The 130,583-nt window shown below is 44.5% G+C and overlaps 1 protein-coding gene across 3 annotated transcripts; it reads right to left on the bottom strand.

Moving 5' to 3' along the window:
• Nucleotides 1-53,621: 53,621 nt before the first annotated feature.
• On the bottom strand, nt 53,622-113,848 carry CLDN14 (claudin 14). 3 transcript variants are annotated; one of them, XM_047720049.1, is made up of 3 exons: nt 113,665-113,848; nt 88,688-88,825; nt 53,622-54,721 (listed from the first exon to the last, which is right to left on the bottom strand). In XM_047720049.1, exon 3 carries the CDS (start codon nt 54,669-54,671, stop codon nt 53,958-53,960), a length of 714 nt encoding a protein of 237 aa, XP_047576005.1. In that variant the 5' UTR covers nt 54,672-54,721; nt 88,688-88,825; nt 113,665-113,848; the 3' UTR covers nt 53,622-53,957. The 3 variants fall into 3 exon arrangements, with proteins under 3 accessions (XP_047576005.1, XP_047576015.1, XP_047575998.1); XM_047720059.1 differs by lacking the exon at nt 113,665-113,848 and adding an exon at nt 91,213-91,291; XM_047720042.1 differs by lacking the exons at nt 88,688-88,825; nt 113,665-113,848 and adding an exon at nt 66,451-66,732.
• Nucleotides 113,849-130,583: the final 16,735 nt, after the last annotated feature.

The following is a 130,583-nucleotide window of genomic DNA, read 5'->3' as shown; positions in this document are numbered from 1 at the left end:
ATTAACAAAATGACAATAAGTACAGACAGCAATAATTACTTTAAATGTAAATGATCTAAATGCTCCAATTAAAAGACACTGCATTACAGAATGGATAAAAAAAACAAGACCCATCTGGGGAGTTCTGGTCCAAGATGGACTTGTAGGAAGATACTGACCTCACCTCTTCCTCGGACACACCAAATCTATACTGATTTATACAGCAACTCCACTGAGAAATAACTGAGGGCTGACTGAACACTTTCTGCACAACAGAAGATAGACCACAGAGAGAACAGAGATATGGTAAGAAGGGAAACCCCACCCCTGCCTGTGAACCACAGTGGGGGAGGGATAGTACAGAATGACCTTGAGGAGATTCATCTGCCCTCAGGCACAGAAACCAACCAACCAACCAACCAACCGTGGCTTAAAAGGGCAACTAGCATAAAGAGGAACCAGCCCTAGAACTCTGCCAAATGGCAGGGGAGCTGCTGGAACTTTCTCTGGATCAGAGGGACTAGTGGCCACTATGGCTTGTTTCTCCTCTAACTTAATAGCATGGGTGGGAGCAGAGTCTGGGTGCCCTAGCCAGGCCTCAGTGAGCCCTGGGCCCCCACGCCATATCAGTCCTAACCATAGCACCAAAGTCCCAGTGGGGACAGCCAAGGTCAGCACTCACTATTGCTCCAGCCATTGTGCCAAGGTGACATAGGTGCAAAGTGCCCCAGAACACTCTAGGCCCACACTGCTTTGGCTCCAGAGAGCATGTTAGGGCACCGTTGGCACAGAGTGCTACAGTACCTCCCAGCTCATGTCTGCTTTGGCTTCTGTCACCACAGCAGGATGCACCCTGCATTGAGTGCCTGGGATCCCCTGGCATGTGCATAGCTTTAGCCACCCCACCAGAGTACCTTCTATGAAGAGAGCCTTGTAACCCTTTGGCTTCAACTTCAGCTGCTCTGCCAGGGTGCCTGCTGCACAGAGAGCCCCAGGTCCACTCTGGGCCAAGCCCACTTCAGCTGGGCCATCCCACCAGGGAAGCCCCAGCATGGAGTGTGCCAGACCCCCATGCAAGCCACAGCTCTAACCAGCCAGACAGTCACCAGGCACATGCAGTCTACACAGGGAAAGACCACACACAAGACCATTCCTTAAGGTTAGGAAAACTAGTTGTTCTACCAAATTCACAGGAATGAACACAGGAAGTCAAACAAAATGAGGACAGGAATATGCTAAAAATGAAAGAATAAGACAAAACCTCAGAAAAAGAATGAAATTAAATGGAGAAAAACAATATTCTTGCTAGAGAATTTAAACTAATGATAATTAAGATGCTCACCAGACTGGAGGGAAGAGTGGAAGAACTCAGTGAGAATTTCAATGAAGAGACAGAAAACATGAAAAATAACCACCAGAGTTGAAGAATACAATAATTAAAATGAAAAATTCCTTGTAACGTATTAACAGTAGATTAGAGGATGCAGAAGAATGAATCCGCAATCTGGAAGACAGGGTAATGGGAAGCACCTAAGCTGAACAACAAAAACAAAAACCTCCAAAACATTAAAACTTGAGAGTTTTGGGGCGCCTGGGTGGCTCAGTGGGTTAAGCCGCTGCCTTCAGCTCAGGTCATGATCTCAGGGTCCTGGGATCGAGTCCCACATCGGGCTCTCTGCTCAGCAAGAAGCCTGCTTCCCTCTCTCTCTCTGCCTGCCTCTCCGTCTACTTGTGATCTCTCTCTGTCAAGTAAATAAATAAAATCTTTAAAAAAAAAAAAAAAACTTGAGAGTTTTGCATCACAGCACATAATAATTAAGATGTCAATGTTTAAAAATAAAGAGAGAATTGTAAAAACAGCAAGAGAGAAGCAAAATGTTATGTACAAAGGAAAACCTATAAGGCTATCTGCTGATTTTTTCAGTGGAAAATTTGAATATTTCATGGCACTTCCTTCTGGCCTGCAAAGTACTAAAAGGAAAAAAAGCCCAACAGCCAAGAATACACTACTTAGCAAGGTTATAATTCAGAAAGGAGAGAGAAAATTTCTCAATCAACCAAGAAATCAAAGAAATAAAAAGTTACATGGAAAAAAATGAAAATGAAAACACAATGATCTAAAATCTTTGGGATACAGCAAAAGTGGTTCTAAGAAATTTATAACAATACAGGCAAGAAAAATCTTAATCTTAATCTTAAACAACCTAACCTCACACCTAAAGGAGGTAGAGAAAGAACAAAACCCAAACTCCACAAAAGGAAAGAAATAATACATAGTAGAGCACAAATAAGTGATATAGAAACTGAAAAACAATAAAACAGATGGATGAGACCAGGAGATAGTTCTTTGAAAAGATTAACAATAGTGATAAACCTCTAGCCAGACTTGTCAAAAGAGAGACAGAGGATCCAAATAAACAAAATCACTAATGAAAGAGAAGTAATCACCAACACCACAGAAATACAAACAGTTATAAAAGAATATTATGAAAACCTATATGCCAATAAATTCAACAACTTAGAATAAATGGATAAATTCCAAGAAGCATATAATCTAATAAAATGAAAGCAGGAGGAAATAGAAAATTTCAACATGCCAATTACCAGCTGTAAAATTGAATCAGTCATCAAAAAACTACCAACAAAGAGCGGCACCTGGCTGGCTCAGTTGGTAGAGCATGTGACCCTTAATCTCAGGGCCATGAGTTTGAGTCCCACATTGGGTGTAGAGAGGACTTAAAAAAAACTCCCAACAAACAAAAGTTCAGGACCAGACAGCTTCTCAGGTGAAGTCTACCAAATATTTAAAGAAGAGTTAATATTCATTCTTCTTAAACTATTCCAAAAAATGGAAGAGGAAGGAAAACTTCCAAATTCATTCTATGAGGCCGGTATCACCCTAATACCAAAACCAAATAAAGACATCACACACACAAAAAAAACCATTCTGATTAACATAGATGCAAAAATCCTCAACAAAGTATTAGCAAACTGAATCCAATGATACATTAAAAAGAAATCTCTCATGAACATAGATGCAAAAAATCCCTGATGAACATGGATAGAAACTGAATCCAATGATACATTTAAAAAAATCTCTGATGAACATAGATGCAAAAATCCTCAACAAAATATTAGCAAACTGAATTCAATGATATTAAAAAAAATGCACCATGAACAAGTGGGATTTATTCCCAGGATGTAAGAGTGGTTCAATATTCACAACATGACACACCACATCAATAAGAGAAAAAGAAAGGATAAAAGCTGTATGATTGGGATGCCTGGGTGGTTCAGCCGGTTAAGCGGCTGCCTTCGCTTCAGGTCATGGTCCCAAGGTCCTGGGATCAAGTTCTGTATCAGGCTCCTTGCTCCACAGGGAGCCTTCTTCTCCATCTGCTCGTACACGCTTCCTCCTCTGCCTGCCACTCCTGCTGCTTGTGCTCACTCTAACAGACACATGAAAAATGCTCCACATCACTAGGCATCAGGGAAATACAAATCAAAACCACAATGAGATACCACCTCACACCAGTCAGAATGGATAAAATTAACAAGTCAGGAAATGACAGATGCTGGTGAGGATATGGAGAAAGGGGAACCCTCCTACACTGTTGGTGGGAATGCAAACTGGTGCAACCACTCTGGAAAACAGCATGGAGGTTCCTCAAAAAGTTGAAAACAGAGCTACCCTAGGACCCAGCAATTGCACTACTGGGTATTTACCCTAAAGATATAAACGTAGTGATCTGAAGGGGCACGTGCACCTGAATGTTTATAGCAGCAATGTCCACAATAGCCAAACTATGGAAAAAACCTAGATGTCCATCAACAGATGAATGGATAAAGAAGATGTGGTATATATATATATATACAATGGAATACTATGTCGCCATCAAAAGAAATGAAATCTTGCCTTTTGCAACGACGTGGATAGAACTAGAGGGTATTATGCTTAGCGAAATAAGTCAGTCAGAGAAAGACAACTGTTATATGATCTCCCTGATATGAGGAAGTGGAGATGCAACGTGGGGGGCTTAGGGGGTAGGAAAAGGATAAATGAAACAAGATGGGATTGGGAGGGAGACAAACCATAAGTGACTCTTAATCTCACAAAACGAACTGAGAGTTGCTGGGGGGAGGGGGGTCAGGAGAGAGTGGTGGGGTTATAGACATTGGGGAGGGTATGTGCTATGGTGAGTGCTGTGAAGTCTGTAAACCTGGCAATTCACAGACCTGTACCCCTGGGGATAAAAATACATTGTATGTTTATAAAAAATTTTTAAAATTTAATAAACAAATAAAAACCTGTATGATTACTTCAAAAGATGCAGAAAAAAAATTTTATAAAACGCAATCTCCATTTTTGATAAAACCCTCAACAAAGTAGTTTTATTTTTTATTTTTTTTAAAGATTTTATTTATTTGACAGATCACAAGTAGGCAGAGAGGCAGGCAGAGAGAGGGGGAAGCGGGGTCTCTACTGAACAGAGAGCCCGACGCGGGGCTCGATCCCAGGACCCTGAGATCATGACCTGGGCTGAAGGCAGAGGCTTAACCCACTGAGCCACCCAGGCACCCCAACAAAGTAGTTTTAAAGGGAACGCACCCTCTAGGAAAAACCCACAGCCAACATCGTACTCAATGGTGAAAAATTGAGAGCTTTTCCCCTAAGTCCTGGAACAACAGAGAGATCTCCATTTTCACCACTCTTATTCAACATGGTACTGGACGCTTTAGCTATAGCAATTAGACAACAAAAAGAAGTAAAAAGCACCTGTATTGGAAAGGAAGACGTAAAACTCTCACTGTTTGTGGATGACATACTATATATAGAAAACCCCTAAAGACTAACAAAAAACTACTAAAACTGATAAATGAATTCAGTAAGGTCACAGGATACAAAATCAATGTACAGAAATCTATTGCATTCCTATACAGTAATAATGAAGCAATAGAAAGTGAAGTTGAGAAAAAAAGCTATATTCAACTAATAAATTTTGAACATTATATCAAAAACTAATGATATACTACACTTTGGCTAACTGAATTTAAATAGAAAAAAATCCCATTTACAATTGCACCAAAACAATAGAATAGCTAGGAATAAACTTAACCAAAGAGGTGAAAGACCCATACTCCAAAAATTATAAAACTCTGATGAAAGAAATTCAAGATGACCTGAAGAAATGGAAAGGCATTCCATGCTTATGGGCTGGTAGAACAAATATTGTTAAAATATCTATACCACCCTAAGCAATCTACACATTTAATGCAATCCCTGTCAAATACCAACAGCATTTTTTCATAAAACTAGAAAAAATAGTACTTAAATTTGTATGGAACCACAAAAGACCCTGATCTGCCAAAGTAATCCTGAGAAAAAAGAATAAACATGAGGTATCATAATCTCAGCTTTCAAGATATACTACAAAGCTGTAGTAATTAAAACAGTATAGACACATAGATCAATGGAACAAAATAGAGATCCAAGACATAAAACCACACCTATATGGTCAATTAATCTATGACAAAGGAGACATGAATATACAATGGGGGAAAAATAATCTTTTCAATATATTGTTCTGGGAAAATTGGACAGCTCAAAGAATGAAGTTGGACATGATACACAAAAATAAACTCAGAATGGATTAAAGACCTAAATGTAAGATGTAAAACTATAAAAATCCTTGAAGAGAGAAACAGGTAGTAATTTCTCTGACATCAGTCATAATAACATCTTTCTAGATATGTCTCCTGAGGTAAGGGAAACAAAGCCAAAACAAACTATTGGGACTACATCAAAATAAAAACTCTTCATAGCAAAGGAAACAATCAACAAAACTAAAAGATAACCTAGTGAATGGGGGAAGATATTTGCAAATGACAGACACAACAAAGGGTTAGTATCCAAAATCTGTAACTTATACAACTCAACACCCATATAAACAAATAAATTAAGAAATTTAATTAAAAAATGGGCAGAAGACATGAACAGATATCTCTCCAAAGAAGATATCCCAATGACTAACAGAGACATGGAAAGATGTTCAACATCATTAATCATCAGAGAAATGTAAATCAAAACCACAATGAGATCACCTCATACCTATCAGAATGGCTAAAATACGAAACACATGGCACAAAAACTATTGGTGAGGATGTGGAGAAAAAGGAACCTTCACACACCGTTAGTGGGAATGCAAACTGGTGCAACCACTGTGGAAGACAGTGTGGAGGTTCATCAAAAATTTAAAAATAGAACTACCATATAATCCAATAATTGCACTACTGGGTATTTACCCCCAAATACAAAAACACTAATTTTAAGGGATTTATACACCCCTATGTTTATTGCAGCATTGTTTACAACAGTCAAGCTATGAAAGCGGCCCAAGTGTCCATCAAGAGATGAATGGAGAAAGAGGTGGTATATATACACTACTACTCAGCCATAAAAAAGAATGGGATCTCGCCATTTGCAACAAATGGATGGACTTAGAGGGTATTATGTTAAGTGAAATAAGTCAGACAGAGAAAGACAAATACTATATGATTTCACTCATATGTGGAATTTAAGAAACAAAAACAAACAAACAAAGGAAAGAGAGAGACTCTTAACTATAGAGAACAAATTGATGTTTACCAGAAGGGAGGTGGGTGGGAGGATGGGTTCAATGGGTGAAAGAAATTATTGATTCAATAACTCCTGAAGCTCTTGTATCCTTGGAGCTTAATAAAAACAAACAAAACAAAAAGACCTGCTTTTGGGGTACAGCAACCTTAATGACCCTTAAAGAACTACCCAAGAGAATCACCTAAAAAACCAAAAACATGGGGCACCTGGGTGGCTCAGTAGGTTAAAGCCTCTGCCTTTAGCTTGGGTCATGGTCTCAGGGTCCTGGGATTGAGCCCTGCATCAGGCTCTCTGCTCATCGGGGAGCCTGCTTCCTCCTCTCTCCCTGCCTGCCTTTCTGACTACTCATAATCTCTGTCTATCAAATAAATAAATAAATAAATAATCTTTTAAAAAAAATTTAAAAAATACAAAAACAAACAAAAACCTTCCCAGACAAACAAAAATTAAAAGACTTGATCACAGCTAAACCAGCATTACAAGAAATGTTAAACAGGCTTCTTTAAGTGGATAAAAGTGCCATAATCAGAAGAAAATTATGAATAAAATATGTAAAATATGACAACATATATATAATGTGGAAGGGGGAGTAAAAAATTGTTTTAGAATGTGTTTGAACTTAAGTGATCTCAGTTTAATGTAACCTGCGATATATTTAGGATGTTATATAGGTACCTCATGGTCACCAGAAACCAAAACCTATTACAGATAGACAAAAGGAGAAAGTCAAGGGTGCCTGGGTGGCTCAGTCGGGTAAGCCACTGCCTTTGGCTCAGGTCATGACCCCAGCGTCCTGGGATTAAGTGCCGCATTAGGCTCCCAGGTTCTCGGGGAGACTGCTTTTCCCTCTGAACTTCTCCCCTTCATGCTGTCTCTCTCTCTCTCTCAAATAAATAAATAAGATCTTAAAAAAAAAAAAAAAGAAATCCAAGCATAACACTACAGACAGTCTTCAATCACAAGAAGAGAACAAGAGAAGAAAGGAACAAGAACTACAAAAACAGACAACAAACAAAATGGCAATAAGTACATAAATATCAGTAATTATATGTAACTGGCTTTTTTAAAAGATTTTATTTATTTATTTGACAGATAGAGATAGGCTGAGAGGCAGTCAGAGAGAGAGAGAGAGGAGGAAGCAGGCTCCCTCTGAGCAGAGAGCCCGATGCGGGGCTCGATCCTAGGACCCTGGGATCATGACCTGAGCCGAAGGCAGAGGCTTTAACCCACTGAGCCACCCAGGCACCCCTATATGTAACTGGTTTAAATGCTCTAAAAATATATAGAGATTGGCAGAGTTGATTTGGAAAAAAAACTTTCTTTTAAATTTTATTTTTTCAGCGTTCCAAGATTCGTTGTTTATGAAAAACAAACTTTCTATATGCTACCTACAAGATGCCCTTACGATCTATAGACACATATAGACTGAAAATGAAAGGATAGAAAAACATACTGCATGCAAGTGGTAATGGGGAGAAAGAAAAAAAAAAGCTGGAGTAGCCGTACCTGTATTAGACAAAGTAGACTTTAGAAGAAAAGTTGTAGCAAGAGACAACAAAGAGCATTATGTAATAATAAAGGAATTACTCCAACAATAATATATTTTAAATATCTATGCACCCAACATAGGCACACCTAAATATATAAAGCAAATATCAACAGATACAAAGGGAAAAATTGACAGTAATACATTAAGAGTAGAAGACTTTAACACCCCACTTACACCAATGGGTAGATAATACAGACATCCGAAGAAGCAGTATCCTTGAACAAAACATCAGACCAGAATGACTTAACAGATATGCATTGAACATTCCATCCCAAACTGACAAAACACACATTCTTTTCAAGTGGATGTGGAATAGTCTCCAGAATAGATCACATTAGGTCACAAAACAAATCTCAATAAATTGAAGAAGGTTGGTGGGTGCCTGAGTGGCTCAGTCACTTAAGCATCTGCTGTTGGTTCAGATCATGATCCCAGGGTCCTGGGGTTGGAGCCCCACATTGCACTCCCTGTTCAGGGGGAGTCTGTTTCTCCCTCTGCTCTGCTTGTGCTCTCTCTCTCTCTCTCTCTCACTTTCTCTCCCCGAAATAAATAAAACCTTAAATTATAAGAATAAAAATTTAAAAAAAAAATGGAAGAAGATTGAAATCATATCATGCATCTTTTCTGACCACAACCATATGAAACTAAATCAATTGTAAGAAAAAATACTGGGGGTGCCTGAGTGGCTCAGTAGGTTAAGCATTTGCCTTCGACTTGGGTTATGATCCCAGAGTCCTGAGATTAAGCCCTATGTGGAGCTCCCTGCTCAGTGGGGATCCAGCTTCTCCCTCTGCCTCTGCTGCTCCCCCTGCTTGTGCGCTCTCACTCTCTCTCTGACAAATAAATAAAATCCTAAAAAAAAAAGAAAAGAAAAAAAACTAAAAAACACAAATGTATGGAGGATAAACAATATATGGATAAACAGTCAATGGGTCAACAAAGACATCAAAGAGGAAATTAAAAAAAATACATAGAGACGAATGAAAACACAATGGTCCAAAATCTTTGGGAGGCAACAAAAGCAGTTCTAAGAGGGAAATTTATAGTAATACAAGCCTACCTCAAGAAACAAGAAAAAGCTTAAATAAGCAATCTCATCTTACACCTAAAGGAACTAGAAAAAGAACAAACAAAACCCAGGGTCAGTAGAAAGAAGGAAATAATAAATACAGACAGAAATGAAAGAGACTAAAAAACAAATAAAAAAGATCAATTACACCAAAAGCTAGTTCAAAAGATAAAATGATAAACCTTTAGACAGACTTTCAAGAAAAAGAGAGAGGATCCAAATAAATAAAATGAGAAATGGAAACAGAAAAGTAACAACCAACACCATATAAGGGGTTAATAAAAGACTACTATGAAAAGTTTTTGCCAACAAACTGGACATCCTAAAAGAAGTGGATAAATTCTTAGACATATACAATCTTCCAAGACTGAATCAGGAAGAAATAGAAAATCAAACAGACCAATTAGAAGTAAAGACATTGAATCAGTAATAATGATGATAATAAAAACCAACAAAAACCCAACAGACAAAAGTCCAGGACCAGATGGATTTACACATGTGTATTTTACCAAACATTCAAAGAAGAGTTAGTAGCTATCCTTCTCAAACTATGCCAAAATATAGAAAAGGAAAGAAAGCTTCCATGACAGTATTACAAGGACAGTATTACCCAATATCAAAATCAGACAAAGACCCTACCAACAAAACAAAAACAATATCCCCCCTCCCATACTGCAAAACTACAAACAATATCCGTGATGAACACAGATGCAAAATTCCTCAAGAAATTATTAGCAAACTGCATTTAACAATACATTAAAGGGATCATTCACCACGATCAAGTAGGATTTATTTCCAGCATGCGAGCTTGGTTCAATATTCATCAGTCATCAATGTCATACACCACACAAACAAAACAAAGGAAGAAATCATATGATAATCTCCATAGATTCAGAAAAAGCATTTGATAAGATTCAACATCTGTTCATGATAAAAACTTTCAACAAAGTGGGGTTAGAGGGAATATATCTCAACATAATAAGACCATATACAACAAATTCACAGCTAACATCAATGTAAATGTTAAAATGATAAATGGTAAAAAAGAAAAACTGAGAGCTTTTTCTTTAAGATCATGAATGAGACAAGGATGTTGACTGTCACCACATTTATTCAACATGGCACTGGAAGTCCTAGTCACAGCAATCAGACAAGAAAAATAAAGCCAACCAAAATGTTAGGAAGAAATTAGACTCACTTTTGTAGAGATGACATGATATTACATATTTAAAAAACTCTAACTCCATAAAAAAATATTAGAATAAAAGAACTCAGTAAAATTATAGGATACAAATTAATACCCAGAAATCAGTAGCATTTCTATTCACTAATAACAAAATAGAAGAAAGAGAAATTAGGAAAACAATTTCATTTACAAGTGCACCAAAATGAATAAAATATCTAGGAATAAACTTAACCAAGGAGGTGAAAGACTTATACTTTGAAGACCAGAAGCATTGCTGAAAGAAACTGAAGGTGACATAAACAATTTAAAAGATATTCCATGCTCATCGAGTGGAAGAATTCTTATTGTTAATAAGAAGGATAATATAGACAATTTTCCAAACCAACCTACAGATATAATGCAATCCCTATCAAAATACCACAGCATTTTTCACAGAACTAGAATGAATAATACTAAATTTGTATGGAATCACATAAGACCCTGAGTTGTCAAAGGAATCTTGAGGAAAAAAAGCAACGTTGGAGGTAACACAATCCCAGATTTCAAGATGCACTAAAAAGCTGTACTAATGGGCGCCTGGATGGCTCAGTTGGTTGAGCAGCTGCCTTTAGCTCAGGTCATGATCCCGGACTTCCAGGATCGAGTCCCGCATCGGGCTCCCAGCTCCTTGGGGAGTCTGCTTCTCCCTCTGACCTTCTCCTCTCTCATGCTCTCTCTCACTCATTCTCCCTCAAATAAATAAATAAATAAAATCTTAAAAAAAAAAAAAGCTGTACTAATCAAAGCAGTATGGCACTGGCACAAAAATAGACACATAGGGGTGCCTGGGTGGCTCAGTGGGTTAAAGCCTCTGCCTTAGGCTCAGGTCATGATCCCGGAGTCCTGGGATCGAGCCCCACATCGGGCTATCTGATCAACAGGGAGCCTGCTTCCCTTCCTCTCTCTCTGCCTGCCTCTCTGCCTACCTGTGATCTCTCCCTCTGTCAAATGAATAAAATTAAAAAAAAAAAATAGACACATAGATCAATAAAACAAAATAGAAAACCCAGAAACAAACCCATGTTTAAATGTTCGATTAATCTGTGACAAAGGAGGGAAGCAACCTAAGTGTCCATCAGTAGATGAATGCATAAGGAAGATGTGGTACATATATTACACAGCCACAAAAGGATGAGATTGTGTTGAGACAACTTGGGTGGACCTAGAGACCATTATATTAAGTGAAATAAGTCAGACTGAGAATGATAAAGGTCATATGATTTCACTCATATGTGGAATCAATAAAAAAATTCACAAATGAAGAAACAAACAAAAAGCAGAATTAGTCCTATAAATACAGAGAAAAAAAACTGATGGATGCCAGAGGGGAGGGGTTGGGCAAAATGAAAGTGGGAGATATAGGCTTCTAGTTATGGAATGAGTAAGTTACAGGGATATAAGGCACAGCATAAAGAATACAGTCAAAGGTACTATATGGAGACAGATGTTAGCTACACTTGTGGTAAACATAGCATAACGTATTTGAAATAAATGCAACATTGTATGTCAAATATATTTTAAAATATTCTATGACAAAGGAGGCAAAAATAGAGGGAAAAATTCTTTTTAATAAATGGTGTTGGATGCCAACAAATTGGATAACCTAAAAGAAATGGGTAAATTCCTAGAAACATAACCTACCAAAACTGAAGCAGGAAGAAATAGAAAACTAGAAAAGACAAATCACCAGCAATGAAATTTAATCAGTCATCAAAAAATTCCCAACACAAGGGGCACCTGGGTCACTCAGTGGGTTAAAAAATTCCCAACACAAAATTCCAGGACCAGACCGCTTCACAGGTGAATTTCCTCAAACATTTAAAAAAGAGTTAATACCCATTCTTTTTAAACTATTCCAAAAAATAAGAGGAAGAAAAATTTCCAAATTCATTTTATGAGGCTAGTATCTCCCTGATTAAAAAAAAAAAAAGATAAAGTCATCAGACAAAGACACGTAAAAAAGAAAAATACATACCAATATCTCTGATGAACATAGATGGAAAAGTCAAAATATTAAACTGAATCCAATAATACTTAAAAAAATATCACGCACCATAATCAAGTGGGATATTTTCCTGGGATGCAAGCGTGGTTCAATATTCACAAATCAATCAACATGATAAATCACATCAATAAGAGAAAGGATAAAAACTATAGAATTATTTCAATAGATGTAGAAAAAAATTAGATAAAGCACAATATCCATTCATGAGAAAAACCCTTTAACAAAGTAGTTTTAGAGGGAATATATCTCAACATAATAAAAGTTTTATAATAAAAATCCATAGCCAACAACATATTCAATGGTGAAAAATTGAGAGCTTTTCCCCTAAAGTCAGGCATAAGACATGGATGTCCATTCTCATCACTTTTATTCAACATAGCACTAGATGCTCTAGCCACAACAATTAGACAACAAGAAATAAGAGCATTCAAATTGGCAAGGAATAAGTAAAACTTTAACTATTTGCAGATGACATGATACTATATATAGAAAACCCTCAAGACTCCACAAAAGAAACTACTAGAACTGATAAATGAATTCAGTAAGGTCACAGGATAAAATACACACACACACACACACACACACACACACACACACACACAGAAATCTGTTGCATTTCTAAGCAGTAATAATGAAGCAGCAGAAAATGAAATTAGGAAAGAAATCCCATTTATAATTGTACCAAAAATAATAAAATATTTGGAATAAACTTAAATAAGGAGGGGAAAGACTTTCGTTCTTATAAATATAAAACACTGAGGAAAGAAATTGAAGGTGATACAAACAAATAGAAAGATATTCCATGCTCATGGATTGGAAGAAGAAATATTGTTAAAATGTCCATACTACCCAAAGCAATCTGAAGATTTAATGCAATCCCTATCAGAATACAAATAGCATTTTTTTTACAGAACTAGAATAAACAATCCTAAAAATATGTATGGAAGCACAAAGACACTGAGTAGCCAAAGCAATCCTGAAAAAGAAAAAAAGCTGGAGGTATCACACTTCCAAATTTCAGGTTATACTACAAAGCTGTAGGAATCAAAACATTGTGGTACTGACACAAAAACAGACACATATATCAATGGATCAGGACAGGGAGCCCAGAAATAAAACCACAGTTATATGGTCAATAGTTCTTTGACAGAAGAGGCAAGAATATGCAATGGGAAAAGGACAATCTCTTTAACAAATGGTGTTGGGAAAACTGGGTAGCTACATGCGAAAGAATGAAATTGGACTACCTTTTTATATACACAAAAATAAACTCAAAGTGCATTTAGGACTTAAATGTGAGACCTGAACCATAAAAATCCTACAAGAGAGCACAAGTAGTAAATTTCTTTGACACTGGCCTTAGCAATTTTCTTCTGAGAGGTCTTCTTAGGCAAGGGGGAAAAAGGCAAAAATAAACCATTGGGACTACACCAAAATAAAAAGCTTTTGCACAGTGAAGGAAATCATCAACAAAATGAAAAGACAACATACTGAATGGGAGAAGTATGTGCAAATGATACATCTGGTAAGAGGTTAACATTCAAAATATAACATTCAAAAAGAATTTATAGAACTCAACACCAAAAACATTAATAATTCAATTTTAAAAATGGGCAGAGGACCTGAATGGACATTTTTCCAAAGAAGACATACATATGGCCAACAGACACATGAAAAGGTGCTCAGTATCACTCATCAGAGAAAGGCAAATCAAAGCCACAATGAGATATCATCTTAGATCTTTCAGAATGGCTAAAATAAAAGACACAAGAAACAAGTGTTGGCAAGGATGTGGAGAAAAAGAAACCCTTATGCACTATTGGTGGGACTGTAAATTAGAGCAGCCGCTATGGAAAACAGTATGGAGATTCCTCAAAAAATTAGAAATAGAAATACTATATGATCTAGTAATTCCACTACTGGATAATTACACACACACACATACACACACTACTCAGCCATAAAAAAAAGAATGGAATCTTGCCATTTGTAACAACATGGATAGACCCAGAGGTCATTATGTTGAATGAATTAAGTCAGACAAAGAAAGACACATACCATATGATTTCACTTATTTGTGAAATCTAAAAAATCAAATAAACAAGCAAACAAAGTAGAAACAGACTCATAGATATGGAGAATAAATTGGTGGTTTCCTAAGGGGGGTAGGGTGGAGGATGGGCAAAATAGTTGAAGGGGATGAAGAGGTACACATTTCCAGTTTTAAAATAAGTCATGGTTCCAGTCCAAGATGGTGACATAGGAAGAGCCTGAACTCACCTCCTCCATGGAACACAGTAAATTGCTCTATTAACAGAATAATTCCTCCTGAAGAACTACTGAACAACCAAAGATAGAGAGAACTGCAAGAGAAGAGCAAGAGAGATGGAGATACGTTGTGGTTTAAAAGATTAACCAGCATATACAATCATAGCTCCAGCCAGCCAGCAAAAGTCACCAAGCACAGTCTACACAGGGGACACCATACACAAGACCACTCCTTCAAGTTTAGGTGTTTCACCTATTCCATAGAAACAAGCATGGGAAGCCAAGCAAAATGGGGAGACAGAGGAATATGTTCCAAAAGAAAGAACAAGGAAAAAATTCAGAAAATGAACTATGTGAAACAGAGATAAGCAATATTCTTGGTAAAGAATTTAAAGTAATGATTGTAAAGATGCTCACTGAAGGGGGAGAAAAGAGCAGAAGATCTCAGTAAGACCTTCAACAAAGAGAAAATATTAAAAAGAACAAATCAAAATTGAAGAATACAATAATTGAAATAATAACACACTAGAGGGGATAAATCATAGATTAGAGGATGCAGAAGAATGGATCAGCAATTTGGAAGAGAGGATAATGGAAAGCACACAAGCTGAAGAGCAAAAAGAAATTTTTAAAAATGAAGCTAGATTAAGAGATCTCATGGACAACTACAAGTGAACAAACATTTACATTATAGGGTTCCCAGAAGAAGAAGACAGTTATTTGAAGAAATAACAACTGAAAACTTCCCTGACCAGGGTAGGAAAAATACATTCAGGTCCAAGACACAGAGTTCCAATCAAGATGAACCTAAGGAGGGGGGCGCCTGGGTGGTTCAGTTTTTGGGCATCTGCCTTCAGCTCAGATCATGATCCCAGGATTCTGGGATTGAGCCCCACATCCAACAATCCACTTGGCGGGGAGCCTGCTTCTCCCTCTCCCTGCTGCTCCCCTTGCTTGTGCTCACTTACTCTCTGTCAAATAAATAAAAAAATATATTAAAAAAAAGATTTAAAAAAAAGATGAACCTAAGAGGTCCACACCATAGCACATAATAATTAAGATGTCAAATTTAAAAATAAAGAGAGACTATTAGGAACTACAAGAGAGAAAAAAAAAAGTTATTTGCAAGGGAGAACTATAAGACCATGAGCTGATTTTTCAGCAGAAACTTTGCAGGTCAGAAGAGAGTGGCATGATATATTCAAAATGTTGAAAGAAAAAAACTTACAGTGAAGAATACTCTCCCCAGAAAGATTATCATTCAGATACAAAAGTAAGATAAAAAGTTTCCAGACAAACAAAAGATGTTGGAGAGGGGAAACCAGCTGCAGGGATGGTGTCAAGGAGTGGGCTCTCATCTCAGGGTTACCTTAAACTGATCTGTGGCACAGTCAGGGCACTGTTCTTCAAGCAGGGACCCCATAAGTGGCAGATCTGGGGATACCCCCTCCTTCCTCCTCTGGGAGGAGGGGCATGGGAGCACGCTGCAGGAATCTGGGGTTTGGAGACTTCAAATGGGCTATGCACCAGAGATAGAAATGCTGGTCACAGGCTGGGTGAGCACAGAGTGAGGCTGGAGACCAAGGAGATGGGAGGAACTGACTGCTTTTCTCTGAGGGCACATTGAGGAGTGGGGTCCTGAGCTCTCAGCAACTCTGGCCAGAGATTGGGAGACTGCCATTTTCATTGTCATCCTCCAACAAAAGCTACTAAAAACAAACTGGAGCAGATTGCTAACCCTAGCCACTGGCAAGGGCAGTGCAATTCCACCTTGGGCAAAGACACTTGAGAGTCACTGCAACAGGCCCCTCTCCCAGAAGATCAGCAAGAATATCCAGCCGAGACCAAGTTTACTGATCAAAGAGAACTGCAAAACACCAGTGCTGGGGGAATAAAGCACATAGAATTTATGGCTTTTCCGCTATGATTTTTCAGTCTTTCAAAGTCAAATTTTTAAATTTTTTGTTATTGTTTTTCTTTTTCTATTTTTCTTTTTAAATTTTTCCTCTTTCCTACTTTAACCTATTTTAACTATTTTATCTTATCAATACCTCTTTAAAAGTCTTTTAAAATTTTCATTTTTATACTCACATTCTATCCTTTCACTGTATTTAACCTTATTTTTGGTATACATATAAGTTTTTCTTTCTTTAAAATTTTTGGGTATAGTTTCTTATAACAGACCAAAATATACCCTAAATCTAGTATATGGCTTTGTTCTAGTTCTAGCATGATCACATTCTCTCCTTTTTTTCCTTTTTTAAACCAACTTCTTATCTTATAAATTCCTCTTTAAAAATATTTTTAATTTTTATCTTTACAGTTGTATTACATCCCTTCATTGTGTTTACCCATGCATGTGTGCGCGCACACACACACACACACATACACACACGTTTTTCTTTCTTTAAAATTTTGGGAGGCAGCTTCTTCTAACAGACCAAAATATACCCCAAATCAAGTGAATGGCTCTGTTCTATTCACCAGATTAATCAAAACTTTTTTTCTCTTTTTTCTTCCCCCAGTTTTGGGTCTCTTCTGATTTGATTAGTGTATATTTTTCTGGGATCATTGTTACCATTTTAGCATTTTGTTCTCTCATTCATCTATTCTTCTCTGGACAAAATGACAAGGTGGAAAAACTCACCACAAAAAAAGGAACAAGAGGCAGTACTGACTGCTGGGGACCTAATCAATACAGACATTAGTAAAATGTCAGAACTAGAGTTCAGAAGGACAATTATAAAGATGCTAGCTGGGCTGGAAAAAAATACAGAAGAGAATCCCTTTCTGGAGAAATGTCTTTCTGGAGAAATGAAAGAACTAAAATCCAACCAAGATGAAATAAAAAAAAGCTATTAATGAGGTGCAATAAAAAATGGAGGCTGTTACTGCTAGGATAAATGAGGCAGAAGAGAGAATTAGTGATATAGAAGACCAAGTGATGGAGAATAAAGAATCCAAGAAAAGGAGAGATAAACAACTTCTGGATCATGAGGGGAGAATTCAAGAGATAAGTGATACCATAAAATGAAACACTATTAGAATAATTGGGATCCCAGAAGAAGTTGGAAGAGAGAGAAGGGCAGAAGGTATATTGGAGCAAATTAAAGCAGAGAACTTCCCTAATTGCAGTAAGGAAACAGGCATCAAAATCCAGGAGGCACAGAGAACCCCCCTCAAAATCAAAAATAGGTCCATACCCCATCATCTAATAGTAAAACTTACAAGTCTCACTGACAAAGAGAAATCCTGAAAGCAGCTTGGGACAAGAGATCTGTAGCCTACAATGGTAGAAATATTAGATTGGCAGCATACCTATCCACAGAGACCTGGCAGGCCAGAAAGGACTGGCATGATATATTCAGAGCACTAGATGAGAAAATATGCAGCAAAGAATACTATATCTAGCTAGGCTGTCATTAAAAATAGAAGGAGAAATAAAAACTTCCTGGACAAACAAAAACTAAAAGAATTTGCACATACCAAACCAGCCCTAAAGGAAATATTGAGAGGGGTCCTCTCTAAAAATAACAGACCAGAGAGGAACAGAGACAATATACAGTAACAGTCACCTTACAGGCAATACACTGGCACTAAATTTATATCTTTCAATAGTTACCCTGAATGTAAATGGGCTAAATGCCCCAATCAAAAGGCTCAGGGTATCAGAATGGATAAAAAAAGAAGACCCATTGATATGCTGTCATCAAGAAACTCATTTTAGACCCAAAGACACCTCCAGATTTAAAGTGAGGGGGTGGAAAACAATTTACCACGCTAATGGACATCAAAAGAAAGCTGGGGTGGTGATCCTTATATCAGATAAATTAGATTTTAAGTCAAAGACTATACTAAGAGATAAGGAAGGATATATATGACACTTAAAGGGTTTGTCCAACAAGAAGATCTAAAAATTTTAAATATCTGTGTCCCTAACATGGGAGCAGTCAACTGTATAAACCAATTAATAACAAAATCAAAGAAACACACTGACAATAATACAATAATAGTAGGGGACTTTAACACCCCCTCACTGAAATGGACAGATCATCTGAGCAAAAGATCAACAAGGAAATAATGGTTTTAAATGACACACCAGACCATATGGACATCACAAATATATTCAGAACATTTCATCCCAAAGCAACATAGAATGCACATTCTTCTCTAGTGCACATGGAACATTCTCCAGAATAGATCACATTCTGGGTCACAAATCATGTCTCAATTGGTACCAAAAATACTAGCCAATAGGATCCTATAGTACATTAAAAGGATTATTCACCACGACCAAGTGGGATTTATTCCTGGGCTGCAAGGTTGGTTCAACATCTGCAAATCAATCAGTGTGATAGAATACATTAATAAAAGAAAGAACAAGAACCATATGATACTCTCAATAGAGGATAGAGGCTGAAAAAACATTTGACAAACTACAGCATCCTTTCTTTTTTTTTTAAGATTTTATTTGTTTATTTGACAGAGATCACAAGTAGGCAGAGAGACAGGCAGAGAGAGAGGGGGAAGCAGGCCCCCTGCTGAGCAGAGAGCCCGACGTGGGGCTCAATCCCAGGACACTGGGATTATGACCTGAGATGAAGGCAGAGGCTTTAACCTACTGAGCCACCCAGGTGCCCCTACAGCATCCCTTCTTGATCAAAACTCTTCACAGTATAGGGATAGAAGGTACATACCTCAATATCATCAAAGCCATCTATGAAAAACACACAGAGAATATAATTCTCAATGGGGAAAAATAGACAGCTTTTCCCCAAAAGTCAGGAACATGGCAGGGATGTCCACTATCACCACTGCTATTCAACATAGTACTAAAAGTCCTAGCCTCAGCAATCAGACAACAAAAAGAAATTAAAGGCATCTGAATCAGCAAAGAAGTCAAACTCACTCTTTGCAGATGATTGATACTTTATGTGGAAAATCTAAGAGACTCCACTCCAAAACTGCTAGAACTCTACAGGAATTCAGTAAAGTGTAAGGATATAAAATCAATGCACAGAAATCAGTTGAATTTCTATACACCAACAACAAGACAGAAGGAAGAGAAATTAAGGAGTTTATCACATTTACAATTGCACTAAAAACCATAAGATACCTAGGAATAAATCTAACCAAAGAGGCAAAAAATCTGTACTCAGAAAACTATAGGGTACTCATGAAAGAAATTGAGGAAGACACAAAGTAGTGGAAAAATGTTCATGCTCATGGATTGGAAGAACAAATATTGTGTAAATGTCTATGATACCTAGAGCAATCTACACATTTAATTCTATCCCTATCAAAATGCCACCTAATTTTTTCAAAGAAATGGAACAAATAATCTTAAAATTTATATGGAACCAGGAAAGATCCTGAATAGCCAGAGGAATGTTGAAAAAGAAAACCAAGTTGGCAGCATCACAATTTCAGACTTCAAGTTCTATTACAAAGCTACCATCATCAAGACAGTATGGTACTGGCACAAAAACAGACATATAGATCAATGGAACAGAATAGAGAGCCCAGAAATAGACCTTCAACTCTATGGTTATGGTTAATCTATTTTCAACAAAGCAGGAAAGAATGTCCAATGGAAAAAAGACAGTCTCTTCAACAAATTGTGTTTGGAAAATTGGACAACCACATGCAGAGGAATGAAACTGGACCATTTCCTTACACCACACACAAACACAGACTCAAAATGGATGAAAGACCTCAATGTGAGACAGGAAACCATCAAAATCCTTTAGGAGAACAGAGGCAGCAACCTCTTCGGCCTCAGCCACAGCAAATTCTTCCTAGAAACATTGCCAATGGCAAGGGAGGCAAGGGCAAAGATGAACTATTGGGACTTCATCAAGATAAAAAGATTTTGCACAGCAAAGGAAACAGTCAACAAAACCAAGACAATTGACAGAATGGGGAAGATATTTGTAAATGACATATCAGATAAAGGGCTAGTAATCAAAATCAATAAAGAACTTACCAAACTCAACACCCAAAGAACAAATAATTCAATCAAGAAATGGGCAGAAGACATGAACAGACATTTCTGCAAAGAAGACATCCAGATGGTCAACAGACACATTAAAAAGTGCTCAACATCACTTGGTATCAGGGAAATACAAATCAAAACCACAGTGACATACCACTTCACACCAGTCAGAATGGCTAACATTAACAATTCAGGAAACAACGGTGTTGGTGAGGATGCAGAGAAAGGGGAACCCTCCTATAGTGTTGGGAACACAAGCTCGTGCAGGCATTCTGGAAAACAGTATGGAGGTTCCTCAAAATGTTGAAAATAGAGCTACCTATGATCAAGCAATTTCACTACTGAGTATTTACCCTAAAGATACAAATGTAGTGATCTGAAGGGGCATGTGCACCCTAATGTTTATAGCAACAATGTCCACAATAGCCAAACTATGGAAAGAGCCTAGATGTCCATCAACAGATGAATGGATAAAGAAGATATGGTATATATACAATGGACTACTATGCAGCCATCAAAAAATCCCCGAAATCTTGCCATTTGTAATGACATGGATGGAACTAGAGAGTATTATGCTAAGTGGAATAAATCAATCAGAGATCATATGATCATATGATCTCAATGATATGAGGAATTTGAGAAACAAGACAGAGGATCATAGGGTAAGGGAGGGAAAAACGAAACAGAGTGAAACCAGAGCAGGAGATAAACCATAAGAGACTCAATCTCAGGAAACAAACTGAGGGTTGCTAGAGGGGAAGGGGCTCAGAGGGTGGAGTAGCTGAGTGACTGACATTGGGTAGGGTATGTGCTATGGTGAGTGCTGTGAATTGTGTAAGACTGGTGAATCACAGACCTGTACCCCTGAAACAAATAATACATTATATGTTAATTTTTAAAAAAAGAAAAGAAACAATGTCTCTGAATGATACACTGCACCAGATAGACATAATAGATATATACAAAATATTCCATCCAAAAACCAAAAGACTATGTATTCTTTTCAAGTGCAGATGGAACATTCTCCAGAATAGATCACATATTAGGCCATAAAACAGGCTTCAATAAATTTAAGAAGATTGAAATCAGGGTTGACTGGGTGGTTGACTAATTATCTGCCTTTCTCAATAGAGAAAATCAATGAAACCAAGAGCTGGCTCTTTGAAAAGATAAACAAAATTGACAAGCCCTTAGCCATAGTCATTGAGAGAGAGACAGAGAGAGAAGCCAAATAAATAAAATCAGAATGAGAGTGAAAAACTGATACCACAGAAATACAAAGGAGTAGAAGAAAATATTATAAAAATTACATACCAACAAACTGGATAACCTAGAAGAAATGGCTAACTCCTGGAAACATATACCCTTCTAAAACTGAACCAGGAAAAAATAGAAAATTTGAACAGACTGATTATGAGTTACAAAATTCAATCAGTGATCATAAAACTGTCAAAAACCAAACCAAACCAAACCAAACAAACAAACTCCAGGACCAGATCAATTCACAGGGAAAGTCTACCAGGCATTTAAAGAAGAGTCAATATCTATTCTTCCTAAATCATTCCAAAATATGGAAGAGGAAGGAAAGCTTCCAAATACATTTGATGAGGCCAGCATTACCCTGATACCAAAACCAGATAAAGACACCAAAGAAAAAGAGAACTACAGGCCAATATCCCTGATGAATATAGATGCAAAAATCCTCCACTAAATATTAGCAAACTGCATACAACAATAAAAAGATCACTCATCACAATCAAGTGGGATTTATTTCCAGCAAGCAAGGATGATTCAATATTCACCAATCAATATCATATACCACATCAACAAAATGAAGAATAAAAATCACATGGTCATCTCAATAAATGCAGAAAAGGCATTTGGTAAGATTCAATATCTATTCATGATAAAAGCTCTCAACAAAGTGGGGTTAGAGTGAACATATTCAACATGATAAAGGCCATATATGAAATATCCACAGGTAACATCATACTCAATGGTGAAAAACTGAGAGCTTTCCATCTAAGGTCAGGAACAAGACAAGGAAGTCCACTGTTAGCACTTTTATTCAACATGGCACTGGAAGTCCTAGCCACAGCAATCAGACAAGAAAAAGAAATGAGAAGTATCCAATATTGGTAAAGAAGTTAAACTGTCATTATTTGCAGATGACATGAAACTATTCATAGGCAATCCTAAGAACTCCAACAAAAAAATAACTTAATTGTGAAATCCAGTGACATTAATTATATTTGTTGTATTGTACAATCATCACCACTATCCATCTCCAGATTTTTAACACCCCAGACAGAAACCCTGTACCCATTAAGCATTAAATTCTTATTTCTCCTCCCTTTGTTCCTGGTGGCTTCTATTTTCTGTCACTCTGAATTTGCCTATTCCAGATATTTCATAAAACTGGAATCATACAATATCTGTCCTTTTGTGGCTGGCTTAGTTCACTGAGTGTAATGGTTTTGAAGTTCTACATCACAGCATGTATTAGAGCTTTATTCCATGAATAGCGATGTTTGGACACACCACGTTTTGTTTATCCATTCATTTATTGATAACATTAGGGTTGTTTCCATTTTTTGCATATTGTGACTAATGCTACTATGAAGGTTGGTGTACAGTATCTGTTTGAGTCCTTGTTTTCAATTCTTTGAGGGTATATCCCTGGAAGCACAACTCCTGGGTCTTAATGGTAAAATGGGTTGGATTGTATTCTCTGGAAAAGATAATGTTCAAGTCCTAACTCCCAGTATCTCAAAATGGAATTTTACTTGGAAATAGGTTTTTTTATAGAAATAAGTGAAAATGAGGTCATTAATATGGGTTCTAATCTAACATGGCTATGTCCTTATTTTTAAAAAGTGGGGAGGGTAATTTGGTCACAGGATGTACATAGAAGGAAGATTATGTGAGGACACATGGACAATGCCATCCATAAGCCAAGGAGCGCCCGAGGTCTCCAGAGTTGGGGAGAAGCATGGAACAAATTCTTCCTCACAGCTCTCAGGAGGAACTAACCCTGCCGACACCGCGATCTTACACTTTTGGCCTCCAGAACCACAAGACAGTAAATGTCTGTTGTCTAAGCCCTCAGTCTGTGGTACTTCGTTATGGCAGCCCTAAGAAATGACTACATATAGTGATTTTGTGTTTAGCTTTTGAGAAAATACCAAGCTGTTTTTCCTCAGAGCCTGTACTATCTTATATTCTCACCAACAACATATGACGGTTCCCATTTCTCCATATCACCAACACTTGTTTTCCTTTTTCGAAAAAAAAAAAAATGTTAGCCGTTCTAGTAGGTAGGAAGAGGTATCTCACTGGGGTCTCAACTTGCATTTCCCTAATGACTAATGGTGGTGAGCATCTTTTCATGTGCTTATTGGCCATCTGTATACCTTCTTCATTTTTAAATTCCCTGACTGGCTCTTTGCTGGCCTTCAGGCTATAGGTTCATTCTCTCCTCAGGTGGGCTCTGCTGACCTCTCTTTCTAGCGGGGAACTTTCTGTCCTTCTCCCTCACTACTCCATGCTTATTTTCTTCATAGCTTTTGTCAGTTTATGATTATAAATTCATTTGCTTGCATGCTTTTGTCTGCTTTCCCTAAGACTGTAAGCATTTCCCTTTTATTAAAAAAAATAGAACTGACATGTTGCATGGTGCCTGATGAAAGCTAGCTACCAAACATAGCTGTTAAATGAGTGAATTATCCATTAAGGTAAGACAGGCACTGTGTGTGACTGTACAAATGGCAGCCGGGAAAGGGTAAAACTTGGCTGAAGATCCACATTCTGCGAAGAGTGAGCTCCACAAGCTGGAAAACATTAAACCCACAAGGAACACTTGTCTCTGGCACTGACTGCTCTGGAGCCAGAGAGTTTGTTGGAATCGCTATAAATCATTGCTAAGCATTGGTCATTTCTCTCTAATAACAATTGTGAAAATGGCCTCTTATAGTAGCCTCTCACTCATCTACCTGCCACCATTCACCTACCTGCATCCCATCCAACATCCATCCATCTATGTACCATCTACCTGCCTATAACCACTGCTCACCGCCCTATTCATCTACCTCTCATCTTCCACTCAGTTACCACCAACCTACCTGCCTACCGTTCACCTACCATGCATCCCTCTATCCCACTTATGCACCCATCATGCTGCTTGGGCACGGTCTTACAACCTCTATTGGTTCCCACTACCACCTGTCCAGTTTGGTTAGCATAGTTCCCATTTGAGGCATCCTAAGGTAAAAGTTATATGCATTCCAACAGCGAGGTTTTTGAGGCTTCCTTCCAAACCTCACTGATTTGGGGATGCAGGAAGGCTCAGACCCAGCTGCAGGTTTGGTTCTTCCACTGATCAACCTGTGGATCTGTCTGGACCCAGTAATTCTGTACCTGAAAGTCTTTCACCCATGGACAGAGATGCATGGCATCTTAAAGGGCCCGTGGAACTGTTCCCTGAACTGCACCCTCTTCTGTGTTTTTTTTTCCCCTCCTTGCCCCCAGCAATGGAATGTGGACTTCAGACCTGCAGGTGGAGTCTCATTTACAAGGAGGAACAGAACCCCCAGCATCTTAATGCTCATCTGAGCCGGGGGCTACCATTCCCAGCAGCCAGCCCGAGACTTGAAACACTGTCAAGCAGACGAGACAAGACGCTACTGCTGGTGGGCCTTCCGCTTCCCTTCCACCACACTCCAGCTAGAAGAGTACCATGCATTCATGCCCTGTGGTTGGGAGCAAACAGGGCTATTGTCTTTGTGTCTTAAACACAAGGATGGTGACATCTGTTGAACAAATCACATTGATGCCATCTGTGGTTTTAACTTGTACTGGCTTATGGTATCCCTGGGTAGCCCCTTTTGGAAGTGTCCACATCAAATGGGAGCCAAAGTCCTGGTTCAGGAGAGAGATATTTCCAAGAATTAGCCAGGTGGTTTAAAGGCCTGACAAGTCCCAGTAATAGAGAGTGAAATACAGCCATGGGCTCTCCCCGCCTGCAGCTCTCAGCGTATCACTAACACCTTCTAGGCTGTCCTGCTGAGACTGTGTCTGCATCAAAGCATCCTGCAGAATGTTATTCCTCTTGCCAGACAAACTTGAGCTGTTTCCCAAACTCAAAATCACACCTCAGAAGAGATTGCTTTATCAATTCCCTGGCAAGTACATTTCCTGCTCTGCTGCCAACATGTCCCCCATATCCTGCTATGGCTTTGGCCTTTTGCAGACTTATTTAGCCCATTTAGAGAAAAAAAAATGTACCTTGGAGATAAAAAGTAGGTTAAAGAGAGGAAATGACCATGGAAATGCAAAAAACCAAAAGGCAGAATCGGCATGTTAAAAGTCAATAAAATGCCATTTGAAAGGTTCTTTTTCATACTCCCTTGTAACAAGTCCAAGGGATTAACTGAGACCCCCACCTCCCCCCGGCAGTGCTAATGCTCAGTGGAAAGAGTGTTTGTACAAGTGGGCTCCATTTGCGATGACATCTGAACATGAAACTCTGCAGCTGATTTCACCGTTCACCTGGGCGTGCATATTTATGAGTTTCCGAACCAGGTTTCTCCTGCATATGTCTGTTATTGGCTCCCCATTTTCTAGCCTGAAGATCAGAGGTGATGTCAACTCTTGGACAGTTGGGACAGCTCTTAGATTAATGAATTTTCTTTTTTCCTTTTAAAAATCACTCTGCGGCAGACCAGCATCCAGGAAGATGAAGGAAACAGGAGAAGATCCCATGGTTTACTGAGCTTTGGGGACATCTATAAGTCTGTTTGCAGCTAATTTCCAATTTAGGGGGAGCCAGAAGCCAGATCTGGAATGCAGTAATATGATGACAGCTAATATTGGTCTTCTGGACAAATGACAACTGATCAAGCAAACTTTTCAAAATGTGGGTTTAAAAAAGACACCTCATTATATATATCAAAGTGAATAGCAGATAGTTGGACGGAAGATTTAAACCTAAAACTCAGCCACTTCTTGTATGCTGCTTCATGGGAACAAGGTGGCTGCCCACCTTCAGCATCACATCTGTCATCTGTGTTTGAGGCATTGATAAAAGTCTGTTAAAATGACTTTCTGGAAGCCGTAGAAACTTCCACTTATATTTGATTGGTATAAATCTAGATGTGACAGATGCTGGGACCATTGCTAGTTCCAAACAACACTGGAGTTCTCTGTTAGTAAGAATGAATGGTAGAAAGGATAACAGGTCCACAACTAGTAGCACCTTCCCTGTGTCTTATTAATTGTTTAAGAATTAAACTTAGGGGGTGCCTGGGTGGCTCAGTGGGTTAAAGCCTCTGCCTTCGGCTCAGGTCATGATCCCAGGTCCTGGGATCAAGCCCCGCATCCTGGAGCCTGCTTCCCCTGCACAACCCCCCCCCCCCCGCCCCCTGCCTGCCTCTCCCTACTTGTGATGTGTCTCTGTCAAATAAATAAATAAAATCTTTAAAAAAAAAAAAAGAATGGCACTTAGGTTCTAGGACTGAGGGACTGAGAGGCTGAGGACATCATTTATAGGAAAGAGGGAAACATAGAGCTGGAAGAAATCAACACTTCTCTTTTCACCATGTTGCTTGAGACACCTAGGAGACTTCTGAGTAGAGAAATTGAGGCAGTGGAATGTGCATACCTAGAGCTCCATGGAGTTACAGATTTGAGAGAAAGCAGCATATGAATGAAATTTTCAAATCATGGACTGGATGAAATCACCTGGCTAGGAAGGGAAGAAAGTCAAGGACAGATCTGGGTCTGAGAGGGAAGAAGAGCAAAGAGACTGCGCTAGAGGAAGCAGCAAGTGGGAGGGGACAAGGTGATCTAGTGTCCACAGGCCCAAGAAAGAGGGCTCTGGGGGGAGGGAGTGATCCAGCATGGGACATGGCTGCTGAGACAGTAAGAGGAAGACAGAAAACTGACCAACGGTTTTGGCTAAGTAGAAGCCGTGTGGGACCCTAAGAAAAACCTAATAGGTGCCTGCTGGATTTAGCACGCTCTACTTAACCATTCCCCTCTTGAGCCATTCTCTTTTTCCTTTTCTGTTTTGCTAATGAAAACAATACTGCAGTGAATGTCTTGTGCTATGTTCTTACTCACAAGTGACAGCATTTCTTTTGGATAAGACCTAGAAACCATTGAGCCGAAAGGCATGCGTATGTTAAATCAGTCCATATTGTCAAATGTCTGCTAAACGGTCATACTGTGTACATGCCAATTTTTTTTTAAGATTTTATTTATTTATTTGACAGAAATCACAAGTAGGCAGAGAGGCAGGCAGAGAGAGAGGAGGAAGCAGGCTCCCTGCTGAGCAGAGAGCCCGATGCGGGGCCCGATCCCAGGGCCCTGAGATCATGACCCGAGCTGAAGTCAGAGGCTTTAACCCACTGAGCCACCCCTGTGCATGCCAATTTAACACAAGTTAAATATTTGGTAAGCTGGTAGTTGAAAAATACCTTGTTTTCATTTGAATTTCATTAATGTCTTTTTTATTAGTCATTTGTATTCATAGCTTTCCCATTTTTCTTTTCTCTTTTTTCTTGTTGATTTACCAGAGCTCCTTTACATATGTATTTTTTTTCCAGTTTGTGGTTTTCCTTGACTTTTTTAAGCTTTTTTTCCCTTAACTATATAATAAATGTGGAATTCAAAGTTAGCTAAGTTTGTTTGTTTTCCTTTCTGCTTAGAAAGGCTTTTGTCACCCTAAGATTATTAAAAAGGTTCACTCATTTCCCTCTAGGTTTTACAATGTTTTGTTTTGTTTTGTTTTTTCTTAAAGAGTAAATCTTTGATCTATATGAGATTTATTTTGGTATCAGAAATGAGGGTGATGAGCACTGGGTGTTATATTCAACTAATGAATCATTGAGCACTACATCAAAAACTAATGTACTGGGGCGCCTGGGTGGCTCAGCGGGTTAAGCCGCTGCCTTCGGCTCAGGTCATGATCTCAGGGTCCTGGGATCCAGTCCCGGTCGGGCTCTCTCCTCAGCGGGGAGCCTGCTTCCCTCTCTCTCTCTCTCTCTCTGCCTGCCTCTCCATCTACTTGTGATCTCTCTCTGTCAAATAAATTAAAAAAAAAAAAACAAAAAACTAATGTACTATACAGTGGCTTACTGAACATAATAAAAAAATAATATATAGAAGAAAAAAGAAGTGAGAGTGAAAGCCAAGCTTTATTTTCCAAATAAAATGTTTGCCCAGCTGCTCAAGTAAGTAATTTCTCTTTCCCCAATTAATATGAAATCATTTTTATTACATATTTCCATATATGGGTCTTTTTCTGTTCTCTCTTGTCCCATGAAGCCATCTGTGAATTTGTCTACTGCTGGGCCAGTAGCATACTGTTTTCTTTGTTAGAGCATTATATATTAGGATGTGTTTCTGTTGCTGGTGGACAGTGGACAGTGGACAGTGTCACCAGAAGAGATGGTAGAAGTGAGTGGATGCTGGATGACAAGAACAAGAGGTATTTCTTCTATGTTAAGATACTTTTAATATCTTGTACACCACAAACCTGTTGTTTCTCTTCAGAAGTCCCCTGTCTATTCCCAAGTGTTAATTCTTACAGGTGAATTTAAAAACATATTTTTTCAAGTTCTAAAAAAATTATAAAGCTTTTATTAGATTGAGTTAAATTTATAGATGATCTTAGGGAAAAGGACATCCTTACCATATTGAGTCATCCCTCCCCCAAAACAGGAGGTAATTCTCTGTTTACTCAATTTTTCATTAATTTCTCTCAGGAGAGCTGAAAAACTTTCATATGGGTCCTATATATTTCTTGTTTATGCCTTGAGATTTTAAAATAATTAATAGTTTTTCCCCCCAGCAATTTTAGATTAGCAGAAAAATTGTGCAGAAAGTTCTGGTATACCCCCTTCAGCCTTTCCCCTCTGCTCCCTGCCTAGATCCCCCTATTATCAATATCTTCCATTAGTGAGGTACATTTGTGACAACTGATGAACAATATTGATACATTATTATTAACTAAAGTCCATAGTTTACATTAGGGCACTCTCTGTGGCACATTCTCTGTCATACAGAGTGGTTTCACTGCCCTAAAATTCCCCTGTGTTCCATCAACTCAACCCTCTGCCCCTCCGCACCAGCTCCTGGCAACCAGTGATGGTTTTCCTACCTTTGTGGTTCTGTCTTTTCCAGAACGCCATATACTTGGAATCATACAGTATGTAGACTTTTCAGACTGGCTTCTTTGACTTAGCAATTTAAGCTTTCTCCATGTCTTTTGTGGCTCGAGAGCTCATTTCTTTTTTATCATCGAATAATAATTCCATTGTATGGATTACTACAGGTTATCCATTCCTTGGGATTTTTTCATCTATTTTTATGATGGTATTAGATGTGAAAATTTTCAATAATAACTTCAAAGTTTCTGTGCCGGTTATTCACAGCTGTGTCCTAACTCCAAAGTTGCTTCTAGAGCTTTGTGATGATGGGTACTGGGAGTCTGGAAACTCTTTTTTGGATACAGTTATATATTATTATAGGATTGCTTATTGTAGTGGTACTTAGAGCCTCTATCACATTACATAAATATTGGGGTTTTTTAAAGTAAGTACATTAAGTTCTAGTCCCTTCGCAACCTGGTTGATTGTGGTGCAATATTTTTGCCTATATTCGCTGTACTGTGCATTAGATCTCTAGAGCTTATTCTACCTATAGGGCTTACAAGTTACTACTTGTAACTTTGTACCTTTAAACAATATTTGTCCAATCCTTCCCTCTGGGTAACCACCATTTTATTCTGTTTTTATAAGTGTAGTTTTTAGAAATTCCTCATATAAGTTATATATCATAAGTACTCATCTTTTTCTATCTGGCTTAGCTTGCTTACATAATGTGTTCAAGATCAGTCCATGTTGTTGCAAATGGTAGGATGTCCTTCCTTCTCATGGCTGAATAATATTCCATGGTATATATGTACATTGTAAAAGTCCATTCATCCACTGATGACACTTAGGTTGTTTCCGTATCTTGGCTATTGTAAACAATGCTACAATGAACATGCTGGTGCATAGATCTTTGAGTGAGTGTTTTCATTTTCTTTGAATACCCAGAAGTGGAACTGCTGGATTTTAGGATAGCTCTATTTTTAATCTTTGAAGAATTTCCATACTGTTTTCCACGGGGGTTGCATCAATTTACATTTCTACTAATAGAACACAAGTGTTCTCTTTTCTTCACATTCTTACTTGCACTTGTTATTTCTTGTCTTTTTGATAGGAGGTATTATCTTGCTGTGGTTTTGATTTGCATTTCCTTGATTAATGATGCAGAATATCTTTCTATGTACCTTTTGGCCATTTAGGTGTCTTTTTTTTATGCCTATTTAGTTCTTTTCCCCATTTTAAAGTGAATTGTGATTGGGTTGTAGGAGTTCTTCGTAGATTTTGGATATCAATCCCTTATCGAATATATGGCTTGTAAAAATTCTCCCATTCTATAGGTTGCCTTTCCATTTTATTTTGTTGTTTCTTTTGCTGTGCAGAAGTTTTTTTTAAGTGTGATGTATCCCATTTGTTGATTTTTGCTCTTCTTTATGCTTAATGTCAATTCCAAAAAAAAATCATTGCCAAGACCAATGCCAAGAAACTCCTTCCTTCATTTTCTTTTAGGAGTTTTATTATATCAGGTCCTATGTTTCAGTCTTTGATCCATTTCAAATTAATTTTTGTGAGTGGTATAAGACATGGGTCCAATTTTATTGCTTTTCCTGTGTTCATCCAGTTTTCCCAACACCATTGTTTAAAAAAGATTTTATTTGTGTGAGAGAGGGAGCACACAAGCAGAAGAAGCAGCAGGCAGAGGGAGAAGCAGACTCTCCACTGAGCAAGGAGCCCAGTGTGGTACTTGATCCCAGGACCCTGGGATCATGACCTGAGCCAAAGGCAGCCACTTAACCAACTGAGCCACCCATGTGTCCCTTAACACCATTTGTTGAAGAGACTATACTCTCCCCATTGGGTGCTCTTGGCTCCTTTGTCAAATACTAATTGACTGTATAAGTAGGGGTTTAATGGGCTCTCTGGGCTCTATTCTATTGGTCTATGAGTCTATTTTTGTGCCAGTACCACACTTTCTTCACTGTAGCTTTGTAGTATAGTTTTAAATCAGGAAGTGTGAAACCTCCCGCTTTGTTCTTTTTCCTGAAGATGGCTTTTTGGCCATCCAGGGTATTTTGTGGTTCCATACAAATTTAGGATTGTTTTCTTCTATTTGTGAAGATTGCCATTGGTATTTTGATGGGGATTGCATTGAATCTATACAGGCTTTGGGTAATATGGACATTTTAACAATATTAATTCTTCTGGTCTGTGATGAGAGGTCCTTCCCTTTGTTTATGTTTATTTTGGCAAAGTCTTGTAGTTTTCTTTTTTTTTTTTTTTAAGATTTTATTTATTTATTTGACAGAGAGAAATCACAAGTAGGCAGAGAGGCAGGCAGAGAGAGAGGAGGAAGCAGGCTCCCTGCTGAGCAGAAAGCCCGATGTGGGGCTCGAACCCAGGACCTGGGATCATGACCTGAGCCGAAGGCAGCGGCTTAACCCACTGAGCCACCCAGGCGCCCCAAGTCTTGTAGTTTTCTTATATAGATTTTTCACTTCCTTAAGTTTATTTTGTTTTTGATGCTATTGTGATTTGAATAGTTTTTATTTCTTATTCAGATTATTCACCCTAAGCATATAGAAATGCAACTGATTTCTGTATGTATTTTGTATCCTGCAACTTTACTGAAATCATTGCTCAGTTTCAACAGTTTTTTGGTTGAGTCCTTGAGATTTTCTACATACAGAGTCATATGATCTGCCATATAGTGAGTTTTACTTCTTCCTTCTCAGTCTGGATGACTTTTATTTGTTTGCCTTGCCGAATCATTCTAGCTAGGACTTCTAGGGCTATATTGAGTAGCTGTGGTAAGTGAACTGTGGTGAGCAAAGAGACTGAATCAGTAATCAAAAACCTCTCAACACAGAAAACCCCAGGAATCCCAGGACTAGAGGGCCTCACTGGCTAATTCTATCAAACATTCAAAGAAGAATTAATGTCAATCCTTCTCAAACTCTTCCAAAAAAATTAAGGAGCAAATACTTCTAAACTTGTTCTATGAGGCCAGCATTATCAAAGCCAGATAAGGACACCAGAAGAAACTTTTAGACTAATATTCCTGATGAATACATGTGTAAAAATGCTCAAGAAGACATTAGCAAACTGAATTCAAAAACACATGAAAAAGGTTATACACCAATGACCAATAGTCCATAAGGATGGTTCAACAGATGCAAATCAATAAATGTATATACATCACTTTAATAAAATGCAAGATAAAAATCACACAATCATCTGAATAGATGCAGGAAAAGCATTTGACAAAATACAACATCTGGTCATTATAAAAACCCTCAGCAGATTGGATAAAGGAGCATAACTAAAGACCATATATGGCAAACCAACAACTAATATACTGAGTGGAGAAAGATGGAAAGCTTTTCCTCAAGATCAGAAACAAGGCACGGATGCTCACTCTTCCATTTCTGCTTTGAAAGCTGACTGTATTACTTTCTGCTGGCAGTGGTACAGAGGGAGACTGTGAGCCTGGAGGAGGGCTTGTATCTTCCTTGGCTTGCTCTCCTGGTGGCATTGCCTTGCAGGGTCCTCGCCCTCTCAGAGTGCTTGGTGCTGGACTGCACTGTCTGAGCCAGTCCCCGTAGGCCCCTCAGAGGGTGAGAATACTGGCTCCAGCCCCCGAGGTCTGAGCCCAGCTCTGCAGACCTGTCCTCTGACCTTCTAGACCTACAGGGGACAGTGGCTTCCTGCAATTACTTTCTCTGTGTTAACCCAGTGTCCCTGTATTGATTTTCCACCGCTGCTGTAACAAATTATCAGAAACATCTGGCTTGGGGCGCCTGGGTGGCTCAGTGGGTTAGGCCGCTGCCTTCGGCTCAGGTCATGATCTCAGGGTCCTGGGATCGAGCCCCGCATCGGGCTCTCTGCTCAGCAGGGAGCCTGCTTCCTCCTCTCTCTCTGCCTGCTTGTGATCTCTCTCTGTCAAATAAATAAATAAAATCTTAAAAAAAAAAAAAAAAAAGAAACATCTGGCTTAAAACAACACAAAGATGTTACCTTACAGTTCTGGAGGTTAGAAGCCCAATGCCTGTCTCCCTGGGCTAAAATCAAGGTGTTGGTAGACCGGGTTTCTCCTGGAGGCTCTGGGGAGAATCCATTTACTTTCCTTTTTCAGCTCAAGGGGCTGCCCACATTCTTGAGTTCATGGTCCTTTGTTCCTTTTCAAAGCTGCAGCAACAGTGGACTGAGTCTTTCTCATGCTGTTGTCTCTCTAGTTCTCCCCTCCTGCCTCCTCCCCCACTTACAAAGACGCTTGTGATTACATTGGGCCCACCTGGGTGCTCCAAGCTAGTCTCTGTATCTTACAGTCAGCTGATGAACAACCCAAACTCCATCCACAGCCTCCATTCCCCCTTGCCAGGGAACCCCAACATGTGTACAAGTTCTGGGTAGTAGGGGGTGGACACAGTGGGGGCTTTCCTTTTCCTACCACATCCCCTGTTGTCGAATGCCTGTTTAGCCAATTCCTGATATTAACTACTCTCTCCTATAATAATGGTGCAGTTTCTGTGTTCCTAACTGGATCCTGCCTGATCTTGATACTTAATGGTTATTGCTTATTACATGAGAGCTTTTTATCTATCTATTATCTATCCATCCACTTGTTATTTATCTACCATCTCTCTCTCTACCCACCTAGCTATCTACCTATCTATTCTTTAAACAGCCATCTTTAAAAAAAAAAGATTTTATTTATTTATTTGAGAGAGAGAGGGAGAGAGAGCACGTGAGCACTAGCAGGGGGAGGGGTTTCAGGAGAGGGAGAAGCAGACTCCCCACAGATCAGGGATTCTAATGTGGGACTTGATCTGAGGACCCTGGGATCATGACCAGAGCTGAAAGCAGATGCTTAACCAACTGAGCTACCCAGGCATCCCAGCCATCTTTTTTTTTTTTTTTAGATTTTTATTTATTTATTTGACAGACAGATCACAAGTAGGCAGAGAGAGAGAGGAGGAAGCAGGCTCCCCACTGAGCAGAGAGCCCGATGCAGGGCTTGATCCCAGGACGCTGGGATCATGACCTGAGCCGAAGGCAGAGGCTTAACCCACTGAGCCACCCAGGTGCCCCCATCATTTTTTTTTTAATTGAAATACAGTTGATACACAATGTTACATTAGTTTCAGGTGTACACCATGTGTTTCTACAACTACTATGCTGTGCTCACCACCCATTGGTCCCTATACAACACTATTAAAATACCACTGACCATATTCTCTATGCTCTTTTATTTCCACGACTAATTCATTCCGTAACTGGAAGCCTGTATCTCCTGCTCCCCTTCCCCTATTTTGCCCATCCCCCACACCCCTTGCCTCTGGTAACCACCAGTTTATTTCTATATTTGTGGGTCTTTCTGTTTTTTTTTTCCAAATGAACCATCTTATCAAACTCTATTTTACAGCCATTCAACCATATTATTAGAAATAAATACAACTTTCTCTCCTTTTTTTTCTTATGGATTATTTTGCTCAATAATGTTCAACAACAGGGGTGGGTGCTCTTGTTTTATATCTAAAGTGTGTGTACCTGCTCAAACATGTACATACATTATCATTTTAAAGAAATATTGCCTTTTCCAGCTCCAAGGGGCCACCTGCATTCTTCAGTTCATGGCTTCTTGTTCCTCTTCAAAGCAGCAGCAATAAAAAAAAAATACTAAAAATGTTTTATTTTCTTTAAATATTATTTTTCATATTTTTAAAAGTCTTAAAACATTTAAAATACATTAAAAATACTATTTTTCAGATTTTTAAAACATTTTAAAACTTTTTTAAATTTTAAAACATTTTTATTTTTTAAACTTAAATTTATTAGGTTTTGAATATTTAATACATTCCAACTGTTCAAAATTCAGAGCACAAAGGCTATAATAAGAAGGTATAGCAAACCATCTTCCCACCCTTGTTTCCTTCCACAGAAGCAACCGAAGTTATCAATTTCTTGTGTGTTTTTCCAAAGATATTTCATGCAAATATAAACAAAGGAACTCTTTTCTGACTCTGTTTCCTTCCACTCCCCATTAGAAAAGGCAGGGGAAGCTTATCAAATGTTAAGAGCTCTTATGCGATGGTCCTATTTTTTTCCTTCCTCGACCCACTGAGACCTCTGAGATCTATTCTGAAGGAACTCAGTGTATTTTTTTCATCTTCAATCTATTTTGAATGAACTCATCTAATTCATGGTGTATGTTTATGTGATCTGTTTGCTAGTATTTTTTTATTTTGTTCTTTAGGATTTTGCTTATTTGACAGAGACAGCACAAGCAGGAGGAGCGAAAGGCAGAGGGAAAGGGAAAAGTAAGCTCCCCGTTGAGTAGGGAGCCTGATGGGGGACTCCATTCCAAGACCCTGGGATCATGACCTGAGCCTCAGGCAGACGGTTAACCCACTGACCACCCGGGTGCCCCATGTTTGCTAGTATTTTATTATGCCTTTATATCAGTACTTACAACTGAGATACTGAGATTGGTCTACTGTTTGTTGTGTGTATATGATACTTTTAACTGGCTTTGTTATAAGTGTTTGTGTCAATCAGGGTCCAGCCAGCAAAACAGAAGCCAAGCTAGGTTGTCAGAGGGATTCAGCGCAGGCCACGACTTGGTTGCCATTGGCCCGGTGGGAAGAGGTTCAGTGAGCTTATGACAGGTGTGCCAAGAGAACCCGGACGTCAGAACCAGCTGCAGCCACTGAGACTTGTCTGCCCCAGGACCTCCGGGGGGCGGATCTGAACGGCCAAGGGGCCCTAGTCCTGGTATCCGGAGGATCACAGAGGGTAGTTTCCACCACAGATACTGTGGGTGAGTAACGAGCACCTGGAAGAATCGGGAGGTTTTCCTTCTTCCTGCGGGCCCCTGAATGGTTTCAGTAGCCTCCAAAGCATGTGTTCTGTCAAAGTTAAAAAAAAAAAAAATTTGCCACCCAATCATTAGAATATGAGGCCTTTGTGGGGGGGAATATTTCACTGGCAGCTTTTTACAATTTTTACCCAAATTATTGAGGTAGCTTTTCCATCTTTTCCTCAGTCCAGTATTATTGAGATATTGTTCCCTAACTGGCATAGAGTTACCTAAAATATTGTTTATAATTACTTCCCTACTTAGTTTTGATTTTACCTATTTGTGCTCTCCCATCCCTGTCTTTTTTTTTTTTTTTTAAGTAATCAAGCTACTCTGTGGTTTTTCTACTTTGGGTTTGTTTTTTTTTTTTTTTTAAGATTTTATTTATTTATTTAACAGACAGAGATCACAAGTAGGCAGAGAGGCAGACAGAGGGAGAGAGGGAAGCAGGTTTCCGGCTGAGCGGAGAGCCCAATGCAGGGCTTGATCCCAGGACTCTGGGATCATGACCTGAGCCAAAGGCAGAGGCTTTAGCCCACTGAGCCACCCAGGTGCCCCTCTACTTTGGTTTTCGAAGTCTTGAAATCATGATCAGTTCTCTTGGCTTTTTTGACCCTTATGTTTTCTTTAAGTTTCATATTAATTTTTCTAGTTTTTTTCTCTCAGAATGCTTGATTAATTTTTGTGTGACGTGTTTAAGGATGTGATTATTACTTTGCCTTTAGCTTTGACCTTTTCCTATGGGACTTGATATATAATATCCTTATTATTGTAATTTCCTAGATATGCTGCAGTTCTAGTTCGATTTCCTCTTCGAAACAAGGAAAAACAGACTTAAAAAAAACATTTCTGATAGGCTGGGTATTAATATTTTTTATTCAACTTTATTATTTTTAGTTTTATTGGCTTGAGAATGTGGTTTCTGTTTCACTTCTTGGAATTTGTTGAGGTTTCTTTGTAATCTAATACATTGTAAAATTGTGTGAGTCTTTTTTTTTTAAATTTTATATATTTATTTATTTGACAGAGAGAGAGAGAGAGAGTGTGTGTGTGTGTGTGTGTTTAAGTCCGGGGAAGGACAGAGGGACAAGTAGACTTTGCACTGAGTGTGGAGCCTGACGCAGGACTGGATCTCACTACCCTGAGATCTTGACCTGAGCAGAATCAAGAGCCAGACGCTCATTCAACTGAGTCACCTGGGTGCCCCTGTCTTCTGATGATTCTTCTTCTTCTTCTTCTTGTTTTTCTTCTTCTTTTTAAAAGACAATGTACTGTATTTTCTTTTTCTTTTCAGGACACAGAGTAGATATGTATGTACAAGATCAACCTTGTTCATACGATTATTCTATAGCTGTTTGTTTGTTCGTTTTACTTAATAGGGACCGAAGGAAGTGAATTAAAATATCTAACGATTTATGTGTTTCTGCCATTTTTTTCCCAGTTCATGAGAGATATCTTTTCACTGTGGATTATAAAACCCATCATGATGAAGTGAGCTCTATGGGACAGACACTTAATGAGTTTTCCTTCAATTCAAATTTCTCTGATATTAATATTATACAACTTACCCTGCTTCCTTTTATTTCCCTTTGTTTTGCCTGTTATTTATTCATCAGTTTCCCTATCCTTTCACTTGTAATTTTACTTTCAGCTTTTCTGAGACACTTTGTTTTATTATATTAGCATATAGTTAGATTTTGTTTTTTTAATCAGGTATGAGATTTTTTTTGTACCTTTTATTAAATCCACCTGATTATATTATAATTGATTACATTTATCTGAAAGCATTTTTTTTAAGAGGGGGGAGAAATTGTGTGGGTGGAGAAGGGCAGAGGGGGAGAGAGAGAGAGAATCTTTTTTTTTTTTTTTTTTAACATTTTTTTTTTTTTTTTAAGATTTCATTTTATTTATTTGACAGAGAGAGATCACAAGTAGATGGAGAGGCAGGCAGAGAGAGAGAGGGAAGCAGGCCTCTTGCCGAGCAGAGAGCCCGATGTGGGACTCGATCCCAGGACCCTGAGATCATGACCTGAGCCGAAGGCAGTGGCTTAACCCACTGAGCCACCCAGGCGCCCAGAGAGAGAGAGAATCTTAAGCATATAGTGTATTATTAGTTTCAGGAGTAGAGTTTAGTGAATCATCAGTTGCATGTAACACCTAGTGCTCATTACATCACATGCCTTCCTTTATGTCCATCACCCACTTATCCCATCCCCCCACCCACCTCCCCTCCAGCAACCCTGTTTGTTCCGTATAGTGAAGAATGTCTTATGGCTCGCCTCCCTCTCTGTTTTCATCTTATGTTATTCACTTCACTTCCCCTATGTTCATCTGTTTTGTTTCTTAAATTGAGTGAAATCATATGGTATTTGTCTTTCTCTTACTGACTTATTTGACTTAACATAATACCTTCTAGTTCCAACCACATCATTGCAAATGTCAAGATTTCATTCTTTTTTTTTTTTTAAGATTTTATTTATTTATTTGACAGAGAGAAATCACAAGTAGGCAGAGAGGCAGGCAGAGAGAGAGGAGGAAGCAGGCTCCCTGCCGAGCAGAAAGCCCGATGTGGGGCTCGAACCCAGGACCTGGGATCATGACCTGAGCCGAAGGCAGCGGCTTAACCCACTGAGCCACCCAGGCGCCCCAAGATTTCATTCTTTTTGATGGCTGAGTAATATTCCTGGGTGTGTGTGTGTGTGCGCGTGTGTGTGTGTGCGTGTGTGTGTGTGTGTGTGTGTGTGTACACCACCTCTTCTTTATCCATTCATCTGTCAATGGACATTTGGGCTCTTTCCATATTTTGGCTAATTGTGAACATTACTATAAACACTGGGGTGCATGTGCCTGATCAAATCACTACATTTGTATCCTTTGGATAAATACCTAGTAGTGCAATTGTTGTGGACTCATCCTTACTCTTGTGATGATGCAAGATGATAAAATGCCTCCTGATGAAATGAAAAGAGGTAAGTGACATAGACAAGTGACCTCGCCTTAGGCTGCTGTTAATCTGACGATACATCAGAAGGAGGATCATCTGCTTCCAGACCCTGGTTGACTGGAGATAACTGGAATCATGGGCAGTGAAATCCTAAATAAAGAGGACCCAGTGTCTTCTTGGAGTCTCTTCCCCAATTTTATTTGCTTGTTTTGGAGGTTTTGTACTTTATATCATTATCAATTAAAAATAATTAAATAGACCCTTTTTTCCCAGGAATTGAAACAATTATGTTCTTATTATTAGAATTTCTGTGTTATTTGGGTATAATTTATATTTGATAGATTCAATAATCAATGCTTTTTTTAATCCTATGACTTCCCTACTTCTGTGTTATTTATTTTTCTCTCTAAAATAGATTATATCTTTATGTATTTTTTAAAATTTTAGTGAGGTATTATTAGAGTAAACTGATATATACAAAGTATAAACTAAAAAAGTAAAAAAAAACAAAAAAGTATACAATTTTATCAGTTTATGAACACACATATCTGTGAAACCATTGCTGCAATCAAAGTAACATTTGTAAAAAACACATATGGAAAAAAAGATAACACACATTTATATCTGAGGAAAAGCAATGGTCAATATGGAAGACAGACAACCCAAATATCCAATATTTGGTTAATTTTGTATACCTAAAAAATTAGACTAATTAAACAGAAAAACAATTAGAAGATATAATAAAAACCAGAATTTTCTGAAAGGAAGGAAGACCTGAATTTGTACATCAAAAGAGTCCTTTATTTTGGGGGACAAAAATAATAAAGAGCTATTCTTTATTATTCTGAATGAAATTCTGAATGAAATTATTGAAAGATAAGGTTGAAGGAAATATGACAAAAATAAAGTTGCCTACTAAAGAAAAATTAGTCTAACTTCAGATTTCCCCTTAGCAATTTCAAGTGAAAGGATAAAATGGAACAGTGTCTATTGAAGGTTTTATTTGAAGGACTATTTGACCCAATTTTCCATACCCAACCAAGTTATCATTTGTCTGATAAAGCAACAGATATATGCTCTCAAACGGTCAGGAATTTGTGAACTATATCATTCACATAGACTTCTCTGAAATATATTTGGCTAAAGCTAACAACACACCAAATGGTGAAAGACTGAGTTGTTTTCCCCAAGATTGGGAATAAGTCAAGGATATGCATTTTGAATACTTCTATTGAATATTGTTTTGAAGATTACAGACATTGCAAAAAAATAAGATGAAGAAATAAAAGGCATGAAGATAAGAAATGATACAGTATAATTATCACTGTTTGAATTTTCTCAAGTTTTATATAAATGGAACCACACAGTAGTTACCTGGGTATGGGGGTGCAGATGGAGATGCTAAGGGTCACAGCTAAACTTTAGGAGATGATGGAAAATTCTGTTGTCTTGATTGCTCAAAAATAATATGGGTGGGATTTTCCTTTCATGTGTTTCTGAGCACTATTTCAGTCCTCTCAGCATTTATTCTGAAAGTTCGGAGGTTAATAATTTATGTTCTCTGTTCAGATCTTCACTTGCTTGAGAGTTTAGGAGGAGGACCAAGGTTGTGAGCAGATGGATTCTGGAAGCTCTTTCCCTAAATTTCTTGAATCCATGGGGGGCACCTGGGTGGCTCAGTGGGTTAAAGCCTCTGCCTTCGGCTCAGGTCATGGTCCCAGTGTCCTGGGATCGAGCCCCACATCAGGCTCTGTGCTCTGCAGGGAGCCTGCTTCCCCCTCTCTCTCTATCTGTCTGCCTCTCTGCCTACTTGTGATCTCTGTCTGTCAAATAAATAAATAAAGTCTTTTAAAAAAAATTTTTCTTGAATCCATGGGAAACTGGGAATGAAGTTCTGACATATGCCACAACATGGATAGATCCTGAAGATGTTATGTAATTTCATATAAATGCAGTCCTACAATATGTAACCTTTTGTGTCTGTTTTCTTCACTTAGCTTACTTTCTTTGATGTTCATTCACCTTAAATCATGTATTCAGAACCTTATTCCTCTTTCCGGCTGAGTAATAGTGCATTTTATGGATAGACCACATTTTGTTTATCCATCCATCTGTTGATGGGCATTTGAACTGTTTCCACCTTTTGTCTATTGTGAAGGTGCTGCTATGAACATTCATGTACAAGCATTTGTCTGAGTATCTGTCTTCAATCATTCTGCATATATATTTAGGAGTGGAGTTTCTGGGCCACCATTACATTGTAATTAGGATTCTCTACTCTTCAAGATGTGCTGGTGAAGTCATTTTCTGGAACTTTCTTTAAGACGCCCATCCATCCTTCCACAAGCTTTCAATTCTTCAGTCTCACCTACTTGAAATGCTTCTACATCTGGACTCCGAGCTGCGTATTGTTAGGGTTTCTTAATCCTGTAAGACCTGGGCCCTCACATGCTGCTCTGGATTTGCAGTTTGGTATTTCAGGAGTGGAAAAAGGAGGTGCCAAAGTGGAATAAGTGCATAAACGAGGAGGGCTGCTCTGCCAGCGTGGCCTGGCCAACGTGGAGGGCCAGAGCTCCCGAAGGAAGCTGATTTCTTTGGCTCCCACTCGAGCCTCAGCTGCCACCGAGGGAGAGCTACTTCTGGAGACCGGTGATCCAGAACAACACCACACGGAAGGGAGGATCAGTGGTAACACCTGTGGTCCTGGGGCTCCAGCAGGGGGTCTGACCAGAGTGTCTGCTCCTCACAGAGCATCATCATGCCTCAGAAGCACGATGGAGTCTGGACATACAGGACGGGCTGAGGACCCAGCTGCTGCTCCTGGGGTTCCCAGAGTTTCCTCCTCATGCTGCTGCCCACCCCGCCCATGCTCCAACCTCCACTACTCCAGACTTTATGCTCCAGCAAACCAGGCTCACTTTGGAGTGAATTTAACCCAAACTCCAAAGACATCTTCTGGGCTGAGGCCTCTCCAAAGAATGTTCTTTACTTGTGTAGGCTGCCAGGTGGTACGGGAGGGACCCAAGTCAGTCTTGGTGTTCTGGTTTCCCCTTTTTGTGCCCTTTGCCCTCTATCCTCAGGCACTTGGACTTGCGGAGAGGTCAGTCGCACAGCTGTGTGAGTCAAAGCTGCTCTGCTAGTGTTGCAAGAAGGAATTCATGCTTCTTGGCTTCTCCACTTCAAAGGGAACTCCCATTAAATCACAGACCTATTTTTAACCCAGAGCTATGCGACGTCTTTCACAACCAACACTGATTGACATGGACAAAATCCCTGCTCCGAAGGACCGGGAGTCTAATGGAGGAGTCAGAAAAAAAAATGTAGCAAGGGATAATTACTCACTCTGAGAAGGGCTAAGGGAGTGGACATTGTGCTGAGACGGGGTCGAATAGGGATGTGGGAACTGCCGAGGATGAGAAGGAACCAGTTATTCTTTCAATATGATCTGGTTTTTTTTTTCTCTCTGGAAGTTTTTTAAACATCTTTTTTTATGTTCAGAAATTTCATGAGGCTGTATCTTTCTTATATGTGTAAATCTCTATTCAGTCTACTTAATACTTGTTAAGCCCCTTCAATTTGGAAATTCATGTCTTCCCTCAGGTCTGGGAAAAATTTTTTTTCAGTTTTTAAGATAATTTCTACGTGTCCATCTCTTTTATAGTTTTTTTTTTAAAGATTTTATTTATTTATTTGATAGAGATTACAAGTAGTCAGAGAGGCAGGCAGAGCGAGAGGAGGAAGCAGGCTCCCCGCTGCATCTCTTTTATAGTTTTTAAGAGCTCCTATTTGTCAGATGTGTGATCTCCTACAGGGATGCTCTATGTCTTTCATCATCTAATCTGTGGTCCCTTATTATTATAATTTTTTAAAGTAATCTCTACACCCAATATGGGGCTCGAACCCTCAACCCCAAGATCAAGAGTCACATGTTCTACCAACTGAGCCAGCCAGGCACCTTATTATTTGTATTTTAATCTTTATTATGCTCTGAAATATTTTCTCTACTTTATGTTTCAATTCATCTATTTAATTTTTAATGTACTTTTTAAATATAAAGCTTTTTAAAAAAAATTTAATTATTTATTTGAAACAAAGAGAGAGATCACAAGTAGGCAGAGAAGCAGGCAGAGAGAGGTGGGGAAGCAGGCTCCCTGCTGAGCAGAGAGCCCGATGCAGGACTCAATCCCAGAACCCTGAGATCAGGACCCTGAGATCAGGACCTGAGCCGAAGGTAGAGGCTTAACCCACTGACCCACCCAGGCACCCCTTATATAAAGCTTTTAAATATTCTATTAAAATTTTAACTTAAGAGCCTTTTCCATTTTCTATTTTTTTTTCATTGCATTCTCTTTGTATGGAAGAAATAAGATCTTGAATTTCTGTAATAAGAGTACAGAACAGAGATTTTAAAACATTCTCTTTTCTTCCCTGAACTACGGGTTTCTTCTGGTGTCTGTCTTTTTCATGCCGCAGGCTTTCCTCAAATGTCTGATGCTTCCTGGAAGCATGAGGCAATGCAGAAGCTAACAGGGAGTGTGGTTTATGCAAGCAGGACTTGTCAAAAGGAAGGCTTCCCCTGTGCCAGAGGGAGCAGGAAGCCGGACTTGGGGAGCAGTGGGGGAAGTGGAGGGCTTCATGGTGACGTGCAGACACCTGTGCTCCTTGCCCCATGACTCTGTGGCCAGAACGTGTGTTCAGCCACGTTAGCTCTTAGACAGATCCTTTGTGTGTGTGGTGGGGGTGAGGAGAAGCAGTAAATGGAGTAATCCCCTGGCATTTGCATTTTCAGCTTCCTTGTTGGATTCCGCCAGGAGCTCCCCTAGCTCAGCTCTGTTGCCTCAGCTTCAGACCCTCCAGGTGCCCTCCTGGTCGTGCCTCCCACCACTCTGTTTGAAGTTTGTATTTTCACATCAGCTTTTTGTTTTCAAGAATTAAAAAAAAAAAAAAATTAAAGAAAACCCAACCCTAACGGTCCTTCTAACATTCTCTTTGTTGTGCACTTCATTCTCTTATTATTTACCGTTTTTTATTAACATGTAATGCATCATTTGCCTCAGGGGTACAGGTCTGTGATTCATCAGTCTTACACAATTCATAGCACTACATAGCCCATACCCTCCCCAATGTCCATCACCCAGCCACCCCCACCCTATATCACCCCACTTGCCTCCAGAAACCTTCAGCTTGTTTCCTGAGATTAAGAGTCTCTTATGTTTTGTCTCCCTCTCCAGTCCCATCCTGTTTCATTTTTTCCCTTGCTACCCCTCATGACCCCCTGCCCTACCTCTCAAATTCCTCATATCAGAGAGATCATATGATATTTGTCTTTCTCTGATTGACTTATTTCACTTAATGTAATACCCTCTAGTTCCACCCAAGTCATTGCAAATGGCAAAATTTCATTTTTTGATGGCTGCATGGTATTCCATTGTGTGTATATATATATATATATATATATATTTATATATTCCATTATTATATATATACACCACATGTATATCACATAATATTCCATTATATATATATAATATATTCTATTTTACACACACACACATATACACACCCACACACACATATATCTCACATGTTCTTTATCCATTCATCTGTCAATGGACATCTAGGTTTTTTCCATAGTTTGGCTATTGTGGACATTGCTGCTATAAACATTCGGGTGCACGTGCCCCTTCGGATCACTACATTTGTATCTTTAGGGTAAATAACCAGTAGTGCAATTGCTGGGTCGTAGGGTAGCTCTATTTTCAACTTTTAATAGGATCCAAAGATGGTAGGCATTTAAATGCATAAACTTAGTCTGCAGTCTTGAATTGGAGGTTCCCAGTTTAAAAGGATGACTGACTATGCTGTGAGAAGAAAGCCCAAGAGTGAATAGGATCCCAGAACTGTCCAGGATTCTTAAGACCCCTTCATCTTTACAAAATGAACTTCTATATCCCTTTTAATACTCTTTGCCCTGGAATCTACTTTGTCTGATATTATTATAACCACTCCACCTTTTTTTCTTTAAATCAATGTTAACATTGTATATTTTTCCATCCTTTTACTTTTAGCTTATTCTGCCCTTATTTTTAAAGTGGATTTCTATGCAGGCATCATAGAGTTGGGTCTAGCTTTTTTATCCAATTCGACAATCTCTATTTTTAAAACTGAGGCAATCAGTCCATGTTTATTTAATGTGGTTATTGATATGGTTATGCTTATATCAAAAGGACATAATTCTAATTTATGTATCTGATAACAGAGCTTCAAAGCACATGAAGTAAAAAGAAACAGAATTGCAAGGAGAATAGGCAGACCTCAATTTATAATTAGAGATTGAAGCACTCCTCTCTCAACAATTGGTAGACCAAACAGAAAAATCAGGGCAGATATCAAAGAATGGAACAACAACAGGACAGAGAGATACAGTCAAGGAGGCAGTCTGGAGAAGTCTGGAGGGTCAGAGACCCTCAATTTGTGTGAGGAAGTCTCTTGAGAGGGAGAGAGGCAGAGAGGAAGCAGAACCAGGGATTAGACAAGTAAGCTGGAAGATTTGGATATAAGATGGGGGAAGCTTAAAGCCTTTTCTTTAAACACAAATGGAAAGATTTTACTTTCATTAAAAGAATTCCATGCATGGAAGACGAGATGTGAGGATGCTCAGAGCACCAGATTGGGACTTCTGAGCTGCTCGCCAAATACCCTGATTTAGCCCAACACCCTGACCACATTTGGGCCCAGTAGGGGACTGCCTCTCTCTACTGTGTCTTATTGACTCTCCCGGTGAAACGAGATTCAACCTCCACTTGGAAAAAGGGCTGGGCTCTAGGGCACTGTACAAAATACATCCCTACTTTTTCTCCTCCTTTTCAGCTTTGGGCAAGTGGAGTTTCCAACAACTGAGTGGCCCATGATGCTAGGGGGCCCTGTTTTCCACACAATGTGGCGCTGGGAAGTTCTGTGTAAAGAGATTTTTAAAATAAACTAAGTCACATGTAAAATATGTAAGAGGAACTGCATATCTAAAGGGATTCAGTAGCTTTTGGGGAAGCACAAAGCCATGAATTCAACCGCAAGTCACTTGTTGAAGAACTACCTTGAGCAATGCCATGGGAATAAAGCTCCCTAGATCAGGGAGGTTCACAGTCTCATGGCGGAAGGAGGCAAACACAGGGAGAGTTTTAAAGAAAACAAAACAGAATAAACATATCCCAATTAGGAAAGTCCACCCAGATAAATGATTGTAGAGTGACTATAACTGAGTAACTACCACCCAGATCTAGAGAGGGGACATTAACAGCACCCAGAAGCCCCCCGAGGACCCCCTGCCCGTGACCGAAGTAATGGTACTGATTTGCCTCCTCCCTCCTGGGATCAGAGGTCGCCATTGCTTCCCCTCCCTGTCGACACTTGATATGGTCAGTCGTTTACATTTTAGCCATTCTACTGTACATGTAGTGATATCTCATTGTGGCTTGAATCAGAACCGGATTTGATTTCAGAGAATCAAAGTCGTGTGATAGTCAGATGTCTGGGCATCACCGACCAACTGATAGTCATTACAAAGAGGAGCTGTGAATTTCATAACAGAAGTATCTACGGAGCTGTAAACAGAAAAACAGTCTGCCTCTCCGGCCAAGAGGGCTGTCTGGGGAGAGGCTGGGGATTGGGTTCGGTCTAGGCTCAGGGACTCCCGAGTGTAGCCCAGGATCTCCTTGTTCACACAAGCTCGTCACTGTCCTGGACCCTCATGGCCTCCAGCTCATGTTGAGCAAGGTCATGGTGAACCGCAACCCAAGGCGGGCACCGGCTCCCCCAGACACCTGTTGAAGCCACCAGACCAAAACTCTCCTGCATTTTCCCGGCTGTTAAATCCTGCCTTTTTGCTATTTATTAGGCTGGATGGGAAATCTATGTAAATGCTTTATTTTGGAAAAATGCCTGGGATGACTAAAAAAAAAAAAAAAAAAAAAAAAAAATCCCAGACCTCCCCAGAGCTGGAGGCAGCTGGTGCTCCCGGTCGGAGCTGGTAGGCTGCCCTGGTGGGACGGAAAGCTTGGGTCAGTCAATCATTTACCCAGCAGGGCGGCAGGGTGACAAGCTTCTACAGACAGCGCGCCTCAGGAGAAAGGAATTGAGGTATATGCTGTGCATCGCACTGAACTTTCCTGAGGTGAACCTGCTGGAGCAGGAGGTGTGAGGAGGACGCAGGTGAATCACCCCCGGGGGCTGGGCTCTCCCAGATTTATGGGGTGACCTCCGCTGGCCTCTCCCAGGCAGGAAATGGGCTGTTGGCTCTTCCCCTGCCACGCACACCTGCAAAAGCCGGTTGGTAGTATTTTAAAATAATTTACTAGAATGAAATTTCTGTGTTTTCATTTGGATAGTTGCCCAGGAATTGGCTTTGTGCTTTTTGATTCAAGAAATAGCTTCAAATATCCAGCACCTCCGATTTCGATCTCTCCTCCTCTGGCTCTGTCTCTGTCTCTCACTCACAGGCACCATGGCTCAGCCTGGGTGAGAGAGGTGTGAGGATGCGACAGGAGACGCGTGAAGGCTTTAGTCCTCCAAGTCTTAGTTACACCTGCTTTACTCGCTTCTCGTTCCCCGGCATCTCCCGCTTGACCCTCCCTCTCCGGCGCATAGTGACCGTTAAGCGACTCAGCATCATTAATTCTAGTTTCATTTGTCTAAAATTGACGTTTCTGGCAGAAGAAATGGGCACTGGGTTTGCCTTTGCTCTTGGCCTGACTCGGTTTAGCAAGGCCATTCCCAGGGACTCGTCTCCCCTCTCTCTCTCTCTGTCCTGTCTCTGGACCTTACGAAGAGCCGGCAGCGACACAGGGACCCCACGCCTGTGTGCTTATGCCTGGTGCTGCTCCGGCCACCGTGAGGAGCTCCTGCTCTGTCTACAACACAGGGATACCGCCTGCGGGTCACTGTGATTCACTCCCTTGGGCCACCGAGCCGGCTCTAACTGAGTGGTTAAACGTGGAGCCGGGTTTCTGCTCTCTTCAGGAATGGTGCTCAGGTCTCGGCTGCTGTTCTGGTGTCCCTTTACCCCCCAGACATAAGGCCTCTGAGGTCCCCGTGGGGATTTTAGGGTTTATTTTAATTTTTAACAATTTTTCTGAAACTTATTATTTTTTAGTAATCTCTACAGCCAATGTGGGGCTCGAACTCACAACCTGGGGATCAAGAGTGGCATTCTCTTCCGACTGAGCCACCGGACGCCCCTTCTAGGGTTGATTTTAGTAAAACTATTACTTATGTGCAGAAGGAAATTTGAATTTCTGGTTCCACGAAGTCTTTTCATGTGATGGGGTTTTAAGCGATGTGATAGGTCTTTAAGTCATCTGAACAATTTGCTTTGCAAATTTCTTAAAATACTATTTATGCTGATTATTGTTTTGGCCTTGCAGTATTTATTACTGAGTATTGTCATGTAGTGCATTCACAAAGGAGCACAACTGTCGCTAGTAATGTCATACTTTATAAATATTTTGGCAACACATTTCAATTTCATTGGTTTCCTTTTTGAATCTTATGTAGCTACCTTTTTTCTTTATATTCAAAAGTATTAAGGTGGCGCGGAGGCCCTGGGAACTAGGACAGAACCTGGCGAGAAGACTCCTGATGTGTTATCTCGGGGGGAAAATCCATGGTAGGTCTGCCTTAAAGCTTATGTGGGAGCTGCAGATTCTCCCTGAGGGCTATTGCAACCTTATGAACTGGCAACAAGAGTGTTCTAACCTCAGTGTGTCCACTTTCCACTTGGGTAGCTTGCTGTCTCTGCCTGGCAACCCTCAGCTTTCCCTTTACTTTTCTAAGTCCAGTGCCTCCCCTGCAAATGAAGCCCATCATAGAGTCCCCATCCCACCTGACTGTGAAGACCAAGTTCATTTAAAGCTTCTGATCACTCCCTTCTCCTTGGTTTCGAGAACATCCTCTTCTTAGTTCTTGCTCACTGGGCACTGCCCCTCTGGCTGCTGGCTAGATCTATCCAAACCTGAACATCTCTGGCCTCTCTGACTCCTCATCCCGGTTCACTTCCAATGTGATCCTTTCCAGCTTCTGACTTACGTGGCCTTCCTGGGCTGAGGGCCCCCAAAGTGACCTCTCCCTGGACTTCAGTCCACTCCACATCTGCACTGGAGGCAGCTCAGACCAAAGCCCTGGAAAATGGATTTAATCTACCTTAGCAGACCAGAACATTTTCTTTCCAGAATCTTCTTCACTTCAGAAAATAGTAACCCCATTCTTCCAGTTGATCCAGCCCCAAATCTTGCCATCAACCTTGAAGCTTTTTTTTTTTTTTTCACACCAGAAGCAGGACCTCAGTAAATCCTACGGGCTCTGCCCCCAGGCACACCCTGATCTCTTCTTTCCTTTCCATCCTGTCACCTGGTCCACACCGGAATCTCCTGCCCGGATTGTTGCCATTCATGCCATTCCCTCTGCCCGGCAGGGAGAAAGCAAGGAGGGACCAAGGCAGGGAGAAGCAGGGTAGCATTGTGGCCAAGTATGGGCCTTTGAGGCCAGGCACTGAGGGCGAAATCCTGGCCGTCTTCAGTTTATCGCTACAACGTAGTACGTGATTGTTGTATAGCTTGTGAGTGAGCCAGAGTTCTCAGATTGTTTCCATTTAGGGTGACAGTGGGTGACATGAAAGCAGCGTTCTCTACGAGATGTCAGAGGCCTTTGATTTCTTTTTTTTTTTTTTAAAGATTTTATTTATTTATTTGACAGAGAGATCACAAGCAGGCAGAGAGGCAGGCAGAGAGAGAGGAGGAAGCAGGCTCCCTGCTGAGCAGAGAGCCTGATGCGGGGCTCGATCCCAGGACTCTGAGATCATGACCTGAGCCGAAGGCAGCGGCTTAACCCACTGAGCCACCCAGGCGCCCCGGCCTTTGATTTCAAGAGGCAAAACCTATGAAAGCAATCAGAGTGTGTTATCCAAGAGGGGACACCCAGGTGCTTCAAGTATGGGAGGGGCGTGGCTCCAGCTTGTCAAGTGGCTTCCCAGGGACTGGGCCGGGTACAGAGGTTCACAGGGTACAGGTTTCCAGCATCTGCTCACACGGGGCTAGGGAGGCCCTGGGACATGACGTGCAAGACCATGGTGATGGACGGGCGGTGGCCGAGGAAGGGCATGGAGAGGCCCTGGGCTGTGAAGGCATCGGCGCCAGCAGTCAGTAGGTAACAAGGCATCCCCCAGGACTAAAGACTGGCCTTCACCCCTACACATCCAGGGCCTCCCTTAGTGCTGGGGAGACATCCTAAATGCAGGGGAGGGAACCGGAAAACATGGCAGGCTTTAGACCTCTCTGGAGCAGAGCCAAACTTGGTTTGATTTAGAGAAGCAAAGAAATGTAGCATTTCTTATCCCATGAGAGTCATCGTAATTTATATCCATAACAACGGTGACTTAGGTTTCCTTTTTATTCTGAAATTTGGGGCTGTGCATTGTACCTCCAAAAAGAGATCATACTGTCGTCAAAGCAAGCTTGGTTAAGACTGCCCAGTCCTGAAGTTTTGGGCAAAATGGAAAAAGGCATCTATTTGTTGGCCCTAGTGGTAATTTGGCAAAAGAGGGGCCTGCGTGGCCTGAGGTACTTGTCCTGGGAGTGAAGGAGGAAACTGGGAACTGCATTCTTATACCCTGTTACTTGAGAGAGAGAATCAAGGTCCTGTTCAGACCTACTTCCTGTTCGGGCTGGCCAGCCATAGGACAGAGCCGACCACGTGTCCCTTCTCGTGTGTTGTTTCCTGCTTTCTATGGGGACCCAGATTTGGACCCCTGGGTCTGACATCATCATGTCTCACCAGTCCAGCTAGAGCCCAGTTAACAGAAGCTCTACGGAGAGATGATGTGGACGGAACCATACGTGGTCGTGGACTAATGTCTTAATTATTTGGAAATAGTCTGGATATAAAAGTAATTAGACTGTGGGTCATGACACTACTTGAGGGAACATATTTGCTCCCTGCTTACCTGTCTGGCTCTGAATCCTGGGCCTTTTACTCACAGGCTCTGTGACCCTGGGCAAGTAACTAATCTCTTTGTGCTTTAATTCCCCCCCTTGTTAAACGGGGGAAGGGGAATAGTGTTTATCTCATTAGGTTCTCATTGGATCAAATTAGTAAACAGAAAGTATGCCTGGCACATAGTGAGTGACCAATAAACTGTAAGCACTACTGTCATTGGTCTTTCCCCTGAGTAGGAGATAGGGACACATTTTATTTCAGCAGTGACAGAATTAAAGAAAGAATTTGAAAAAAAAAAAGCCATTTTATTTTTTTCTTTCATTTGTAATAGGTCTATTACCTAGCGTAACTTCACCAGATACCTTCTAGACCATGACCTTCATAGCAGGGCTGACAGAATGTCGTTCTGTTTCTAGATTTTAGTTCCCTTCTTTATTGGTTCAGATTGATTTATTTTTATAATTTAAATAGTAGGTTAAAATTGCTTGTTTTATCCTACATGAATGATGAAATTTCTGGTCTAACTCCCTGGCCTGACGGGATGGCAGATCCCAGCCCTCCCAGCTTCTCTGTGGTCAGATAAAGGCTAACACGTACTGCACTCCCACCTTCCAAACAGAGGTTGTCTGGGGTCATAAGGTCAACAAAAAGTGGTATAGGGCTGCTCCTTTAACCCCACTTCTCCATATCAGGAAGCTTCTCCTCTTGTCAGAAGTCAGCAATGGGTAGTTTAAGGTAAGGCCTTAACTGGTAAGGCCTCAAGGAACCAGAGGGTCTCTCAGTGGACACACATTACTCCCAAGAGCCTCTGCCTGCAGGAGAAGTACATGGTGGCTGGGTTTCTTGTTACCATCTCATTGTCCTGGTCTGAGCGCCTGGAGGATGCTGTCAGGAGGAAGCAGGAAGTCAGCAGAGTATAAACCCACCTCTGGCCTTGTTGGGTTCCGGGGATCCAGGCTGCAGCTAGCCTGGCCCTTTGACTCTTGTCTGGGAGGCTCCCCTTGCACCCCCTCTGGTCCTGGCACCAGTTGCCAGCTGGCTCCATGTTTGTCCTGACCTGGTGTGGCTCTCTACTTTGCAGACGGTGGCTGCCGGAGCCCTGGTGGTCTTTCTCCAACACCCCTTGAGAATGGAGGGATTTCTGTAATTGCCGCCCCATGTCTAGGTGTCAGGTCGACCCTTCCACAGGACAGGGTATGTTCTTTACACGTTCAGAACTTGAGGTTCTGGACAGAGGCACGAGCAGGGCACCACAGGGCACATGATGGGCAAGGCTATGAAATGGATGGACGTAGTGGAGGACCATGGTCCCCAGGCTAATGGGAGAGCAGTGTGTGTGTGTGACCACGTACAGCTCTCTGATCGTGAGATTTGGATCACAGCCAGAAAGCATCATCAGTGTTCTTACAGCAATCAGAGCGCGTCTGGTCCTCTCAGCACCTCTTTCCAGCTAAAGGAGAGGCCGACATACTCATTACCCCTCTGACGGCAGCTGCCATCCTGCATCTGTCCCCAGAAAAAAAGCCAGGGCTGTCCTGTGCAGCCCTTGGGCACAAGCAGTGCTCCTAACTGGGCTTCTTGCCAATGCCCAGAGAGCCAAGCAACGAGGCTCCTTTTGCTGTTTTTAATGCTGACATTCGCTTCCTTACTAGTGGGGGCTACCGGTAGAAAACATTATATTTGCCGTGGGGTTTCTGACAACCATCTTTCCTCCTAGGAAGTCCTGTACTTCCTGCCCTGCCTCTGGGCTTCAGCTGGAGTGACTGTTTTCAGCGGGTGCTGCTCAAGCGGCTTCTAGACAAACGTTAGCCCAGCCCTTCTGATTTTCTCATCATGTGTGGGTTGGGGCCACTCCCGGAGTGTCCCCATTGCTTTGCAACATGGGGCCCTGACAGTGTGCTGTGGTCATAAGACCCCAGCAGACAGAACAGACTGGAAATGGAAGCAGATACTCTCCTTTTCATTAACAACCACATCCAAAGGTTTATTCCTATATTGCAAACAAACCCCACAGACCAAACTCCCAAGTTGCCTTTCATTCAGCAGTTATTAAATCACCCACATAAATACATATAATAAATAAAAAACCAGAAAGGATGAAGTCTTTGGTAGATAGAGCTTTTCTCCCCCTTTTTTTCCTTCCTTCTCTGTGTTCTAAGCCCACTCCCTCCTGTTCATATTATTCCTCTGGACACCAAAGAGTAGTCCAGAAGTCAGCTGGGTGCCTGACACGGCATGGGTGCGAGCCCGGGTCCTGCTGCGTCTGTGAGCTCGGGGAGGGACAGGCCCTGGGCACTCACACGTAGTCGTTCAGTCTGTACCCGCTGAGCGAGGCCGAGGTGGCCGAGGGGGCCCGGTTGTCCTTGAAGGCGGCGGGGGGTCGGTAGGCCGGTGCGGTGGTGGCCGGGGCGCCCCTGGGCTGGGGCTGGTAGGGCCTGGAGGGCGCCTCGTCCTGGCAGGAGAGGCAGAGCAGGGTGCCACCGATGAGCGACAGGGACGAGGAGATGAAGCCGAGGTACAGGGCCTGCCCGATCTCGAACTTCATGCCGCTGGGCAGCAGCGGGTTGTAGAAGTTCTGCACCACGTCGTGGGTGGTCCAGGACACGGCCACCATGCACAGCAGGCCGGCCAGGATGAAGAGCGCGCCGCCCAGCACGGCGAACGTGGTCTTGGCCGGGGAGCCCTTGGCGCAGCGGGTGCACTTCATGCCCAGCACGGCGCAGGCGCAGGCCACGCCCGACAGCAGGCAGCAGATGACCATGAGCGCGCGGGCCGCCTGCAGGTCTCGCGGCAGCGCCAGCAGCGAGCGGTAGAGCTGGCACTGGTAGATGCCCGTGCTGTGCCACACGCACTCCATCCACAGCCCCTTCAGGTAGGACACGGCCGTCAGGATGTTGGTGCCCACGTGCGCCGTGCGGCGCCAGTGCGGCAGGAGGGTGGTGATCAGCGCGCCCACCAGGCCCAGGAAGCTGAGCAGGAAGCCCAGCAGCTGCACGGCCGCGCTGGCCATGGCCCCGGAGGAGGCCGGCTGCCGGGCTCGCTCAGGCGCCCGCCGCGGTCCTGATGAAGCCGGGAGGCGGGGCGGGGAGAGAGAGGAAATGGGTTAAAGATTATCTTTCGATGCATTTATTTCTGCCACCAGCTGAGTTTTCCATAGGCAGTTGGTAGGGCAATTAAGAGTTTTAAAAATAGTCTCTGCGACTTCATTGGGTGATGGAGTACGCTGCCCGACAAAGACAGTTTTCCCCCGGAAGGCTGGAAGGGGAAGGGATGAAGGCAGACATCTGGCTGGCCTGTGCTTCCCCCCGCCAAGGAAGGCCAGTCCAGAGCCCCTCTCCTGATCTGTCAGCACTTAGCAAGCCTTGTGGAAAGTTCTACCTGATGTCCACCCTAAAACATTAATGCTGCGTTCGGATCTCATTCCCTACCCTCTGATTAGTGGTCACTTTAGTTGTTAAAGCAGCACAGGGACTGACAAGAGTTAAGGTGTGTGCTACCTATGACTTAGAAATTAGCCTCGGATTGCCGGTCAGGATGAGATGTCTTCCAAAAGTGGATGACTTCCCTGTACTCTCGGGACGTGAGAGGGTTTGTACCCACAGGCAGGTCTGACGCTTTCTTCCAGAATTCTGGAGCTGGATGTGAACTTAGAGATTGCCCACGGAAGCCAGGGGCCAGGAATGACCAAGGTCACCGTGCCTGAGGTGCTGGGGCAGGACCACAAATCGGCAACCACCCCTTCCAGCAGGCCACCTCCTCTCACACCTCTCTGCAGAGGGGTGGGTTTGCTGTGAACCGGGTACTGCTACCAACCTTCCAGAGAGACAGGAATGCAGAACCATTTCAAAGGTTTAAAAATTCTAACCATGGAAAAATCCAGCACATTGTGCGGGGCAAGGACCCAGGACCTATGTAGTGACAGACAACTAGGGGACACTCGGGAAATATTAGAAGGGAGGAAGGAGAGAAGCAGGGAAAAGGAAATGAGGAAAGAGTAAGGGAGGAAGAAAGGAAGGTGGGCGGGCCAGCGAGCAGAAATACCCCAGTGGACCCCGCAGTCTCCTCTCTGGCCTGGGACAGGGTGACCATCCGTGTTGCCACCTCCACCTGCTGGGTGACTCTCAGGGGGTCTTTCCGGGCTCAGCTTCTTTCTCTAATATGAGGGAGCTCGACTCCGTGGACCCAAAGTGTCTCCTGGTCCTGAGGACAGAAAAGGGATGGTTCTCTGCAGATGACAAGTCACCGAAGCATCCAGAGCCAAGGAAGAACCCAGTAGACAAAACCCACTTCTTCCTTCATCTCAGTTAAGCGAGGGAGGCTGCAGGGAGCGAGCTGTGGGTCGGTAGGGTCTCTCCCACCTGGGCCACACGGACACTCCCCGCGATGGTCTTGAAGTCTGGGTCCTTGGTGGACAAGTCCCTGTTCCATTACGGTGCAGGATTTGGGTAGTAACGAACACGTCACATTTCCACTGGGGGCCTGTACCATCCTCTTGCTGGATTTAAAACTACGTATTGGGCTGAGATGTCTTAGCCTCGTAGCAGGTGATTCTTGGTTCTGTGCAAGTTAACAAGCCAGACCAGGGGACAGCAAAACACTGTGGTGCTGAACAGACACGCAGTTCTCTGGCAGTGGGGACAATATTAAGGTTAAGACACCTGGGGGCACCTGAGTGACTCAGTGGGTTAAGCCTCTGCCTTCAGCTAAAGTCATGATCTCAGGGTCCTGGGATCGAGCCCCACATCGGGCTCTCTGCTCGGCAGGGAGCCTGCTTCCCTCTCTCTCTGCCTGCCTCTCTGCCTACTTGTGATCTCTCAAATAAATAAATAAAATCTTAAAAAAAAACAAAAAACACCCCACACCTGTACAAGGATGATTTGTTCAGGACACTGTGTTTTTCACACACACTTCACACTGACTGGCCACCTGCACCTTGTCTCCCCACGAAAGATTTTTCCCTCCACTCAGCAAGGGCCCTGTTTGTGGAGATGCTGGGCTCGGGGTGGGGGTGTGTGTGGGGGACCCTGGTAAGTCCCTGCCACCCACAGCAGGGCAGGCTGTCCTGCAGTCACTGTGAGGGAGGAGAGGGTCCCACCCAGGGGTCACTCTGCTGTGTGGGCCAGGGCTGCTTCAGGGACGCCCCCCCCCACCCTTCTGATGTGCTGAGCAGCCTGGCCGAGCTGACACCCAAAGTGCCAACTTCCAGATGTAAGTGGTGCCGGGCGCTGCACAGACACAGTGCTTCCCGGTTTATCCCCCATCGTAACCCAGGGATGCAGCAACTGTTCATCCTGTTTTATACGCCGAGCAACTGGGAGCAGGGGATGAAGTACAGTGCCTCGCCTGGCTGGTCTTCTCTGTAGTTTAATTCCTCCTTCAAACACTTGCTCAAGTAAATAGTGACACTGGTGTGAAGACCTCCTGGGGGTGGGGAGAGGAGGGGACGGGTATCATCAGTGCCTTCTGGAGAGTTGACTTTTCTCCCCAAAGACGGCCCAGAACATTGGTCTCAGTCCTTTTGCAGTGGTCCAGGTAGCCACGGTGACCGACCATTCTGGTTTGCTGGAGACGGGGAGGCTTTCAGTGTGAAATCGGGATAGTCCCAGGCCAAACTGGACACTTGGTTCCTCCAGGAAGCCCAGAGGCTTCGGACTTTTCCAGATGGCCTTTAGGATGCTTCCAGTCCTGCCTGGAGGCTGTCCCCAGGCTGATGGCCGTGCAGCCTGTCCCTGGTCCAGGACATTCTGAGGCTTCTCAAAGCTCTAGCTTGTCAAGGTCAATCATTAAGTACACTGATCCTCAAGAATGTGGCACAGAAGCTGAGCCTCCCTGACCCCATTAGTCTAGGGAAGTGGACCAGAAGTTTATTAGAGGTCTAAATATTTATGGAGAGCCATGAGTGCTAATTTTAGAAACCATTAGGTTTCTATTTTTAAACTTGTACTAAAAGGATTTGCTAATTTAAGAAGTGGGTGTTAATGAGCCCCCAACTCCCAGCCACCAGCTCCCTCACCCCTTCCCGGTAGTTACCAGCAGCTGCTACTGGCATTAGGTCATAACTCAACTTCCCTGCAACCACTTTTCACTTTGGGGCTGTTGAATGGAAAAACAACTTCAGATGAATGCATCTCCTTGGAAACCACATAAAACTCATCCCTGATACTCCAGAAGGATCTTGCCCAAGCATGCCTCCCAAGAGGGGCAGTGCGTGCAGAACTCAAGCCAGCCGTGTTGAAGAGCTGCGACTAGCTTCACCGATGAGCTACTCTTTTCCTGCAGATGTGTGTGTGCTTGTCGAAGCATTTGCTAGAGAGAAGTGAGTCCAAGACAAATATGGTCCTAAGACTCGAGTTCCAAAAAGACCTTGACAGGCTGGGTGGGTGGGGCTGAGCGTAACAAGATAAGGCACTCCAGGAATAAATGTTGGGTCTTGCACTGGGGTTCACACAGTCCCCAAAGCACCCACCTGGGTGGGTAATACGTGGCTTAGTTGTGTGAGCAAGCAGGATTTAGGATTTGCAGGATGTCTTGTGTGAGGAGTGTATGTGTTAGGTGGGTTTGAGAAGGGCTGGTGACTGCTGGTCTTCTCACCGCTTGTAGTATGCACGCAGGCACTGTGAACCTCCCAGAAAATTCCGTGTAGCATTTCCTAAACTTACTTGACTAGGGACATCGTCTCTTGACTCTTCCAGGAAAACTTGAAGTCAAATCACTCTGGCAAGCAGACCGAGAGGGTACAAGTCCCATAAAAGTTTAATGGAGCATTGATGAGCTAGAGTTGCTAAAAAAGGCAAAACCAAGTAATTTGATTTTCAGGAGGCTGAATGAGCACAGATAGGAAGGCCAGCAGGATGTAGGGTTTGCCCCCAGCAGAGTCTCAGAAAGCGCCAGGGCTATAAAGTAACATGAAAATCCATGAAGGGCAGCTGTGGAAAACACCAGGGCACTGTCGGCCCCTCAAACTGGATCTGGTTTTATGAGCACCAGATCTGAAAGGTGAGGGGTTTTTTCCATAACTTTTATGTTGCTCCTTCCTCTGTTGTCTGGGAGCTACAGTTTTGTTTTTTTTTTTTTTTTTTTTAAGGAAAGAAAGAATTAAAAAAAAATAAAATAAAAAAGGAGCAAAAAGCTTTAGCACATGGTGGAGTTCAACCTTCCAGCCTGCCTGGACTCCAGCTGTCTCCCAGTGGCCAATGGGGACAGCCTGGCTAGGACAAGGGACTGAAGCACTGTTCTCCCAGCCCCCTGCTCCTGCCTTTTTACTGTCCAGCAAAAGATGTCCTGAGCACATCTAGTTCATCCTTCATTTGCTGGAGTGTGAGCTCAGATCTCCCCCTACCATCCAGATGGCCTGGAGGGGTGCAGGTCTGAGGCCAGTAGGACGTTTGAGTCCATGATGTCCCCATGCCTTAGAAATCTCACCTTTGGCTACCTGTAGCTGTCACCTACCTCACCCCTCGAAAACTCAATCCCATTACGAGTAGCTCACCTGTGGGCAGGTGTGGCTTGCTGGCTCTTCCCCACCCACAGTGTGGAAGGGTGTGTCAGACCTGGTGTGGGGGTGATGGGGAAGGAGGGCACAGGCTGGATGTATGGGAATTTCTTTATCCTGTATCCCCTGGACACTCCTGTCTAGAGGAAGAGTTGGAAGGTTTGGCCACTCAGCCAATTTTCAACTTTGAACTGGCCTGCAGTGGGAACAGACTTATAGCCATCTGGGAATGAGCCATCATACACAAGTCTGCCCCAAGGGCTCCTGACGTGGTGTTGGGTCCATAGTGGAGACAGCAAACAACCTGGCTTCCTAGAGCTTATCAAGGAAAAGGAAGAGCTGCCTTAAAGAAAAATGGTCCTTGGACTTCGTAAGTATGCAGAGTTGTTTCAACTTTGATATTCAGCAATTTAAGAAAATGTTTGGTTCAAAAAACCCAACTGGACTGGCTCTTTTTTTTTTTAAACTTAATTTAATTTTATTTATTTATCTGACAGAGAGAGATCACAAGTAGGCAGAGTGGCAGGAAGAGGGAGAGGGGGTAGCAGGCTTCTCACTGAGCAGAGAGACCGAGGGTTTTGATCCCAGGACCCTGAGACCATGACCTGAGCGCAAGGCAGAGGCTTAACCCACTGAGCCACCCAGGAGCCCCTGGACTGACTCTTCATTATTGCTTAGCTATTTCACAAATGCTACACCTTAGGAACTAAGAATAAACTCAAAGTAGATTTGGATTCACCTTAATGAGGTGAACTAACAAAACGAACATGAGAAAAGAAAATGACTTTTGTGCTATATCCAAATGAAATAACTACACCTAGTATTTCCTAAGTATATGTTGGGCACTGTGTTTCTTATTAATGTACAAAGCAAACAGATCTCTTTTCTAGAAGCTCAGGTATACTCTGGAGGTACGTTATAGTGCATCCTCTTACCCAAATATATAAGAATCAGGAGAAAGGGATCAAGTAATATTTTGGAAAAACCATTTCATATCCATTCAGGATGGGCCATACTGTGGAGTTTTGGGCTCTAAAAATAAAGTTTCCTTCATTACCATTCCAAACGTTCTGTAACTTTCCTTGGGTTATTTTTCAGACTGGTAGCCATCTGTAGTTTAAATTTATGAGGATTTCTCTGCCATCTACAGATGTTGCAGAAGAACGGCAGTCTTTCTGTGACAGCCAGAGACAGAATAATTGTATGACTAACTTATTACTATCATGGTGGTTAGAACTTGCTTGTGCTAATGAGGGATATCAATGTGAAATATCGTGCCCACATCATATAGATATGACAATTTATAGATTAAATTTTTCCCCTCTCTTTTGGATGACCAAAGAAAAATCTATTTTTCATAACAAGCACTGGTTTGGGGAGAAGCCTGTGTTAATACAGATGAAAACCATGGCTTTGTGGTTAGACCATTTTCAACTCAGTGAGACTGAACAGTCTATTGATTTTAGTGAAAACTGTAAGTTTAAGTAACTGCAGCCATAAAAAATTCTAAACCATTTCTCAGGAGGCATTATCTCTCTAATTTCAACTCACCGGATTTAATTAGAATCCATTACAAATACAGCAGATAAGTATTTCTAAATGAAATTACTGACTTTCATTTAATAAAATACACCGCTGCTTTTGCATACCAGTTTTTCCTGACAAGATAGTTGTCTAGATTTGCTATGTTGTTGTTTTTCATTTTTCAAGGCATAGATGAATAAAAACCTGTTAGACAAGAAATGTATTGAAAGGTATGGGGCACCTGGGTGGCTCAGTCTTTTACTGTCCGACTCTTGGTTTTGGTTCAGGTCATGATCTCAGAGGCAGTGAGATTGAGCCCTGGATTGCCTCCATGCCCAGTGGGGAGTCTGCTTGAGAGTCTCTCCCTTGCTCCTCCCCCAACTGGTATGCCTGCTCTCTCTCTCTCAAATAAATAAATAAACCTTAAAAAAAAAAAAGGTAAAAAGACATGGGTATTGTCTAAAGTATTAAATTAGGGGCACCGGGGTGGCTCAGTGGGTTAAGCCTCTGCCTTCGGCTCAGGTCATGATCTCAGGGTCCTGGGATCAAGCCCCGCATCGGGCTCTCTGCTCAGCTTCTCCCTCTCTCTCTGCCTGCCTCTCTGTCTACTTGTGATCTCTCTCTCTGTCAAATAAATAAATACAATCTTTAAAAAAAAGTAAAGTGTTAAATGATGATTAGATGACTCACAGTTAAAATGTTTCAAGGGAAAGTTTTGTATAAGGGATGTTATAGGCTGAATTATGCTCCCCCCAAGAAGCTAATGTTGAAGTCCTAATATCTAGTGCCTCAGAATGTGACTTGACTTGGAAATAAGGTTGTTGCAGACATAATTAGTTAAGTGAAGTCATACTGGAGGAGGGTAGGCCCCTAAATCAATAAGACTGGTGTTCTTATCACAAGATGGCCTTGTGAAGACACAGAAAAATAGGCAGGACACCATATGACAGAGGAGGCAGAGGTTGCAATGATGTATCTTCAAGCCAAGAAATGCTAAGATTTGCCAGCACTCTCAGAAGCTGGGAGAGAGACATGGAACAGAGTTTTCCTCACAGTCCTCAGAAGGAATCAACCTTGCTGACTTCTTGATTTTAGACTCCTGTCTCCAGAATTGTAAAAGAATAAGTTTCTGTTTTTTTAAGCCACCCAATTTGTGGTACTTTGTCACAGCAGCCCTAGGAAATCAATACAGGAGACTAGCTGAATGGCAGCATGGGACGTTGTAGAAAAGAAGCGCTCATGTCTGAATATGAGAAGCGGATCCTTCCCAGAACAGGCATTGAGCACAGTCTGATGACTTCACATTTGTCATGGAAAACAACAAGGCAGTAATTAGCTTTATGTCCCAAAGTGTAGAGGACAGAATCTAAGGAGAGGTTAGAGAACACAGAGAAGGAAGAATTTGGAAGACTGTAGTTGAGGAAACTCAAGAGCAAGTGCCAACTACAGTAAGTAACCCATACAGCAATCAAATAACTCAACCTCTCCAGATTGGAAAAGTGTATGAATCCATTGATCCCAGGCTGCCAGGCTTTCCTGTGGAAATCCAGTAAAGCTCAGTGGTACCTCCCTTTGGGCCTTAATGTCAAAACAGAAATGAAAACAAGCAATAGGACATTGTCCTAGCTGGGCCAGAAACCTCCATGAATAAGGTAACTCTTCCATGAATTTTATAAGCTTGTGAAACTGAACTGGGGATATATTGCAGTGACTAAAAATGTGGTGTCAAATGAAAACATATTACTGAGATTTATTAATGCTAAATAAAATATAGTTAAAATAATGTTTAATGTTCATTCTCTGTAAATTTAGCTTTTTGAGCCCAGGTGCACAGAAGCTGTTAGTTATTAATGCTAAGAGTAAAGCAATCCCAGCTAAATGTACTGTTTGCAAAATGCCAAACATAGGCTAAGTGCTTCTGTTGGCATTACCTTATTTAATCCTTTAAGAAATCTGTGATGTGCATGTTGTTGTCCCCATTTACAGATAGGGAAACTGAGGCTTAGAGAGGTAAAGTAACTTGTCCAGGATCACACTGGGCTGAATCAGAGACCAATGCAGACTCCTGTAATGATCCAGGTAGACGATGCTAGCAGTAACAAAGGTGAGTGCTGAAAAGAGGTCGGTGAGGCTGACAAGGTTCACTGACAGGTTAGCTGTGGGGTGTGAGAGACAGGAGTCAAACACAGCCCCAGGGGTTCTGCTCAGGCAGCTTGAGGAATGCAGCTGCCAGTTATTGAGAAGGTAAAGACAGTAGGAGATGTGCAGGTTTGGAGGGTGAAGAGCAGAAAAGAATCTTGTTTTGAACATGTTGAGTTTGAGATGGCTATCACTGCCCAGGTGGGGACACCCATGGTTAGATGTAGATGTGCAGAGTTCAGGGAGGAGACTGGACTGGAAAAGGCCATTTGAGACACAACAGCATATACCTGGGATTAAGAGCCATGAGACTGGATGACACCCATGGACAGGGAAGGATAGGGCCTGCCCAGTGACTCAGGAACCCTTTAACATCAGAGATTGGGTGATGAGGAGGAGTCAGTAGCATGGGGCACAGGAGTGGCCACGAGAGGGGAGACAACCCAGCGTAGTGAGGACAGAGATCCATGTTGGAGAGAGTGATGCGCCAGGTCAAGTCATCAGACAAATCAAGCAGTCTGAAGGAATACTGAGAAATGATTATTTCTCAGTGGGATTCAGCAACATGAAGGAAACTGCAGACCCTGGTAAACACAGTTTTGGTGGAATGATTGTAATGGGTTCAAGAGAGGACCAAGATGGGGCAAATGAGCTCAGAACATTCTTTCGAGGACTTGGACAATCAAGTACCCCCCTAGCAAGTTTGTTTGGTTACCACCCAGTCCTCTTTCACCCAGCCCCTCCTGGGGATTCAGCCCACGTCGTGTATCAATCTTGGCCAACATAGGGCATTTATATTTTCCTGGATGGCCCCTTGAGAACAAATCTCCTGTCCTTGGCCCCAAAGAATATCACTCACGTCAGTAAAGATATGACTGGCTCAGCTCTAGGAGGGAGACCAGCGATACTTCCAGGTATGTGTTTCTAGAACGTTTTAAGAAATTTGAAGTTAGGGGGAGCCAGGTGGTGGGTATTATGGAGGGCACGTATTACATGGAGCACTGGGTGTGGTGCATAAACAATGAATTCTGTTACGCTGAAAAGAAATAAATAAATTTTAAAAAAAAGAAATTTGAAGTTAATTGAGTGAGGTATGAAATTTCAGATTGCAGAAGTCCTCACTAAGGCAAAAGCCCGCTGATGAAATAGCGCACGGCGTTTCTAGCTTAGTCTTCAGACACATACAAAGGGCCGTGTTGTGCGTTTTCTCTGAAGGTTACGGGCCACCATAGGTTACATTTTCCCGTTCTCAGGATGGGCTACATCATTGGCAGAAGCCAGTGCAAAATGAAAATGTGGGGCCCCTTGTTCAAAAATCCTTATAAATTTCAGGATGAATGAAATATAATGCAGTGCGTGCAGCAAGCATGGGCCACTCCTGAGGGTGGGGTCTTGTGGGACCTGGCAGGTGGCAGGCCTTTGAAGCCTGTCCTCCTGGTTATGGACAGAGCCAGGAGCTGGACGTTGGGAGATTTCCTCCCTTAAACCCATGAGCACATCTCATTGAGATGTTGAACAGGAGACACTTTTGCAGTATGCTGCAGAATAAAAAAATATGGTTTCATATGTTTATTTTTTCCTCATTTAAGTGTAGCCCAGATGCCTCTGTAAATGCCTGGCAAGGAGGAGCCTTTGGAAAACAAAGCTATTGCCGGCCTCCTGTGCCCGAGAGTGGCCTCCAATGGAAACAGACCTGTCGTTCTAAATCTGTTTTCACTTTCCTCTTGTTCCAGGGAAGCTGTAGGTGTGCGTGCCATTGGGTGTGCACGTCCAAGCCCAGGAGGGAACAGCTAGCTGCCTCTGGGTGGCTTCTTCTTGGAGACTCTGCGCCAAGCCCCCGGAGTCTGGCAGGTCCCCCAGCCCCTAGCGAGAAGGGGTGAGGTGCCTGAGCCCCAGCTGCTCCTTGTTCCTTCCAGGGTCCCCCACACGGGAGCCCTCCGAGAGCAAGCCCTGGGCCCCCTCCCAGCACACAGCCCCCAGTGGAAAATTCCCAATGCCTTATTGCTGTTGGCAGCCCCAGGAAGAAGCCTGTGGCCCTGGCGGCCGCTCATCCCGCAAACAGTGTAAGGAGTATGAAGATCATCTGGAGGGAGGAATGTTTGCGTTTCAAAGCGCCAAGAATCACTCCTGAACTGGCAAGACGGGCGGACCGTCTGTATTTTAAAACAAGACATCGGAAGAAGCCTGGAAAACAGGCTCTTAGACTTCTTGTTCTGTGTAATGGAAGATATTCCCTGATAGAAACGACAGAACGATTTTTTTAAGACAAGAATTGGCATTCAATTGTATTGATTTTTATCTAGAAAACCCTAGAAAACAAATATTTGCAGTAACATTTTCATGGTACCAAAGGAAGAATCTATGTTTCTCCCCCCGCCCCCTTTTTTGGGACAGGTTTCTCTGTAGATGCTTAAGAAGCATCGATCCCATTGTAGATGTGGGTAAGTGACACGCAGTAACTATAAGAGATTTTTGCAAAGCAGATGGTGCCAGATAAGAATGGAGGCCGACTTCAAGTCTCACTAATTCGAGCAAACAGCTCAGCCTTACATGACTCACCTGGCTATCTACCTCATAACAGCTGCTTCCCAGAACTGTCTAGAAGATGCTGAGATAATATACGTAAAAACCTGTAAGTGCGGTGAGGACACCCGGCGAATGCAAGGCCTGTGCTGCAGATTTATGTCATCATGAATAAATCCGTTCCTGACTCCATCCAAGCCAGCCCGGACACCCACACTGAGCCCAGACCTGGCATGGAGTCGCCGGAGAACACAGCAATGGGGCTCTTCTCTGGTTTCCCAAGACTTCAAAACTAAACTGAGCAATTAAAAGATTTTTGGTCTTGAAAACTGCAGGAATTAAATGTCTCGGTGGGAATGTGCAGCCCAAAGCCAGTGTCCCGAGTGACTCCACGTTTGGGGACCCTCTCGGGGCACTAATCTAATCCCGGATCCCTTTCTACTTTGCCTGTGGCCCTCCCAGCAGGCCTCGGGAAGACCGCCCATCCTGGGAAGACCACGGCAGCTGTCGGGATGTGGGGTTCAAGGTGGTTGAAGGATTAACTGACGGATCAGATTGCATGGAATTTCCCCTGTTTTACCCTTATTAAGAGAGATCTATAACTTTCCTGCCCCTTCTCCCATGCCTGTGTGTGTGTGTGTGTGTGTGTGTGTGTTGGCGTGTTGGCGGGGAGGGGTGCGGGTTGTGGGGAGGATAAGTCTCCCACGTCTGGAAACTCTGGACGCTCCACCTGGCCGTCTTTGCAGGAGAAACAAGCCAGTCACGGTGCAAAGGGTCAGGGACAGTGAGCTCAAGCTGACACCGCCTTGAAACACTCAACAGATTTCGTCCTTGCCCCCCAGACCAGGGCCAGCCAGTGATGAAAGAGTTCTGCCCAAACCCTCAGGAACGGGGTCTTGACCTTCCTGGCTCATTAGGAACCCAGCTGCCCTCACTCCTGGCTGCTGGGGTCCCCCCAGGGGTCCCCAGGACCCCTCCAGCTGCCTTCTTGCCTGTCACCTGGAGAACACTTGCCTGCCCACGGCTCTGGTCGGCAGGGCCTCACAAAACCCCCAGACAATTGACTGTCAACCCCAAACCCTCCCGACTCATCGCCTCACCGCAAACTCACATGCAGAGGCTCTGAGTTCCATCCACTTCATCAGGTCCCTCGTCAGTGGGGCTGCTCCAGACCCTGGCCGGGCCAGCCCGTGTGGAACCAGGATTCCTCCGGGACACCGCCGCCTCCAGTCTTCCCTCTTCCACCAACTGGAAGCTTCAGGCCAGAGGATTTGAGAGAAAAGTATTACCTTGCCCTTTGAGAGGGACCTGCGTGGGCACAGGTGTTATCGGTTGAATGGTTAACTGCCCTGTGCACGATAGGAGGCAGCCGGGCCAAGGCGGACATTCAGGACCAACCAGAAATGTCATTTCTGCCCTTTGGAAAAGTGCCCAATACATCTGAACATTGTCATCTCCTTCCTAAAACACCCTCTGGTGACTCTCCAGCGCGGCCGGCATAAAGCCTTGACTGCCCCGCCAAGCGCCGAGGTCCATCCACGGTCAGCCCAGGCCACCTGCCTGTGCTCCCTGCGCCGGGCCCACGACCTGTGCGTCCATACTCAAGACTCGCCTGCAAACAGCCGATGCCTGCCCATGATCCAGCCCCTCCTGTGGCCCTGACCACCCACCATCCCCGGGGCCGGTCAGCTGGCAGTTGTCCTCGTGCGGCTTGGGACTTTTATCAAATTGAGCAACCCAAGAGTTTCTCAACTTGCAGGCCGCTGTGCTCTGGACACAAGCCACCGAGTTTTAACCAACATGCAACTGCGTTTTATTTTTTCAGCCACAAATGCAGATATAGGCAGTTAGGTGATGTCTGCTGGTAGAGTATGGAACTGGGTGGGTCGTGGGGCACGTGTGGAAGGAGGGACGATTTGCTTTGAGTTGGAGATAAGGGACAAGGCGAAATGTGAAGCCAGTGCCAAAAGAAGAAGGTGGCTTTCTTGGGATTTATGAGAAGTTTGCCTGGAGAGCCTGATAGGACTGGGCATAATTCGGAAAGGTAGGACGGCACCTGAAGGAACGGGGCTGTGCTGGGCGTTTCTGGGATACAGAATTTAGCTTGACTCGTGCGTCTGTCCCTTTCTCACTGATTCCATCATGATGCTCCAAGGGCAGGGACTTGGGCTCCTGTGTTCTCTTCACTGCAGTCCTCTGTCTGCATGGCTTTGGTTGGTGCTCAGGGACAACGAAGGAGCTCAGCCACGGGCAAATGGCTCTGAGCAGGGACCAGAGTCTGGCCTCTCTGTCACTGGCAATGGGAAGGTTGAGGGCAGAGGGCGTCTTGTGGAAGCGCTGGGAACTTGGAGCAGTTCAGAAGGGTCTGTTAGATTATTACTGTCTGAGAACTGACCCACAACCAAATCCACACAGCTTCTTTTTAAAATCTCTTCTCTAAAAGTAACTGTTGTAAACAAAACCATCTTTAGTTCAGAGCCCTCACAGGGCCCGAACCTCTTCTGTCCAGTGAATATCATCTACAGTAAAATGCACCCGCACCATCTGTAATTTTATGCTGGGAGTTTGGGGGGATGATTTTTATCCTTTTGTCTTTGGGGGTGATTTGGCTACAAGTAATACATTTAATTTACAACTGTCTTCGATATCTTGGCCCTGATTGTGTATATTTGGGAAACCCTGCACAGACAAAATGTGAACCCCAAATAGTTTCAAAAGATTATGTTTTTATAAATACTACATTTAACAATGAACAAAGTGGACAGAATGTTATGTTTTGTAGACTTTTTAAAAATTTCCATTTTTAAAAAGACTTTATTTATTTATTTGACAGAGAGAGAAAGAGAGAAAGAGCAGTAGGATCCCCGCCCTGGGATCATGACCTGAGCCAAAGGCAGACGCTTAACTGACTGAGCCACCCCGGCATCCCTATGTTTTATAGACTTTTGTTAAACCTTTGTTAATATCGATTTTCTCTGAAACAATTCATTCCTGGTCTGGGCTGAAGTGTGAAAACTCCGAGGCCCATGGCCCTCGCCTATGGCTCCTGATGGACAAATGAACCTTTCCTGGGCGAGAGGATGAAGACACAGGTTCATCAATTTATTGACTGATTGATTGAGCTCAAACCTATGTGAGCAACAGGGGGCTTGGTGAGCAAGATAGACACTGCTCTTGCCCCCTCAGTGTGTGGGGGGTGCGGGCACACAGAGCCTGCTGCACAAGTGACAATGGGCAGACAGGGAGGTTAGGCTTGGGGGCTCCACCCCTCCTTTCCAAACAGCCGAGACCCTCATCCTCATTTCTTCTACCTGCCATCAAAGCCCACCCTTGGATTCTTAACACTTTATCCCGCCCAGGAGGTATTTTTAAGTCTAAAGGATATAGATTTAATAGTGAAATTTCAAACACCAGTCAGGGTACAAAGGAGGATTGGGAGAGGAAGGTCTTGAACATTTTCTAATACTCCTAAAATCATTCCATTGACTGGTGACTTCTGTCGCAGATATGATAGAAGCCAGTAGATACTTCAGATTAGATGGGTGGACAGATGCATGGATAGATGGATGGATGGAGGGGTGCATGGATGGATGGATGGACGGATGGACAACAGATGATGGACGATTATATCACCTTTATTCTCTCAGCTTGTGTTTAAAGCTTGATTCATTTTCTGACTTCTCACAGAGCGGGGCTAAGGTCTGACAGACATTAGGGAGTTGGTAAAAAGTTTGTCACATGAACAATTTAATGAAAGGGAGGTTATATATGAAGGAGGCCTGTGTTTCGGGGTTTCTGTTTGGGCCCCTTTTGATTTGAGTAACACACAAGCAGGCAACTTGAGTCTGCAGTTAGCAGAGTCTTGGATCTCTTCTTGGGATAGAGGCCATTGCAAGCCTTTACTTGCAATGTAAAGGCTCAATTTATTGACAGCATATCCAATCGAAGCCACAAGACTCCCGTGGAAACCTTTGTTCCAGATTTCATTTTAACTTGGCAATGGTCTGACCTTGGTGGATTCCTCGTATTAGTAATAACAATAGTAAAATGATACCGAACACTAACATAGCACTCATTGTGTGCTGTTTGTGGTTTTAAGCACATTACATCTATTTACTAACTTAACCCTTAAAATAGCCTTTTGCTTCAGGCACTACTATTTATACCATTTTATGGGTGGGGAGATGGAGGCTCCAAGAAGATAAATGACCTGCCCAGGGTCACCCAGCTCTAAGTGGCAGAGGCAGGACTTGAACCCAGGCAGATTGGCCTCAGTGTCTGGGCTCATATCACATCCCCAACATCAGCTGGCAGCTGCCACGCTCCTGTCACTGAAGGAGAATTTTTGCTGCCCCCTCACAGAGAGGGCTCTTGTGGGCACCAGGCTGGTAAGGGGCTGGTTTGGAGTCCTGGCATCGACGATGGTGTCATCTGTGGAGGGACCGGCGAGGTGGAGGCGGCTCCTTGCCTGCCTGCTGTCAGCTCAGGCATGAAGAGAAGCCCAGCTGCAACAAGGAAACAACCAGCCTCGCAGCCCTCACTACCCCACAGTGGGCTGAGGGGGGCAGGGACAGGTGTGTATCCTTGTATCCATCAGAGGACTGGGCAGTCTGGTCTCTTTTCTGAGGATGACCAGGGACTTATTGACCCTTCATGGGGAGGCGGGAGGGGCATGCCAGACCATCAGGTTCAGCCACAGTCTACTTTAGAATTGGGGGCTCTGGGGCCATTTGGAAGGAAAGATACTAGAAATTTACTCTCTCAATTCTGGAGGAGTCCAAAATCCAGGTGGCAGCAGGGCCACGCTCCAGAGTGTCCAGGTAGGATCCCTCCTTGCCTCTCCCAGCTTCCAGTGTGGCTCGCAATCCTAGCCCTGCTCTGCCTGCAGTTTGTTTTACTCCAATCTCTGCTTCTGTCTTCACTTGGCTTCTTGCCTCTGCGTCCCTCTCTGCACCGGGCATTTTCCTCTTATGAGGACACCAGACGTATTGAATGAGGGCTCAATGACCTCGTCTTCACTTGATTGTATCTGCAAAGGCCCCTATTTCCAAATGAGGTCCCATTCCCAGGTACCAGAATTAGGACTTAAACGTATCTTTTTTGGGGGGACAGGACTCAACCCATCACAGCTGGGGAATATCTGTGGCTCACCAGTTACTTCTTACTATTTCTATGCTGTGGGATGAAACTGTGTTTTTCATTAGGACCAGGAAGTCTCAGCTGGCAGCATTGATACCTGAATGCGGGCTAGATCGATAGAGCAGAAAGTGCTGTATCAGTGAAGTTCATTTCCAAATACAGAGCAAAAGCAAGATGCCGTCCTATTCTTACGCTTTGCTTTGTTTTCTGAAGCTTCTGCCTTGGCTGCCTCAGGACCCTCTCACCCTGAGTTAAATGGCAACAAAGTGACAAGGAAGGCAAACCGAGTAATTATCTGGAAGCCATGCAGCCTCATCGGGGGGAACCCCTCATTTTCCATCAACTGTAAATCACAGCATTTGTCCGTTTCTTGAAAGAATCCTTCAGAAATAGCTAGGGTTAATTGTGCTTCGTAGTCTACCTCGAAAGAGTGTTGGAAAGAATTTTGCTTAGTGGGTACATTTCCAAGTAGGAAATAGACAAGTGAACTGATGGCAAATGTATTCAACAGGGAAGACCATGGGGAAATGAATTAAATAGGATCCTATTTATGCTTTTATCCTAGAAGACGAGGTAGATTTTAGTTCAAGCAGGGCTTCTCTGGTGCTGTCTGAACATAGATAGGTTGGCTAAGACTGGTCACTTAGTAGGAGATGGGAAGTTTCTGAAATTTAAACAACCCATCTGTGAGACATGACCTCCCTTTTATTTATCTGGTGCCCCTAATGCAGCTGACCACAGTCTCAGCAACACGTATTTCAACGTTATCTTGTATTTGCTGATGGCTTTTTTATACTGTGGACACAGGAAGATTTATGGCTTTTTTATACTGTGGACACAGGAAGATTTAACCTGTTAGATGAGATAGATACCAGGAATGCCACAGCCCAAGTGCCCAGAGATCATTTGATACGTGGTGACCACGAAAGAATTATGGCTTAAATACTAAGAGGCCACAAGAATTGAAATTGGAAACTCAAACAGACATTTCTACACCCATGTTCATTCCAGCATTATTCACAGTAGCCAAAGGGTGGAAAGAGCCCAAATGTCCACTGACAGATGAATGAATAAGCAAAATAAGGTCTCTCCAAACAGTGGAGTATTGTTTAGCCTTAGAAAGGAATGAAATTGTGACACGGGCTACAGCACAGGTGGACCTTGAAGACATTATGCTCAGTGAAATAAGCCAGTCACAAGAGTCAATATTACATGATTCTACTTAAGGAAGGTCCCTAGAGGAGTCTGATTCATAGAGACAGAAAGTAGCAGGACAGATACTGGGGCCTGGGGAGGGGGAATGGGGAGTTGAGTTTCTGATGCTGAACAAGTTCTTGAGACAGTTGGTGGTGATGGTTCCATAAGAATGTGAATGTACTTAATGCCACCGCAATGTACACTTAAAAATGATTAAAATGGTAAGTTTGATGTTCTTTGTATTTTACCACAATAAAAGACAAACACACACGTACGCATAAGATGTGTGTCTTGTCTTTGCCATTCTGTGTGGGACCACCCCATTCAGTGTGGTCTTGGAGGAGTTCGTTAGTTTATGGGAAAGGAGTTTCATTGGAATAAATGTTCTCAGATATGAACCGGGACAACTCTGTCTTCTTATCTCTATTCTAGATAATTCTGAGAGCCAAATGCTAGATCCAGACCCTGGCCGGCCTGGGAGGATGGAGGACTATTGGATGATTTAAGGCCAGGAAACAGGGGCCTCCCTGCAGTGAGCCCTCCTTTCCTCAAGGAGGCACTGTGGGAAGGCCTACTCAGCCTGGTACAGGTGGGGGTGGTCATGCAGCCCTTTGCAGGACCCGGTGGGGAGCCCAGGGCCAGGTGGGATCAGTGAAGATTGCCACGTCATCCACCTGCCATTCTGAACAAAGGCCTCACCTGTGCCAGACTCCTAATTGTTACCCTCCCCAAGCGCAGACAGTCGGCTGACGTTGGTGCCACACCTCTGGGTTCCCCACGCCTTCTAATTTACTGAGTGCTTGTGCGAAAACTATTATCTAACCCTACAGACGGCCCTGTGAGGCATCTGTTATCAAGTTTAGGCATCTTGTCCAGTCTTCACAGCTGGTCATAGAAAAATCTGGGCCTCCAGCCCAAGCTTCAGTTCCTTCTTCCATAGGCTGCCAGCCGGGAGCTGCCCGCCCTCCCCCAAGCCTTTGGAAAAGGCCGTGGTGATGAGCAAAGTGGGCTCAGGGCAGAGCCCTGCAGGCCGGCACTGAAGGCTCCATCAAGAATTGTTGAGTGAGCAAGAACGGGGCTCAAGCATGATTCTCAGAAAGGCCTTGCTCTCCGTTCAGGTCCTGGCTAATGTTCATTGGGGCTGAGTGACCAGCATGGCTTTGCTGGGTCCCAGCTGGAAACTGTTGGCAAATATCTCAGCTGCCACGGATCAGGCAGCATATGGATGGGAAAATCAGGTTCTCAAGACACACTCAGACACCATCAGGCCCCTTTCCAAAGGGACAGGAATATTCTCAATATTCAGTTTGAGAAGCACAGAGTGACATTTGCGTGTGCCCTGACGGACCTTACTCAATCTCCCTTCTAAAGTTTGTGCCCTAAAATGAGGCCCTTGAATCTCTACCTTCAGCTCTTAGTGATCCAGAATCTCCCTCCCTGACCAGAGGCCTCTTCCGCAAAGAGGTTAACCAGAAAACAAGAAAGAACACACAGAGCTTGCAAATGCAGAGCAGCAAGGAATGCACTATGTTTCAGAGAGTCGACGAAAATAAGAAAGGAGCCCGATGTCAAACTTAACACCATCATTTTAATTTCCAAGTGCTTTGGGGTTTTTTTCATGTTGGTTTCATGGAAATTTATGTTTGCGGAGAACACTGTATTTGCTACAGGATCTTGCTGTATTCATTTAGCCCGGTAATAAAAACCATCTGCCTGAAATCCCTTTTGGAACAAGAAAGGGTATAAACAAATGGGCAAATGGGCATAAATGACTATGGGAAGGGGGGGCTGTTTCAGAAAGGGGGAGCGTGGGTGAGCCTGGAGCAAACGCTGCAGGCCAATATTTGCAGGAGCTGTTACCTTTGGAAGGCATGTGTGAGGCTATTATGAAAACCTGTACAGCTTTCAGATAAGTATGGTACATTTTGGGAGAACAGGCAGGCACCTTTCCCTTCCTGAACACTCACTCTGTGCTTGGGGTTTCACCACCAGAGTGAGAACAATATTAGGAAGTACTGACCCACGAGTCTCTGCAGTGGGTTGGATCGTGTCCCCGCACCCCAAAACTCATATCCACCTGGAACCTGATTGGTGACCTTATTTGGAAGCAAGGTCTTTGTAGATGTAATTAAGATGAGGTCATCCTAGATTAGGGTGGGCTTTCAATCCAATGGCTTCTCCTTGTAAGAGGAGAAGAGGAACAAGAGAAGAGGCAAGAAGAAGGCCATGTAAAGATGAGCCAGAAACTGGGGTGATTCAGCCACAAAGCAAGGAATGCTATGGGGTGCCAAGTGCTTCCAGAGGCTGGAAGAGCTAAAAACGGATCCTCCCCTACAGCCTTTGGAGCCTTCAGGGAACATAGCCTTGATGACATCTTGATTTCACTCTTCTGGCCTCCAGAACTGTGAGAGAATCAAGTTCTGTGGTTTGGGGGGATCTCCTGGTTTGTGGCGATTTATTATGGCAGTTACAGAAAATGCATACAGGCTCCCCCCATCTGCTGGGAGCTGTTTAGGCTGAGAGAGATGGGGCATATTAGAACCAAGGAGAACTTGGTGAAATTCTTGGCCCTTAAGTTGGGAGCCGAGGTCCAGGAGTGGGAAGAACCGATCTTGAAAGAATCCATATTGAGCCAGTGTTTTGGTTAGCTGGTCTTTGTCTTGCTACCCGAGAGGAGATCGCCGGATGGCCACTAGCTGCTCCTGACCCCCAGGGAGGAAAGAAGGCGACTCCAGAGCAAGCTGTTGGTCAGAGGCTCTGTCCTATCCTCCTGGTCTTGGGGTCAGCTCCACAGAGTGGTGGGGCACCCTAGGAGTCCTGGCTGAGCTGGAGGGTCTGTGGGTAGAAAGGGCTGATCTTCTGGCTGTCCTGGAAGGCATGACATGACAAGGCTAACTAGTATCTAGTATCTAGTTATCTAGTATCTAGTTAACTAGTATACTAGTATCTAGTATCTAGTTATCTAGTATCTAGTTAACTAGTATACTAGTATCTAGTATCTAGTTAGCAAGATACTAGGTTTTCTACTTCTGATACTCAATATAGGATTTTATGTTCTCAGCAAGACGGTGTTCTTGAAAGTCAGGCATTGAATGGCAAGAGATAATTTTAGAAATTCCTTTAGTTCCTATCACCATATAATGATTGAGGCCTAGAGATTCAATATCTGAAATTCTTATAATCTAGAAAACTCAAGACATTGCATACAAGTTTCTGCTCCGAGGAACAGGGGAATCTTAGTTCTTTCCATCCCTGGTGGACAAGGAGAAGGAAGACCAAAGAAGGGAAAGTTGGTGATCATATCTGCTTGTGCCAGTCTCCCCCAAACTGAATGTTCTGGGGGTAACCCAAAGAAAATGGGCTTTTCTTCTGCTCCCTGTTTGGATCCTTGGAGGAGATAATTCCATCCCCACATGGGGATGCCTGGGTGGCAGGGAGTGAAACACGGTCACAGGAAGGTGGGATGAGTGAGCTCAAGTCGGGATTCCTGGCTCCCTTCATCTCCTTTGAGGCCTGCAGGTGTCCTGGGGATCGTCACATGTCCCCAAAGCCGGTACAGCATGTAGCTGAAACCTGGCTGGGAGCCAATGGCTGTAAGGAGCCCACCTTGGCCAGGGATGGAGTGGGCATCCCACCAGACACTGGGGGATCTCCAAAGTGGCTTGGTCACACATGAGAGCTCCTTAGCCTCGTCTCTCAGTCCCTTGCGTTCAGCAAGGACATCAGCTGGATGCCCAGAGGGTAAACCCAACCCATGCTTCCCCGACTGGGTACCTGTCAGTACCAAGACCAACATAGCTTCTTGGTAGAAAAGGCCAGTACAGGACTGGATGGGAGATCTGTCACCTCCGCATGGGGACTGTGAGCTTCCCTATGCCCTGTTGAAGTCAATTCCTCTGTTGAAGTCCCAGCCCCCAGGACCTCAGAATGTGACTGGATTTGGAGACAGCACCTTTAAAGAGGCAAGAAGGCAAAATGAAGCCGTATGGGTGGGCACTGGTCCAGTCTGGCTGGTGGTCCTTTCCAAAAAGACACACGGAGGGAAGACCATGTAAAGCCAGGGGCAGAGACCGGAGTGGTGCCGCCACACGCCAAGGGATCACAGGTCTGCTGCAGCGGCCGGGAGCTGGAAGACGCAGGGAAGGATCCTCCCCTAGAGCCGTCAGAGGGAGCACAGCCCTGCTGACAGGTTAATTTTGGACTTCTAGCCTCCAAAACTAAGAGAATAAATTTCGGTTTTTTAAATCACTCAATCCGTGGCACTTATTTCTGGCAGTCCTAGGAACCTAAAAACACAACAACAATGACAAAAATCCCAAAACCCCATGTCATCAAAATCGGGGTTTCCGAAGGACTGTGCTCCATCTAAGTGCATTTAAAAGCCTTTCTCCTGAGGACAGATGCTTCCACATTTAGGTGGAGGTGGCAGGGCATCTCCGGGGAGTGTCCCTTGCTCCCCCTTCCTGCTGTAAGTCACCTGGTCTGGAGCCCTAAGAGCAAACTCACCACTGCCGCAGGACTGCCTCCTACGGCTGGAGGAGCAAGCCAGACGGACGAAGGAAAGAGACACATGGCACACAGGCTGTCTTTGCCTCCCTGAAGGAAGCAGCTTCAAGTCTGTTTTCTTTTCTCTTCTGTCAGATTGCTCTTTCCTATCTCCAATAACTCCTATCTTTCCGCAAACTCAAACTCGAGCAGGCCGGCCAAGAGCTGTGAGAATAGCTAACTTCAAAGGCTTCACATAAATCCTCTTCAAGCCCTCAGCCCAGGAAGCCGGATGGAGGCCGAAGCCGAAAAGTCACTCTGTATTTCATTGCTGTGTAACTGCGACTTTGTTCCCCCTGCAGGTCCCATCTGTCACCTTCATGGCCACCACCAGGATCCCCGCCACCTCCAGACACCTGCATTAGCCACCCTGCAAGGGCTGAGGGACGAGCTGCACCCCAGATCTGCGGCTCGTGACTTCCAATTATTCCAGGGGCGCAATCACTGGGGCAGCCTCGTGGTTTCATTTCCTTTGCCGATTTCAGGGTAGCTTTGAAGCAAACGGAGGGATGCAATGGGGCTCCAAGGCGGTCAGTCTTTGGTCTCAACCCTGGCAGTGACCTCGTTGGCAAGCGGGGAATGCCTTTGTGCGCAGGGACAAAGATGAGTGGAGAGCAAAGGGAAAAAAAAAAATGACATGATAATAATCATGCCTTTTCTCTGGTCCGGAGGGATGAAACGTGGGCTTTTCCTTCTACCCAGAATTTTGTCTTCCATCTCCTGTTTGGGTTTAGTTATCAAAGACCCGGAGGACAACAGATGGTGAAGCTGCTTGGCGGTGGGTTGGTGGGATAAAATAAGGTTTCCAGTCTCGGATGAGATACGTGCATTTAAGTTCAACAACTGTGTTATAAGGATGAGCCGTGTCTGGAAAAGACTGACAGCGGCAGGCAAGACAGGCCTGCAAGGCAGCCCATAGTCAGGCGGGAGCACCTTGAGCAGAATCCTTGAGCTCCAAGGCAGAGATGACCAAGGATCCCTGGTTCTGCGCCCACCGGTGCCACGCGGGCTTGGTCCTCGCGGGAGCTGAAACCCATCCAGGGCTCTGCTCTCCAAGCCCCAGTCCTTGTCCCGGGGTCACATCCTTTCCTCCTAAGTGACTTACTCAGCACTGAAATATTTTTTTGACTCAGCCACCCAGACGGGGATGTCCTTTTGCAATCCAGCCATCGGGGTGAGGCCCCCCCCCCTTTTTTAGAAACCAATTTTCAGTTTCCATGTGCATGAGCCGCCCTGATAGGACAGAAGAGAAACCTTTGTATGGTTGTTTTTAGGAAATTTCACAGAGGACAGGGGGCAGAGCGACATGATATCAATGATGGCAAGCCATAAGTGACTTCACACACGGGTTGGGGGTGGGGAGCACAGAAGCCCGCAACTCACAGGAAAGCTATCCTTTGGAGTTTTTGTGTGAATGGGGCCATTCTGCCTTCAGCCTTCTCCAATTTTGAATTTATAGGGGGAAGTCCAGGGCTATAATTTAGTGAGGAAAATGGGGGCATTGTGTTTTCCTCTTTGAAACGACCCAATACTTAAATGGAAAAACAAGACCTGCTCTTAACAATCATTTGGTACACATTTAATAACCAGAAAAATCCTTTAATTTCCGGAGGAGGCTCAGAAACCTTTACGAACGAAGCATGTGGCTACGGTGGTATCTGTTTAGGAAATGCGTGGAACAGGAACTAGGAAGATGTGCAGGGGCGCCGCGGGGCAAGCCAGTCTGTCTGAAGGCTTCCTCCTGGGAGGACTTTGCCCCCTGTCTTCTGTGGATGGGGCTGGAGGGAGGCAGGGGTTCCCGCCGGCTTCCTTGCTGAGGTTCCTCTGCTGAGCCACTGCCCAGCCATCCTTCACTCCCGAGGGATGTGCCCTCACTCTCTCTTCTTCCTCAAGCCCCATCCCCTACGCCCCTTCCTGGCTTCCTGAGGGTGGGGGCAGGAACCAACACCCACAATCTGCATGCCTTTAAGCAACAGAAATTTGTTCTCTGATACTCAGGAAGCTATAAGTCCCAAATCAAGGTGTCAGCAGGTTGATTCCTCAGGAGGGCTCAGGGGGTTGCCTTCAATCACTGGCCCTCCTTGGGTTGCAGACGCATCACCCCGATCTCTGCTTCCTTCATCATCCCTCTGTGTCCGTGTCTGTGTCTGTGTCTTTTCTCTTCTTCTTAGAAGGACACCAGCCATACTGGACTCAGAGGTCACCTTCCTTGGGCATAATCTTGTCTTAACTCTACGAATTACGTCTGCAATGGCCCTATTTCTAAATAAGGTCACATTCTGGGAATCTAGGAAGGACATGAATTTGGGGAGGGGGACACTGTTCAACATAGCGTACCCTCATTCTGCACACACTGAAGTCCACAGAACTCAGTCCACGGAATCCCAAGGACATCACCCATGGGAGTTCCCAGCCTTGCAGTCCTTCTCTGAACGTTATACCCCAGCTAAGAAATCCATTCCCCTCTACCTCTGTTGTTAGGACCAAACTCCTCTACCTCCACTTTCAACATCCCTCCCCGCCCTACAAGGTGCATCACCCTACTGTCCATGCGTTCCAACTCACTGTATCTCCTCTGCCCTGCGGCCACCACACCTCGTCTGATGGTTCTTGTCCTCCCTCCTTCTAGCTGTTCCTCTCCACTCTCACTGTGAGCATCTGTCTGCTGTGTCACTGGCACACAGTAGGTCTCAGTTCACACGTGTGGTCCATTGAGTGGGATCCCCTGCCGTCTCTCCCAGGTACCTTGGGGCTGCACTGACATAGCCTCTGTTTCCAGGACCCAGGAGCAATGATCTGGTGGAGGTCCCTCTGTCCCTGCATCACGCCCTGACTCTCCAGTTCACAGGTGTTCCACTCAAAAGCCATCGCCCCAGTTAGATTTTAGGCTTCTTGAAGGCTGAGACCCTGATATACCTGTTTCTGGCCTCACAGCCCACTCCAGGCGCTGAGAACCCTCAAGAAGTTTTCCTTTCAAACGAATCAGATTGAAGCCATTTTGCTTTATGAGCCTGGGTTCCTAGAAGGAATTACTCACTGGGGGTTGAGTCAGTGTAGGATGTTAACACAGTATGACTGGGGATAAAATCAAGCTGTTTTATATGTGTTTTGAGTTTCTAAGGGTGGACCTGAGGTCTGCCTGTATTGGCATCTGCACAGCTGCTTGTTAAAACCTGGGTTCCAGAGCCCTGACCCAGACCTACTGAATCAGAATTTCAAGAGGTGGGTCTGGGGGTTGATGTTTTTCCACCAACCCCAGCCCCCTCTGGGGGATTCGTATGCAGGGTAAAGCTGAGGGTCACAGATCTAGACATGTAGACAACAAATATTGATTTTAGATACCCTAGCAGATTCAAGGACAAACTAGTGACTTAAAGCTCACAGACTCAGTCAGGGCAAAGCCAAAAATGGCTTATTGCTTCCTAGTCATGTCAAGGGCCGTCGTAGTCTTCTGGTGCAGAACGACAGTCTCACAAAATCAGGTGGCCGGTGGAGAAGAGCTGGAGGGGCTCTGCAGTGACCCCATGGGCAGTGTTGAGCCTGAAGCCTGCCCCAGCTGCAAACAGAGTCTACCTGTCTTCCTACATTGGTTTCCCCCGAGGAGGAGAATTAGAGAATGCTGTTCATTTATACTGTTTGCTTTGCTTTTGGAAACACCTCAGGGCAACTCAGGATAGGTTTTCACAGTGGTGTTTGACTTGGCTTAGTTGCAAAGTTCCCCCTTTTTAGTCTATTTATTGCAAGTTAGCGCACAGCCCCTATCCAGGAGTCCAACACCAGGTCTGTCAGAAGTCAAGGGCAGGCACATGAAAGGAAATGGTGGGAGGGCTGAGTTGTGCGTCCCCACACCTTCCTTCCTGGCTTAGAGCTAAGCTGAGGTCCGACCTGTTACTGTAGCCCAGTGATGCCTTGGGATGGAGGGATACCTCCAGCCACGGCCTCCCCTCCAACAGGGCCCAAAGCATTATTCTCCAAGAAGGAGATATAATCCCTTTTCTTAAGCTCCCATTTGGCTTACCTGTTTTCTCTTCTTTGTAAAAATTCAACCAGCTTTCACTAGTAAATTGCTGGTCCTTTTGATGTTTGCTTTCATGCTCCAGTAGATGGGGGCACCTGGGTGGCTCAGTGGGTTAAAGCCTCTGCCTTCAGCTCAGGTCATGATCCCAGGGGCCTGGGATCGAGCCCCGAATCAGGCTCTCTGCTCAGCAGGGAGCCCATTTCCATTCCTCTCTCTCTCTGCCTGCCTCTCTGCCTACTTGTGATCTGTCTGCCAAATCAAAAATGAAAAAAAAAATTTTAAAAAATGCTCCAGTAGATGCCATGTTACATTTTTTTTTATATTTCTGTTCCTATTTTTTTTATTTTATTTTTTATAAACATATATTTTTATCCCCAGGGGTACAGGTCTGTGAATCGCCAGGTTTACACACTTCACCAGCACTCACCATAGCACATACCCTCCCCAATGTCTATAACCCCACCCCCCCTCCCAAACCCCCTCCCCCCATCAACCCTCAGTTTGTTTTGTGAGATTAAGAGTCACTTATGGTTTGTCTCTCTCCCAATAACCTAACCTTCACCACTGTGCTAGCTATTTCATTTACACTGCTTCACTTAACCCACACAAAACTCTGTGTGATGGGTGTTATTAGATCTCATGTGATAATGAGAAAACAAATACAGAGAAGTTAACTGAGTGGCCCAAGGTGGCCCAGCTCATCAATGGAGACCAGGGCTTGCAACTCAGTGCCATGTTTTCTCAGTGACGGGAGCGCTCTCTGCCTGGTGATGACCTACACCGGCCTGGACCTTGTTTCTCTGCCTTGAAGAAGAAGAAAACGAGTTTGGCTGAGGGCTGGGAGATTTCACCTAAAGCTAGCCCCTGTTTGCATTACCTGTCCAGCTCGTATTAGCAAAATGAAAAGTGAGGAGATCTATAGGCTTATACTGACATGTCTGCAGAGAGTTTCTGTCCATATAATTCTTTTCATAAACCTGAAAAGCGTGATTGAGATTCACTAGTTTGAGTGATAGAAACAGTTTAAGATCCAATCAGAACATAATCGGGACTTTTAGGATATGGCCATTGTCATCTGACTCAGGGAGGACCGTGCTCAAAGGTGTGGGTATTGGGTGGAATCTGGTACATTTGGGGCTTAGACTGGCGAACTGAGTTGGAACCTATGGACTTCAGTGCCCCACACTTCCTACTTGAAAATCGCTTTCCTACTGCTTTCCTTCCATATTTCCTGCAGTGTGGCATGGGCGCAGCCTTTCTGCCCCATCCCCAAGCACGGCCATTGCGATCCGTGGCGATTGCTGACTCTGTTAATCTCTCTTATCAGCAGCCTGGGCCTGAATTACAGGACCCCTGCTTCTCTCTACTTCAGGGGTCACACAGCAGGCCCCCAGCCAGCTCCTGGTCCTGGATAAAGGTTGTTCTTCACGGGACGAGGAAGTTTGAAGTGAGAATAGTTTAGGACTTTGTTACTCAGCCATGAGAGAACACTGGATAGAAAAAAGCGTTCTATGAATTTAAAAAGCCCAGTGATGGATGAAGCCCAAGGACCCCTAAAGGAGCCCAGCTATTGTTTAAACATGAATCCCATGTCTGAACCTTGTCCACCTCAGTCGATGGGGGCTGGACCAGCAGGCTGGAAGGGGTTAATGGTCCTATTCTGCTTCAACTATGCCAGACCACGTTTTGACTTTCTGTGATGAGCTAAAAGCAGTAAGAATAAACCACCACGAGTAACAGTAAGCTCTCACTACCACAGCAGATACCCAGTATGTGTTCTGGTTTACAGATACGAATTCTAGTAGCCACAGAAGCTGAAGTCGGTGCTGTTACCCCAAGTTCGCATTGAGGGGAAACAACAGATTTGACGTGTTCAGTAACTTGCACAAGATTACAACGTTAGCAAGTGGTAGGGCTCAGAAATGAATGGGGTCCTTTCTTCTCCACACTGTCTCCCATGTAACACTATTCTTTTCCCTGCTGTGGTCTGATGTGGTATCACATTCTCCTCCTGCACTAGCCAGGTCAAGAGCCATTATGCCATCCTGGTAGTATGCCGAGGGGTCAGTCCCAGAATTAACAGGGTTCACTCTCAGCCAAGAAGAGAATATTCCGAGGAAATGATACCTTAGATGTTTTTCCCCCCTTAGTGGATAGACACTACTTGGGAGGATTATGGTGTGTTACAAATATATTACTGTGACATCTTGTAAATTTCAGAGCCACTGTTTTACACTTCATCGGCATTCCTGATCTCACCGGGGTGTTTACTCCAAATAATATTGTGTGGATGAATGTGTAAGCCTCAAATGCAAGTTGTAACATTATTTGATGAGACACTAAATGATGATGTCTTCAGGGATGGATTTTTTTCTTGAATATCATGGCTTTAAGGTTATCCATGATTCCTTTACTATGTAGAGTTTCTTTGCATTCATAATTATAATAGTTGTAAGAAACAAGAATTGTTTACTCTTTGTTTATAAAACAAAACACTGAGTGTTTCTCAACTATTAAAAAATCTATTTAATCTTGAAAACATCTGACTTGAATGAAGGAACAAGTTCTCAGTCAACACATTGGAAATTAAAAGTTTGGAAGCTTTCAGGGCACCTGGGTGGCTCAGTCATTACACGTCTGCCTTAGGCTCAGGTCAGGTCATGATCCCAGGGTCCTGGATTCGAGCCCCATAGTGGGGTCCCTGCTCAGTGTGAAGCCTGCTTCTCCGTCTCTGACTCCCCTTGCTTGTATTCATTCTCTCGCTCTCTCTCTCTCTCTCTCTCTGTCCAATAAATAAATAAAATCTTAAAAAATAAAGTTTGGAAGCTTCCAAAAATTCTTAATGTGTGGGCCTCATCGCTAGACCTCACCCCTAGACCTATCATACTGTTAGGTCAGATCTCTGAGAAGTGTGGTCTGGCTAGTTATAACTTAGAAAATTCTGCAGGTGATTTTAATATGTAGCCAGGGTTGAGAACTACTGGGTCTAGACAAAAATAGATTTTTAAATTTAGGGAGTTAGATCTGATTAATATTAATGTATGAATGTATCATAAAGGAGAAAGACCTACGTTATGCATCACAATGAAGTTTTGAAATATAATGCAATTAAAATGTACGCAATGAATATAATACATACAATAAGTCAATACGTTACAGATACAATTTAATATTCAATAAATACTACTGAATGAATGAACGTCCTACAAAGTTTCATATGGAAATTCATATTTTGATGAAGTTAAGAAAACTGTAAGAAGTATCAGTGAGAAAAAAACTTTTAAACTATGATACACCATATATTATAAGCTACACTCCAATTTAAAAAATGCTCAAAACAAAGGGAAATCGGTTTACAATGGATGGACTACAGTACATATTAGTAATGACCACTAGATGTCGCTCTAATCTGCTGCTTCAGGTTTCAAAGGCAACCTGAAAACCATTTTTCTCCAAGTACTTAAAATTGTAATAGTTGGGCTCTTTTAAAGACAAAAGACTTAAAAATCTCACATTTGGGGGGGGGGTTGCTGCTCATTTTTTCCCTTGTATTAAGACCTACCTAAAGTATCTCACAAGGTGTAAAATTACTTAAAACGTGAATTGAAAAGTTTGAATGACTTGATAGGAAAAGTGCAATTGCTTCCCTTTTATCCACAACCCAAGATTTCACATTTCTCCTGTTTGTAGTGGGTTATAGAGAAGACACGATAATAGCAAGGCTGATGTTTGACTTAAATCAAGTAAAAAGTAAAATCTGAAGGAAAGAAAATGATGTCTTCTAATTTGAAGTCAGGAGATTATGGCACCCTAAACACATGATTACTGCTTGCCATGATGAGAAAGGCCAGATGAGAAGGGGGAAACGGGGTCAATGGGACTAGGCCCCGAGCTTAACCCATGCCCGGTGTTAATCCTGGGAATTGACCCAAGGTCTCTGTGTTTGAAAACCTGGATGATTTCTCCTATTGGGTGAAGATCACTCTCCCAGTAAAAAAAATAAAGGTTTGGGGCCAAAAGGAAGTTCACAGAAGCTGGAGAAGTGCATAGAGCAGTACTCAAACTGTTCCAGATCACCAATGAGATGAGAACAGAAACTGAGATTAAGCATTTCAAAACAGTTTCGTAGCAAAATAACAAAGTCATTTTATATCTGTGAAATGTAAGAAGAAGAAATGGAACTTGCATTTTGTATGTATTTTTAAATTTCATTTTTCTAGTAATTCAGTATTTCTAGTCTTTTACAAAAGTATTAGTTCATAACAAATTGGAAAATTTTAAAAAGTAGTCTTTCACCCCAAGTAGCTTGGAAAGTATAGCTGCGGAGGTGGGAACCCTAGGACAATGACCCAATTAAACCCCTCAATAATTTTCTAATGGACAACATAGGCCAAAAAGGGCTGAAGAACAGGGGCACCTTGACTGTGAAACACAGGGTGACTGGAAAGGTGAAAGGAAATCCTAAGAACAGCACATCTCAGGGAGTCCCAGCCTCTGAGCCCACAGTTTGCACTCACCCCAGGACCCCACCAGCTCTGCAAGGCTCAGAGACCCCTCACCAGCACCCCTAAGCTGCTCCCCTTCCACAATGCACACACACAACAAATCGGCCTTGGGCCAAGTGGAATTCAGGTGGCCATAGTGAAAAGAAAATGCAAAAACCATTCGGAATTGCTCATATTTTATATACGCAGTTTCATAAGAGAAATGCAGAGAGAAGGGCATACATAGACTTCTTCCTGGCTTGACCCAGCCTAAATCAGCTGGCTTTGATGGAAATGAGGCTTAAGGCACAGTGGTTTTCCATGTACGGATAGCCGAGTTGGCAATTTTACTTCTCTAAAAAAAAAAAATTCCTTGTTGTACTATCATACAGTTGGTGTCATTTTTTTGGAAAGTGAATTGGGAATAACTATCAAAATGTCAATTGTGAATACTCTTTAACCCAGCCGTTTGCCTGCTAGAAATTCATACTACAGATATCCTCTTAGAGCAAGCAGAGGCACACGTAATACAATATCCAACACTCATTGGCTCTTTCTTCGAGGGATAAAACTAGATGAAGCCAAGATGGCCTTCAATGAGATTAATTAGCTGTTGGCACCCCACACAGGAGGAGAGAATGCACCATTAAAAGGTTCAGTGCTCCTATAGGTAGTCATGCAGAAAGAGCTCCAAGACACAATTTTAAGAAGCCAGTTGAGTGCAATGGGTACAGTGTGATCATATTTGTGCAAAACAAGAAGTATATGCATTTTGATCATGCAGAGAGCCTTTCAGGAGGCTGTATAAAAATCTGTTCACTGTGGTTATCTCTGGGAAGTGAAGTTAAGTGTCAAGACGAAGGAGAAAGACTTTTGTATCTGACATCACATGCTTCTGTTTCCTTTTTTTTTTTTTTTAAGATTTTATTTATTTACCTGACAGAGAGAAATCACAAGTAGGCAGAGAGGCAGGCAGAGAGAGAGGAGGAAGCAGGCTCCCTGCTGAGCAGAAAGCCCGATGTGGGGCTCGAACCCAGGACCTAGGATCATGACCTGAGCCGAAGGCAGCGGCCTAACCCACTGAGCCACCCAGGCGCCCCTCCTTTTTTTTTTTTAAGATTTTTATTTATTTATTTGACAGAGAAAAATCACAAGTAGGCAGAGAGACAGGCAGAGAGAGAGGAGGAAGCAGGCTCCCCAGGGAGCAGAGAGCCCGATGTGGGGCTTGAACCCAGGACCTGGGATCATGACCTGAGCCAAAGGCAGCGGCTTAACCCACTGAGCCACCCAGGCACCCCTTCTGTTTCCTTTTTTAAGTAAAAAGATGTATTAATATAACATGGAACAAGGTACCTATTGCAGAGAATAGAATCAAGAGCTATAAGAAATGGCAGCACGTATCAGTCAGCCAAAAGTTACAACATGAGACAAAGGGCTGCATAAAAATTCAGTCATGCTGTAAAGGTCAAGAGACATCGACAAAGGGAAAAACACAGCTCATAGATTGCCATCACCAGTGGCTAGTGAGTATTTTTAGTAACAGGCAATGATCAGCCTCTGGGACCCCTATAAACCCCAGTGGAAGGTGTGGCAGGGGATCTGAAGCTTCCAGGGATCATAGCCATCACCAGGTAAAAGAGTCCAGAGACAACTGCCTCAGTATTTAATTACTCTGTGGACACAGAATGGGCAGAAAGGAGGTTGGGGTTGGTTAGCTGAATTAAAAAAAAATGGTTATCTGACCCTGTGTCCGAATAGAGGGAGTGTCTTGGCCACCCGAAGCTCTGTTAACTTCTACAAAAGAGGCACACACATTTCCTGTTTAATTCGATCCTGCACAGGGCCAATTCACTGTGATACCGTTGGTCTCAGAAATAATTTTCTTAGAAGTTATATGTAATCACTCTATTTATATATGTATATAATCCCAACCAGTGGGAGCTGGGGAGGGAGGCTCCCTGCCCACTTGGGGCCTTCAGCACAACACACTCTCTACTACAAATCTTCTCAGGGCTGTCTGAGGCTGAGTGCTGCAAAACACACTGCTTGCTCTGCTTTGGGTTTTCTTTCTGCCATTTATCCCATATTCTAGGGAACAGTTTTGACTCGTTGTTGCAGGTCAAATGTGTTTAAGTGATCATCTTGGACTTGCCTCAGACAGACAAAGGAAGAATATTATGCTGGATGTCAAAATGCCAGTTTCCAGGAAGCAAGGGCTGCTTTCACGGAAATGGTACAGGAGGCTGGAGGTGAAGTTCAGGGAGCCATAGGGGATGGGTGCAAGTGCTTTGCAATTGTAAGGAGCATCATAAGCAGAACTGCACAGCTGGGAGAGAGGACGGAGGGCCCCTGAAAGAAGGTCAAGGTAGAAGCCAGAATCAAGCTTATGAAGCCCTGAAGAGCCAGCTTTCCCAACTCCTACACACTTTCTGTGCCATGCCTACCTGATACTATGTGTGGGGGGTGGTGATGGGGGGGACGGGACTGGCTGAGCCAGGAGTGGTGGGCACGGGCAGCCGGGCACGAGGGACAACTCCCTCCCCCAGGATCATCACTGCTCAGGCCTCCTCCTACACTTGCAGTGAGGCTACACGTCCTGTTCGCCAGGGCAAGCCAGCTGAATGTCTGCTCCAGCCCCCAAAACACCAGCAAGACAGAGACAACAGTCTTTTGCAGAACTGCCCTGGGGGGTGGGGGCTGGGGGATGAGGTAGCTTGGGGACAGGGAAGGTACTCGAATAGGGTCTGGAGGGAGGGGTGGCGAGGCCTGAGTGAGGACAGCGCCCTCTGACCCAGGCCAGGTGCCCCGAATTGCCAGGCTTTTGTTTTGCTGAGAGGGGCCTGCGGGTTGGAGGCCAGAAATGAAGTCTCTGAGCGGAGGGGAGAGGCTGAAGCTGCCCCCAAGGGCCCTTCTTCCTGCTGGGCCCTTCCTTTGTTTATTCAGAGCACTCAGCCATTCCTCTGAGTAAATACTGAACAAATATTTTAAAAACCACCGTTTAAACAGTGTGGAATTATTAGCCTGTCTCCACCCGAGCCGGGCACTGCTGCTGCGCTAAACGCAGCGCACAAGGCCTGTGGGCGGGGACTGCGGAGCTGGCAGCGTGCACTTCCGGCGGCGCCATCTTGCGAGGAGGCGGTGCTCCCACCTCCCGGAAGCTGCGTGGACCAGAACCTGCGCTCTGACCGGAAGTAACGTGCGCAGCTCCCCGGGCGTCCTGGTTTTGGGTTAAGTCAGGAGAAGCTTTGATGTGTGGGCGTGGAGCTTTCCAAGGGGAAGTAGGAGTCGGGATGAGTTGGAACTTTGTAGACCCAGGGAAGGGGAGCCGTGGTGTGCTGGCTCTGGTGTTGTCTGAGCGTCTTCCGGGAAGACGAGAAATACACGGACAGGCGGAGGCAGTGCCTAGAGGATGGGCTGCCGCTACCACATTGAAATTGTCTCTAACAACCTCAGGAGTCCAGAGGTGGTTCTCTCCGGGAAAGCAGTAGTGGCTCCCTCAGAGGCACTGGTTTCAGAGCTCACCCTAGAAACCGAGTCTGTTTACTAGCCCCTGCCACGCTGCCACGGGGAGAGATTCAGGGCCCTGCCTGAGACGTGCTTCCTCCCCTGGGGGCTCAGCAGAGACGTCCGGCCTTGGCTAGCGCCGGCGGTGTGAACACCCAGAGCCCCGTTAAATCCAGGGCTCAGTCGTGTTGTTGGACTCCGGATCCTCAAATGCAGGGGGCACAGCTCCCGCTCAGCTCCCCTGAGCACTGAGCTGCTCGGGGCACTCTCCCACCAGCCCAACTGGAAAAGCCAGAAAAGCAAGGGTAGCTGCCCTCAGAGGCAGCGTGGGTATTTTCTTTCCTTTTGGCCAGTTCAGGTTTAACTAGAAACTGGAATAATAATTATAATGATACATGTTTACAGGTTTTAACTAATTGATCCCTTGGAGTCCTCTTCTGGGGGGAAAGCTTTCTACCCACCTCATACATCAGGAAAACAAGAGGCCATATGGTTGCACTGGGCTGGGTGGTCGCTGGTGTCAGTAGGAGAGTGGAGACGTCGGTGTCAACAGTTCTTGACTTCTTGGCTTGTGTCCAGATTGCTGGGTCTTGCAGCCCCTGGAAAGGGGAACACATGAGAAACTGACGTGGACCAGACCATAAACTACCAGGAGCAGTTGGCTCTACTTAGGGCCCTGCCTGTGCCTGTTTCTCTTGGAAAGACAAGCTTGGAGAGGAGGAAAACCCATTTCTTCAGGAGTGTTTTGCCCATCTTTAATTACCAGTTAAAACAAAAACATTCTGTAGAGAAAACTCCACTTGAAAGAAAACTCCAAGTTGCTGTGAAGGTTTCATCTTTCCCTTTTGAATTCCAAGGTCTGCAGCCATATAATCCAATGTTGGCCTGAAAAAATATTTGTCTACAGAAACACCCACATGAGTTGAGGGGGACATCGGTGCCAGGGTGTGGAGGTGGAACCTGTAATGGTAGCTCCCAGCCAAGTCCCTAAAAATCAGGCTCTGACCTGTTTACTATGAACCCTCTTAACCCTTTGTAACAAATGTATCTGGATTTTTCTCCTGATTCTACCTTCCCCATCTGCCAGCAATAGCTTCCTCAACAAATTTGGGTGAGATGGCGAGTGTAGGTCTGGCCTGAAGGGCCATAAAGATCTTCAGTGATCATGACTATTTCAAGGTTGGGGAGGTGGTAGAGACACAGAGGGGGCAGGTTGGGAATCCTCCAACACTGACATATGAAGACACACACAGAGGCAGGCAAGTCAGCAAAGAAATGTAGGCTGGGTTCCCAGAGAAAATTGCTTGTGTTTTTTTTTTTTTAAATAAGTGAGCAGAAAGGTCAAGCACAATTCTTTCGGAGTATAACAAGACACATTCCCAGCCCTTTTTGGAAGAATACCCTTGCCATCTCAATAGATTCTCACTCTGAACCCATAATAGGCATTTACTTTAGTCTTGATCCCATATTACCTGGTGGTGGTGTCCAATATTTCATACATGGGTGCCTTATTTTCCCAAACACTTGGAGACTTCAATGGTAGGGTCCAGAGTTTTCATAGTCAGTACTAATTAAAATGATTGATCAAAAAGTTTCCCCTGTGTGTTATCAGCTGAAGAACATAAACTAATTTCAGTTTCATTCCTATTGCTTGATTTCCTTTCATCGTTCCAAGTTTCCTGTTAAGGCCCAAACTTTGAGAGTTTTCCCCAATGCAAAGAGCACATTTGGGAGACATGTGTTTCATTTCTTTGCTTTTACACAATGGTAATTTTTTCAGCTACCACAGGAAACTCATGGATTCAGAAGTACAAGGAGCCCCACCAAGGCCCAAGATGATATCCATTGATGCTATCAGCAGGTCTGAATGCCAACATCTGCTTAAAGAGTGATTGCCTCAAGAGGTTCATTTGGTTGGTCTGTTTGCAAGTGATAACCTCATATTGAAGTAATTTCTCCCCACTAAAGGGTCTAGAATAGGTTCAGTTGTAATCTATTTTATGTAGTTGTGACTGCCTTAAGAAACCTGGAAAGGGTTATTAAGAATGTGTATCTAAGCAAATGGATAACTTTTCCAGCTCAACAGTCTGTGAACACCATTAGTAGCCATTGAAATGGTTCTCCAGGAAGTGTGGGCTGTTAATAACTCTGCCCCGATGTTCCTATGTGAGCTGAACAATGAGATAATATATAACTTTGCAAGTCGCCCAAGTGCTCTGAATTGACAACCTGCTCAGAGAGATTGAGAGGTTGTGCCGTCCTGTACCCAGAAAATACTACCAAAGGAACATTGGAAAATTATCAACTCTCCCTTGTTAATAGATTTATTTGTCACTCTTGTTGATAGACAAAAGAATGACAAAATGATAAGCTGTGAACCTTTATTGGCTCAGAGAACGGCTCCTCGTCAGGCCACTAGAAGTACTAAGACAGCTCTTATGTGGCAAGGGAGAGAGAATCCTTCCATCAATAGCTATTAATTGACTTTCACTTTGTAGGAAAATATTATATTAAGTGCCTGGATATAGAAAGAAAAATACGTCCTTGGGATGTTTATGCTCCAGCTAGAGAGATAAGGCGCAAGATTGAAAGGCTACTTAAAATATAAGGCAATGGAATACCTACCTTTGGGATAATATTCAGTCATTACAATGAATGAAGTGGATCTAGAAGTACTGAGAGCTAAGTGGGAAAAGGCCAGAAGCAGAGCAAGATACCATTTATGTAAAAATGAAAGTAAAGCATCTATGTGTGTATGAACATAAGCTTATGGGCAAATGCATAAAGGAGATAGGACAAGGACACACCAAAATTGAGACAGAAGTTCCTTCTGGGGAGAAAAGTGAGATGGGGGAGGGCAGTGCAAGACACCGTTCATATTCTACTCCAATACTTCTGTATTGAATAAATTACTCAGAGCAAGAAAATATTTATGTATTTCTTATGTAAAAAACGAAAAGGGTAAAAAATATAACAAAGCACGTACATGATAAACAGCAAAGGATGACCCCAAAGTTTAGTGTGGTGGTCTTGCAAACTCTGCAACTGCCCCCCATCCCTTCTCCTTGTCTTTAGAGCCTGGCTTTGCTCAGGAATGGGTGCATATGTCTCCAGAGACACCTGAAAAAAAACCAAAATAATGGAGGTTCCATCCCTCTTCAGTGATTCCTTGAGCATGATCATAGGATATAATCAGGGCCAGTGAGAATCAAAGGGTTGCCCAGAGGACCACTGGTTAAGCTTCTCTCCTCTTGAAGAGAGGAGCAAAAAAGATAAAGCACTTCTTCCTTCTGCTAGGTACTGCAGTGTCTGGATGTGAGTACTGGCAGGTGGTGACCACCTTGTTCCTTAGGGAGCTATCCCAGGGACCAAGCCAAACACTGAGGATGCTGGCAGAAAGACGGAGAAACCTGAGTCCTTGAAAAAAATTATTGAGCCAGTGAATCAACTGACCCAGATCTGCCCTGCCTCAGGACTTCTGCTCCAGTGAGAGAACACATTTTTCTTTTTGTTGAGGTGGGGTTATCTATTGCAGCCCAATGCAACCTGATGGACATATCAGTCAACAGGAGTCCTGTCTGAGGCCTCAAGCTCCTTGGGCACATCTGAGGGGACCTCAGCAAGATGCCTTCTGGGTACTAGAACATACTCCCAAATGGAGAAGGGGTCATGAACTCTTTGGGTGGGAGGAGACTGGAAACTCATCCTGAGACAGGGACCCACACCCCTGGCATGTCAGTGGGTGAGCAGGGCTGCAAGTGCGAGGTAGGAGGATATAAGACAAATAGCCCCACAATTGCCCCCTGGGGTGTTTGATACAAGTTCCTAACAGAGGCATGAGCTGCACTTGCAGGGCCATAAACCATCACACCAAAGGCTATTTGGAGGGAATGTTTCCTTTTTTGGAGCAGAAAGCCCTTCAGTGCTTCTGGGGGGGTGGGAAAGAAGGACATCAGCTGATTCCCAAGAGCGGGAGTGAGTGTAGGGTTGGGGCAGTGACTGCCCTGATTAGGACCTCAGGCTTGCAGAGCCCAGGCCTGGCAGCAGTGAGGTAAATCAGTCTGGAGGGAACTCACAGCAGTGGGCACTGAGGAAGAGGTGGGAAAGGCTGGGAGTCTGCCTGCTGCAGGTGTTCCCAGGATCACCCCCAACATTTCCCTGGAAGTGATGATCATTTTGATTGGTTTGTAGAGGGGTCTACTTGAATCAAACTCCAGCCCCCAAACTGCTATTGACTTAAAATGTTTTAAACGGGGGTGGGCACCTGGGTGGCTCAGTGAGTTAAGCCTCTGCCTTCAGCCTAGGTCATGATCTCAGGGTCCTGGGATCGAGTCCTGCATTGTGCTCTCTGCTCCGCAGGGAGCATGCTTCCTCCTCTCTCTCTCTCTCTCTGCCTGCCTCTCTGCCCACTTGTGATCTCTCTCTGTCAAATAAATAAAATCTTTATAAAAAATGTTTTAAACTGGGATAATTCCTTGCAGTGTGTTGGAGCTAGCCCCAGAAGCAAGGGCAGGGAAATGAAGTCTTACTTATTGTGGTTGCTTGAGAGAGAGAGGGAGGAGGGCGTGGAGAGACAAAGAAAGAGAGGGATGATTTCTAGTCCTAAACCTGGTCCTAAATACCCACCAGGGGGGTGGCTGGTTTTGACTTGGGCTCCTAACACCAGACCTTGCATGGAGGTATCTGTTTCTTTTCCTAGTCTCACCTCCAGTTTGAAATTAATCACCCTGCTCACTTCTTGGAGTGAAGTCAAGGAAGGCTTACTGTTAAATCATAAACTCTGAGGTTGGGGGCAGTGTAGAAAAAAATCCCAGCCCCTTGCTTTCAAACTGCTCTGTGGAACTCTACAGTGATGTGACTGTGCCCCAGGGTCCCCACACACTCAACTCCAATCTCATTAAAACATTTCCCACTCCCCACCCAGTAGGTTGGCTATCAAATATATATAATCATATATATAACAGAAAAATAAAAAAGCAAGTGTTGGTGAGGATGTAGAGAAAGTAGAACCCTTGGGCATTGCTGGGGGGAATGGAAAATGGTACCATGTCTTTGGAAAATGGTATGGAGATTCCTCAAAAAATTAAACAAAAAATTACTATCATATAATCTAACAATTCCACTCCTAGAGGTATATCCCCAAAATTGAAGGCAAGGATTCAGACAGATATTCATATTCCCATGTTCACAGCAGCAGTATCTACAATAGCCAAAAGGTTGAAACAACTCAAATATCCATTGATGAATGAATGGATAAACATATGTGGATACACACACGATAGACTATCATTCAGTCTCTAAAAGGAATGAAGTTCTGATACATACCACAATGTGGAAGACCCTCAGAAACATTTTGTTACATGAACTAAGCCAGACACAGAAGACCTGCATGATTCCATGATATAGAAGGCACTTAGAGGAGTCAAATTCATAGAGACAGAAAGTGGAATAGGGGCTGCCCGGGGCTGGGGAGGCAGGAATGGGGAGTTAGTGTTTAATGGGGATAGAGTTTCTGTTTGGTGTAATGGAAAAGTCCAGAAATGGATGGTGGTGATGGTAGCACAACGGTATGAATATATTCAATGTCACTGAATTCTATACTTAAAAACTGTTAAAATGATAAATTTTATGTTACATATATTTTACTGTAATTTTAAAAATTAAAAGAATTCTAATAATTGAAAACTATAATAAAAACATCATTAAGTGGGGTGCCTGGGTGGCTCAGTCAGTTAAGTGTCTGCTTTCAGCTCAGGTCATGACCTCAGGGTCCTGGGATGGAGCCCTACATCTCTACATCTCTGCTCAGCAGGGAGTCTGCTGCCCCTCTCTCTCTGCCTACTTGTGATCTCTCTCTCTCTCTGTCAAATAAAAAAAAAAACCTTTAAAAAAACAAAACAAGACATCATAAACATTCAGATACCCCAAAATATACTGTTTATACATCAGAGACCATTTGTGTGTTAATTTGGGCTTCTTTCTTGCTTTCTCTTTGTGCCCTCTCAGGAATCAAGCTTCTCCCAGCATTTCTCAGAGAGTTCACGTTTATTACAAATATGCCAGTGGTTACGAAGTTTGCATCTCCAGCACTAATCCTTTGAAAACTCAGACTTACTCTTCTCCACTCAGATAAAATTGTGGGAGCATAGCTGTGACCTGCTTTTGACCCTGCCACAGAGCTAGTTGTATAAAAATATCTGTGATGTGCACAATCATATTATATTTGTCATTTATTTAAGTTTCTGGTGCATCATATATGACATTTATATTTACAAATATATGACTTTTATTATTTACAAATAAGAATATAAACTACCATCAGATATTGTCAGTGCTCTGCTGTGTTAGAGAAACTTTCCTCTCTCTCCTCTTTCAAGCATTGGACAGTTTAATCAAAGAGCATATTGACACAGCCATCTGGAACTTTCCCTTGATTTTCATATTCATCAAAACATACAAATGTTATCCACTTGTACTCATAAAATAAAATTTTGCTGATAAAATACTATGTTTGCTTTATTATTAGCACCACACTCTAACCAACTGAGGTAACCGGCCACCTTTACCTTTGCTTTAAATGTTGGGATTTCTATCAGATTTGAATTCCAAAAAGTTTTTGCTGAGAGAAGAAGTTTCAAAAGCACTGTATTTGCTCAAATCCCACTTGACTCAATTTGATAAACATTTATCAAAGCCCTTGTTCAATTGTTAGCTGAACACACCATAAGTTCATGGGGGATGAAAAGTAAGAGAGTTCACTTCACACTGACTGCAAGATAGAAATGTTTACATTTTAAATGGCTGGGGAAAAAAATCAAAAGAAGGGTAGTATTTTGTGACACTGAAAAATTATATGGAATTCAAATTTTAGTGTCCATAAATAAAGTTTTATGGGTACACAGTCACATTCATTCATTTTTGTATTATCCTCACTGGTTTCGTCCTACCACTGCAGAGTTGAGTAGTTGGGACAAAGACTATGTAGTCCCAAAGCCTAAAATATTTACTATCTGGCCCTTTACAGAAAGAGTTTGCCTACCCCTGGATTAGACAATGCCTATGTATCAGGTGAAGCCTGAATATTGAGACCTGAGAAGCCCACCAAAAATCTTGATGTTGCCAGCATTGGTTAGGGGTAGGGGAGGGGAGGGATGTTACATCAAAGGCAGTAAATCTGGATCAGTGGTTCTCCAGCTTGGGCAAAACTAGCCTCCTCTGAGACATCCAGAAGCATGTGGACACAACTTCTGCTGTTCCAATAATGGGGATACCATGGATGCTATGTGGACAGGGACTTGGGATCTTAAATACCTGACAGTGTATAGGAAAGATCTGCACAGAATTGTTCTGCCCTAAACATCAATGGCACGTCCACTGATCAACAGTGATCCAGATAGTCACTGTGACGGTTGATCTTATGTGTTGCCTGAATTGGCCATGTGACTGGATATTTGGTTAAACATTATTCTTTGAACTTTGAGTAAAGCAGATTACCCTCCATAACATGGGTGGGCCTCACCCAATCACTTGAAGGCCTTAATAGAACAAAAAGTTACCTCCCTGAGCAAGAAGGAATTTTACCCCGTAGATGGCCTCTGGATTCAAACTGCAACTTCTCAGGAATTAAAATGTGGAAATCTGTTCCATCTGTTTCCATCTCCTCATCTCATTCTGTACTACAACAAAAACCATTTTTCTGGTCCGCTTTTCCTGCTACCAGGGAAAGACACATGCTGATGTTGATGCCATTGACCAGAGGGGCTTCTCCATTGCCTCCTGCCACTCAGTTCAGAGCTTTCCCAAGAGGGAGTTCATAGAGCACAGAGTCACGGGAGGACACATGATTCAATGCAAGAGATACAGACATCCAGAGAGCATTTCAGAGTCCTGGAGATGCTCTAACTATCACCATGAACTAAGTGGCTTAAAACAATAGAAACTTACTCTCTCACAACGCTGGAGGCTGCAAGTCTGACATCAAGGTGTTGATAGGGTCATGTGCCTTCTAAAGGTTCTAGGCGAGGGCCCATTCTTGCCTCTTCTGGGGCTTCTGGGGCTCATCCATGATCCTTGGCACTCCTTGGCTTGTAGACTCAACACTCCAGTCTCTGAGTCTGTTTTCTCATGGCCATCTTCCCTCTGTGTGTCTGTCTGTCCAAATTTCCCTCTCTTTATAAGGATGTCAGTCAATGGATTAGGGCCCACCCTACTCAGTATTGCCTCATTTCAACTCCATTACACCTGCAGAAACCCTACTTCCAAACAAAGCCACATTCACAGCTATCGGGGTTAAGATTGAGAACCTCCTTTGTGGGGACACAATCCCACCCACCACAGATGCAGGCTCCATACTTCTAAACAATCCACCAGAGGCCACATAGAGCATCTCTTTCTGGGGCCATTGAAGCCCCACCCTCCTGCCATTTGTGTGCACACAGGTGCCATTCCAGAGGCCCTGGGCAGAGAATGGAAAAGGAGTCATCCACTTTTATTGGACATCTGGTAGGAGGGAGCTAATAGCTAGTATGCCCTCCTTTACCTCCCCCCACAGAGCAGCCTTGCTGTTCTGCAGAGCGGCAGAGCGGCTCTTGTGGGATCCGATGCAAGGCTGGGCTTTATAGCCTGGGCAGCAGGTCTCTTCAGTTCCTGAGCCACACAGAACAGGCAGCCCAGAGCGGCAGTGGCTTGGGGGATGGCCAGACTTGCTCAAAAAGCTGTCATTTCAGAAAGGAAGGGGAAAAAAATAATAACATCTACCTTTTTTTTTTTTTAATAGGCACTGAGAATCAAAGCTTTAAAAACTTGGCAATGACCACAGATTGTCTGAAGTGGAGCTGGTCTGTACAGATCAGTCTCTTCAACCAACAGGCCCTCCCCTAAGCTGCTGGTGGAAATGCCATTGGCTTGCCTGGGAGAAACCTGGAATCACATGGCCCCTGCTGGTTCCCGAGCAGGGGCAGGGAGGGCAAGAAGGAGAACAAAGGTAGGGAGTGAGTAGAAACATTTTCTGAAGGTGGTTTCATCCTCTCCCAGCTTCCCGATATGCAGGAGAGGAGAGTTAAGGGAGGGACCTGCTGAATATGTATTTAATACGGAAATACGGCCTCAGACATACCATCTTGTAACTAGAGCCACACAAACCTCTCCTCCTGAATGTTCCCATGGCAAAGACACAGATTTTCACAACATTCCAAGAAAATCCTGAAATTGAGTCCTGTAGATGGCTTGGAATTTTTTTGGCCAAGGAAATAATATTCCACGCATCAGAGGTGCATCTGTGTGGGCAGATGTCCTGGGACCAATGGAGGGAGGTCCAAAGCTGGTGGTCACTGCTGGGGGTTGGGGCTGGAATGCAGGCGGGAGGGCGAAGTCCCCCTGCTGCAGAGACACTGCTGGGCCAGGGGCCCAAGGCCAGAGATGGGGAGCAGCGGGGTAAGGATTCAGGAACGCATTTATCTTCCCCATCCCCACTCCTTACTTCTCAATGGAAATGGCAGCATTGGCATGATTTCCCAACCAAAAATCACATTGGAGAATATTTGGTGTTCTATTTAATTTTTTAAAATATTTTATTTATTTATTTGAGAGAGAGAAAGAATGAGAGAGCACAAGGGAGGTGGGTGGAGGGAAAGGGATAAGCAGACTCCCTGCCAGGCAGGGAGCCTGACATGGGGCTCAATCCCAGGACCCTGGGATCATGACCTGCGATGAAAGAAGACACTTAACTGAATGAGCCACCCAAGCACCCCAATATTTCATGTTTTATGCACAGAGTCCAGTGGCCATTATCATGCCCTTAGGCTTTAGAATTTTCCATCAACAGCAAAACATCAGCTAAAAAATATCCTTATCAAATCGTTATAGGAAGTTTATTCATGTTGTAACTTCAAAAAAATAAGGGCCTGGGCCTCCAAGCGGAATCTTTGCACTCCTCTTTGTGGATTAAACTGATCCCCAAACTGAGAAAGTGGCAGGCTTGCTGGCACCTAGGCTTATTATAAAATCCATCTTCTTTTCATGTCCAATATAATCAAGGCAGCCACACCCCACCCTCAGCCAGTCTGGCCTTTCTTTCTCCAATTCCAGACCCTACTTTATGCAAGAATATATATAATTACCCTGGTAGGCTCAGAGCCTGTCTTGAAATAAAGCATCAGAACCACAAGGGAGAGACTCAAACCCTAATTGTGCATCCTGACTTGGCACATGTCCTTCCTTGTCTTCACTTGTTAACTTGGGGAGGCCCTGAGAGCTCCCCAGAATGGGTGGGGTGTGTGTGCAAACGTTCCTGCCCCAAGCCCTGCAAAGGCCCGAGGAGCAGAGCCCAGAACTCCCTGGCCCACACCTCAGCCCCTTTGGAGACAGAAGTACAGCTCTGCCCATTCCAGCTGCCTCCATGCTCACGCCACTCTCACAAACCCCAAGCAACAGCATCTGGAGGACGCTGTGATATATGGTGCCTTTCAGAGAACAGGATGCAGATGTGTGGGGGAGGGTAACCCGAGAACTGTGCAAGAAGATGCTTCTGTCCCCGGAGTTCAACACATAAATCACAAACCACAAGTTCAGATTGGAAGGAAAGTATTGACATTTCTCTCTTTCCCTAACTCTGGCCTTTTGTGTTCAAGGTAAGTTTGAGAGGACTATAGCTTGGACCCAGATGACCTCTTCCCATCCTGTTTCAGCCCTTTGCTGGGTCCGCTACAAATAGTAAGTATGTCTGTCTCGGTGACAAGGTCATGAGCAGTGAGGACCGTGCGTTTATTGTCCTGCCACTGGCCAGCCACAGATCCCTAGTGTTCATGCGTGGTCTTTCTGGGGAGCAGAAGGGATTTGCCAGGGGGAAGGGGAAGTTGAGATGGTACACACAGAGGTGGGTGGACATCCATAGCATTGGAGAAATACAGCCTGAAACCAATCAGGGCATTCGGAATGGACCATCCCCCACCCCACCCCATTCTGTCCAGCAACACTCATTGTCCTGATGGACACTTTCCCTACCCCGTGCTTCCACCCTCCCAGCTACAAGGAGCAGGGAATGAGCCTGAGTGCACCCAGGAGTCCCACAGACAGAGGGCTACAGGCGCTGTCACCTTTGTGTCTTTCTGATCGTCTTTGCACAGAGCAAACAGACAGCTTCAAATAATAGGTTGGTGTCCTGCGCATCAGTCATGTCTGTCCCAGGTTTTAGATCCTTCTCTTGAAATTCCATTGGGATACAAATAAATAGGGTGTGTGTGTGACAAATGGAATATTCTTCAGCTAAATTGTTTGGATGGTCTGTGTTCACCTAAACTTTGGCAAACAAGGAATTGTACTCAGGACTTCAACTCTGTAATAAAATGATTAAGGAAGTTTCCCACTTCAGGTGGAAAGTGGATTAGGTGCCATCTTATGTGATGGACAGTGGACAGAATGGAGAGATAGGTGACCTCGGTACTGAGGTCGACTGTCCTCTATGAGCACAAGGAGCCCTCTTGTCAGTCTAACTCCTGCAGCAGGGCAAGCTGCTGGCCATGGTCATCTGCCACTAATCTTAATCTGCATGAGGGAAATGGGGAGTCAGTTACACTGTGAAATTAGGCTCCCCTCCCTGCAAACGAGGCTTCACATGACCCTGGTGGAGGCTGAGGAACGAGGAGAATGGTTAGTATGTGTGCCATGTGACAGCCAGGATTATATATCCATACCCTGTGGGACCTGGGCCCACTGGGGCAAATGCAGCCATTTGGTGTTCAAATATTACATTCAGACACAGCCACAGGTCACCTTCCAATAGGACCAGCAGGCACTTGTTAGGAGGAGAAATAGGACCCCTGCGGAGATATTCTGCCCTATGCCCTCAGCACCGGGCCATGATACACAGTGGGACTAGCACCAGGGTGAATGAGGGGGCAGAAATGCTCACCTTCTCTCAGGCCATTCTGGGTGCATGCTGGGACACAATGCCCAGATGCAAGGGGCTTTCTACTTGGCCTTCCCTCCAAATGCTGGGCACCTTGACTCTCACCTTTGGAGTTCTGGGCCCTTTGAGAGCCTCTCCTGTCCTGCTGCCCATGGCAGCTGCTCTGTGCACCCTTACACAGCTGAGTAGACCCTCCACCTGCTCACAGGTGCTCTGTGAAACATACCAGTCAATCACGTCCCAGGGAGGATAAAGGCAGGGTTGGCCCGACCACTCAATAATCAATTACACACTGACCCCCTAGTCGAGGTCCAATCCTGGGACCTCAAGAGAAATATAAGATGGAGACCCTATGGTCAAGAACGTGTAGTCGTGCACGGAGCCAAAATTGAGGAGCACGTAACGAGAAGATGTCAGTCTGCTGGAATATGCTGGAGGAGAGGAACCGCGCGCTGGATCTGGAGAGATGAAGTCGTTGAGCTCACAGCAGGGAGAAAGGGAAGGTTCTGTGGCTGGGGAGCAGCAAGTGGTCAGGGAGGGGTTGGGCATAGGGTGAGAGGACAGTGAGAAGCCCATAGCCAAGACACGGAACGCTGGTGACAATAGAGGAACCCACATAGGGCTGGAGGCATCAGGGAGGCTAGGCTGAGGGGAATTTTGGAAACTAGGCAGAGGCTCCAAATGGTGACTTTCTGACCAGAGGAGCAAAGGCTGGGAAGGGGAGCCACCTGTGGGATGCCTGGAGCAAGATGCCCTCTGGACAGCGTCAGGGGTCACCTGGTAAAGGTCTCCCTCCCCCTGACAAGATCTGACTCACCAGCTACAACAGTGCTGGGGAGCCATGGGTACCATCAATTTCTTTCCTGGGAATCGTCTGCAGCAAAAGGGTTATTGCAACTTTAGAACATGAGCTGGGGCCCCTTGCCTGGCCCACTACCCTTCCACTGTGGGCTCCTGGGCCAGAGGGAAGCACACCATGAGGGGAAAAGGTACTTTTTTTTTTGGCCAATCCAGCCTCCCCCTTCTGACCTTTTCTCCATCAGTGCTGTCCTTCCACTTGGGCACGCAGAAGCCTTATAGTCTTTCCTTCTTCCCAGAGTCAGAGATTTCAGGGTTGGAAGGAACTTATAGGAGGGTCACCTAGTCCAGAGATCAACAAACTTTTACCGTAATGAGCCAGAGAGTAAATATTTAAGGCTTTGCAGGCCATATAGTCTGTTCCCACTGCTCAACTCCGCTGTTATAGTGCGAAAGCAGCCATGACAAAGAGGAAGCGAATGGCATGGCTACGTTCCAATAAAACTTTATTCATGAAAACAGGCGGGGGGCCAGGTCATAGTTTGCCAACCCCCGACGTAGGATTTGACATTCTCATTCTACGGAGGGTAAAGCCGAACCCAGAGGAATGAACTGACTGGACCAAAGACTCAGAGAACAGAAGGTGCAGTAGAGAGGTCGGGACTTTTGTGTTTTCACTGAGGTGGAGAAAATAAAAAACAGATGGGCTTTTTTTGTTTGTTTGTTTGGATTAATTCAAATAAACTAACATCCTGCCAGGTAACTACAGCTCTCCATACACATGAGATGGGCCCCAGTGATAACACCTGAGACAAATTTCACTCCAATTTAATTATGACCTTTCTTGCCTCACCTGCTGATGTCTTCCATGTGCTGTGTGAGATTCTCAGCAGCGGCGGGCACCTTCCCCGTATGGCAGGGCCGGTATGCCTACTCCTGAGACGTGGGACTTCGATGGGCAAAACCTCCACTCTGAGGACCCCTGGAGAAGCACTGGGTTTCCCCAGCGTTTCGGTCATGCTCGCAGTAAGAGCCTCTTACTCTTGTCATTGTCGACTACGGGAACCGTGCACCCCAAATAAGAAGAAAGCACCACTCTCAACGGGAAAACGTGGGGCTCCGTGGCACAAATGGACCAACGTCGTGATGCTTAACTGTCCTTCCTTTTGGACGTGAAAATTTCGTATTTTGGGACCACCCTGTCAGCACGTCAGATTTAAAACATTACACGTGGAATAATGAAAAATTGCCAACATCTCACCACCGTCTTTTGATTAATGGGTAGTTCCTTAGAGATTGATCAGTTTGTTTGATTTTGTTACTCAGAGTGACGGATGGCGATTTTAAAAAATACTCAGCTTTAGAGTTACCCTACATGAGATAATTTTCATACGCCTTGTGTAGCCCCGTCTAGAATAATTGGACTTTATTGCCTTCCTTCCATGCATGAACTGAGGTTCCCTGGAGAAGCAAAACAGATTCAGACTTTGTTGCTTTAATATTTCCACGTAGATCAGCTGCTGTATTCATAGAGCGGCTTTGGCCAGATGGCCAGCCAGCCTTGTAGTGACATTTCCCATTTCCCGTCCATTACTCACCAATGGAAAATAATGTGATGTGAATTCCCCATTTTGGGTAGTATGTGGTTATAGGCTTGTTGTACCTGCACTAAAGATAAATGACTTATCATGCAATAATTTCTTAACTCTCTAGGGAGAAAATAGGAGAAACAACAGTTCACCATGTTTGGCAGGAAAAGGAACCGTCAATGTTAAGGTATTTACCAGGACAGCTAAATTTAATTTCCTAATTTTTTTTCTTATTGCTATTTTCTGTTACTTAGAGAGAAAGAAAAGCTTGTTTTTGCTGTTTACGATATTTAAGCTCAGGATTGAGAAGGGGTCATCACCAGGATGTCCTTTTTCTAAACCCCAGTACGACGCAGAGCTGGGGTGACAAAAATTAATGGAAAAAAATTCCAATTGGATCATCCAGACTGACTCATTGAATTCCTGTTCAAAGTCGGGTTAAAATTTTTATTTTTAAAAATATTAGTTATCACTCCTCGACGTTTGACACAATGTTGTCATCCTTGGTTTTCAACCTCTCTGTTTGATTTGCCCTTGAGGTTAATTTTTTAAACTAACACTCCCTTTAATTACCGTTAAAGATGAGTAAGTAGTAAGGATAACATTATTAATAAAGTATGCACAATTAAAGCTAACGTTTCTTCAATCCTTAACATGTGCTCAGCAGTGTGGCAAGAGTTTGCCCACTTAAATCATGTCGTTGAGCCTGCTGTCCTTTGGGACAGGTACTGTTATCACCCTCCATTTCCAGGCAGGACACATGAGACTGGAGAGGAGCATGAGCCTGCCCATGTCCCACAGTCTGGTTGGGATTTGAACTCACATATCTGATTTTAAGCTTTTAACTTCTGTGCACTGGGGAAGTCAAAGTGGTAGGCCACTCTTCTTTCTGGAACATTCCAATTTTTCCCTTCTCAGAAAGAAGGTAACACAGCTACTTCCTGGTTTCTGCTCTTCCTGCTGGGCTGCAGGTCCCTTCCTGACTGATTCTCGAAGGCGGGCAGAGCTAAGGAGCCAGGCTGGGGTCCTTTCCCCATGAGTCAATTCCAAGGAATGTGGGTCCCTTGAACCATCCCATCCATAGAAGGGGCATCTGTCCCTGTCCTGAAGACAGGTGACTCACCGGGCTCCTGTCTGGCTGCTGGCAAATCAGTTTTGCTCAATGAAATAATCTACAGGTTAGAGGCCACAGAAGGTTCTGGAAGCTGCAGAAGTTTCTGGAAATGACTTCCTTCCTCCGCTCCTCCATCCCTACCACAGGCAGAATCTGTTACAGAGTGAGCTGCAACCTTGCCAGGGCACTCCATCCACCAAGCCCAAGGAGAATGCGAGTCGGGCTGTGCCTGACAGCGTTCAGCAACAGAACTCAAACAAAGAAGGTCACCTGCCCGCCAGTTTACCCGGTTAGTAACTCAAGCCTTTTATAAACTCATTTGTATTCATCCAGACGGCTGTTTTGGCTAGAAAGAAATGCTTCCTCCTCACTAGAATTACAAATAATTTGAGCAGAAAGCTACAGGCAAGACATATTAATCATGTTTGAAAGGATGCATCTTTTCATACAAAGGGTTTGCTTCAACTAAGGGGGAAAAAAAAAGACCAAAAAACTTTCCCTGATCTGTACCTATCTTTACTGGCGGTGCTAACACAGAGAAAACGCACAGCTTGCTTTATTTCTTTATCTCATCCCCACATCCCCCGCAGGTGAGAAATCCAATCCTTATCCCATTGACGAGCCCTTTTGATCAGTCTGCCTCAGTAACTTGTATGGGGGTCGGAGGAATGACCTGCTACGGAAATTTTTCTATAATATTTTCTTTTATCCCTTATTTGTACTCATTAGTCTAAAAAGACAACATTACCCAACAAATGAAATAAGTGTATTAAGGAAATGCCTTATACTCCTAACATATAGTTCGTATGTTATGTTAATGTCATGTTTGGATGCCAGCTAAACCCATCCCTCTCCAAGGATCGTGCAAAACAGATGCCCGAGTGAGCAACTCGCGGGAGGTAGATTTTAATAGGACGGTTAAAAGGGTTAGTATTTCCGTGATCAGTTTATGCTTCACCCTCCACTTCTGTTAAAGATTAAATCTTCACATCAGGCTGTAGGTCAAAGGCAGGTTTGGGAGGGGTGTGGAGTATTTTCTTTCTTTAAAAAAAAAAAACCCAACAAAACAACAAACCCTCATAGATAGAGTTAAGTTTATTTTTAACGGGGACAGAAGCACGGTGGGAAGCTGGTTTGCAGACTCCATTTCATTCACAGACGTGCTCTGCAAACAAAAAAGCTGCCTTGAGTCTCTTTAGTGGAAAAGTGCCGGCGGGGGGGTCTCTGGGGCAGCTCCCCCCTGTGCAGGGGCCCTGGCTGCAGGCCACTCTTCACCGAGGCTGCCTTCTGTCTGCCCTCAACTTTGTGCAGTGGTTTCTTCTGACCTGTCCCCTTGCCCCAGCTCAAGCAAGCCCACCACCCTTTACTGAGCACCTGTTACGTGCCCGACTTTGAGTGTGGGTGCCAGGTGGATCAATAAACACAGACACTGACCCTGTCTTCACAGAGATCGTCTGGTAGAAGAGGGGAATTATAGTTCAGTGAAGATGTAATGAGCGAAGATGTGAAGGGAAGATGAAGAGATACTAGAGATGTAAATGAGGGGCAGCTGGGTGCCTCCATCGGTTGAGTGACTGACCCTTGGTTTTGGCTTGGGTGGTCGTGGGATGAGCCCCCTTGTCAGCCCCTCGTGCAGAGTCTGTTTGAGATTCGTCCCCTCTCCCTTAGTCTCTCCCCCTGCTTGCACATGCACTCTCTCTCTCTCTCTCTCTCTCCAAAATAAAGCAATAAAATCTTTTAAAAATAAAAATAAATAAAATCTTAAAAAAACAAAAGACGTAAGTGAAGTGCAAGTAATAACAGGATACGTGCATTGATCACAGAGACAGTGCAGAGAAGGATGAATGCAGGCAGAGGCAGGGGGCAGAAAGAGCTTCCTGGGCAGGGGGAGGGCTGATAGGGCTGTGCAGACGAACAGCGAGAAAAGGGGAGGTATTTCAAACAGTGGGAAGAGTGAGAGGACGTTACGTTTTAGAAGCACCTGGTAGAGGCAAGTTGTGGGCAAGGAGGCGGCCCGGAGGAAGGAGGCCAGAACCAAATCTTCCAATAGCCCCAATAAGGAAATAAGGGCTTACATCTCTATAGACAAACGGAAAGATCTCCAAGACAGACTGTTGACCAAGTAAACAAGATGTGAAACAAATAACATTTTTTAAAAACCACTAAAAACAATATATATTTATGTGTGTACAAATATATATTTTAGGGATATATATATATGTGTGTGTGTGTGTGTGTGTGTTTCTGTAAATGTGTTTTTAAAGGTCTCTATTATATATATTTCCCAAACCAGTAATAGTCTCTAGGAGGGACAAGAGGGCGTTAATTGGGGGTGCGGGACAGGGTGGCCTCCAGTTTTTTTCCTGTAATGTTGACTTTTTTTTAATTAAGGAGAATATATTCTGTATTAGCTATGTAACTAAAGATTTTATTTATTTATTTGACAGACAGAGATCACAGGTAGGCAGAGAGGCAGACAGAGAGAGAGAGAGAGAGGGAAGCAGAGAGTCCGACTCGGGGCTCGATCCCAGGACCCTGGGATCATGACCTGAGCCAAAGGCAGAGGCTGTAACTCACTGAGCCACCCAGGTACCCCTGTTTACTTTTCATAACCCACGGCACTGAAGAATATTACATTGTCTGACCACGTCTAGGTGTGGGATTTCAAAGTTAAATGCATTCCGGAGAAACGGAATTCCTGGTCCATAAAACCTAAAGTTCACCAGGTCCAATTCCATTATTTTACAAATGAGGAGATGTGGGTTTCTCATGGCCTTTTTGTTTAGAGTTCTGGGAAGAAGTACGTAAAATAGCTCATGGAGAAGTCATTGTTGCCTTTGGGTTTTCCAGGTAGCTATGAAAACTACATTACAATGCTTTTTTTCTTTTTCTTTTCTTTTTTTTTTTTTTTAAATTCATTTGCCCAACCACAGAAGCCATTTCCTCTGCAGAGAGGATGCTCCAGTACCACGCTGAGCACAACACACTAGCAGTGAGGCCAGGAGTCAGGTTCTGCCCAGTAGCCGCCACGTGACCTTGACAGAAGCCAACCTCAGCGTCCCCATCCTAGCTGGGGCATTTCTGAGCCCTCAGGAAATATTACTTCACAACAAAGGGAGGAGGGACTTAGACCTGGGAGGATAGAGTGCTGGCTTTCAAAAATGTGCTCCAAACATTTTCCTAGAGCAAGTCTCTAACCCCGTCTCACAAGATCTCGGATACAAAAGCTTGTTTGGCAGAGTTGAGGAACAGGAGGATAGTATGGGCTTCTCTGGAGAATATGGCGAGAGAGAGAAATCAGTATTTTGACTAAAGAAAATATTTAAGTTATGATCGGAAATATATTTGCAGAGAAATAAAAAAAAGTCTTCCCCCTCCCTTAAATATTCACAGCTGGCTCTCCGACCATATAAAGTTACTATGCTACCAAATGACTCAACTTGCAACATCTGTATTGGTGACTGACATAATAATGTATTAAAGGCTATCTTACTCTGCGAGTCACGACACCCCTGTTTGATTGAGGTTTATTTTACTAGCACCAAGAGACTCACACATTTAACATCTGTGGTGCTGCTCCTGAAATTCCAAGCCATAAAACAAGGAAATTCAGCATGGTCTGAAATTCCAGAGCAGAGCAGAGCAGAGCAACCAACTGTACAGAAAATACATTCGGGGCAGAGTGGGGGGGTGGGTGGGCGCGCTGGTCAGAAATCGAGCAAGGCTTAGCTCAGGCGGGACCGCACATCTGGCCACATCTCCCCAACACCCCACACCAGGAGCAGGCAGGAGCACGTGCCTGCCGCCTCCGTGCTCTGTTCTCACCATGCCACCCTCGGCAAGTGTGGGAAGGAGGAACTGGGGTCGTCGGAGTCCGGCTGGACAGCGAGAGATGGGGACAGTCAGCCTGGGGAAGGGTCTGTCCTGATACCATGCTGTCGGGAGGGAGTTCCAGGACCGCTCCCCTCTCAGTACCAGATTGTAGAGACGGGGCACTAGCTGCTTGACGTCCTGTGTTGTGGCTGTGTTTTCAGAGGCCCACAGTTTGTAACTGTGGGTTTACCTTTGTATTTAGCTTGGGAAAGAGTTAAGCAAAGGGGAACTTCACCGGTCTCTGGGCTAGCACAGTACCTTTAATTTTTATTTTTCAAGATTTTATTTATTTATTAGAGAGAGAGAGAGAGACAGAGAAACAACATGAGTGGTGGGAGGGGCAGAGGAAGAGGGAGAAGCAGGCTCCCTGCTGAGCAGGGAGCCCAATGAGGAGCTGGATCCCAGGACCCTGAGATCCTGACCTGAGTCAAAGTCAGATGCTTCACCGAGTGAGCAACCCAGGCGCCCCACAGAGCCTTTAAAAACGATGGCTACCTGTATGTTGGGCCAACATGGGAAAATGCTGATGGTCAGACTAAGTCAGAGACAAAGAACAGACGGGGGCCTGGGCAGCAACAATGCAATGGTAATAATTTGGCAAGACCTGACGGACACATGCAGCCCAGGGCTAGAGCCAAACACAGAAAACAGCAATAGTTCAGTTCACTGGGGTGAAAGGATTCTTTTAAAGAACGAAGTCTATTAATGGAAATGAAAAATTTTTTATTACATTAATGGAAGTTACGCTAATGGAAATTAATCCTTTTAAAGACATAATCCCTGCTTTTTAGGAATCCTAGAGTCCTGGGGGAGGTGTGGAGTCTCCATACGAAAAAAAACACAAGGTCAACGCTGAAGAGTTATGGGAAAAGTGCAGGACAAGTCCCACGGGAGCTGGAGAAAGATCAGGACTTCAAAGCTTTTTGACAAGTACAGGATGATAAAAACACATGGCTTCCGGAGAGCTCACAGCACCCCATCTTCCAGGGTGGCTGATACCCAGAGGTCCTTCAGGTCCCTCTTTCATGCGAAAACACAGTGTGCTTTGGATGCAAACATAGTGGAGAGAGGCGGGGGTGGCTGAGCCATCACGGCACTCTCCCATCACGGTGACACACAGACTCCTTCGCAGCCACGTCTCCCCAGTACCCCACAGCAGAAACAGGCAGGAGCACGTGCCCCGCCTCCGCTTACCACACAGCCCAGCTCTTGGTTCTCATTCACGTAACAGCCCATGTCATCGCCCGCCTCCCAGCACTTGCATGTTAATACCATGACACAACTTTAGATGACCTGGCTGCGTCTTTCCCAGCCACGACCGGAGGAAACGGAATCGCCTTTCCCTCTAAGGAAGGCAGAATCGAACCCCAAACCAGGAAGGGTAGCAGCCGCCCCTGCTCTTACCATTATAGACACAGGAGTGTGATTCATGTAGGATGAAAAGCATTCGTAAAACAACAAGTTTTGTCCAAAAATGGGGCAGTGGTTCATTAAATTGTAGTACATCCATCGGGTGGAAAATCACTTACTTATTTTAAAAAATGATTTTTTAAGGACTATGCAGTAAGGGGAAAAAAACACATGATATGAAATTAAGTGAGAAAAGGCACTTTATACAAATTATGATTATAAATATGAAAAAATATTTTAAAGACTGTAAAGGAATACGAGTATAGATATAAGTGTATAATATACATCTAAGCATAAATGCATGGAAGGGGTGCCTGGGTGGCTCACTCGGTTAAGCGTCTGCCTTAGACTCAGGTCATGATCCCAGGGTCCTGGGATAGAGCCTCACATAGGGCTCCTTGCTCAGCGGGGAGCCTGCTTCTCTCTCTGTCTGCCATTCCCCCTGCTTGTGCTCTCTTTCTGTCAAATTAATAAATAAAATCTTTAAAAAATAAATACATGGGTAATCACAAGTTTTACTGCAGAAGGGAATAAACAGGTCTCCTGACAGAGAACAGGAGGGCTCATGGAGAGTCTGTGAGAGCAAGTGGCTTAGCTGATTTTCAGGAGAGGTGAGTTTATGGGGGATTTTCTCTATTGCCCAGAATTTCGGTGACATCTTACATAAAGTGTAATTGAAAGTTAATGTATTGTGGTTTTCTGGCAGACACTTTCCAGAGTTTGAATGGACATACTAAGCTGGGTAGTTGCACGGGGTACGCTTGCAGTTAACCCATCCTGGTGGCCTGCCTGGAGGTGGAGGCTGGATGGCACGAAAGGGGCCACACATGTCCTCCCTCCTCATGGAGAATGGAAATCTATCCTCATTCTTCTACCTTCTCTAAGTATTTTCCAGCAGACAGGGGAAAACAGCATGGCTGTGCTGTTCTGAGCTTGGGGTCTGCATTTATGCAGACAGAAAACAAATTATCAGAAAATCTTGGTAGAGCTTGCAAGTTCAGCTGTGGCCACCTTTGTACAGAGTTAGTGGGATGGGGACGGGGCCGAGGGGGCTGTCCGTCTCAGAAGCCCATGCTTCAGGCTCTCCCAGCTTCATCTTTGCAGCCATCCTTGCACTAGCTCTATCTCTGCCTCCAGGGTTCAGTGGGGACTTGCCTCCTTCTGAGGACCTGGCCAGGTGAGGGCAGCGTCAGCAGCAGGGAATTGAGGACAAGGGTCAAGGCCAGGTGGTCTCTCGTCTATCCATCCTCAGGGCGTGCCAGTTCTCTGCTTGTATCAGGAAATCAACTTACATAGACTGGACTCATTAAAAAAAAAAAAAAACAACTTTACTGCATTCCATTTTAGTGTTGTGTCCTTGGCATTGACCTTGTGTGTACAGAAGAAGCTCAATGAAGAATGTTCCCAAATCACTGATGAAACTGTTAGAAGATGCTCCTCGTTATTTGTTTGATGTCGTTTGTCTAATAAGACTCCATGGGACAAATTATTTTTGCAATCTAGTATGGGTAAAGCTCATATTTCCTAAAGATGACTTTTTAGTTTTTGGGTTGTTATTAAATTTTTGCTTTGGCAGCCAGAAAACTCGCCATCACATCTCATGTCGAGTCACATTAACCACATCTGTGCATGTTTCTGGCATATTTGCACCCTTCATCCTATCTCCCATCCTCCTACATGGTAAAAAAAAAAAAAAATTTATCTCTTTTATTCAACAGGCTTCCAATTCTATCATAAGCTGCCTTAAATTCTTTTTAGGTGTAGACAGTTTATAAATAAACCCACATAGTACCATATCTTGAGGAAGCGGATCATAGGCAGAGGTTCAGTTTCATATATTAAGGAAGGGTGTTCATGCCGCTTAACCAAAAGCAAATCCACAGCCGGGACAAATCCAGAACACCGGGCTTTCTGTCAGACAACTGGATCGGATAGTTCAAAAGTCAAAACAATAACAAGAAGTCTGGGAGATTGTTCTAGATTAAAAGAGATAAGGAGACTCAACAACCTACATGTGGACCTTTAACCAGATCTTGGTTCAAGGGAAAACAAAACAAAACAAAACAAAATTCTAGATGTGGAAGAGATTTTAATGCGATTGGAAAAATTCGAATGTCGACTAGATGATAGGTGATGTTCAAATGAAATTAATTTTAATAGGTCTAACAATGCTACTGTGGGTATACAGGAAAATGTCCTTGGGAGAATGAAATATTTATTGTGAAGTTTCATGATTGTTTACAGTTTACTTTTAAATGGATAAGCAAAACAACATGAAACATACGCATGTATGTACACACATATATACATGCAAAGAGAGAGCAATTAGGGCAAAATATCAATAGCACCACGCTGGAGGCTGAAAATATCCCAGTCACATCCCTCCCAGTTCCAGTCGCCAAATGAACATGCTTCTCACTCGTGCCTGACCCATGAAGCTATGACCCAGCTTCTAACCATGGATTCAGAGCCACACATCTTATGTTGACTCACTCCAGACTGTTGGCTAGAGAGTCTCTCTTGTGCCTCACGTCAGTTTAAGGGATACTGAGAATGAGCTTCAAATCATTTACTTGAATCTTTTAAGAACAGTTAATGAGCACCTACTATGGTCCAGGCACTGTGCTAGACAAGAACTTACATCGGTGAATAAATCAGATGAGGATCTTGCATTCATGGTGTCTAAAGTCTAGTGGGAGACACAAATAATAAAACAGGCAAACAAACAATATGTGTGTGTTTATACCTGTATATATAAATACACCTCAGTACAAATTGATTTGTTCTCAAAAGGAAATAAACAGAATCCTGTTGGGGTGCCTGGGTGGCTCAGTGGGTTAAGCCTCTGCCTTCGGCTCATGATCTTCATGATCTTCATGATCTCAGAGTCCTGGAATCGAGTCCTGCATTGGGCTCTCTACTTGGCAGGGAGTCTACTTCCTCCTCTCTCTCTGCCTGCCTCTCTGCCTGCCTCTCTGCCTACTTGTGATCTCTCTCTGTCAAATAAATAAATAAAATCTTAAAAACAACAACAAAAAAAAACAGAGTCCAATTGACTAGTGGTGGACACTGGGCAGCATCGCCCTCTGAAATCGCATCCCTACTCTGACAAGAACGAGGTGGGGGGGTGCAGGGGTTGAGGAGAGTCTCTGAGGAAGAACTGGGGATCTAGACAAGGGAAGGAGGGAATCAGTGCGGTGAGAGCTGAAGAGAATACTAAGTCCAGAAACCATAGGAAGCAGGTCAGGATGGGTCGGAGGAGAATGACTAAAGATGTGCCTCAGGTAACCTTGGGTCTGACCTTGTCAGTGATAAACAGCTCGGCATTATTCTAAGTGGATAGGAGGCCACTGAATAATCCCAAGATGTGCATGGACATGATGTGATTTAGGTCTTAAAACACCATCCTGCAGCAAGTCGATTACACATAGGCAATAGTGGGGGCTATTGCTGCCATTTGAGTGAGTCATGTATTCCTTAAGTAGGACAGTGACCGTGGAGTAGGAGAGAAGTGGATGGAATTGACAAGTTTGGCTAATGGGTTGGATGCTAAGGTTGAGAAAGGAAGAAATTTCTGGTCTAAGCAAATGGTAGTGCCAGTTAGGGAAAGAGGGATAGCGTGAAGTGAACAGTCTGGTATAGAAAACACTGAAGTCAAGAGTTTAGACAGAACTTTCCATCTTCTGAAGAATAACCTCCTCCCTTACTTGGTGAGGGTTCACCATGTATCAAAGTCTGCACATTCACCTTGACCATATTTTTTTCAATGATGATGATTTGAAAGGTCTCGCACTAAAAGTCAGAAGTATGAGAAAACTACTGAAAAGGTGTGTGTGTGTGTGTGTAAACATAAGAGCCAGATAACAAAAGGATGGAAATCATAATGTCCTAGTCCCAATTCTGAAAGAAGTAACAATGATTGCAACCAAAAAACTTGGCTCTGAGCTTCCTAGCAGCCAAAGCAAAAAGGGGAAGGTGAGTTTTATGGAGTTCATTGTCTCATAACAGGAAGCATGCTGGTTTATGTGGACGAATAAAACTGTTCTTATTCTCTACTTTGAAAGCATTTTTATCACTACATAACTTCTCTAAGGGCCAGTGATCAATAAGGCAAAAAATTCTGTCAATGAGAATTTAACACAAAATACAAAACCCTTCCATATAAACTTGAAAAAAGACAGCCCAAATATCTGGGCCAGCAGGGGCACTGCTCAAGGGCATAGGTCTTTTTCTTTCTTTCGTGTTTTTGTTTCTAGTAGTGTCATTGTGGCAGCTGTCTTGGTATCCACGGACCTAATTACATTTTTTGTCCTAGGATGTACATCTCTTTTGTGATTCTTTCTGTGTGTGTAGCTGTGTGTGTGTGTACACACACGTGTGTGCGCGCGTGCTATGTGGAAATTGGTTGCAGACCTTCTAAGACGTTGTAATAAACCTCACACACTCCCACAGTCCCTCCCCTTGGTTGGAAAATTCTGACTTCACTTGCCTTGGGAAAACAAGCCTCACACAACAGAGCTGCCAGACCTCCTTCATGTCACAATGAAAATACTCATGAATTCCTTTGTTTCTGTCCTCTGATCAGCTGAGCCGCCCGAGACAGACTGCCAGGGAGCGCCCTTCGTCCTGGGGACCTGGGGTGCTGCAAACCCTCAGGGCTAGCCTGAACCAGATTACTCAAAAGTAAGGCGCTGGAAGCATCCTAGAGGGGCCTGGGTTGGCCATGCCCAGGGGCAACCCCGAACTCACCGGTGCTGGGCGACTTCGCACCGGCTCATGACCGCGCAGGGGTCGGTAGCTGGATCACTGCGGCGCCCCTGCGGTCCCGGGAGGCGGGAAGCAGGGTGAGCCCCGGAGAGCCGCCGGCGCTGGGGCCCGAGCGGCCCGCGGGTGGCCCCGAGAGCGAAGCGCGCGGCGAGCGATGAATAATTGACGCGCGGAGTGGAATTACGGCTGTGGGTGCCCACCCCGCCCGCAGCCCGCCGGGCCCGTGGCTGCCCCTGCCGCTACGCTGGGGAGCGCTGCCCTCTTCAGAACCGGCTCTCCTGCCAGCACGCGCAAAATGCATTGCCTTCTGGCTGGGAATACATTTGCATTCTCCGTTTCAGGTTCAAATGTGTGCGCATAAAACAGGATTAATTAGCACAACCTGGCGAGGTTCCTCTCCTGCCTGGCAGGAGGAGTGTGAAAACCCCAGCGGGCTGCAACCCATCCCAGATCCCGAGGGCGAGCGGAGGGACCCGTCTGCTGGGGGGCTGGGGCTGTCGTCTGGGGTGGAAGGAACACCAGTTTCCACCGAGGCGCTAAGAGACCCACCAGCTGCTCTTCCGGTCTCTGCCCTTTACCATTCTTCCCCCCGCCCCGACCCCCCCACAACAGACATTTATTGAGCATTTGTTATGGGCCAACTCTGTGTAAGGGGGGAGGAAGGGAGGATGCAGCAGTGAAAAAACAAGTCCCTGCTTTCCTGGAGCCTCCATTTGGTTGGGGGCTGGGGTGGGGCAGGAAAACAATAAAGAAATAAGAGTGGATGGGAATGATCGGAATAATTACCCTTTAAAAGAATGTTGGAGGAGTCATTCAAGATAATCAAGAGATGCGGTTCTGTCTAGCAATTCTTAGATTTTTTTACAGTAATTTAATAAATGTTATTATTGGAGATAACATTTACCAAGCACTTAGCATGTGCTAGGGACTAGAATGAGCGCTCGAGCACTTTTGCTTCATGCAGTTGTCACAGTGACCTCTGGACATGGATCTGTGGCCATTTTATAGGAGGGGAAATGGAGGCAGTGGGTTCCAAGGCCACTTAGCTAAGGAATGGTCAGGCTGGGACTTGAACTCCAAGCAGCTGGCTCCAGGACCCCATTCTGAAATGCTCAGCTATGATTTACACATTCATATAGTTTTATATTATATATATAATATCATTATATATAATAAATTATCTATGTATAATTTCCCCCACACTCCCTAATGTGTGGTAAGACCAAGATAATCTAATATGCATAAAAGCTCCTTGAAAAGTAAAGGGCCACCCCATTCCGTCTCTTTCTTTCTTGCCCAGATTTCTAGTTGATTCCTAAAGCAACGAAGAGAAGGCATGACTGTAGGGGCCACTTACTAGGTGAGTCGCACAAGTGTTTTCAAGCTGCCCGAAGCTGGGGGCCAGTGTCGCGGATTTCACCTGTTACTCTAAGCTGCACCAGCGCTGCCTGCGATTCTAGTAGCTGGGTTTCAGTTTGGGGACCCAGTGGGTGACACTCGAGAAGACAGGAGTCACACCAGCTCCTGGCTTGTGTCAACCAGGTTTCCATTACAAGGGTGCTGCCTGCTAGTCAGGAGGGTGGTGGGCACCCTCCAGGAACCAGGGTCACATATATGTCCCGCTCAGGTCCCCACCCTAGGCCCCACTCTGCTGCCATCCACCTCACTTTTCGAGGAAGTCAGTGCGAAGGACAATGACCTTTCCATGGCAGAGGGTGCCAGGGAATCAAGGCCCTGAGCCAGACAGAGCCAAGACTCCCAGGCTCCCCACCCCATCCACAGGGAGGTCTGGCTGGATTCTGTGCACCCTCCAAATTGGACTCAGCCACGGAGACTAGAACAAAGCTCTCCCGGAACTGAGAAAGTCAGCCCTTCCCCCACGTCCCAGACTGTTCCCGTAGGAGGATTAAGTGAGGCTGGAGCTGGGATTTGGAAGGGCAGCAAGTTCAAGGCTGGGGAGAATTTGGACTGTCCTGTGCATTAACCACAGACAGCTATTCCCTCCCTCCAGACTACACTCTCAGACCCCCAATGAGCCCAAATGAAATTTCTCTGCGTTTTATCCAAATATGCCGTGGACTTTGGAATGAACTCTTCCTCCTCCTTCCTGCTGACCTGACTGCAAATCAGCTTTTGATGGGGTTGGACAGTTTGGAGAGATGGGCAGCGATCACGCTGAAATATGATGACAGGGGCAAGACTATAAGGACATCCTCGAGGTAAGGCATGTGCATTGAGCAGCCATGTGAAAACAATTAGGACAATAAATTCACTAATTGCTGAAAGTAACTTAATAGCAAAACCACAATGGTCTCTGCTAGGAATCCCAGCTACCGCAGCAGGCGCCATGTTGCTTGCTGGAAGCACTGGCTGCAGTGTTTGTGGACATCAAGCGAAAAAGCTTGCTTGACTTTGGGTAACTGAAAAGAAAAGGACTCTCTAGCCTCAAACCAATTCAAAGGGCCAGGGGTTTGAGGCATTTCTTAAGCCCTGGAGAGACAGGAAGGAGGCAGGGCCCCTCTCGCCTGGTATGTCTCTCTTGTTCTCCATCACCTTCTGCACTTTCTACATTGGAGCTAGAGCCATAGGAGTTACTCAGGTCTGGGAGGCTTAAGATGATTTTTAACAAGTGGTAATTCAAATGCAGTGTTTTGAGGAGTGCCGGAGTTTTAAGATTGAATGGGTAGAAATGGGGTCGTAAGCAGGTGCAGGGAGCCGTTCTGAGGTCGGGTGAAGAACCTTCAGTCTTGAGGTCCCCAGGTCTTGGGGGCTGCTTGTTACAGGTGATTCTTCATCAGAAATTAATCATCGCGTCTTGGTATCAGGTATAAATGCAGTATGTTTGGGGCCTGAAAGAATCCTTGTCCCTCCAGAAGATCGAAGGCCACCATCAAACGTGCCACATTCAAGAGCTCACAGGCAGGCACAGGACTGAAATTTCCCTAAGTAGCTGAGCTCTTCGTGCGAACATTTCTCTTAAAGTTGCCTGAATCTTCAAGGATTTGGATCACTGAATCCTCATTTTTCTCTCTCTTATATATCCAGAAAAAATAGACCAAAAATTTTTTTGAAATACATTTTTATCTGCCTCTACAGTATGTTTGACTCTGTATCTATGGGAAGGTTAATTTCAAAAATGGAGGGCCGTGTTGATACACTATTGTGATGTTTTTCTCATCTCGATGAGCAGTGCAACTATTTCTTTCCAGTTCAAATGATCATGGCCTAAAACTTTGAAATTTTAACGACCAGGTTTGTTTCTGCTAGAACATCCTCAGGGGACGTCTGACCAGCCCTCCTGGGAGCCTGAGTGGAGGAGGGGCGGGATAGGATATCCCGAGCTCTTCCGAGGATGCACAGTTTTTTCACGGGAGCTTAAGCCCTCTTTCCAGATGCAAAGCCAGTGGGGCCAGCCTGGATGGTTCCCCCTGGACAGCTGCCTTAGAGGAAGCAGAGGTTATAACCTTGGACATTTTTTTTTTAAGATTTTATTTATTTATTTGACAGAGAGAGAGAGAGCGTGCACAAGCAGGGGGAGCAGCAGGCAGAGGGAGAGGAAGAAGCAGGCTCCTGCTGAGCAGGGGGAGCCTGATGTGGGGCTCCATCCCAGGACCCCAGGATCATGATCTGAGCCAAAGGCAGTCGCTCGACCAACCGAACCACTCAGGCACCCAGCCTTGGGCTTTTCTAAAAGTTTAGAGAGAAATAATATTTCTGAGGCTGTCCAAACTGTGACTGCTCTGAAGCGTGTTCTTGGATGAATCCAGATGTCCGGAGAGCTGTGTATGGGAGTACATTGTTTTCATTCCTCGCGGAATCACTTTTACCAGGTTGCACGTTAATCTTGTCTCACTGACCCACTTCTAAAGAATACTCCTTAAGAGAACAAATTCTCGGGCCCCATGCTGGAATCTGATTCAGCCTTTCCAGAGGAGCTCGAGGAACGTGTGTTTCTGCCGATTCTGAGCGAAGGCGACTTTCCCATTCTATGGCCGTCATTACTAGAAAGAGCTGCGCTTGTTCTGAGCAACTGGCTTATTTTTTGTCACCAGCCACTGTTGCTTCCCACTGAGCATGCTCTCTCTTTGGGTTGGTTGTGGGAATCTCAGGACAAGATCTTAGGCACACATACTTGTTGTTCTCCTTCTACTTACTGCCTCTGCTTTCCTTCCCCTCTGTCACACTCGCTTCCACCTACTCATTAATCATTTTTATTATGAAAAATTTTAAACATAACATTATCATTTATCTTCGCTATTAGAAAACATTTCAAACACACACAAAACAGTGAGCGTGCTGTAAGGCACCCTCATATATCCATCACCAAGCTTCAGTGATTTTCAACTCGGAGTCCATTTTTAACATCGCTCTTACTGGGGCCTTGAATCTTTGCAAGTCCCCCAGACCCTTCTTCTTAAGAGAGGGAGGGTACATTCTTAATAACCACAGTAAGTCAGTAGCTCTCATCTGGAGGTGATTTGGTCTGTTCCCGCCGGAGGACATTTGGCGACATCTGGGGACATTTCTCTTTGTCCTAACTAGGTGGAGGGCAGCGTTGCACTGAAATCCCATGTGTAGAGGTGGGTATGCTGCCCCTTGACACGCAGGGAGGCTCCCACCACAAATAGTGATCGGCCCCTAATGCATTAGTACTGAAGTGGAGGAATCTCGCCCTGAATGAAAAGGAGTATTTTCCAGAGTAGAAAATTGCTAGGAAATTGAGTGAACTCAATTTACTTACATTTTCGAGTTGAAAAGTGTCCTGAATGCCATAGCTTTGGTGGTTTATAGTACGTTCATCGTACCTGTGCTAAAACACCAGTAAGAAACCGGTCAGCAGTTGTTGGGTCTGGGGAGGGGAGTGGAGGGTCTGGGGACGGGGAAGAATATTTACTTTTTACCGTATTTCTCTTCGTGTCTTTTAGAACGCATGCATGTCTTACCTACTTAACATAGTATGTTTGAATTACATGGGATACGTGACTATTTTCAAAGGCTCGGAAAACACAGAATTCCTACTAAAAAAGAAAAGCTTTTTAAACAGTTGTGTAAGGAGCCCGGGAAGAACCTTCGGAAAGGGCTTTCCAGAGCACCGGGAGCCTGTCAGACACCGCGTGGGGCTCTCAGAGCACAGGGATCATTAAGGGAATCAGAAACACGTGGAGGGACAGCCGTCTAGTCCTGGCATGATGGATCAATTGTGGGAGAGTGAAGTTAATGAGATGGTCCCCGTGCCAAGCTTCTGACACTAATGAGCCCTCAACTCAGGGCGCAGGTCTCCCAGGGCCGGGCAGGGAGACGTGGGGGTGACGAGCAGCCTTGCCGGCCACAGTGTAGGCGGGGACCAGCCCCCTCCCCTGACACTGAGTCCTTGAACTAGTAGCTATGAACGCCAGGAAAGTCACCTCACTTGCCCTCTGCCTGATCTTCCAAAGGAGATGACTGTGATGATCTCTAGATGGTGACAGAAGAGAGGTGGGTCCCTTGCTCCTTTCCAAGTTCTTTACCAGTTCTCCAACAGGTCCAGCAAAGAGGTTGCTGCCCTGGGTGGGCTTACAGGTCCTCCTATGTCAGTACTCTCATCCTCCAGGCTCCCACTGGTCTCTCAACTCCAGCTTACAGGCCTTCTGTTAGTCCCTTGCATTTGTCAGGCTGCCCTCTACCACAGGGCCTTTGAACATGCTGTCCCTTCAACCAGGCACAGTCTTCCTTCCTTTTTCTCCTAGTTAATGTCTGCTCTTCTCCAGAGAGCACTCACCGGCTCCCCTAGTTGGTCATATCCTCTCCTTAAGGCTTTTTGGTCCTGGGTCCTCTCTCTCCTAGCACTTAGAAAGTGCACCTTCATATTTTATGTGCAATTATGTGATAAATGTCTGTCTCCTTGCTGTTCTGTAAGCTCTGTGGGAGCAGGGCCTGAGTCTAGTTTGTTTATCTGATTCTGAAGCAGCATCTGATACATACTTGGAAGTCAACCAGTATCTGTTGGCCAAGTTACCAAATAAGTCACAGAAATGGCCCTGCCCCAGAAGTGTACACCCCTAAGAACTTGTAAGGGTACTTTTGGAAGAGTAGATGAGGTGGGAGGAGTACAGGGGCCCCCAGGATGTGGAATAAGTGGACCAGGGCAGCCTGGAATTTTCTGTGACTTTGCTGGGAGTGGGGGACTGTGTGTGGCCAGGTCTGGTCTCTGCCAGAGGACATCCCTGGTAGGTACCCTGACCACTTCTTAGCTTCTGCCATTTCTCCCCTCTCCCACCTGGTCCTGATGGAGGAAGGCAGATGTCCCTGATGCTCAAGTGATGAATCAGTTACCCCCTGGGGTTGGTCAGGAGTTGTGGGAGCCCAGGAGTCGGGGAGCTAAGAGAGTCTCCAGGATAATAGAGGAAAACAAAACAAAAACTTCCAGCTTGACACATGAGAGGAATGAGGGGTTCTCCTCTCTACAAAGGTCACTGACTACAGTGACCCCAGACTGCATTGGATGTCCCCTTTTTGAAGTCCCATAATACACTGGATGTATTCCCATTGCTAAGCAACAACAATAGTGACCTTGTTAAGTGCCTCGTACTGAACTATGCTGTGAGCCCCCAGAACAAGACTATGAGGATTTTCTCCTTCCTTTTAATTCCTACGCCATGCACAATGCCTCAGTTATCCAGGTGCTCAATAATGTCTACAGAAAGGGATTCCCACTAGATCATATGTCACCATGCCTAGATGATTAATTTTTGGAATTTTTTTTGACTTGTCCATCTTGCCACAATTTCTGTTGGCAGGAGCAGAAATGGAAACCAAAAGAAAGGGTGTTTGCTTCAAGCCAGACCTTTCTATTCCTTCAGGTGTTCATTAAACACACACACACACACACACACACACACACACAATCTCTCAGCTACCGACAATTCTTGTTGAAGCCCAAAGTGCTAGAAGTGTAAGAAAACACTGTAAGTTGAGAAAGATGTATTTGGTGTTGAAAAGTGAATCGATGAGCAGAAGTAATGTGTGGGCTCCTGGGTAAGGCGAGCCGCCCCCGAGAAGCGGAGGGCCCAGCCAGAGCCAAAGAGCCACTGGCAGGTGTGCGGGCCTCCCCTGGAGACCCTCGCAGAGACCCTAGAGGACATTTTTCCTTCATTCTCTTTCTATGGAGAACAAACCTCCTCCAGAATGCTTCCCAGAGGAAGGGCCAGTGGCGTGGGAATTGCTTCTGGTGGTTGTTTCAGTGCAAGGATGAGCTGAAAAGAGGAGGCTGCTCTCCCAGACTCGGGTCAACCACACGACTGCTTGTAAGTGCTCAGTGGGTGGGGCGGGAGGCTCCAGGGCAGCTGGGGGAGGTCACCTGCTCCACGTGAGCTCGCTGAAGCCAAGGCTGGACTCTGCTGGTGCACTTCCTCTACCCTTTTGAGTTTTCACTCAAGTGTCCCCTCGGGGAGCCCTCCCCTGCTCTGCTTCCCACCTACAACCCTTCCCTGGTGGGGATGGCACACACATTCCCTTCCCAGCCAAGTTTAGTCTCCCCACTGAGCACGGAGGGCTCTCTGAATCCCATGCGTGTTGCTCATTCTCTAACATCCCTCTCTCCCCCAGGGACTGTAATTTGCAAGAACCCCCCATCGGCACAGCTCACTGCTCTGTCCCAACATCCAGAGCCCTGCTTGGGACGTTGGTGGTGACCAGCTGAAAGAAAAAAATGATCTTCATCATTGACAGCTGCTTTGGGAATGGTAACAACCTGCATTCTGATTCATTTAAAGATGCTGCTTTTCTAAATTCCCCACAAGCACTAGGTGGTCCCAACTTATGGATAAATGTCAGTGAATTAAAAGAAATTTTTCTTCTGAAAATATATCAAGTGTTTTACCAGTGACCCCCTGAGATAGACCAGACTTGCAGCCTTTGCATTGGGAGGCTTGGCCGTTGTCGTGGCAATGACACCTCTTAGCACCTCTTACTGGGACCCGACAGGTAGGATAAACTCTTCTTTGGTGCAGAAAGTAGATAGAGACATTTATAAACTTTGTTTTGCTGTTATTCTATGTCGAAGCAGCTCAAGGCTGAATTTTAATAATTAAAAGTTGAGAGAGGGTTTGAGTGGGCTAAGGAAAGAGATTTGCTAAGAGTCATCCAATAAAGAGAGATCAATGAAGGGGTGGCCTAACCTCCCCTTTGCTGAGGCTTCTCAGGTGGTCTCTGGAAAGATGGGTCCATGGCATTGGGGGCCTAGCCCTTGTGCCATTGTTGTCCTTTATACACAGCTGTCCCCTTTTGTGATCTCATCTCCACCATGGGCCTTGGATCATCTGCTCCCTCCTGGTGTTCTTCCCACTGTGCTTCTGTAGGGTTCGGTCCTTATCCTGGCCTTCTCCAGTTCTTGTGACCTGTTCACAGGTCCCTGCCCCACACTCTTTGCTTGCTTCCTCATGCCAGCCACAGCCACCGTGCTGGGGGACAGATGCACGTGCCACCAGCCACGTTCCCTACAGAGATGGTGGTGGGCTGAGAAGTGTCCCCCGTGATGAGTGAACAGTCCTTGGGAGTGGCTGTCCCATGGCTTTCTGCAGCAGGACAGTCCTGCTCACACCGCGAGCCTGGACGTGTAGATAAGGGCCTGAGCTTAGGATTCCTGCCCCGTGTTCCTGCTGTGCTTTTCCTGGGGCACCTTCCAAAATAACCACTTAGGGGTGCCTGGGTGGCTCAGTCAGGTAGGTTGCCAGTTCTTGAATTCGGCTTGGGTTCTGATCTCTGGGTGGTGGGATCAAGCCCCGTGTCATGCTCCCTGCTCAGCGGGGAGTCTTCCTGATATTGTCTCTCCCTCTGGACCAGCCCCTAACCTCCGAGCTCACTCTCTCTTTCTCTCTAAAATAAATAACTACATCTTTAAAAAATAAAATAAGATAACCACTTAGAGTTGCCCCTATGAAAATTAGTGACCCCAGCCCAAACCACCTTATAAGTAGAGGTGTTTGTTACCCTGCTGTCTAGATCCTCCCTGCTTGGGACCTGGTGCAAGGGATGACCCTTCCCCTGGCTCATTGACAACCACCTCCCTCCTCACCCCACCCCCAATTTCTGGGATGTGTAAATAATAAACCTTGTGACTTCCCTTCCTTCGTGTGGGTGTACTGACATTGCTCCTGCAATCAAAAGATCTCATGGCTTTCACTTTCCCAAAGTGGGAGCTCAGAGGCCAGGGGACTTTCCTGGTCACCTGGGTTATAATCTGCCCATTCTTAATTTAATTCACCAGCTCCAGCCCCCCCCCCCACACCCAAACTCATGTCCTCTAGGACCTCAGAATGTGACCTGATTTAGAAATAGGGGCTTTGCCGATATAATTAGTTTAAGACGTGGTCACACTGGAGTAGGTGGGCCCTTAATCTAGTACAACCAATGTCCCTGGAGGGAGGCTCTTTAGCGACAGGGACACAGAGAGACAGCGGTAGAGGGCCCTGTGCACGGAAGCGATGCATCCACGCAAAGCTGAGGGTTGCTGGCAACCACAGGAGCCACACAGGAGACACAGAATGGACTCCTCCTCAGAGCCTCCAGAGGGAACCAGCCCACCAACACCGTGATTTCAGACTTCTGGCCTCTGGAATTGTAAGAAAATAACTGTCTGTTGTTTACATCCCCAGATCCGTGGCACTTAATCGGTGGCCCCAGCAAACTAACACAGAGACGCAACGGTCTGACGCCTGGCAGACCTGCCCTGGGCCTTTCCACTGGAAGAAGAAGTGTCCCCCAGAGAGAGGTCCAGGCGGACACATGGCTATCCTTGGACAGGCTTGTCCTCTCCCAGCTGGCCCACCCCCACTTAGTGCTACTCTCTAGCTTCCCAGTTTCCTCGTCCATATGCCCTCCTCAGCCCGCAAACTGGGTCTTTGAGGCTCCATCCTTATTTTGTCCCACCTTCAGGTCAAGTTGCTGGCCCAGGACAGAAGCACCAGGAACACGGTTGGATCATAGCCAGCCCATCATTTGGAGGACAGATGGGTCACAGCAGTCAGGGAGGCTGCGTTTCTGATCTGGGTCAGAGATAACAACCTTGGGATGGTGATCTATACCGGTGGCATCCTAACGGCCCCTCCTGGAGACCCACAATGCACTGTGGCCCACAGCAGGGAGCAAGTTTCACAGGAAAAGAAAAAGGATGTGGAGTGAAATTCTCACCCGCTACCGAGATCACTGCCCCAGACCAGCCCAGCTCAACTGTTTCTGTCCAGCGGCCGAGATGAGCGTGGCACATGATCCCGTCGGTCCTGCCGCCCCAGCCACAGACGAGCCATCCCTCTTGGCTGCCATTTTCATCATGTTAAAAGGACTGCTGGGGGGAGTGGGTGGAGGAGGAAATAGGGAAGGAGCTTGTCTCATGTGAGATTTCTTCAGTTCGCTCCGAGTAAAAAATGAGCGAAGTGATAAAGCTACTCCATTCATCAGCATCCACTCCCAGACATTTGCAACTGATTATGCTCTGCGGAGCTGGTAGCGAGCTACGAGGTCTTCTTGGAGGCAGCCTGCTGGCATGAGCCAAATGCAGGGAAACGAGGAGGCACCTCTGAAACGCATTCAGAAGGAAAGTCTCTGAAGTCATAAAAAAGATACAGAGACTGGTAGTTGCTTTTCTCAACAACAAAGCCTCCATCATTGCTCCTTAAAAAACAATAAAATAGCCATGACTCAAGCAACTGCAAAGACGCATGTGCTTTTCCTGCCCGAGTTAACAGACACGTGGACTTTCTGAATCCCTGTCCTCGTTTCAAGACATCCGGTGTGCAAGAGGGAGCTGTTGGTTGTGTTAAACGGACAAACCCATGCTCACTTGGCTGCGTTCCTGGCCAAGCCAAGTTGACCGATTGGAGGATTCATTCTCCTGAAAGGGTCACTATTGATATTTTTGCTGGAAATTATTCCCCAGAGAGCTCTCACGTCAGCCTTCTAGAGGCGGCTACGATTGAATGAGATGAGATCAAGGCTCACCTGAGCAAAGAGAAAAACCAACAACCCTACTTTTGGCCACTGCTAGTTTTTACTGACTTACAGAGTGAATTAAATTTGAATCTCTGTCACACAACATGACAGGAACCAACCCCCCTACTGAACTGGAAAGGGCACCTGCATTTGCTAAAATGGATGTACTGGCATGTCTGCCAGCCTTGGAACGTGTAGTCTCTGCTCTGGAAACTTGATCTCTCCACTGGAAGGAAGACTTGCTCATGCCCCTTTCCTGCTCTGAGGTTTGGGATTTCTGACTGATTCTGGCACTCACCAGCCATTTCCTGGGCGTGTTACCTGTCTGGGCTTTGGGGGAGCAGAGGCCCCTCCTAGCCCCGGTCTCTCCACAGGATAACTCAGCTGTCCCACCTTCTGGAAGCAGCCAAGGGAAGAAAGGCCCAGGCAGGCCTGACAAGACAGAACTCGACAAACGCGCGCTATTCCAGTATCGGCTGGATGTGCACTGACTCTTCTAGAGGCTTCTAGAGGTGACAGAGGCATTGTGTGTCTAGGTGGCTGTGGCCTCAGAGGACCCGGGCCATTGGAGGTCTTCCCTCCGAGCTGACTGGCAGCGCCGGCGGTGGTGATCCTTCTTCCTTCACGGGACTCCGGTTTCTGGAAGTAGGTGGTTCACGGGCAAGAGGAAGGTGAAGGTGAAGTGGGAAGGGGAATGGATCCCAACGCCGTAGGAGCCTGGCAGCTCCCATGAGGCGGGGTCCCCTCCCTAGGGGGTGTCGGCCCAGCGCCTGCTCCTGGACTCATGCGGGTTGCTCCTTCCAGAGCTTTTCTGCTTGGTGTCCCTTCCTGCATCAATGCTTGGGAGCCTTGGCAGCCAATCCAGGGCCTTTTTTCCCCTTTTCCTGCCCTTCCCCTGACTCCCTGGAACTCTGAGCCTCCTATTGGCCTGCCCTGATGACTGCTGGGGAAGGGCCAGCCCTGACTATGCTGAGCCAGGGGAGGCCATTGGGTGGGACACCCCTCCCCTTTGTGGCCAGCCAACCTCTCCCCACCATGGACGTGACGCTGGGCCTGAATACAGCTGGTAGAAGCTGGTAGAGGAAGTTATGCTCACTCTTGCCACAGTGAAGGCCACGGTGCCGGAAAGGGTCCAGGTGCCATGGCCGGACCACGCCTACCACATAAAGCCCTCCTGGTCTGGAAGCTCTCAGTCCCTCTCTGCGGTAATTCCAGAGCTGCCCCTGCTCACTCCTTCCTGTAAGGACATCGACTGCCTCCCAGCACCCCAGCCACACAGCCCCCGCCCCCAAAGAGGGACCTAAGGACCAGGATAGTAACACAATGCATACTTAGGCCTGCCTCATTCTGAGTGTTTCTCTTACTTACTCTTTTTTTTTTAAGGACTTTATTTATTTATCTGACAGACAGAGATCACAAGTAGGCAGAGAGGCAGGCAGAGAGTGAGAGGGAAGCAGGATCCCCGCTGAGCAGAGAGCCCAATGTGGGGCTCGATCCCAGGACCCTGAGATTATGACCTGAGTCAAAGGCAGAGGCTTAACCGACTGAGCCACCCAGGCGCCTCTCTTACTTATTCTTCACAGCATTCCTAGAAGATAGATGCTATTTTGATTGCCGTTTCACACATGGAGGAAATGAGGCACAGAGAGGTTAAGAAACTTGCCTAAAATCACACAGCCGAGATGGTGAACCCGAGATCTGAGGCTGAGAACCGGGATTCTGGTGTTTTAACCACTGCATAACCATGTTTCCAGCAGTGCAGGCTTGCAGATGTCCAACCTTTCCAACTACTGTTTCCCACTAGTTCCTCGTGGGCACGGGGTGCTTCTATTAACACCCCCCCCCCACCCTGGGGTGTATTATCACCAAGGAGGCACTTGATAAACACTGATTGTGTTCTGTCCCTACCTCTGCAGCATCGAGCGGCCTGAGGCAGGCTGGGGGGGGATCTGCATAATCTGGCATGTCTCCCCATGACCCCCTCCAGTTCTGAAGCCTCCCCCCACTACAGCCACAAATGCCTTTTGCCAAACTCCTCGATGTTTATAGAACCGTTTCTTCATTTCCTGGCCACCCCAGCACACTATGGGCCCCCTGAGAGCCAGGGTCAGCCTCTCTGACATCCCCAGGAGCCCCCAGAGCACCCAGAGGCCTGGCAGGCCGTGAGCCATTGGCGGACATTTTTCAAATGAATGAAAGAATACCCCCACCTCTGCCTCACTCTGAGGGGCCTAACCGTGCCGCTTTCTAGAACCCCCGTCAGAACGCCGTCTAACCAGGGAGTGCTGCTTTTCCAGTATTTGGAAAGTATTAGGAGGGGTTCCAGTATTAGGAGGGGTTTCAGACAAATTGCCAAGATACATCAGGCCAAAACCGCCTTGGCTTTGCCAGAAATCACTGGAGAATACGAGCCAGAGGAGGGGGCTGTGGGCCAATGACCCTCGCGAACCCTCGATGCAGGAATCTGTCCCCTGGAAAGTAGGATTTGGCTCCCTGCATCCCGCCCGGGGGTGAACGATTAGGCTTCAAAACAGAACTTATCAACGATTTAGTCTCATTAAGTTGTAAGAAAACAGGCAACGCGTTCCAAGGTCATAAGTTTTCTCAAACTTTCAAGCGTTTGCAATGGTTTATAAAACCAAAGGAGTGCCGGAGTCCACTGGGGCTTGCTAGGGTGATGGATATATGTGGAGTTTGCAAAGAGCTTTTCCAGGCCGTCTTAAAAGCCAGCTCATTACAACTCCACAGGCTACAGGCAGTTTCCCTTTCCTAAGTGAAGGCTGGTTCGTGGCGTGTGTGTGACGATCTCCAAGACACGCAGGTCCCACCTAGCATTTTTAACCTTAATGGAAGCTTCCAAGACTGCTCATGTGACTGTCTAAGCAGTCTTCCTCTGCTTTTCTGTAGGGTAGCCTGTGTGTGTGTGGGCATGTGTGAATGTGTGCGCATGTGGGCATGGGGACACACACCTCCGGGTCACTCGGCACAGTAAATCAGGGTTGTGCTGTCCTTCCCCAGGATCAGAAATTGTAAGAAGTTTTACTTTGAGCATTTCCCATCCTATATCATCTGTCTTATTCCCAGAGAAGCCACTCTGAAAACATCAGCCCCCAAACACTCGGTGTTCCGACAAGGACACTTTGCAGCGGTCCCAGCTGTCTGGTGGGTGTGAATAATTTCATTACCTTACTTCCTGGTGCTGAGTGCGGCCGCCTTGTTTATGGGCTGGCAGATCACAGTGGCAGCTACAGCTCACCCTGGGGGGTGGGGGGACACCTAGTCTTACAGTTTACATTCTCAGAGCAAAAGGACTTATCATTCGTTCCTCTGGAGTTCTCCATTGATCAAGGGTGTCCTCCAATATTTTCTTGTTTGACTGGCCTACATCACAGGGAGGAAAATCTCCCATTTGTATTGGACTGGACCAGGGTTGGAGGTGACCAAGGCTAGAAGTCTACACACCAACAGAAGCAAGCCACGGACCCTGCAGACTCAATCAAGTCCCTTTGCTTGGTGTCTCATGGTCAACAGGCTTCAGACATGGTAGGAAGACTGCATTTTTTGAGTTCAGATGATGTGATTTGGAAGACTAGCTCTGCACCATCCAGGAGTATGACTTGGGCAAATTCCCTAACTGGATTCTGTGTGGTCTCACCCTCCCCGAGAGAATGGTGTTGGCTCTGTGGGTAACCATTAGCATTAAACAGGATGACCCATACCAAAACACAACAGCATTGTGTGACTGAGGCATACTGGTTACTATGAATTCTCTTTACCCACAGCTGTCCTCCTGAGAAAAGTGTCGGTGAACGGACCTGCCTTCTCCATTGGTGTACATCAAGTATGACCAAATATCTCCCTTGTATCTAAGAGAAAATTCAGTTAATTATCCCCAACACTCCCTCTCATGTGTTTGGGGAACACTATTTAAGGAAACAGATCTATCTGAAAGTGAGACATTCTCAAAATTCCAGAATATTTCTCTGTAATGACCAGCCTGGTGACTGAATTTTTCAACGTGGGATCTGTGAACAGATATTTGTCTTTGAAATGATTGTTGTTGACAAGAGCAAGACCATGATCATGACACCTTGGAATGGAAGCTCCCGGAACTCAGAACTTGGTCTCTGTTTTGTGAAGTTGTACTTTGCTGGGATAACAGGTCCATACATTCTCCTAACTCTGCTCTTACAAGCTCTACCAGCTGGGCCAACTCCGCATCTTCAAGTCAAATCTGGCAGCCTACTCCTGTTGAAACCCCATGCTGCTTACCCCTCAGGACATGCCCCGAGGAGCTGATAGGTCCTGGGGAGGGATGCTCGTAGGACATCAGATAGAGTCACCTCCCCTCCACAGAGCCACACTGCAGATGTGTTCCCCCAGTGGACCAGCCATCCTGGGAGGAAAGGAAAGTCTTGGGAGATGAAGTGGGGGTAAAAATGGGAAAATACAGCTTGAAGTCCGGAATTGTGATGCCACCAACTTTGGCTTTCTTTTTCAATATTCCTTTGGCTATTCAAGGTCTTTTCTGGTTCCATATGAATTTTAGGATTATTTGTTCCATTTCTTTGAAAAAAATGGATGGTACTTTGATAGGAATTGCATTAAATGTGTAGATTGCTTTAGGTAGCATAGACATTTTCACAATATTTATTCTTCCAATCCAGGAGCATGGAACATTTTTCCATTTCTTTGTGTCTTCCTCAATTTCTTTCATGAGTACTTTATAGTTTTCTGTGTACAGATTCTTAGTGTCTTTGGTTAGGTTTATTCCTAGGTATCTTATAGTTTTGGGTGCAATTGTAAATGGGATGGACTCCTTAATTTCTCTTTCTTCTGTCTTGTTGTTGGTGTAGAGAAATGCAACTGATTTCTGTGCATTGATTTTATATCCTGACACATGGAAAAAAGACAGCCTCTTCAATAAATGGTGTTGGGAAAATTGGACAGCCACATGCAGAAAAATGAAATTGGATCATTTCCTTACACCACACACGAAAATAGACTCAAAATGGATGAAGGATCTCAATGTGAGAAAGGAATCCATCAAAATCCTTGAGGAGAACACAGGCAGCAACCTCTTCGACGTCAGCCACAGCAACATCTTCCTAGGAACATCACCAAAGGCAAGGGAAGCAAGGGCAAAAATGAACTTTTGGGATTTTATCAAGATCAAAAGCTTTTGCACAGCAAAGGAAACAGTGAAAAAAACCAAAAGACAACTGACAGAATGGGAGAAGATATTTGCAAATGACATATCAGATAAAGGTCTAGCGTCCAAAATCTATAAAGAACTTAGCAAACTCAACACCCAAAGAACAAATAATCCAATCAAGAAATGGGCAGAGGACATGAACAGACATTTCTGCAAAGAAGACATCCAGATGGCCAACAGACACATGAAAAAGTGCTCCATATCACTCGGCATTAGGGAAATACAAATCAAAACCACCATGAGATATCACCTCACACCAGTCAGAATGGCTAAAATTAACAAGTCAGGAAATGACAGATGCTGGCGAGGATGCGGAGAAAGGGGAACCCTCCTACACTGTTGGTGGGAATGCAAGCTGGTGCAACCACTCTGGAAAACAGCATGGAGGTTCCTCAAAATGTTGAAAATAGAACTACCCTATGACCCAGCAATTGCACTGCTGGGTATTTACCCTAAAGATACAAACGTAGTGATCCGAAGGGGCACGTGCACCCGAATGTTTATAGCAGCAATGTCTACAATAGCCAAACTATGGAAAGAACCTAGATGTCCATCTACAGACGAATGGATAAAGAAGATGTGGTATATATACACAATGGAATACTATGCAGCCATCAAAAGAAATGAAATCTTGCCATTTGCGACGACGTGGATGGAACTAGAGGGTATCATGCTTAGCGAAATAAGTCAATCGGAGAAAGACAACTATCATATGATCTCC

Source organism: Lutra lutra, chromosome 1, assembly GCF_902655055.1.
Source record: "Lutra lutra chromosome 1, mLutLut1.2, whole genome shotgun sequence".
Lineage (NCBI taxonomy): Eukaryota > Metazoa > Chordata > Mammalia > Carnivora > Mustelidae > Lutra > Lutra lutra.
The sequence above is the reverse complement of the archived record's forward strand: the minus strand, read 5'-3'. Positions and strand labels throughout refer to the sequence as shown.

What these genes read in the sequence shown, in the direction of transcription:
- CLDN14 (XM_047720049.1), bottom strand. Translation starts at nt 54,671, where the DNA reads ATGGCCAGCGCGGCCGTGCAGCTGCTGGGCTTCCTGCTCAGCTTCCTG.